The following is a 111,789-nucleotide window of genomic DNA, read 5'->3' as shown; positions in this document are numbered from 1 at the left end:
AGACAGAAACACCTGACTCTCCTTTCAAGCCTCAGGGACCCAAACAGGAAGAGGATCGTCTGGCCACGGATGTAGTCACAGGAACAGAAGACTGGATCCCTGCGATCCTTTTTGCTAACGCTAGTGCTTGCCTCTGGAGCGGCGCGGGGGGGGGGGCTTTTGCTGATTGAAGAGTCTCTTGTGTCAGCACAGTGCTTCTTGAGCCAAACACACATTTAACTCTTTGCTCCTATGTGGGATCCAGCCTTCTGTTTCGTGACGGACGCATGAAGCTGCTTTAATAGCAGGGTTCCCCAGCGTGGTGTCCTTGGGCCAATGCATCCAAATCACAAGTTGTCCGCAACATCCCAATGGCAAGATGTCAGTTCCGCTGTGCAATGCATTGGTCAGGCTGCACCTGGAGTGTTGTGTGCAGTTCTGGAGGCCTCACTCCAAAAAGGAAGTGGACAGAATGGAGCGATTGCAGAGGAGAGTGACGAGGATGGTCAGGGGCCTGGAGACCAAGCCCTATGAGGAAAGGCTGAGGGATTCGGGAATGTTTAGTCTGGAGAAGAGGAGGTTGAGGGGGGACAGGATTCCTCTCTTTAAGTATTTAAAGGACAGTCGCTTAGAGGAGGGCAGGGAGCTGTTCCTGTTGGCAGCAGAGGACAGGAATCAATAATGGGTTTAAACTGCGGGCAGAAAGGTACTGGGTGGATATTAGGAAAAAGGTTTTTTTTACAGTGAGAGTAGTTCAACAGTGAAATCAGCTACCTGAGGAGGTGGTGAGCTCCCCTCACTGGCAGTCTTCAAGCAGAGGCTGGCAAGCTCTTCTCAGGGATGCTCTAGGCTGATCCTGCATTGAGCAGGGGGATGGACTAGATGGCCTCTATGGCCCCTTCTCACACTGTGAGTCAATATTTCCCTTGGTGTCTGCTGAGTTTTACAGAAAGTGGGTGGGGCCATTGTAAGGGAGGCTTGCTGTTGACTGTTCTCATTCAAATGGACGGGGTTTCCACTGGAGGATTAGAAGAACTGGTCAGCACCTAGCCTTTTAGCCCAGAGGGTCCCCAACCTTATGGTGGGCACATTCACAAAATGGCTGCCGCAGGAGGCGGAGCCAGCCACAAAATGATCGCTGCAACTTAACTTGAATCTCACAGTGGAGATCCTTGTGGTGTGGTGGCAGCTGCTGCCAGAATGGCGTTGTTAAAAATCTGCACAGCCAATCAGATCTCAGAGTAAACAGACTAAACAGAAGCCTTGCTGGGCAAAAGCCCTACCTGCCCCCAACCACTTCCTAAGAACATTTGGCAGGCACCACATTGGTGACCCACGCCTTAGCTGTTGTGTGGTCCTATACCCCCTTCAGGCTTCCCTTCTCCCCAGGAGATGTAAGGACGGCAGGGGTTCTGTTTGGCTCTGCCTCTGGAGAAGCAATTTCAGGTTTGGCTCCGTCTCCTACAGAAGCCAATTTGGGGCCCTACTCATCACCCCCTCTCAAAATTCCCAGTGTGCTCCCAGGCTGAAAAAGATTGGGGCCCTCTGCTTTATGCTAGGATCATAGGACCATCCAACGCTGCTCTCCGGCAGAGAAAGGTCTTTCCTGGTGCCCTACCTCAAAGCCCTTTAGCTGTACTCAGCCTCTGGGAGGGGCCGTGGCTCAGTGGTAGAGCCTCTGCTTGGCATGCAGAAGGTCTCAGGTTCAATCTCCGGCATCTCCAGTTAAAGGGACTAGGCAGGTAGGGGATGTGAAAGACCCCCAGCCCTGAGACCCTGGAGAGCCGCTGCCGGTCTGAGTAGACAGTACTGACTTTGATGGACCAAGGGTCTGATTCAGTATAAGGCAGCTTCAGGTGTGTAGGGGAGGGGCCGTGGCTCAGTGGTAGAGCATCTGCTTGGCATGCAGAAGGTCTCCGGTTCAATCCCTGGCATCTCCAGTCAAAGGGACCAGGCAAGCAGGTGATGTGAAAGACCTTCGCCTGAGACCCTGGAGAGTCGCTGCCTGTCTGAGTAGGCAATACTGGCTTTAATGGACCACGGGTCTGATTCAGTAGAAGGCAGCTGTATGCGTTCATGTGCCTCGGCTTGCAGACTACAATAAAGACACGTGCTCTTGCATCTCCCACCAGCTCCAAGTGAGCTCTTCAGGTTGCTGTTGGTCTTAAAAGCGCCTGTTCTGCGCTTTCCTAAAGGAGGGCCCGAAGGTTTGAAACTCACGCCCAGTTTTCTGCATGTCCTACGGCGAGTGTGCATTCCAGGTGGGGATTTTGTTTTGCTACATCCGCTCATGTCTATTTACTGCTGGTAGGTCCTGCCATTGTGCCTTTTGGCACTCTGTATGGAAATTCAAGCTTGTGCATAGAATCATAGAATTGGAGAGGGTCCATAGAGGCCATCTAGTCCAACCCCCTATTCAATGCTGGATCAGTCCAAAGCATCCCTGACAAGTGTTTGTCCAGCCTCTGCTTAAAGACTGCCAGTGAGGGGGAGCTCACCACCTCCCCAGGTAGCTGGTTCCACTGCCGAGCAACTCTTACTGCACAAAATATTTTCGTAATATCCAGCCGGCACCTCTCCACTCGCAATTTAAACCCGTTATTGCGAGCCCTATCCTCTGCTGCCAACAGGAACAGCTCCCTGCCCTCCTCTAAGTGACAGTTCTTCAAATACTTAAAGAGAGCAATCCTGTCCCCCCAACTTCCTCTTCTCCAAACTGAACATTCCCAAGTCTCTCCGCCTTTCCTCGCAGGGCTTGATCTCCAGGCTCCTGATCATCCTTTGATGGACCAAGGGTCTTTCCTCCTAGGGCTTGGTCTCCAGGCCCCTGATCATCCTCGTCACTCTCCTCTGCACGCGCTCGATTCTGTCCACATCCTTTTTGAAGTGAGGCCTCCAGACCTGCACACAGTACTCCAGGTGTGGCCAATGCGGCGTACAGCGGAACGATAACATCTTGCGATTTTTGGATGTTCCGCCTCTGTTATTCCAGGTGGGGCTTTGATATATTCTCCTTGCTAAACTCCGAGATGGCTGCGTACTGGGAGGCTCTGAAACTTCTGCAACACAGGAAGCCAGTGACGCAAGATGATTGTGGGTGGCAGGCTGGATTGTGCTGATGTAGCTATCACACAAGTGTTTGGGTTTTGGAGTCGACAAACTGAGCACCTTTCTGTAAACTCTGCGCCAGGCTGAGCACGGTGCTTGCCCCTCTTTTCTTTTAGAAGAGGGAGAGCTGATGGAATTCCGTCTTCTCTCCCCGTCCTCTCAGTTGGCAGCCTTTTAGCCTGTGCGGCGTGACAGTCGGACTTACAATACCTTTATTGGCATCTTGAAATAGTAAAACACGCCGTACAGACGGCATAGAAGAATAGCATAAAATCATTATTATTATTCATTAAGAAAGATAGTTTATCAACTGGAGTTAAAAGTTTGTGGTGTGTTTGAGCTCTCTTGAATCGAATGATCTTTGGAGATTCTCTCAGTGAAGGCTGTAGCCAAAAAGGAGGCTACTGAAGCAGTGAGATTCCTGTCCTGGTCTGTTAGGAGGAAGCGAATTAGATCACTTCTTGGTCTTATACTTCGAGAATCTGGCAGGTGGCTAAACATTAAATGGCGAGATCCGACGACGGTCGGACTTGACACCCGGGAAACCTGGATCTCAAATTCGCACTCTTGCTGGAGAACTCAGAGGCTGGCCTGACGTTCCATTGCTGTTTCTCGGCATCGCCCGCCTTGTATAGTTTTACTTTGTGCTCGACTCGTAAGCCAGCGGAAGGAAGAGTTCCCCACAGGAAGGTGATGGCAAAAATGGTCTTGTGCGGGGGACGGGGTCTGGAGCAAGGGATTGTGGGTTGGCAGTAGTGCCAAGGGGCTGTAGCATGAAGCCTGGACTTGAAATCCTGCAGTGGGGCAGGTTCCCCTTCAGAAATGTGTGCTTGGCTGCCTGGTTATGTATTCTAGTCATGGTAAGGGATATAGGAGCTGGGCTGGGCCTTGCTGGTGGTGGAAAGTGCTGTCTAATCACAGCTGGCTTATGGCAACCCTGTAGGGTTTTCAAGGCAAGAGACAATCAGAGGTGGTTTGCTGTCACCTGCCTCTGCGTAGCAACCCTGGTATTCCTTGGTAGGCCCCCTTCCAAATACTAACCAGGACCAACCGTGCTTACTTTGTGAGATCCGATGAGATCAGGCTAGTATTTGAAGGGCTGTCACTTAGAGGAGGGCAGGGAGCTGTTCCTGCTGGCAGCAGAAGATAGGACCCGCAATAATGGGTTTAAATTGTGGGTGGAAAGGTACCAGCTAGGCTGTTCAACAGTGGAATTAGATTCCTAGGGAGGTGGTGAGTTGTCCCCCTCATTGGCAGTCTTTAAGCAGAGGCTGGACAAGCACTTGTCAGGGATGCTTTAGGCTGATCCTGCATTGAACAGGGGGTTGGACTAGATGGCCTCTATGGCCCCTTCCCACTATGATTCTAGCCTTGGCCATCAGCTCATCTAAGATCTTGCAGCTGACTTAGGGCGACCCCTTTTCAAGGCAAGAGGTATTCAGAGGCGGTTTGCCGTCACCTGCCTCAGTGAAGTAACACTGGACTTCCTTGGTGGTCTCCCATACAAGTGCTCACCAGGGCCAATCCTGCTTAGCTTCTGAGATCGGGAAAGCGTAGGCTATCCACGTCAGGGCCCCTGGGCCTTAGCAGGCTGTAATTCTGGCGGGAGCACAGTCGCTTGGAGAATGAGCTTCGATCTCGGAGGCCTGGGCTCCGCCGTGGCTGTAGGCGAGGTTCACTCAGCATTAAACTTCCTCATCTTTCCCTTCAGCTCCAACACGGGGATGATCAAACCGTTCCACCTTAAAGGGGCAGCTGTACAGATTACAGCAACACCCGAAAATCATAGAGCTGGAAGGGACCACCCGGGTCATCTAGTCCACCCCCCCCCCCCCGCACAATGCAGGAAATTCACAACTGCCTCTCCACACACACACCCAATGACCCCTACTCCATTCCCAGAAGATGGCATAAGTCCTCCAGGATCCCTGGTCAACCTGGCCTGGAGGAAAGTTGCTTCCTGACCCAAAGTGGCGACCGGCATTACCCTGGGCATGTAAGAAAGGGCCATGAAAGCTGAATATTGGCACAACCCTTCCTCCCCCCTCATAATCTGCCTAAGTTCACAGAATTTGCAAGAAGCTGCCTGTTGTCAGCCCACAGCCCTCTTGTTTGTGGCCTATGGATTCCAGTGCCCACAAGGGCTGTGGCTCAGGGCTAGAGCATCTGCGTGGCATGCAGAAGGCCCCAGGTCCAATCCCCAGCATCTCCAGGAAAGATCAGGTTGTAGATGATGTGAAGGACTCCTGCCTGCTGCTGCAATTCTGAGTAGACAATAGGGACTTTGATGAACCGAGGGTCTGATTCAGGATAAGACAGCTTCATGTGTTCATGTTGAATCCCTGTTCTGGGAGGTGGTCTTAAGCTATGTCAGTAACTGGCATTTGGCTCCTACTAAGAGCAAACTAGTTTCGATGGACACATTTCTGTGGGAGAAATTTATATGTCTCCATTGGAAACAAAAAGAAGAGTTGGTTTTTATATGCTGACTTTCTCTACCTCTTAAGGAAGAATCAAACCGGCTCACAATCACCTTCCCCTTCCCACAACAGACACCTTGTGATGTTGGTGGAGCTGAGAGCGCTCTAAGAGAGCTGTGACTAGCCCAAGGTCACCCAGCTGGCTTCATGTGGAGGAGTGGGGAATCAAACCCTGTTATCCAGATAAGAGCCCACTGCTCCTAACCGCCACCCTTAACCACTATACCGCACTGGTTCCCTTTTTGTAAAGCCTTGGAGTATTAGATCATGGGGGGGAAACTGCTCTCCCATCAGGTTCTTGATGGCGGTGGGGGAGAGGGGGAGAGAAGTTACGCTTGCCAATTCTTGTCCTGTAAATTCCCCCTTCTAAAGCAAAATATGTCAGTGTTCAGAAGCTGGAGAAGAAGAGAGCATTTTGGTCTTCTAGGACCCTCATTTGCAGATCTAAAAATCACCCAGCACAAAGGAACCTGAAAGGGTAAGTCCATCGTGAAACTGCTGGATGAGAATTCGTTAAGACGCTTGGCAGCATCTCCCAAGGACTCAAGAAGGACCTGGAATTCCTCAACCGCTACGGGGATTAACCAGCTTGGCTGAATTCCTTAGCTCTGTTGTCCCCAATCAGTGCTATTGTTAGGGGCCTCTGAACTTCTCTCGGCGTTCGAATTTTGTGTAATTGCACCCCCGCCCTGTACTTGCGGCATTACGTGGACCTTTGAGCCTTCTGTTCATAATTTTTTCTTCATCGTTCGTATCTACCTAGGGGAGACCCCTGGCATGCCTCCGCCCAAGCAGGCTCCAACCGACAGGTTTACTCTGGTAGAAAAAGTTAGTCATTAAGGGACCATGAGATATCTGTTTTATATTTTAATTTTTAAAAAATTACTTCATTTATATTCTGCTTTTCTCCCGAATGTGGCCGAAAGCATGCATTATCCTTGTCTCCTCCATTTTATTCTCACAACAACCCTGTGAGGTAGGCTAGGCTGAGAAAGTGAGCCTGGCCCAATGTAGTGTTTTTTTTTAAATCCTGCTGTTCCTCTACTGAGGTCAGGGCAGCATGCAGCCGTCTTTCATTTTACCTTCACAACAACCCTGTGAGGTAGGTTAGGCCTAGCCTGTTGCCACATGTCTGGGCAGAGTGTGGATTTGAACCCCTGGATCCTGGGCCACCGTTGCAGAGCTACCCCTCTGGAATTCCCTCCCCAGCGAACCATTCAGTCAGCCACTGGTACATCTCCTGTAAATCTCCCTGAACAGGAGCAGATGGGGGGGGGGACCCCTCTTGCATAGGGTTGCCAGGTCCCCCTTTGTCACCGGCAGGAGGTTTTTGGGGCGGAGTCTGAGGAGGGTGGGGTTTGGGGAGGGATTTCAGTGCCATAGAGTCCAATTGCCAATGTGGCCATTTTCTCCAGGGGATCTGATCTCTATCAGCTGGAGATCAGTTGTGATAGTTGGAGATCTCCAGCTACTACCTGGAGGTTGGCAACCCTACTGTTGCATCTGTTCTCTGAAGTCCACACTTGGCAGACCTTGGATTGACCCAGCAAAGACCTCTATGTGTTCCTGAGCAAGAAGAGGGAGGGGCCATGGCTCAGTGGTAGAGCATCTGCTTGGCACACAGAAAGTCCCAGGTTCAATCCCCAGCATCTCCACTTAAGGACCAGGTAGTAGATGATGAGAAAGACCTTTCTCTGCCTGAGACCCTGGAGAGCTGCTGCCGGTCCGAGTAGACAACACTGACTTTGATGGACCAACGACCTGATTCAGTATATGGCAGCTTCATGTAAGATCACTCGGCAGAGATTCAGTTTATGTTTTAACTGCTAAACACATCCTGGGGTTGGCACTTTTTCCTCTGTAAATTTAAAGCAGTGATTCCCAAAATGGGCAGTACCACCCCCTGGGGGGGTGGGATTACCTAGGGGGGCACTAAGAGGCAAGGGGGCAGCAGGGGGCACTAGAGGTGGGCCCCTTCAACTGTGTGGTTCACTAATTTACAATCGATCAAGCTATGGCACCATGGCGGTAAATTTGTTGGAAACAATCAGAATTGTTCCCCAGACTTTGAAGAGCAGTTACCACTGGGTCACGTTCATCAGTTTTGTTGAATACATTTCCACTAAAAAGTTTTAGTTTGATTTTGAATAGACATGCAATTAATTGTTACTGTTTTAAAATTTTATTGTTATTATCTTTTTTAGTGCGTCATGCAAACCCCTATTTTGAATAATGCTTTTTATAGGATAGGGTATGGGGTGCTGGGGTTGAGTTTTTGGAACCCGAAACGTTTGGGAACCACTGATTTAAAGTTTTGGGAAAGGGCGGCTGCAGATGTTCTTTTTTTGGGAGGGGGGAGTAGACTTTGCAAGACCTGAAGCCAGCCCCCACCTGCCCTAGTGCTGGTCCTACAAGGTATAGGGGGCAGATCATGGGTAGAGGTGTCAAGACAAAGGGGCCTGAGTTTCCCCACATTGCTTCAATGGCTGAAGTTTTCTGGTCCTCATGGTTATCAGGGTTTTCTATCTATTCCCTGAAGGCAGCATTTACATGATGTAGGGTTTAGTGGCTTAAAACAGTTCTGGACTGATTTGGGCATAGGAATCGTCCCTGGTGTTACAAGCCTGATTACTCCTTAATACAATGTGCATATTCTAACCTGGAGGGGCTGGTGCTGACATTTAAGAGGAAGAATTTCTTGCTAGGGGCATTTCTCTTGAAAGCCAGCATGGTGTGGTGGTTAAGAGTGGTGGTTTGGAGTGGTGGACTCTAATTTGGAGAACTGAGTTTGATTTTCTGCTCCACATGAGCGGCAGACTCATCTGGTGAACTGGGTTGGTTTCCCCACTCCTGCACATGAAGCCAGCTGGGTGACCTTGGGCTAGTCACATCTCTCTTAGAGCTCTCTCAGCCCCACCTACCTCACAGGGTGTCTGTTGTGGGGAGGGGGAGGGAAGGCGATTGTGAGCTGGTGTGATTCTTCCTTAAGTGGTAGAGAAAGTTGGCATATAAAAGCCAACTCTTCTTCTTCCTCCTCCTCTGCATGTTACCAAGCAGCTCTGCGCCATAAATCCCCACTGGTATGTGTCTCATCAGTGTACAAACATATATTAGATGGTTGCAATAATTCTAGTTGTGAATAACGTTTTTAGAACCCCCCTCCAAAAAAATAGGAATTCCGTGGCGCAGAGTGTTAAGCTGCAGTACTATAGTCCAAGCTCTGCTCACGACCTGAGTTCGATCCCAACGGAAGTTGGTTTCAGGTAGCCGGCTCAAGGTTGACTCAGCCTTCCATCCTTCCGAGGGCGGTAAAGTGAGTACCCAGCTTGCTGGGGGTAAAGGGAAGATGACGGGGAAGGCACTGGCAAACCACCCCATAAACAAAGTCTTCCTAGTAAACGTCGGGATGTGACATCACCCCATGGGTCAGGAATGACCCGGTGCTTGCACAGGGGCCTTTACCCGCCCCCTCCACAAATGCAAGGCCAAGCGTTACAGGAAAAGTTCTACAAAGGGGGTGCCACAAGGGGGCGCTGTCTCTCTAATAATGCCATTAGTGAAACTCAATTGCTCCATTTACCAGCCCAATTTACTTGCAAGTAGAGAAAGGAACTGCCCAAAAAACAAATCAGTGGGTTCTAGATCAAATCAAGCCTGAACTGACCCTAGAAGCTAAAACGACTAAACTGAGGCTGTCGTATTTTGGTCACGTCATGAGACGACAAGAGTCACTGGAAAAGACAGTCATGCTAGGAAAAGTTGAGGGCAGCAGGAAAAGAGGAAGACCCAACAAGAGATGGATTGACTCTAGAAAGGAAGCCAAGGCCTTCAATTTGCAGGATCTGAGCAGGGCTGTCAAAGATAGGACATTTTGGAGGACTTTCATTCATAGGGTCGTCATGAGTTGACGGCACTTAACACACACACACAGAGAAAGGAAACAAAACCCGGGCGGGGGGAAGTTGCCTGGGTCAGCATCGCCCGGCCCTCCCTCGGCCTGCTAGATGGGGCTCGGCTCGCAACAGCCGGCGAGGGACCCGAGTTAGCAGCCGAACAGGCTATTTCTGATGGCGCGGATGATCTAGGCTATTGTCCCCGAGTGGAGGGCTCTATTTTAAGCCTTCAGCTTGCAAGAATTCAGGTCAGGGCGAGGCATGGCGCTCCCACAAAAGCCCCGCATGCTGACAAGCACCAGTCCGAGATCCCCCCTCCCACAACCTTCTGTGCCTTTTTGGGGCCGCCAACCTTCCTGGTAGGGTCTGGAAATCTCCTGGAATTACATCTGGCCTCCGAACTACAAGGAATCAGTTCCCCTGGAGGAAACGGCTTCTTTGGAAGGTGCGCTTTATGTAGGATGGCCAACCTCCAGGTACTAGCGGGAGATCTCCCGCTATTACAACTGATCTCCAGCCAATAGAGATCAGTTCCCCTGGAGAAAATGGCTGCTATGGCAATTGGACTCTATGGCGTTGAAGTTCCTCCCCTCCTCAAACCCCACCTCCTCAGGCTCCGCCCCAAAATTCTCTAGGTATTTCCCAACCTGGAGCTGCCAACCCTAACTTTATGGTATAAGACCCTACGGAGGTTCTTCCTTGGGCGCCACCCCCAAGTCTCCAGGGATTTCACACCCCATAGTAGGCAACACTATTGAATACCTGTTGAATAGGTACACTTCAGGTTGCACCTTAGGCAGATCATGAGAGGGAGGGCATCTTGGCCATCTTCTGGGCATGGCGTAGGGGTCACTGGGTGTGTGTGTGGGGGAGGTAGTTATGAATTTCCTGCATTGGGCAGGGGGTTGGACTAGATGACCCTGGTGGTCCCTTCCAACTCTATGGTTCTATGTGAGGCCTTAAACTGTAGCTTGCTTAGTTTGTATATAAGTCCAACTATGGCTCTGAAAGGAGCATGTGGCGGAGGAAGGACACTCTGCTAGGTTATGGGCTTTGGGAAATGCTCTACTAACCCAACACTGTTGCTGCATGTGCAAGCACAGGGACCTGCCTTTTATAGTTCATTGGACTATTGCTCCAGCTAGCTCAGTACTGTCTATCCAACCAGCAGCGGCTCTCTGAAGAAGAAGAAAAGTTGGTTTTTATATGCCGACTTTCTCTACCGTTTAAGGAAGAATTAAACCGGCTTACAATCATGTCCCCCTCCCCACAACAGACACCCTGTGAGGTAGGTGAGGCTGAGAGAGCTCAAAGTGAACTGTGACTAGCCCAAGTTCACCCAGCTGGCTTCATGTGGAGGAGTGGGGAAACCAACCCAGTTCACCAGATTAGCGTCTGCCACTCATGTGGAAGAGTGGGGAATCGAACCCGGTTCTCCAGATTAGAGTCCACTGCTCCAAACCACCGCTCTTAACCACTATACCACACTGGCTCTCTAAGGGTTCCCCTAGCCCTGCTGTCGGAGATCCTTTTTTGCGCCTGCGCGCACATTTGGAACTCTGGCACGATGTGGTGGGCGCAGCCACAAAATGGCTGGTGCAGGACATAGATCCAGGCACAAAACGCCTGCCGCAGTTTACCCTTGGTCACGCAGTGAATATTCTTGTGCTGCGATGGCAGCTGCTGCCACAGCAACATTTAATAACCTGCACAGCCAATCGTATCTCCGATGGGTCAATCAGGGCCTCACCTGGCCCTGCCAACTCTATAAAAACACTTGGCACCAGGAAAGGTGCTGGCAAGCGTCATGGTGCCCACAGGCACCACATTAGGTGGTCTAGTCTTTAAGGTGACAAGAGTCTGTTGCTTTGGATTTCAACCTATTCCCCGCTCTTTACAACAGAAGACCCTGTCCAGACAATAAAAGCAGTAGCTACTCCCTCCTATGCCCACCAAGTAGGGTTGCCAGGTCCCTCTTTTCCACCGGCGGGAGATTTTTGGTGGGGAGTCTGAGGAGGGCGGGGTTTGAGGAGGGGAGGGACTTCAATGCCATAGAGTCCAATGGCCAAAGCGTTCATTTTCTCCAGGCGAACTGATCGCTATTGGCTGGAGATCAGTGGTAATAGCAGGAGATCTCCAGCTAGTGCCTGGAGGTTGGCAACCCTACCACCAAGGATGCACCTCAGCCTTTGAAAGATACTGACTTCGCTATCACCTTTTGTCCGCCTAGAAGCCCCTGGCAGGGGGAGATTGCTACCATAAAGCCAATTAAAGTGTCATTAAAAATAATCTGTAGGACACCAATTAAAAGTAAGACATGGTGTCATCAGTCAACGGAAAAGCCTTCCGGTCCGAGAAAACATCTTGTGTTTTCTCTAGAAAGCAGTACCATTTTCAGCTCTCTTGTGGGGTGGGGTGAATTGTTAGCCTTGGGAACATAAGAAAAGCCATGCTAGAGCAGACCAAGACACATCAAATCCAGCAGTCAGTTCACACAGTGGCCAACCAGGTGCCTCTAGGAAGCCCACAAACAAGAGGACTGCAGCAGCATTATCCTGCCTGTGCTCCACAGCACCTAATGCTCCTCTGATACTGGAGAGAATAGTGATGCATCGTGACTCGTGGCCATTTTGACTAGTAGCCATGGATAGCCCTCTCCTCCATGAACATGTCCATTCCCTTCTTAAAGCCTTCCAAGTTGGCATCTATCATCACATCCTGGGGCAGGGAGTTCCACCATTTAGCGATGCCTTGTGTGAAGAAATCCTTCCTTTTATTGGTTTTGAAGCTGAACCGTGAGGCAATCCCACAGGAAGTCCCCTGCTAATGAATGCCACTGAAATTTTGTTAGAATTGGGGGTGGAGACCACAGGAGTGATGCTCTCTCATCCACAAGCCATTGTGTTTTGGGCACTGGACAAAATGCTGGAGTCTTCTGGGAACGCAAAACGTTTCCTAGAGAGAGACTGCCTGGAATACCCGAGGTGCCAGCCTGCAGTGCTGTCTGGCACGGCAAAGCCAAGGCCTCAGGCTGAACACATTCAGGGTTTGGGGGCGGGGGGGGGGGGAGAGGAGAGAGAAAGCAGAATGTTGTTCTGCATAATAAATTATACAAACATGCTTGTTGTACATCATCTATGCTGTACGTAGGAGCTGCGCAGAGCAGAACTCACCTGCTCCCGTTTTCCTCTCTGACGGCTGAGACTCCAGTTGATGTCTCCTGGTAAGAACCACAGCAACGTATTTGTTATGGGTAAAATGCAATTCTTCTCCTTTTTTTCAATTGTGCTCATTTTTATTTTTCACACTACATACTACACAATAAACATTCATAATAAACTTAGGGAGGGGCTGTGGCTCAGTGGTAGCGCATCTGCTTGGCACGCAGACGGTCCCAGGTTCAATCCCCGGCGTCTCCAGTTAAAGGGACCAGGCGAGTAGGTGATGTGAAAGACCTCTGCTTGAGACCCTGGAGAGCTGCTGCCTGTCTGAGTAGACAGTACTGACTTTGATGGACCAAGGGTCTGATTCAGTATAAAGCAGCTTCATGTGTTCATGTGTTAAATTTAGGGGAGGGGCTGTGGCTCAGTGGTAGAGCATCTGCTCGGCATGCAGAAGGTCCCAGGTTCAACCCCTGACATCTCCTGTTAAAGGGACTAGGCAGGTAGGTGATGTGAAAGACCCCTGCCTGAGACCCTGGAGAGCCGCTGCCGATCTGAGTAGACAGTACTGACTTGGATGGACCAAGGGTCTGATTCAGTATAAGGCAGCTTTATGGGTTCATGTGTTCAACACATTCAGTACCACATTTACTACCTGCCATAATACAAACATAACCACTAACAGTGCACTAAAATATTACCTTACATACTTTACCAGGGTGTAATTAAAACATTTAATTTCATTATGAATTCATCTAACATTAAAAATCTAATATACTGATCATTACTAACAGCCTTATTATAATCCTTATAGTATTCCTACAATCATAATATTTATGCGGTAAAATGCAATTCTAGATCGTAACAGCATTCTGTGCGTTTGGGCATACACAAAACGGGCAGCGCTCTCTGCAAGAACATGGGGAAATACTGCTGTCGATATTTCCCAGCACAATAGCCTGGCCATGAATATACTGGTGCATGCCCTGGTTGGAGCGAGAGCCTCCAGTTTCGGAGACCGGATGCTCCCAGTTGTCAGGTGCCAGGGGAGCCGTCCGGAAGGGATGGCGGTTGCCAGAGGGCCTTGTTTGTGCCAACAAGATGCTGGGCTAGATGGACCGCTGGTCTGATCCATAGGGTTGCCAGCCTCCAGGTACTAGCTGGAGATCTCCCGCTGTTACAACTGATCTCCAGTAGATAGAGATCAGTTCCCCTGGAGAAAATGGCCGCAATTGGACTCTATGGCATTGAAGCCCCTCCCCTCCTCAAACCCCGCCCTCTTTAGGCTGCACCCCAAAACCCTCCTGCTGGTGGTGAAGAGGGACCTGGCAACCCTACTGATCCAGCACGGCTGCCCTTAAGTTCTTATGAATGCCGTGTCTGAGAACATCTTACTTCATTTACTCCCCTTCTTCTTCCCCAGGGCTGACCTAAAGCAGCTTGCATCGGTCTCCTCTCCTCTATTTTATCCTCACAACAACCCTGCGAGGTTAGGTTAGGCTAAGAGAGTGTTTGGTCCGGCAAGCTTCCACGGCAGAGTGGAGATCTGAACCCAGGACTCCCAGACTCTACTCTCTGGTACTAACTTAGAGGTCCCCAACCTTTATGAGCATGCAGGCACATTTGAACACAGTGTACATTCATGTGTTGTGGAGGCAGCTGCTGCCAAAGCACCATTTGTGGAAATCTGCACAGCCAATCAAATCTCCAACCATCAATCAGAAGCCTTGCTGGGTAAAAGCCCTACCTGGCCCTGCCCGTTTCCTTACAACATTTGGTGGGTACCAGAAAAGGTCTTGGCAGGCGACATGGTAGCCACAGTCACCACGTTGGGGACCCCTGCTCTAAACTACTATACCACGCTGGTCCCTCTGGGGAGTTCAACTCAATCACAACGCTGTGTTCTTTTATTCTGACGTCCCATGTAACTCGGTGGGACTTCGAAGCGAAAGGTATACGGTTTTGGTTGTTAGCCACACACGGTCAGATCTCTCAGTGCTACCTTAAGGATTAGAAACTTAGAATCATAGCGTTGGAAGGGACCACCAGGGTCATCTAGTCCAACCTCCTGCACAATGCAGGAAATTCACAACTACCTCCCCCCCACACACACACCCAGTTACCCCTACTCCATGCCCAGAAGATGGCCAAGGTGCCCTCCCTCTCATGATCTGCCTAAGGTCACAGAATCAGCAATGCTGACAGATGGCCTCTTAGATTCCAACCTCTTAGAATCATAGAGTTGGGACCACCAGGGTCATCTAGTCCAACCCCCTGCACAGTGCAGGAAATTCACAACTACCTCTCCCCCCCCACACTCCCAGTGACCAGAAGATGGCTAAGATGCCCTCCCTCTCATCATCTGCCTAAGGTCACAGAATCAGCATTGCTGACAGATGGCCATCTAACCTCTTCTTAAAAACCTCCAGGGAAGGAGAGCTCACCACCTCCCGAGGAAGCCTGCTCCATTGAGGAACCGCTCCAACTGTTAGAAAATCCTTCCTAATGTCTAGATGGAAACTCTTTGGATTTAATTTCAACCCGTTGGTTCTGGTCCGACCTTCTGGGGCAACAGAAAACAACCCGGCACCCTCCTCTCTATGACAGCCCTTCAAGTACTTGAAGATGGTTCTCATATCCCCTCTCAGTCCTCTCCTCTCCAGGCTAAACACACCCAGCTCCTTCAACCTTTCCTCATAGGACTCGGTCTCCACACCCCTCACCGTCTTTGTTGCCCTACTTTTAAAAAAAGAGCGGGTATTGTGCTCATATCGATATATATGTGTGTGTGTGTGTTTGTCCGCACAGTATTGAATATTGCGGGCGCCTATCTATTGAATTCTCGTGAACCTGGCTGCAAAAACAAATCTGTAAAGGTTGCAAAATTGAGGATTTCAGTTGCCCGGGTAACCTAACTCGAGTCCCCCCCACTCCAGCTTGTTTTTTGGTAGTGACACAGACTTAACGCGCGGATCACACAGTGATTATTTCCCAAGGTACCTACCTTGTTGTTCAATGCTCGGGGAGGGAGGAGCGGGGGCGGGGGGGGGGCGGATGGATTTTTCAATGTTGTTCTCGTGTGTAATCCCGAAACTGGGATTACTTCCTTTAAAACCTGTGTCAAAGAACTGCTCAAAAATATAATGAACAGTAAGAAGGATTTGGGGGAGCTGCAAAATGAAAACGAAGGGACCTGGGACCCGCGGAGCGGTGTCTTCTTGCAGGCAATGCCGCTTGCGTGTTTCTGGAGGGTTGAAGAAAATAAATATATCCCTCAGAGCAGGCAGATGTAGAAGAATCATAGAGTTGGAAGGGATCACCAGGGTCATCTAGTCCAACCCCCTGCACAATGCAGGAAATTCACAACTACCCCCCCCCCACATCCCCAGTGTCCCTTACTCCATGCCCAGAAGATGGCCAAGGTGCCTTCCCTCTCATGATCTGCCTAAGGTCACAGAATCAGCATTGCTGACAGATGGCCATCTAACCTCTTCTTAAAAACCTCCAGGGAAGGAGAGCCCACCACCTCCCGAAGAAGCCTGTTCCACTGAGGAACAGCTCTGTTAGAAAGTTCTTCCTGATGTCTAGACGGAAGAAGAAGAGTTGGATTTTATATGCCATCTTTCACTATCTTTTAAGGAAGAATCAAGCCAGCTTACAATAACCTTCCCCTCCCCTCCCCACAACAGACACCCTGTGAGGTAGGTGGGGCTGAGAGAGTTTGGAGAAAACTGTGACTAGCCCAAGGTCACCCAGCTGGCTTCGTGTGGAGGAATGGGGAAACGAACCAGGTTCACCAGATTAGCCTCCACCGCTCATGTGAAGGAGTGGGGAATCAAACCCGGTTCTCCAGATTAGAGTCCACCGCTCCAAACCACCGCTCTTAACCACTACACCACACTGGCTCCCTGTAGAAACGGTTTGAATTTTTTTACATCTATTTGGTAACCTTTCTTCTCCACAGTGCCCTTACCTGGACAGCCCAATCTCGCCAGAACCCGGAAGCTAAGCAGAGTCAGTCCTCGTAGTGCTTGGATGGGAGACCAACAAAGAAGTCCAGGTTCACGACACAGAGGCAGGCAACGGCAAACCACCTATGAACGTCTCTTGCTTTAAAACCTTACTGGGTCAGCTGTGACTTGACGGTACTTTTTACCACCTGCCCTAACCTGGATAGCCTGGGCTAGCCCCATTTCATCTGATCTCAGAAGCTAAGCAGGGTCAGCCCTGGTTAGTACTTGGATGGGAGACCCATCAAGGAAGTCCAGGGCTGCTATGCAGAGGCTCAGTGGCAGAGCATCTGCTCGGCATGCAGAAGGTCCCAGGTTCAATCCCTGGCATCTCTAATTAAAGGGACTAGGCAGGTAGGTGATGTGAAAGACCTCTACCTGAGACCTTGGAGAGCCATGGAGAGGGGCCGTGGTTCAGTGGTGGGGCATCTGCTTGGCATGCAGAAGGTCCCAGGTTCAATTCCTGGCATCTCCAGTTAAAGGGGCCGGGCAAGTGAAAGACCTCTGCCTGAGACCATGGAGAGCCGCTTCTGGTCTGAGCAGACAATACTGACTTTGATGGACCAAGGGTCTGGTTCAGTATAAGGCAGCTTCATGTGTGAATTACACCTCTGCTCCCCTCTTGCTTTGAAAACCCTATGGGTTGGCTGCGACTTCACGGCACTTTCTACCACCAGAGCTGAACCAAGCGATGTAAAAAATGTTTTATCATTTGCTTTTTATCTGCTTTTAACTTGATTTTTAGCTGCAAATTACCCAATATATATGTCTTACAGAAAGATCTCAGAGAACTTATAATTTGATCGACACATGTTACAGCTAATAGCTAGAAGAAGAAAAAACTGCTTTAATTGTTTCCTTCATTTCTTGTTAAGAACATAAGAAGAGACTGACGGGATCAGACGGGGAGGGGCCGTGGTAGAGCTCTGCTTGGCATGCAGAAGGTCTCAGGTTCAATCCCTGGCATCTCCAGTTAAAAGGGACTAGCCAACTAGGTGATGTGAAAGACCCCTGCCTGAGACCCTGGAGAGCCGCTGCCGGTCTGAGCAGACAATACTGACTTTGATGGACCAAAGGTCTGATCCAGTATAAGGCAGCTTCATGGGTTCATGTTCATGTGTTCAGACCAAAGATGCAGTCACACTGGAATCCCAGACACCGCCACACTCTTCTAAGACTGATGACTGGCCTTGTTAGTCCACTATCTGGCTTCCTACGATGGCCAGATATCCCAGAAAGCACACAAGTGGGAAATGAAGGCAGCAGACTCCCTTAGTTATTCCCCCCACCAAATAACCAATGCTCAGGGGTATACTGCCTCTAAACATGGAGGTTCCGTTTAGCTAACATGGCTCAAAGCCACTGGTGGGCCTATCCTTCATGATTTTTTCTAGTCCTTTAAAGCCGTAGCGACTGTCACTGTATCTTGTGGTAGGGAGTTTGGTAAATTATGGTTTGTGTGGTGAAGTGCTTCCTTTCACCTGTCCTGAATCTACTGTCCATCAGCTAAGCAAGGCACCCCGTGCCCAAGACGATGGGTCTGCTGCTTAGTGGTTGCATGCTGACTGGCAGCCAGCGTGGTGTGGTGGTTCAGAGCAATGGACTCTAATCTGGAGAACCGGGTTCGATTCCCCCACTCCTCCACATGAGCAGCAGAGGCTAATCTGGTGAACTGGATTTGTTTCCCCACTCCTCCACATGAGTGGCAGACTCTAATCTGGTGAACCCGGTTGGTTTCCCCACTGCTCCACATGAAGCCTGCTGGGTGACCTTGAGCTAGTCACGGTTCTCTCCGAACTCTCTCAGCCTCACCTACCTCACAAGGTGTCTGCATTTTATTGAAGTGTGCCCCCTCATAAAACTGACATACAAAACCTCACAAGGTGTCATTTGTGGGGAGAGGAAGGGAAGGAGATTGTAAACCGGTTTGATTCCCCTTAGAGAAAATCGGCCTATAAAAGCCAACTCTTCTTACTGAGCAGAGCATCACACTTAGCCTAACCAACCTCGCAGGGTTGTTGTGAGGATAAAATGGGGAAGAGGAGACTGCTGTCAGCTGCTTTGGTTCCCCACTGGGGAGAAAGGCGGGGTGTGAATGAAGTAAATAAAACCACTTACCCGTCTCTTGTTCAGGACTTCAGATGCTCACCAGTTTATAATTGTAGCCTCTTCAGTGGCTGGGTTGGAGGGAAAATAGATTTGTTGAAAGGTGTGTGTGTGGGGGGAATACTCTAAGCACAATCTGAACGAGTTAAATATTCATGAGTGTGTGTGTAAGTACCCGCTGATTCATTGGTGCAATAATCTTAATTAGAATGGAATGTATTATGGAAATTCTTTCTTGGCGAAGAAGGGGAAGGGGGGAAGCACCCATTAGGTAGCCCCCCCCCACAAACACTTTTTTAAAAAGTCAAAATTAAATACCCAGTTTTGGCAGCTCCGTTTGCCAACGGAGCAACGCGGCTGCCAGACAAGAACATTTTGTCAGTTTTTGCTGGCAGGAGAAAGACGAGGAGGGTATCCATCAGGGAAGGGGGTGGGCATAGGTACCGGTGCTGTCTGGCAGAGTGAAGTTAGGAGGGAGGGTTTGTGGGCGGGGAAGGGAATCCAGTGTGGTGTAGTGGTTAAGAGCGGGGGTTCAGAGCGGTGGACTCTGATCTGGAGAACCGAGTTCGATTCCCCACTCCTCCCCATGAGCGGCGGAGGCTAACCTGGTGAACTGGATTTGTTTCCTCACTCCTACACACGAAGCCCGCTGGGTGACCTTGGGCCAGTCACAGTTCTCTCAGCCCCACCTACCTCACAGGGTGTCTGTTGTGGGGAGGGGAAGGGAAGGTGATTGTAAGCCGGTTTGAGTCTCTCTTCAGTGGTAGTGAAAGTCAGCATATAAAAACCAACTCTTCTTCTTCTTCTTCTTCTTCTTCTTTTTCCATCCTGGTCCTTGCCTGGTGGCCAGGAATTAATTTGAGCCGTGAGTTCGTGTCTAGACACTGAGAGCTTCTAGGGGCAGCACACCGTTCTTATAGAGCTGAGCGCATGTGTAAGAATATAAGAAGAGCCCTGCTGGATGAGACCGGAGGTCATAAGAACATAAGAAAGGCCACGCTGGATCAGACCAAGGCCCAAAGTCACCCAGTGAGCAGTGTGAAAGAATGAGGATTTGAACCCAGATCTCCCTAGTCCCAGTCTGACACGCAAACCACTGTACCACACTGCCTTTCTGTTCTGAAATAGCTGATTAGGCCGAATAACAGTTTTGGGAAGTCAGCATGGGGAGTCAGCTTGAGTGTCGGACTAGTATCTGAAAGAACTATATGCGAATTTCCACTCTGCCATGGAGGTTTTCTGGGTGACTCCCAAATCCAACACACCTCACAGGGTGGCTGTGTGGATAAAATGGAGGAGAGGAGAACAATATACATTCCTTTGGGTCTCGCTGGGGAGAAAGAAGAAGAGTTGGTTTTTATACCCTGCTTCTCTTCTACCTTTAAGGAGTCTCAAAGCGGGTTACAGTCTCCTTCTCTTCCCTGCAACAGACACATTGAGAGGTAGGTGGGGCCGAGAGATTTTGGAGGGAGCTGTGACTAGACCAAGGTCACCCAGCAGGCTACAGGTGGAGGAGTGGAGAAACCAACCGAGATCACCAGATTAGAGTCTCCCGCTCATGTGGAGGAGTGGGAAAATCAAACCCGGTTCTCCAGATTAGAGTCCGCTGCTCTTAACCACTACACAGGGCTGGGTAACATCAATCTAACTAAATAAATAGTCAATGCTAACTAAGGGAAGTGGCAGCGGGATTCTCCTCCCCCCCCCCGGCAGGTTAGATTAGATATAATTTCTCAGGAGCATTTGTCTGTATCCTGCTCACTGAATGTCGCTTCAAACAATTAAACATGCCTGCGTTCTGATCTGGATAACAAAGCCATGGATTCCTTTGCTTTAAAAAAATATAGACGTTGACTTTGAATTGTGTTGTTAACCTTGCTGTAGCTGTTGTGACATATTACAAAGAAACCACGAGAAATACGCTTAAAAATAGGATGTCGGCTCCGTTCTAATGGCGGCACTTCTCCCCAGCGCAAGGAACATTCCCAGATGTAAAAGGATCCTCGTGCCGGAGGAATGTGAGCATTCAACCCACATTGCTTCCCCCCTTCCTACAATTCCCATCTTGAATATATCCAAAGGCAGGGCTCCCTGAGAATCTGGCAGCCCCCCCCCATCCCGCAAGGCAGCCATTCTGAGCCACAGAACTGTAGCGTCTGAGTTGTGCGACCACACACAGCGCGCACACACACAGACCCCCTGCATGCACAACAGCCACGTGGTAAACTGCGTGCAGGACACAAGTTTCATATTTTCATGCTAATTCCTAGAGGGAGATTGCTGGGCGGAAGCAGTCCTGGAGAATCAAAGTCGGCCCTGCGCTTCTGAGATTAGCAGTCAGGGTTTGCTAAAAGTCAAAAGAAGGTGGCTTCCAAGAGCGCCTGAAAATTTAGAAATTACTTCGTGCGTATCCGTTTCTTGCATGCCCACCTCCCTTCCCTTTCCCTTGCTTGGAGATAATATTTGTGCAGTGCTTTGAACAATTTAAAAAAAAACAATATAAATACTCAGAGAGTGGTGTTAGGGGCTAGAGCGGTGGGTTCACATATGCACAAGAATGTGGTGCTGGAATGGATCGCACTGCTTTCGACTGTAGGTGGACTGGGGTGTTCATTTGCATTTTTAAAAAATCCCTGTTAAAAGAAAGGTAGCTCAGAAGGGAGAAGGGATGTGCTGGCTCTCTATTTGCAGGCAGACTTCCCTCCCAAAACATAGCGGAGCAAACTGGATTCATCGCTCGCGCTCTGAAGTGATGCGGATCATTCTGCCACCTTGGCAAGGTACCACTTCCTTCTTCTGCGTGTGTGAACTGGATTCCAATCCCCATTTAGCCACAAAGCTTATTTGGGTGACTGTGGGCCAGCTCTGTCCCTCCCTACTTCACAAGGTTGTTGTGAGGATAAAAGGTAGCATATGCATTTGTAGCCAGAGACTACAAATACATATGCCTGAGACCCTGGAGAGCCGCTGCCGGTCTGAGTAGACAATACTGACTTCGATGGGCCAAGGGTCTGATTCAGTATAAGGCAGCTTCATGTGTTCATGCGTTCAATAACAAGAAAGTATCCTAATACAATAGCAAGAAATACAAATACAATAATAATAAAAAAAGAAAGTATCCACAATCTTTGACATTGGGTTGTCTGATTCACTTGTGCGCGCGCGCACACACAGAAATAAATATTTGTAGTACAGCTCCTTCCATCCTAGCTTCTGCCTCACAGTCAAATATGTGTACTATCCCCAGAACACAAGAAGAGCCCTGCAGGATCCAGCCAAAGGTCTATCTAGCCTAGCACCCGGTTTCCAATGGTACTTCTTTTTCTCTGTCCTGAATCTACTGTCCTGAAGCCCCCAAGTTCTAGTATTTTGGGAGAGGGAGAAAAGGTTCTGTTTGTCAACTCTCTACACCCCATGCAACCTCTATCATAAGAACTTAAGAAAGGCCCTGCTGGATCAGACCAAGGTCCATCAAGTCTAGCAGCCTGTTCATACAACGGCCAACCAGGGGCCTCCAGGAAGCCCACAAGCATGTTCCCTCTTAGTTGCCTCTATTCTAAACCAAAAAGTCTCTTCAGCCTAGCAGATTCATTGAGTTGGGACCACCAGGGTCATCTAGTCCAACCCCCTGCACAATGCAATGCAACTCCCTGAAACCCTGACAGTCACCCACCCCCCAGTGACCTCTACTCCATGGCCAGAAGACGGTAACAAAAACCCTCCAGGATCCCTGGCCAATCTGGCCTGGAGGAAAATTGCTTCCAGACCCATCGGCATTTCCCTGGGCATGTAAGAAAGGGCCATGAGAGCGGAGCACTGACTCAAACCTTCCCTCCCTCCCTCTCATGATCTGCCTAAGTTCACAGAATCAGGATTGCTGACAGATGGCCATCCAGCCTCTGCTTAAAAACCTCCAGGGAGGAGAGCCCACCACCTCCCGAGGAAGCCTGTTCCACCGAGGAACTGCTATGTCAGGAAGTTCTTCCTAATGTTTAGCCGGAAACTCTTTTGATTTAATTTCAACCCATCAGTTCTGCTCCGCCCTTCCTCATAGGGAAGTTGCTCCAACCCCCTAATCATCTTGGTTGCCCTCTCCTGTACTTCTTTCTAGGTCTGTAATGTCCTTTTTTGAGATACATCGGCGACCAAAACGGCACACAGTATTCCAAATGAGGCCGCACCATAGATCTACACAGGGGCATTATAACGTCTGTTTTATTTACTTATGCATCATGAACCCATGAAGCTGCCTTATACTGAATCGGACCCTTGGTCCATCAAAGTCAGTATTGTCTACTCAGACCGGCAGCGGCTCTCCAGGGTCTCAGGCTGAGGTCTTTCCCATCACCTACCTGCCTTGTCCCTTTAACTGGAGATGCCGGCCCGGGATTGAACCTGGGGCCTTCTGCATGCCAAGCAGAGGCTCTGCCACTGAGCCACGGCCCCTCCCCATGGAAAGATAACTTCCTACTCTAGCTTTTGTGTGCACTGGGCTTGCGTGATGTGAGTGACCCACAGAGCTAAACAGGGGGAGAAATTTCCTCCCCCCGCCTCACCCTTCCTGCGATTCACACGGAACATTTTGACCCGAGCATCTGTCCCGGGGTTTAGACTCCCCTTCCGAAAGCAGGCTCAGGAGCTCCAAAAATGTAGACGTCCCCACTCTCATTCAGCTCCCTTTCCTTCACACCCACGGGCCCGTCTGCTTTCCATACACTCACACCCCTTTTCACACCTTAAGCTGCTTCTCATTCAGCAATTTCTTCCTCTCCTTTCCCACCCGAGCCCATGTCTGTGGTTTATTCCTCCCTATGCACAATTTTCGTCTTCTCTCCCATGCACACACAAACACACCCTTTCTCCCCTTTCGGATCTTTTGCTCTCAATCCCCGGGTCTTAAAAAGGCCCCTTATTTCCTTTCTCTCACGCTGTTCTACACAATCCCATCTTACGGACACACACAGATGTTGCACCCATGGTTTGTCTGTCTCTCCCCTCCCCGCATACACAAACACACAGACAGTTCCTTCAGTCTGTTCACTTTTCAGTCATTTGCAGGCAGATTCTGTGCATGTCTACTTCTACTTCTCTCTCACACAAACCGACCCTCATAGTTTTCCTCTCGCACAATCACTACCGCACTCCTTCACCCTCACATTCCCTCACACATATTCTCTCTCACACAACCGACCCTCATAGTTTTCCTCTCGCACAATCACTACCGCACTCCTTCGCCCTCACATTCCCTCACACACATTCTCTCTCACACAACCGACCCTCATCGTTTTCCTCTCACACAATCACTACCGCACTCCTTCACCCTCACATTCCCTCACACACATTCTCTCTCACACAACCGACCCTCATAGTTTTCCTCTCACACAATCACTACCGCACTTCTTCACCCTCACATTCCCTCACACACATTCTCTCTCACACAACCGACCCTCATCGTTTTCCTCTCACACAATCACTACCGCACTCCTTCGCCCTCACATTCCCTCACACACATTCTCTCTCACACAACCGACCCTCATCGTTTTCCTCTCACACAATCACTACCGCACTCCTTCACCCTCACATTCCCTCACACACATTCTCTCTCACACAACCGACCCTCATAGTTTTCCTCTCGCACAATCACTACCGCACTCCTTCGCCCTCACATTCCCTCACACACATTCTCTCTCACACAACCGACCCTCATCGTTTTCCTCTCACACAATCACTACCGCACTCCTTCACCCTCACATTCCCTCACACACATTCTCTCTCACACAACCGACCCTCATAGTTTTCCTCTCGCACAATCACTACCGCACTCCTTCGCCCTCACATTCCCTCACACACATTCTCTCTCACACAACCGACCCTCATAGTTTTCCTCTCGCACAATCACTACCGCACTCCTTCGCCCTCACATTCCCTCACACACATTCTCTCTCACACAACCGACCCTCATAGTTTTCCTCTCGCACAATCACTACCGCACTCCTTTGCCCTCACATTCCCTCACACACATTCTCTCCCACACAACCCACCCTCGTAGTTTTCCTCTCGCACAATCACTACCACACTCCTTCACCCTCACATTCCCTCACACACATTCTCACACAACCGACCCTCATAGTTTTCCTCACACAATCACATCCACACTCCTCCCTCACACACACACCCCTTCTCTTACATTTTCTCTCGATTCCCCCTTCTCAGACATACATGCTGTCACACACACTCCTGTTTTCAGCTTATCATACATTCTCTCACACACTCACACTTTCTTACATGCATGTGTCACAAACAGACACATTCCGCACATTCTCCCCTCTCACAAATACATGCACACTCTCCTGCACCTTCTCCCCTTTCATGCACGCTCCCACACATACATCTCTGTCCCTCTCTCACACACACAAAATCTGCCTCAGGGCAGCAGCAGGGCCCTAAGCGGGGCCACCACTTTCCAAGGCAGGGCTTCAAACAAAAACCGGGGGCGGGGGGAGGGATCAGAGTTTTCCCCATAACCAAGGGAAACTTCTAGAAGTTTCTGTAGCCAAGCTGGAACCTCTTTGCCTTTCAGCTCCTACGAAATGAGAACAGATTTCTTCCTTTATCCCTCTGCGCCACTTTAAGTTCAGAGGGTTGTCCCAACTTATAAGTTCCCTTGACTCAGTGGCCATTTCCTAAGGATACCCCCCACCAGTTTAAGCCCCCCCCATCCAGATATCCCTGAAATGGGAGTTTTCCCTGAGGTCTGACTAAAACAGGAGGTCTGCTTTGAAAAATCCACCCCGAGTTGTGGGGGGGAGATGTTGGAAATCGGAGGGGCACAGCTGGGCAGACCAGCGGGGGCTCGTTTTGGAGCACGATCACTGGGAGGGGCACCCCCCATGACTGATTATTACTGTGGAAATATTTTCCGGCCACATCCCCACGCATACCCCTTTGGGCCACACTTCTTAGGTATTGCACTCAGCGTGGCTTGCTTCCGAGTAAGCACGCGTCAATTTGGATCGTGCATCATTGCAAGAGAAATCAGCTACTTGGGGAGGGGGGTATTTTCCTCTCTTGCAATGCTTAAGGACAGCCCTGCTGGATCACAGACCAAGGTCCATCGAGTCCAGCAGTCTGTTCACACAGTGGCCAACCAGGGGCCTCCAGGAAGCCCCCAAACAAGACAACTGCAGCAGCACCATCCTGCCTGTGTTCCATAGGACCTAATATAGTAGGCATGCTCTTCTGATCCTGGAGAGAATACGTGTGCATCCTGACTAGTATTCATTTTGACTAGTAGCTATGGATAGCCCTCTCCTCCATGGAGATGCCCACTTCCCTCTTCAAGCCTTCCAAGTTGGCAGCCATCACCACATGAACACATGAAGCTGCCTTATACTGAAGCAGACCCAGGGTCCATCTAAGTCAGTATCGTCTACTCAGACCGGCAGCGGCTCTCCAGGGTCTCAGGCAGGGGTCTTTCACATCACCTACCTGCCTGGTCCCTTTAACGGGAGATGCTGGGGATTGAACCTGGGACTTTCTGCATGCCAAGCAGATGCTCTGCCACTGAGCCACAGCCCTTCCCCGTCCGGGGGCAGGGAGTCCCACCATTTAACTATGCAATCATGCCACGCCGCTTGAGAAGTTAAGCCCCCCCCCTGCACTCAGTGGGACTTCTCCCCCCCCCCCAAGTCAACGGATTGGGCTGCATCCCCATGCCATCCTAGGGCCATGGCTCAGTGGTAGAGTATCTGCTTGGCCTGCAGAATGTCCCCAGTTCAATCCCCAGCATTTCCAGTTAAAGGGACCAGGAAAGTAGGTGGTGTGAAAGACCTCTGCCTGAGACCCTGGAGAGCCATGGGGGGGGGGCGGCGGCTGTGGCTCGGTGGTAGAGCATCTGCTTGGTATGCAGAAGGTCCCAGGTTCAATCCCCGGCATTTCCAGTTAAAGGGACTTGGCAAGGTGGTGATGTGAAAGACCCCTGCCTGAGACCCTGGAGAGCCGCTGCCGGTCTGAGTAGACAATACTGACTGTGATGGACTGAGGGTCTGATTCAGTATAAGGCAGCTTCATGTTTTAAGGGGAGGGGCCGTGGCTCAGTGGTAGAGCATCTGCTTAGCATGCAGAAGGTCCCAGGTTCAATCCCTGGCATTTCCAGTTAAAGGGACCAGGAAAGTAGGTGGTGTGAAAGACCTCTGCCTGAGACCCTAGAGAGCCATGGGGGGGTGGGGGCTGGCTCGGTGGCAGAGGGTCTGCTTGACATGCAGAAGGTCCCAGTTTCAATCCCCAGCATCTCCAGTTAAAGGGACCGGGCAGGTAGGTGATGTGAAAGACCCCTGCCTGAAACCCTGGAGAGCAATGGGGAGGGGCTGTGGCTCAGTGGTAGAGCATCTGCTTGGCATGCAGAAGGTCCCAGGTTCAATCTTCAGCATATCCCGGTACAGGGACTAGGCAAGTAGGTGATGTGAAAGTCCCCTGCCTGAGACCCTGGAGAGCCGCTGCCGGTCTGAGTAGACAATACTGGCTGTGATGGACCGAGGGTCCGATTCGGTGGAAGGCAGCTTCCTGGGTTCATGCGCTCCAAGCCCGGCGGCGCCTCCTCCCGAGCAAGCCTAGGGGGGCTGGAGGAGCCCCGGCCACCTCGCAGGCGGCGGCAGGCGAGGGCTTCCTGCCGAGTAAGCGCGGGTCTCTCCGTCTCTCCTCCGTGCCTGGCGCCGCCCCGTCGGCGCGGCTTCCCCTCTCGGCGGCGGCGGCGGCTCCTCCCCTCGCCCCGCTCTGCCCGCCCGGGCGCCTGGCACACAGACGGCAGGAGCGGCGGCGGCGGGCGAGGCGGGAGGATGGGGGCGGCGGGGAGCCGGCCGCGCCTTTAGCAGCCTCCCCCTCCCCAGGAAAGCAGCCGCCCCCCACCCGCTCCCCCACCCCACCGGGAGCGCTTCCTCGACGGCTGGCACCCCGCCCCATGGCCAAGTAGCCGGCTCGGGCGCCTTCCGTTGGGGGGGAAGGTTGCAAAGGGGGGGACCCCCCACCCCACCCCACCCCGAGACACCTGCCGGCCGCCCCCCCGCCTCTCCCCCCCCCCACCGGCCCACCATGACGTTCACCTTCGCCGCCTTCTGCTACATGCTGACTTTGGTCCTCTGCGCCTCGCTCATCTTCTTCATCATCTGGCATGTGAGTTGGGGGGCGGCCGGGGGGACGACAGAGGGCCCGTGTGTGGGGGGCGGTGGAGGTGGGTGGGAGGCGGGAAGGGGGGGTGGGCTGGGGGGGATTGGGGAGCCGTCGAGGGGAGGGGGGTGAAGTTGGGTTAGAGCAGGGGGTGGGTTGGTGGGGGGGAGATCAGGCAGGGGGGGCTCCCTAAAGGGGGCCGGCGGTGGGTCTGGGGGCGCGTGGAGCGTGTTTCTAAGGAAAATGGGGGGGAGGGAGGGAGGCAGGGATGCTCTGGAGGGCAGGAGTCTGGCTGAATTTGGGGTGAAGATAGACAGCAGGCTGGGGTGGATTCCATGGGGGGACACCTTGCATTTGGGGTGGGGGGATAGGGAAATTGAGGAGGGGATCTGGCAGGCATTGGAAATCAGTGGTGTGAGAGCTTATGCCTTGAGAAAAGGGGGGGCATAAGGAAAGGAGGGGGGATCCGGTTGTGGGAATTCGAGGGCAAAAAGTGCCCTCGTCAGGCATGTCCCCCCCTTCCCCCCAAAATCTTGGCGCCTGATGCCCCTTATTCGGCCCCTGGGTTTCTTGAACCCAGAGCCCGCTGTGCCCCAATTGGAGAGCATCTGAAGGGAAGGCAGTTGGTTTCAGACAGGGCAAAATCGGTGGTCCAGTTTTAGAGAGTGTGGGATTAGGAATGGTGGAGGCTTTCGGGGGTGTAGCAGCCCCCCCCCCCCAACTGATTTGTGGCCCCAAAGCAAGGGAGACCCGACGCCTGCCGGTTAGAGCAGCCACGGCAGCAGTCTGAGGGTGGGTACCAGGGAACTGGGCACGATTCCACCGAAAAGGGTCCCAAGCATGGACCATTGCAGGAGTCTGCCTTGGTGTGTGCGTGTGGGGGAGACATTGGGTTTCGGCCATGTGGCCTGGGGAGGGTTGAAGGTCTGAGGTTTGGCTGTGCCTGAGAATGGGCCGCCTTCTGCAGAGAAGAAATTGGGGGGCCTGTGAAAAATTGTGTGGGGGCAGCTTTAGCAGCGTGGTGTGGATTCAAATAATGGAGAGGCCAACATGGAGAGCTGGGTGAATTGGGGGAGGGATGAACATGGCGGTGCAGGAGAGGGGAGGCCCACGGTTATGAGCTTGGAGGTTTTGGCATGGCCTGGCTGGGGCATTTTGGTGTAGTGGAGACCTGGAGTCTTTGGACATGGGGGTTACCTGACAGCAACCTTTCCTTCGGGGCCTAGTGAAAGGAAAGGGTTTATTGTGTGGAGCCGGGGGACTCGTTCTGGCCAAAGATCCAGATTGTGGGCTGGACCGTTGGGGATATGGACCAGAACCACTGGCTTCCCTCCTTCCCTTTTCTCCTGGCCAATAGGGTTTGGGAGGGCTCCTGGATGCACCTGGCCACTCCGCACCTTGCCAGGTCTTTAGAAACCCTCTTTGTAAAAGGAAGAGCGGGAAAAGGGGGGGGGACCATATCTGACTCACTCCTCTTATCAATATCGCCTTCCTACTGAATGAGCGGCTGGAGTCCTTTGTGGGGGGGAAATGGATGGAGAAAAAGGCTGTTTTTTAGGACTTGCGTAGCTAGCGTGTATCCTGGCGATGCCTCCTCTCTGGGGCTACCTGGATCTTGCTTTCTCTCCCCTCACCTCCTCTCTCGATGTCTGTTCCCCCACCCCCTTCATTCCTTCTGGTGACGCTTCCAGGAATCCCAGAAAAGAAAACAATTTCTCCACCAGTTCTGCCTGCCTTTCTCTGCCATCTCTCCCCTCCCAAACTCCCCGTGCCTTTTTTCTCCCCGTAACTAAGGAACCTGGCTCCGGTTGCCATGGGAACTACATATGTTTACAAAATGATGCTCCGCTACTAATAATCCGGATGCTACCCGTCTTTTAACCCCTTTTCTGCTGCAGCCCTGTGAGCATCCTTATCTCATTCCCCACCCACCCCAGTTCTTTACTGCTTATTGAACAGAAAACCGCCACAGGCATTGGCCGGTGAGGGGAGGGAGGAGACAGCTTTTTAGGAGAATCTAATCCTGCAAGGACCAAGAGGAGAATCGATCTGGGTATGCCCATTGGAGGCATATCTACACACTTGTGTCATTCTGATTGCGACGCCTCTTTTATCTCCTCTGCCATGCATTCTCAGGATCCGTGCTACCCCCATGACCTTCAGGTATCGCTGGGTTGTATTTTCAGTTGTATAGGTGGAGGATCCAACCCATTATTTCAGTAGGTCAATCTTGGTCTTTCAGTCTGCATTAGCAACTGTGAGCGCAATATTGGGTTGAAGGCGGCATTTGGTTTGGCTGAATTCGAAGTGCACAATGGGTGACCTTAGGTTTGCGGCCTCTCAGTTCTGCACCTTTCTCACAACCAAACATTACACAGCGGGTATGTGTCACGCATAGCAGGGCTTAATTTGAAGCGCCTTGCCACCAGTTTCTGCGTTTTGGTCTCAGTCGGAGGACACTGAAGGGAAAAGCCACCGGTATCATGGAGCATATGCAAAGTGCCCTCCCATTTTCAGACATGAGGCGTAAATGACCTCTCTGAGCCTCATCTCTTGCTCTGCCTTAGCCTGATCATTGTTCTTGCAGAATAGAAAATGGAAGAGAGGGCTTTTGTAATGCAGATGAACATCCTGGCCCAAGTATGGTTTTGCAGTCTAATTTCAAGCAAGATTCGTTTCATACTTCATGTGTGAACAGTCTGTATGCAGCCACAGCTGGAGGGGGGGAAGGTAGGGGTGATCACGCCTTCCATTTGGATTGTCATGATCCCCTGTCAGTTTCTGTGAACTTGGTTTATGTGAAAGTACAGTACAGTCTCTGTTAGCCAAATAGGTTTATGCATATCCAGATGCCTGTCTAATTCCCTCACCCTCCAAAAAGTCCAGGCCACACCAATGGAAGGAGGATGAAAAGAATCATAGAGTTGGAAGGGGACATATAGGCCATCTAGTGCAACCCCCTGCTCAATGCAGGATCAGCCTAGAGCATCCCTGACAAGTGCTTGTCCAGCGTCTGCTTAAAGACTGCCAGTGAGGGGGAGCTCACCACCTCCCTAGGCAGCCCATTCCACTGTTGAACAACCCTTACTGTAAAAATCCCCCCCTTAATATCCAGCTGGTATCTTTCCTCCTGCAATTTAAACCCATTATTGCAAGTCCTACCCTCTGTTGCCAACAGAAACACCTCCCTGCCCTCCTCTAAGTGATGGCCCTTCAAATACTTTAAGAGAGTGATCCTGTCCCCCCTCCTCTTCTCCAGACTGAACATTCCCAATGCCCTCAGCCTTTCCTCGTAGGGCTTGGTCTCCAGGCCTCCGATCCTCCTCCTTGTACATGTAGTTCCTTTCGGCAGCACGGACAACTCAGATCAGAACGGTGCGTTCTAGAGAATTCTTGCCTGTGAGCAATTCAGATGCTTCCCCGTGTGGAGGGCGTCCGGCTGCAAGCTGTCCCTCCTAGGCGAACTCCTACCACCTTTAGCTAAATGGGGATCATGCATGGTAGGTCTGGGCTTTGGGAAGAGTCCTTGCCGAGGCCTTGAAGAACCACTGCTGGTCAGAGGAGGCAGCCTTGGGCTAGACAGGCCATTGGTTTAACATGATATAATGCTCACCCTTTCCGGTATATGTCTCCACCCGTCTGCGATGAGGGAGAAGGACATGCGGCATCCTTGGACAGGGCTGGCGCTGGAGCCCGGCATTTTTCATTCCCCGAGTGCCAGGTCGCGGTGACTTGCTGATTTATTCACAGCCGATCCGTTGGGACTGAGAATGTGTCAAAACGGGTCGTGGCAAAGGACCTAGTCCCAATTCTTGGCAATACATTCCACTCCATCCTCTGCAACAGGCTTCCAGAAGAAGCGGGTTGAAATTAAATCAAAAGAATTTCCGTCTAGACACTAGGAAGAATTTTCTAACAGAGCGGTTCCTCAGTGGAGCAGGCTTCCTCGGGAGGTGGTGGGCTCTCCTTACCTGGAGGTTTTTAAGCAGAGGCTAGATGGCCATCTGTCAGCAATGCTGATTCTATGACCTTAGGCAATTCATGAGAGGGAGGGCACCTTGGCCATCTTCTGGGCATGGAGTAGGGGGTCACTGGGGTGTGTGGGAGTGGTAGTTGTGAATTTCCTGCATTGTGCAGGGGGTTGGACTAGATGACCCTGATGGTTCCTTCCAACTCTTATGATTCTAAGAGGCTTGCAGGGAAATAAAAGGGAGAGGGGGGATATAATAGGAATCTGTCCAGGCATCCAAACAGCCAAGTGTCTTTTCTCCCTGGCTTGTCATTGTGAGTCCTGGGAATCACGAGTCGGCTTTTGGCAGAAGCCGAGGGAAGTCCTCTTGCAACTTTTTAGGAAGAGAGCTTTTTCATGCGCCAGCACCAGTGTGTTTTTTAAAAAGATATCTGCGTCTAAATGAGCATCCTGACCTGTTTGCTGCCCCCTCCTGGCGCATAGCTGCATCTTTGAAGTAAGGGCACACCTCTTTGAAAACACTTGTCTGTTTCCCTGACGAGCGGCGGCTTTAGCATGTCATCCCTACATGTGCCGGAAAGGCAGTGGCTGACACGGTCCTAAGTTTCTAGTCCTGGTGAAAGAAGAATAACAAGTTTTCGTCTCAAACATCTACTGTTTTTGGATGGGCGCAGCTGTTGCTGGCATCTTTTTGTGGCCGGCGGCCCCGTTACAGAATTGCTGCCACTGCGACACCCTCCTGCCGTCTTCTTGGAGTCTCAGTCCTGCATTTCAAAACCTTTCTTTGATTCCTTGTGCAGTTTAGAGGGAGGATTCCTTATGCGGTTTGCTCTCGCCGTGCTCAGAGCTGAGGGGCAGAGCTCGGGGCAGGTATCGCGAAGCTGTCGGCTGAATTGTGTCTCTTTGCAGTTACCTTTATCGGGGTCAACGAAGTGCTGATGGCAGAAAGGACAACCTGTACAGGGAGCGATTCCTAGGGCAGATTTTTTAAAAGTCTTTCACACGTTACATTTTTAAATCTCAAAATACACAAATGCCACCTGGAGAGGTTTGTGCATGTGTGTTGTACAGGTCAGGGGTGGCCATAGCTTCACGACAACTGTGACAAAAGTGTGGCTTTAATGCTTATCGCTTGAAATGCTTGTTTGTTGCATTCTAGATCTACAGGGTAGGGTAGGTCCTTAAGCTATGATAGATGTACAGTTGCAAAGGATAATATGGGAGGTATTCCCCCTCTCCCCCCCCAAAAAGACCCATGGCATAAGTTCTCTGATGTGTGGGGACGGGCTTAGGGGATAGGCATGGTGAAGGCAATTCAGCCACCTGCCTCTGGAGCATCTCTTGTCCATTTCAGCACACATGGACACATGGAAGCTGCCTTATACTGAACCAGACCCTTAGTCAATCAAAGTCAGCATTGTCTACTCAGACTGGCAGGGTCTCTCCAGGGTCTCAAGGTAGAGGTCTGTCACATCACCTACTTGCCTGGTTCCTTTAATTGGAGATGCCGGGGGTTGAACTTGGGGTCTTCTGCATGCCAAGCAGATGCTCTACCACGGAGCCACAGCCTCTCCCCAGCTTGGGACAGCCATGGTTCAGGGGTGCTTGGCGTGCAGCCGGTCCTGGGTTTGATCCCTCGCATCTCCAGTTGAAGATCTCGGATAACAAGGTCTTGCGAGAGACTATCCCCTGCTGGAGACCGTGGAGAGCCATGCTGAATAAGATGGACCATTGATTTCAGTCTGTTTCATGGGCTATTTTGGGGGTGGCTGTGGCTGAGTCTTAGAGCACCCGCCTTGCATCCAGAAGGCCCCAGGCTCAACCCCCAGCGTCTCCAGTGAAGGGACCTCGGGTGGCAGATGTTGGAAAAGACCTTTCTCCGCCAGAGACCCCAGAGAGCCACTGCCAGGCAGAGAAGCTGTTAGGTAGGGCCGTGCTTTGACTGGCATAAGGCAGCTTCTTCGTATGATTTCGTGTGGGCGAACTTCCGATTCGATTCCGCCCCACGGGTCAACGCTGCCTCGGTTTTTATCCACCGCCCTTCAACTCCCCTCCCCACCGTCCACGGCCCAGTGCCTCGTGGTCTGCCCTCCTCAGTTAAAATGTAGTGAGTGTGTTTGGGAAAGGTTTTTTTTTTTTTTTTACTAATGTACGCCAAGCGATCTTGGGAACGCGCCCTTGGAGAGTACGAGGAAGGCAATTTTGCCCGCTGGGTATGGTTTTTAACTTGCTGGGTACCCACAATTGGCAGCTGTTGTTGCCCTGGCAACCGATTGAACCTCCCAGGCCTCTGCTGTCGAGGTGAAAGGAGACGCCCCGCTGTATGTATTTTCCCCCCTCGTCTTTTTCCTCTCCCCCCTTTTCCCCCCGTGGGGGCAGGTTCTGATCTCAGTGGGGATGGGGGGGGGGATTGCCGTGCTTGCGGGGGCGGCGAGAAATGGAACAGCGACCGAGAGCGCTCTCAGGCCTTTGATAATTCTTGCTCGTTGGAAACGGCTTGACGTGAAAAGGATGCCACGAGGGGTACATCGCCCCCGGTTCCCAGAAGGATCGGCTCCAAATTTCCCCAGTGGCGATCGGGGAGGGAGAAAAGAAAGTTTCTCTGGGCAAGGCGTAGGGGGGTGGGGGACGGCAGGTCTTGGGGTAAGGGCGTGCCACGAGAGTTGAGAAACCTGGGGCGAAAACGCACGACCGCTTTATCCGCCTTTAATCCCTGTTTTAGCCGGGATCGAACGCACATGAGACGAAACGCATGCATTCGATCCTGGCTGAATCCTGGCTGAAACAGGGATTAGAGGAGGACAAAGCGGTCATGCGTTTTTGCCCCTGGACACATGTTCGGAAATGCTCCTAGGGTGAACGGCCGCAGTCCGGAGACGTGGGAAATGGAGTCGCAGGGTCGAAGCTGTCTGCAAAACCTCGGTTTGGTGGTTGTGGGGTGGGGGCAGTGAGGGAAGCAGGGGAATGCCAGTCTCCCACGGATGGACATTGAGTTTAAGCTAGGCCCAGATTCTTATAGCCAGCATGGTGTAATGGTTAAGAGCGGTGGTTTGGAGCGGTGGACTCTGATCTGGAAAACCGGGTTTGATTCCCCACTCCTCCACATGAGCAGCAGATGCTAATCTAGTAAACCGGGTTGGTTTCCCCACTTCTACACATGAAGCCAGCTGGATGACCGGGTGCTAGTCACAGTTCTCTTCAAGCTCTCTCAGCCCCACCTACCTCACAAGGTGTCTGTTGTGGGGAAAGGAAAGGAAGGAGATCAGCTGGGTGACTTTGGCTCTCTTAGAGCTCTGTGACCTTGGGCTAGTCACATTCTCTCAGCCCCAGCTACCTCACAGGGTGCCTGTTGTGGGGAGGGGAAGGTAAGGCTATTGTAAGACAGTTTGATTCTTCCTTAAGCGGCAGAGAAAGTCGGCACATAAAAACCAACTCTTCTTCTTCTTATACCTGCCATTGGTGGAGGATAGGTCTGTCTGTGGTTATTTTGCCGTGATTAAATAGAACCTCCATGTTCAGAGGAAGTAATCTTTTGAATGCAAGTGCTGTGGGGACAATAACAAGGCAGGAGCTGGCCTCCGTGTCCTGTCTTATAGGCTTTCTGAGGGGGTAACTGTTGAGCCACAGCGGAAGAGGGTGCTGGACAGGATTTTCTAGCAGTTAGAGTGGTTCCTCGGTGAAGCAGGCTTCCTCGCGAGGTGGTGAGCTCTCCTTCCCTGGAGGTTTTTAAGCAGAGGCTTGATGGCCATCTGTCAGCAATGCTGATTCTGTGACCTTAGGCAGATGATGAGAGGGAGGGCATCTTGGCCATCTTCTGGGCATGGAGTAGGGGTCACTGGGGGTGTGTGGGGTAGTTGTGAATTTCCTGCATTGTGCAGGGGGTTGGAGTAGATGACCCTGGTGGTCCCTTCCAACCCTGTGATTCTATGATTGTAGGGCAGCCTGACCTGGCGAAGCCGCTCTAAACGTCCTTACCCTATCCTGCAGTCCTGCCCTCCTTTCCTTTACCGCTTTGCTCAATGTTTCATTGTCTCATATAAAAGGCCATCAAATTCAAGTGCCTATCAGCTTTTGCAGTGCGGGGTTTGTCATGAGACAGAAATGGAGCGTGCTGCAGGAAAGAAAATGCAGATTGAAATCATAAACATGCCTTATGCCGAGTCAGAGCCTCGGTCTATCAGAAACTCTTACCTACTCTGGCTGGCAGCAGCTCTCCAGGGTCTCAGATGGAAGTCTTCCATTATCACCTGCTACCTGATCCTTTTAACTGGCGATACTGGGGATTTGAACACAGGACCTTCTGAATGCCAAGCAGAGGCACCCTCCGTGGGCTTTCTTAGACAGTGTGCACAGTTAGAGAATTTTTCTGATGCTTCCTTTTGGGTGTCTCGCACAGTGTCGGTATCATCTGTGCACAGAGCGTCTTTGGGCCTGGAAAAGCACCATCAGCCGGTGTGGTTTAGTGGTTAAGAGCGGTGGTTTGGAGCGGTGGAATCTGATCTGGAGAACCGGGTTTGATTCCCCACTCCTTCACATGAGCAGCGGAGGCTAATCTGGTGAACTGGATTTGTTTCCCCACTCCTACACACGAGGCCAGATGGGTGACCTTGGGCCAGTCACAGTTCTCTCCGAATTCTCTTAGCCTCACCTGCCTCACAAGGTGTCTGTTGTGGGGAGAGGAAGGGAAAGAGATTGCAAGCCAGTTTGATTATTTTTTAAATAGTAGAGAAAGTCGGCATATAAACCAACTCTTCTTCTTCATCATCTTCTTCATCTTCTTCATCATCTTCATCCGGAGCTGTCCCAGTGCCCTCCCCAGGAAACCGTAAGAAATGAACAAAAAGTGATATTCAGAAGTAGACGGCATCCCATAGTATCAACCTGTGTGTGCGCGTGTGCAAAGTGCCATTGAGTCCCAGCCGGCTTCTGACAACCCCGTAGGTTTTTCAAGGCAAGAGACTAACATAGGTGGTTTGCCATTGCCTGCCTCTGCGTAGCAACCCTGGACTTCCTTGGTGGTCTCCCATCCAAAAACTAACCAGGGCTGACCCCGCTTAGCTTCTGAGATCTGACAAGATTAGGCTAGCCTATAGAGCAATAAAATTGAAAGCCGTTCAGCTTTTTAATCTGCATCTCATTCCCCAAAGTTTGTCTCTGCTGCCTATGTTTTTCTCAGGGCCCACCTTCCAAACCATTGCAAAAACAGTCTCCTGGGTGCCGGTTTTGATCTGAGTGCCTTCATAGAATAGAATCATAGAGTTGGAAGGTACCACCAGGGTCATCTAGTCCAACCCCCTGCACAATGCAGGAAATTCACAACTACCTCCCCCACACACGCCCAGTGCCCAGAAGATGGCGAAGATGCCCTCCCTCTCATGAACTGCCTAAGTTCATAGAATCAGCATTGCTGACAGATGGCCATCTAGCCTCTGCTTAAAAACCTCCAGGGGAGGAGAGCTTACCACCTCCCGAGGAAGCCTGTTCCACTCAGGAAACGCTCTGTTGGAAGATTCTTCCTAATGTCTTGACAGAAACTCTTTTGATTTAATTTCAACCCGTTGGTTCTGGTCCGACCTTCTGGGGCAACAGAAAACAACTCGGCACCCTCCTCTGTATGACAGCCCTTCGAGAACTTGAAGATGGTTATCATATCCCCTTCTCAGTCGTCTCCTCTTCAGGCTAAACATACCCAGCTCCTTCAACCTTTCCTCATAGGACTTGGTCTCCAGACCCCTCACCATCTTTGTTGCCCTCCTCTGGACATGTTCTGATCTACATCTTTCTTAAATTGTGGTGCCCAAAACTGAACATAATACACTAGGTGAGGTCTAACCAGAGCTGAGTAAAGCGATACCATCACTTCACGTGATCGGGACACTATACTTCTGTTGATGCAGCCTTGGTTGCAGTTATACTTAATTTTTATTCATTTGTTTGTTTATTCAGCTTCTATCCTCCCCCTCCGCAGAAAGGCCAGGCCCGGGCCAGCTCACAACATATTCCAAACAATTAAAACATAATAAATTACAATTTAAATCAGGGGTGTTGAACTCATTTGTAAGGAGGGCCGGATATGACATAAATGTCACTTGGTTGGGCTGGGCCATGTGCACATAAATAAATAAAAAATAAGAAAGAAAGAGAAAGAGAGAGACAGACAGACAGACCCCATATGGTTTTCAAGGCAAGAGGCATTTGGAGGTGGTTTGCCATTGCCTGGCTCCGCGGGGACTGAGAGAGTTCGGAGAGAACTGTGACTGGCCCAAGGTCACCCAGCAGGCTTCCTGTGGAGGAGCGGGGAATCGAACCCGGTTCTTCATATTAGAGTCCACCGCTGTTAACCACTACACCACGCTGGCTACCCTCTTGCAAGGATTGTTGAACTAATACGCATGAAACGCTCCAAACCATCAAAAAGCACCGTTCAACGCTCCACGCTGATAAAAATTACCAAGGAAAAATAATACTCTGCACAGAGCAGCGTTCTCTGATGTTTTGCAAATCCCAGGCCGATACCGATATTGATTTATGCAAACTTAGGGTCTGTTCCAGATCGTAATTATTTTATTGGCTAATGATGTAATTACTAATACTTTAATAATTCAGGGGAAAAAACCCTATTTTTTTTCCTTTTCAAAAAGGCTTGGACCTTTTGCTTGGCTCCTCAATCCTCTTTGTGGTCCACGTTTTGTAAAATTCTCGACCCGGTGGCAAAGTATGGAGGGTTCCTGAAGCATCTTGATTAGCTAGCATAACTGCAGGAAGATGATTAGCGGTAGCTGCGGAGGACTGGGGAAAGAGCGGCGAGAAACAGAAGATAATTTCTGCCCACGGCTTAATTTGAGCAAGGACTCAAGGGGGCTCCAACTTCAAGATCTGTTTTCAAGGCCCGGTCTCAGCTCGGGAACATACGAAGCAATAATGTGTTATTAGCTTAGGGAATTCATTGCCACATGATACGGGGATGGCCGGGAGCTTTAAAAGCGTTTAATAGGACTAGGTGGCTTTGTGGAAGAAAGCGCTCTTAGTCTGGATAGCGGAGGGTGGAGTCTTTTCCCCCTTTGGAGGGAAGATAGAGATAATCATCCTCTGGTAGTTTCCTGACTGCCAGATGTTGGAATCCGCTGCATCTGTATCTGATAACCAGCCAAGGGGGTGTCCTGCCTGGTCACACTTAGGGAGCAAGTCGATTCCGGGGTTCTTGTGACTTCTTTTATCTGAGCATGCACAAAGTGTTTCTCCCTCGCTATTGAGTAACCACCAGTTGGGATTTAGGAGGTACACCTGTCAGGCCAAAAATTGTGTCTTTGGCTCTCTGGGACTTCTCTGTTTACTTATTTAGATGTTTATACTTTGCTGAGCCAGTGTGGTGTAGTGGTTAAGAACGGTGGTTTGGAGTGGTGGACTCTGATCTGGAGAACAGGGTTTGATTCCCCACTCCTTACACATGAAGCCAGCTGGGTGATCTTGACCTAGTCACATTCTCTCAGCCCCACCTACCTCATGGGGTGTCTGTTGTGGGGAGGGGAAGGAAAGGCAGTTGTAAGCCGGTTTGATTGTGCCTTAAGTGGCAGAGAAAATCAGCATATAAAAACCAACTCTTCTTCTATAATCCGGGCTTTCTGATGAGCCACAGAATATTTGGAACTCACTGCCACAAGTTTCAATGATGACCACTAGCTTAGGTGACTTTGCATGGGGATTTGATGGACCCATGAAGGAGGAGAGGTTTGTCTTGCCAGATTTACCATAATGGCTTACACAGAACCTCCCTGTTGAATGCTAACCCTTCTATGGTTATGCAAGGTAGATACATGAACCTACCATGTTTGGAAAGGACCTGCCCATTTTTCTGGTTCTATTGATTCTCTAGCACAAAGCTTCTTAAACTTTTCCTACTCACAACCCCTTTTCACCCAAGACATTTTTCGCGACCCCCACATTCAGCTATGCGACCCCATCTGGGGTCACAACCCATGGTTTAAGAAGCTTTGCTCTAGCACACATGCTCCTGGAAAGTTGTTTTTATGCGGATCTAAGATCAAGATATATTGTTCCTCTTCAAACAGATTGGACTAGAATCCTGCTATGTGAGGGCCTTTGAATTGCAGGCAGCAGGGATCGAACCGGGGGCCTTCGTCTTGCAAAGCAGTTTCTGAGCTAACACCCTCTTTATTAAGTGACAGCGATCCATTGGCAGTGGCAAAATTTGTCTCAGTCCTTATATTCCTTGAACAATAGATTTAGAATTATGCTGCTCAAGATTTATGAATCAAGGAGCTTCTAAGGGAGAAAAGAAAGGAAGAGCCTCCCTGTTCAGAGGCAGTGTAACCCTGAATAATGTAGCCTGCTGGACTAAGTGGATGCTTAGTCTGAGCCTGCAGGACTCTTCTGATGTTCCATCTAAGGCTAAATGGAACCCCCATGTTTAGCAGCAGTATACATCTAAAGAGAGTCAGCGTGGTGTAGTGGTTAAGAGCGGTGGTTTGGAGCGGTGGACTCTGATCTGGAGAACTGGGTTTGATTCCCCACTCCTGCACATGAGCAGCAGAGGCTAATCTGGTGAACTGGATTGGTTTCCCCACTCCTACACATGAAGCCAGCTGGGTGACCTTGGGCTAGTCACAGCTCTCAGCCTCACAGGGTGTCTGTTGGGAGGGGAAGGGAAGGTGATTGTAAGCCGGTTTGATTCTTCCTTAAATGGTAGAGAAAGTCAGCACAATTAAAAACCAACTCTTCTTTTTCTTATACCCGCCATTGACGGAGGATAGGTCTGTCTATGGTTATTTTGCCGTGATTAAATAGAACCTCCGTGTTCAGAGGAAGTAATCTTTTGAATGCAAGTGCTGTGGGGACAAGCTGGGTGACCTTGGGCTAGTCACAGCTCTCTTAGAGCTCTCTCAGCCCCACCTACCTCACAGGGTGTCTGTTGTGGGGAGGGGAAGGAAATTTGACTGTAAACCGGTTTGATTATTCCTTAAGTGGTAGAGAAAGTCGGCACAGAAAAACCAACTCTTCTTCTTCTTCTAAACAGCAGATGCCAGGGACAAATAATGGGAGGAAGTCATTATCTTTGCGTCCTGTCTTTGAGCTGCCAAAGATATCCTTTATGTGAGTTCTGAAAATGTGGGCAGGTTTGGGTTGGGTTGGGGAGGGGATGGTGTTACTCAGACTTCTAAATATGTGAAGTTTTGGGAGTTGTTGTGTTTTTTTTTTTTTTTGCACAATACATCTGCCACGACGAGGGCCAGAAATTTCCTCCCTTCCCCCAGCGTGTGGATGACGGCGTAGCATCTGCCCCAGGGACTGGATTCTGCACAGAATAGATTGGCTTCTTCGGAGCGACATGAGCTGGAGGGCCCTGAGCGCAAAATAAATCAGAGCCTGCAAAGGCAATCGATGCCAGGCTCATGAACTGGCTGCCGTTATGGACACAGGAGGCTGCTTCATGTGGAGTCTGTCTGTTGGTTGATTTCGCTCAGCAGTGTCCGCTCTGACTGGCAGCTGCTCTCCAGGGTCTCTGGCTGAAGATGGTTTTTCCCCCGGGCCCTGCTGTTTGAGGGCCTTTGAACGGGAGGTGGCAAGGATCAAACTAGGGACCTTCTACATCCAAAGCAGGTGCTTAACCAGTGACCTGTTGGCCCTTTTCCTGAGAAGAAGAGTTGGTTTTTATATGCCGACTTTCTCTACCACTTAAGGAAGAATCAAACTGGCTTACAATCACCTTCTTTTCCCCTCCCCACAACAGACACTCTGTGAGGTAGGTGGGGCTGAGAGAGCGCTAGTGACTAGCCCAAGGTCACCCAGCTGGCTTCGTGTGTAGGAGCAGGGAAACCAACCCAGTTCACCAGCTTAACGTCTGCCGCTCATGTGGAGGAATGGGGAATCAAACCCAGTTCTCCAGATTAGAGTCCACTGCTCCAAACCACCACTCTTAACCACTATACCACTATTCCTTCCTAGATCTCATTTCATATCCGGACAGGATTGCTTTCCCGGCCTATTGAACACATGAACACATGAAGCTGCCTTCTATTGAATCAGACCCTTGGTCCCTCAAAGTCAGTATTGTCTACTCAGACTGGCAGCGGCCCGCCAGGGTCTCAGGCAGGGGTCTTTCACATCACCTAGTCCCTTCAACTGGAGATGCCGGGGATTGAACCTGGGACCTTCTGCATGCCAAGCAAATGCTCTGCCACTGAGACACAGCTTCTAAAGCTATATCCTGCCCAGTAGAGAGGAAGTGGTTCTGGAGGGTGCCTCTCCCACCCACCAGAAACACATTCGGCATCCACAGTGGATCAGTGACACACAGTGAGAGGCCCAGAATTTCTCCCCCCCCCAGCCCAATTGATTTATTCTTCTGATTGAAGAACGCGCCGTCGAGTCCTAACCAACTCATGGTGACCCCTTCTAATGGGCGTTCCAGGCAAGAAGAAGGAGAAGAAGAGTTGGTTTTTATATGCCGACTTTCTCTACCACTTAAGGAAGAATCAAACCAGCTTACAATCCCCTTCCCCTCCCCACAACAGACACCCTGTGAGGTAGATGGGGCTGAGAGAGCTCTAAGAGAGCTGTGACTAGCCCAAGGTCACCCAGCTGGCTTCATGTGGAGGAGTGGGGAAACCAACTCGGTTCACCAGATTAGCCTCCGCTGCTCATGTGGAGGAGTGGGGTTCTTTAGATCAGAGTCCACCGCTCTAAACCACCGCTCTTAACCACTACACCACAAAGAGAGGTGGTCTGCTTTTGCTTGCCTCTGCATAGCAACCCTGGACTTCTGTGGTGGTCTTCCATCCAAGGATGGACCGTGGCTGACCCTGCTTAGCTTCCAGGCTCTGACAAGCTTGGGCGATTCAGGCTTCCTTCTTACTGAACTGCTGAGTATTTCTCCACTTCAGCCTTAGCGCGGGGAGGGGGGGGTGTCGTTCGTGTGAGCTGTCCGTGGTGCTGAATCCACTGAGTGTGCCAGTCCTACGGAGAAATCCCACTTTTAAAATTGCACATGCGTGGGAAAGGGGTCTGTATTACGATATAGCCAAGGTCTCACTGACATGGTCACCTTGCATCTGAGCTGGAGCGTGCTCATGCGGTTGAATGCACCTCGTGCAAAAATAATGATAACAAAGGCCTGGATCCGCCAGAAATGTCTCCGGATGGAAGAGATTTCCATCTGCAAAGCACAGCTCGTGCATATTCCTTCCCTTGCTGTAGTCTCAAATGCCCCCCCCCCAATTGCTACTTCTGGGGCCAGGGGACTCCCCCAGGAATTATGTGAGGTGGGAGCTGGAAGGGGAATAATTGGGGAAGAGCCGTAGCTCCGTGGTAGAGCATCTGCTTGGCATGCAGAAGGTGCCAGGTTCAATCCCCGGCATCTCCAGTTAAAGGGACTAGGCAAGTAGGTGATGGGAAAGACCTCTGCCTGAGACCCTGGAGAAGCATGGGGAGGGGCCGTGGCTCAGTGGTAGATCATCTGCTTGGCATGCAGAAGCCCGGTTCAATCCCCGGCATCTCCAGTTAAAGGGATGGGGCAGGTGGGTGATGTGAAAGACCTCCGCCTGAGACCCTAGAGAGCCATGGAGAGGGGCTGTGGCTCAGTGGTAGAGCATCTGCTTGGCATGCAGAAGGTGCCAGGTTCAATCCCCGGCATCTCCAGTTAAAGGGACTAGGCAAGTAGGTGATGGGAAAGACCTCTGCCTGAGACCCTGGAGAAGCATGGGGAGGGGCCGTGGCTCAGTGGTAGATCATCTGCTTGGCATGCAGAAGCCCGGTTCAATCCCCGGCATCTCCAATTAAAGGGACGGGGCAGGTGGGTGCTGTGAAAGACCTCCGCCTGAGACCCTGGAGAGCCATGGAGAGGGGCTGTGGCTCAGTGGTAGAGCATCTGCTTGGCATGCAGAAGGTCCCCGGTTCAATCCCCGGCATCTCCAGTTAAAGGGACTAGGCGAGTAGGTGATGGGAAAGCGTTGTAAATCAGAGCCGATGAATCGTGATTGTGGTTACAGAAGAGTCACAACAAAACAGACAAAGACTTTTGTCTAAATCAAACAAAATTTATTCCCAACAGAAAGACCTCTGCCTGAAACCCTGGAGAGCCACTGCCGGTCTAAGTAGACAATGCTGACTTTGATGGACCAAGGGTCTGATTCAGTATAAGGCAGCTTCATGTGTTCATCTATTCAAAAATTGCACATCTCCTTCTGCCCGTGGCCATCCTCTGCAGGATTGCAGCCCAAACTCTCTGCATGTAGAAAACTACGATATCAGGGAGAAGCCCAGTCTAGAGCCCTCCTCCCTGAGGATTTCTCTTTGCAGGGAAGTTTTCACTCAGAGCAGTGTTTGTGTCACCTGAGCAGCTTGATGTGGTACAGCCAGATACAGGTTGACCAGTGAGAGGAAGGGACACCCAAAAGCAGATTTGAGAACTATCATATCAGGGAGAAAGCTGAGCTGAAGCCCTTCTCCTGGACAAGCTGTTTTTAGGGAAGTCTTCACGTGGAGGTTTGCTTATATCACGTGAGCAATGTGAAGGGGTTCAGCCAGGTGCAAGTTGACTAGTGAGCAAAGGCCAAGGGACTGTTGGGAGAGTTGCAATGGCTAGCTTGCAAAGGAACTGAGCAGAAGACCCAGCAGGGGGGTGGGCAAGTGGTCAGCTAGTTAGGGCTGTAAGGTCAGAGACCTTTCCACCTTTTTTCCACACCTCCTGTCTGTCCCATGGCGCAGAGTGGTAAGCTGCAGTACTGCATTCCAAGCTCTGCTCACGGCCTGAGTTCGATCCCAAAGGAAGTCGGTTTCAAGTCGCTGGCTCAAGGTTGACTCAGCCTTCCGTCCTTCCGAGGTTGGTAAAATGAGGACCCAGCTTGCTGGCGGTAAAGGGGAGATGACTGGGGGAGAAGGCGCTGGCAAACCACCCCGTAAACAAAGTCTGCCTAGGAAACGTCAGGATGTTACGTCACCCCATGGGTCAGGAATGACCTGGTGCTTGCACAGAGGACCTTTACCTTGTCTGTCCTTAGACTGATATTCTTAGGGGACAATTTCCTCCTTCTTCTCGGAAGTCATTCTACCTTCCTCCTTAGCTAGCTAGACAGCTGTGGGCTCTGTCTCTCAATAAAGTTCCCTCAATAAAGGCAACTTAATCTTTAATCAGTGTGTCTGACCCTTCTCTGCGTACTTAGCATACTTTGCCAACAGGGACACCCCCCCCCCAGACTTGGATGTTCTCTTTGTTCTGGTCACCCCCATCTTCTCATTCTTGGCTTCCCCTTTCAGCCCATGGTTTTGCTGGCTTGTCCCACCCAAACCGTGGCCTTGAACGGGATGAATTCTTTGCATCATTCGGCTTGCTTTAGAGTCTAACCAGCCTAGGTGGATTTATGAATGCAATGAATGTCTGTGAAGCCCTTCCTCCGAGAAACGCAGGAACGGCAGCCCGCGTGGCCGGGCATCCCGTTTCACCCTTGCCGCAACCTTGGAAAGTAGGTTAGGTGGAAAGAGTGATTTCTCTGAGGCTTTGGTGAACTTCATGGCTGAGCAGGGGATTTAAATGTGAATTTCCCCTCTCCAAACGGAACAGCCTCGCTGCTGAACTGCTTCAGATGGATGGATGCGGGTGACCTTGTATGGAAACTTTTGTGCTTTGCCTTTCGCCTGATTTTTTATTTTATTTATTTCACTTATACCTCACTTCCCCCCCAGTGGGGGCCCAGAGCATCGTACGTCGTCCTCCTCTTCTCCATTTGATCCTCACAACAACCCTGTGAGGTGGGTTAGCTGAAAGTGTGTGATTGGCCCAAGGCCACCCAGCAAGCTTGCATGGTAGAGAGGGGGGATTCAAACCCAGGTCTCCCAGCTCCTATTTGGACACTCTAACCACTACGCCACACTGGCCCTCAATCGACACCTCCAAAGTATCTTATGCCCACAGTTTGAACACATGAAGCTGCCAGCGTGGTGTAGTGGTTAAGAGCGGTGGTTTGGAGCGGTGGACTCTGATCTGGAGAACTGGGTTTGATTCCCCACTCCTCCACATGAGCGGCGGAGGCTAATCTGGTGAACTGGATTTGTTTCCCTGCCCCTACATGCGAAGCCAGCTGGGTGACCTTGGGCTAGTCACACTCTCTCAGCCCCACCTACATCACAAGGTGTTTGTTGTAGGGACGGGAAGGTGATTGTAAGCTGGTTTGATTCTCCCTTAAGTGGTAGAGAAAGTCGGCATATAAAAACCAACTCTGCTTCTTCTTCCTTACACTGACTCAGAGTATCAGTCAATCAAGGACAGTATTGTCTACTCAGACCGGCAGCGGCTCTCCAGGGTCTCAGGCAGGGGTCTTTCACGTCACCTACTACCTGGTCCTTTTAACTGGAGATGCCGGGGATTGAACCTGGGACCTTCTGCACGCCAAGCAGATTCTCTACCACTGTGCCACAGCCCCTGCCTCCCCTGTGGCGTTTCGCTTGCAATCAAACAAAATACATAAAGAAGAGCAATCAGCCTTCAGAGCTTCCCAGAGCACTTGCACAATGCAGTGGTTGATGTGTCAGATGAAGACTGGGGAGCCCTGGGTTAACAACTGCTCCAGTTGCCCCCTCTCTCTGCCAGACCTACCTCACAGGGTGGCTGTGAGAATGAAATTGGAGGGTGGTGGAGCCCAGCCTCCTTGGCAGATGTGAGGGATATATATGTGATAGATGAATGACTCAACAGCAGTTGAACGCTGTCAAAAATATTTTTTTGCTTTTGTGTAAAGAAAGGCAAAGACATCTGGGGTGGGTGTTGCGAGGTCTGGTGCCACCACAGAAAAGGAACTGTTTCAAGTAACCACCCACCTAACTTCCAAATTTATTTGTTTCTTTATTAAATTCTTCTTCTGCCCTCGCTCCAAGTTCAGGCTGGCCAGCGTGGAAGAGAGCCAGCGTGGTGCAGTGGTTAGGAGCGGTGGTTTGGAGCGGTGGACTCTGATCTGGAGAACTGGGTTTGATCCCCCACTCCTCCACATGAGCTGCGGAGGCTATTCTGGTGAGCCAAGTTGGTTTCCCCACTTCTACACATGAAGCCTGCTGGGTGACCTTGGGCTAGTCACAGCTCTCTTATAGCTCTGTCAGCCCCACCTGCCTCACAGGGTGTTCTGTGGTGGGTGGAGGAAGGGAACATGATTGTAAGCCAGTTTGATTCTGCCTTAAGTGGTAGAGAAACTCGGCATATAAAAACCAACTCTTCTTCTTCTTCAAATGTGGTTCACCCCCTCCTCTCCCTCTTACAACAACCCTATAAGATAGGACGGGCTGAGAGGCAGTGACTGGCTTGTGGTGGCCCCGAAAGCTTTGGGACCTGGTGTGGCTCAGTCTCCTGTTCCAGTCTACTGGATCACATTGGGATCATTCATTGGGTCACCCAGAGCACAGCCCCGGCAGAAGGAGTTCCAGCGTAGGCAGGTTTGGTCTGGGAGCGGGCCGTCCTTCAAGTGACCCACTCAGAGAGAGGTGCTTCAATACAAACCAGTAGCCAGTGCAGATCTTAAGACCATCAGAAGGGCCCTGCTGGATCAGAAGTATGGTTCATCTTGTCCCCTCATCCTTTTTTAAATTTTTTTTATTTTATGAACTTGGTAATTTTATTCTATAAACCATTAGACGTTCACAGAGCAAACCATTTACACAACTATTAACTCTAAAGTGGCATCACTGCTTGGCACTGCAGTAGTGGGTAGTACAACATTTAGTTATCCACAGTATTGGCAAGGCTTGTTTATATTTAAGGCAGCCTGTATGAGTTCATTGCATTCCATATTTTTCCTTCAGTTCTTCGACTTTTGCTATATATGCTTTCCTTGCATCTTCTTGGCACATTCCTTTCAACGCATTCCAGGCATCCCACATGGCTTTGCCTTTGAAGTCAAGCATCCCAGGACGGTCTGTATTTACATCTCCAATAGTAGCCTGTTTGAAGTGGCTATAGACGTCCAGCATCTCTTGGTCAGTTCGTTGAGTCTTCAGCTTTTTTACCTCTTCAGCAGCTTTATCGAATTCTGCCTGGGTCATGATTAAAGCAGCGCCAGATCCTCTTTTGTGCCCTCATCCTGTAGCCGGCCAGGTGATCCAGACTGGACCCAACAGACAGGGAACTGAGGCTGAGGCCTTCCCCTGACGCTGCCTCCTAGCATGGTTATTCAGAGTTGTGCTGCCCTAGACTGGGAAATGCATTGGTGAAACGTGAGGGCCCCCCCTCCGATTAACAACATTTTTCGCTCGTCAAACCCATCACTTTGCGTGGACCCAGGGCCCTGAAGTGTGAAGCCGCAGTTTATACCTGTGGAATGAGAGAAAGGTTCAATCGTGGCCCCCTGTTCTTGTCACCATGTACGTGTTGAAAACATAGACAAGCTGGGACATGTCCAGAGGAGGGCAACGAAGATGGTGAGGGGTCTGGAGACCAAGTCCTAAGAGGAAAAGTTGAAGGAGCTGGGTATGTTTAGCCTGGAGAGGAGAAGACTGAGAGGGGATATGATAACCATCTTCAAGTACTTGAAGGGCTGTCATATAGAGAAAGGTGCCGAGTTGTTTTCTGTTGCCCCAGAAGGTTGGACCAGAACCAACGGGTTGAAATTAAATCAAAAGAGTTTCCGTCTAGACATTAGGAAGAATTTTCTAACAATGGGAACGGTTCCTCAGTGGAACAGGCTTCCTCAGGAGGTGGTGAGCTCTCCTTCCCTGGAGGTTTTTAGCAGAGGCTAGATGACCATCTGTCAGCAATGCTGATTCTGTGACCTTAGGCAGATGATGAGAGGGAGGGCATCTTGGCCATCTTCTGGGCATGGAGTCACTGGGTGTGTGTGTGGGGGAGTTGTGAATTTCCTGCATTGTGCAGGGGGTTGGACTAGATGACCCTAGTGGTCCGTTCCAACTCTATGATTCTGTGTTTATGAATGAAGCAGGGTTTGTTTTTCCCCTAACTGCAAATACCCTGTTATTCATTCTGCTCTCTCACAAATACCGTGCTTTCTCTCTGTGTATCGACCTTTGCCATTTCCTTCTTTCCATTGCCTTTAGACACCGGCTTCTCCTCAAGCAGATGATTCCCCAGCCCTTTCCACCATTGGGACAGATAGTTTTGCTTTTAAACCACCAGCTTCCTACGCCGTTGACCTTCTCGTCTAGCCCCTCTCCAGAACCCTGCTCCTTTCCCCCTTCTTTCCCCCTCCCCTTCTCCCCCTTCCTATTTTTTGTCCCGATCTCCCCGTTTCTCCTAACCTCTCTCTTCCATTTCCCTTTCCTTCCAGCACCCCTGCCAGATCCTTTTAAACACCTCTCGAGAATCCGGCCCCTTTGGCACCTGGTGGATGGGAAAGGAGAACGGCAGGGGTGGGGGGAGAGGCGGGAACCCGACGGCATGGCACATCCTCTGCCAGGAACACGGCACCAGCGTGCCGAGCATTGCTAGGCAACCACAACAGGCGCCTGTAGCACACTGTCGCTTTGACAGGTGACGAGCGCGGCTCAGCCTCGACTGTCACTGGAATGAACATTGACGGCAGGGGGGGGGAGTGGAGGAGAGAAGGACAAGGGCTGGCGAGGCAGGAAGGATGTATATATGTATATATATGTCTGGGGGGCCCCTCTTGACCAGGACTAAGAGGCATCGATAGGACTGTGCAGAAGCAGAGCAGGGGGGCTCTTTGGGGTGGGGGGAGAGAGAGATGGGGATGCGGGTCAGAGGTGCCAGCGTGGTGTAGAGGTTAAGAGCGGTGGTTTGGAGCGGTGGACTCTGCTCTGGAGAACCGGGTTTGATTCCCCACTCCTCCGCATGAGCGGCGGAGGCTAATCCGGTGAACTGGATTTGTTTCCCCAGTCCTACAGATGAAGCTAGCTGGGTGACTTTGGGCAAATCACATTCTCTCAGCCTCACCTACCTCACAGGGTGTCTGTTGTGGGGAGGGGAGGGGGAGGTGATTGTAAGCCAGTTTGAGTCTCCCTTAAGTGGTAGAGAAAGTCAACATATAAAAACCAACTCGTCTTCTTCTTCTCCACCGCAGCTGATTTGGGGATGGAAGTCGCTCCTGTTTTCGATCAGGGAAATCTGCCCAGCTTTCTTCCTCTTGGCAGTTCTGACTGATTTGTGTTTTTTTCGCAGGCTCTCCCTCGCACACACATACCCTATTCATATGTAGAGCAGAGGCAGCCGTGGTGATTCTGGGGGCTCTGGCAAAACTGGAGACACTGGGCCCCAGAATCATTCAGACAGCATGTGTGTGTGCTTGTGCATGCACTTGTGGGGGTTTGATCAGTACAGCAGATTTCCCTCTCCCCCCCACCCATGCTGCCGGAGTCTTATGCAGCATGACAGATCAGTGGCAACTGGGGAGAGCCAAGGGCTGGGCCCCTCCTGGTGTGGGGCCCAGGGCGGCTGCCCCAGATTCCCCATGGTTAAGACCGACTCTGATGCAAAGGGGAGCTCAGATAGGGGGCTGAAGCTCTGCCCTGTGGCCACTGGACCTCCTTCTGTCTCCCTCCCTTGAACACATGAAGCTGCCTTCTACTGCTTATACCCTTGGTCCATCAAAGGGTGATCAGGGGCCTGGAGACCAAGCCCTACGAGGAAAGGCTGAGGAGGTGGGAACTTTCTGTCTGGAGAAGAGGAGGTTGAGGGGGGAACATGATTGTTCTCTTTAAGTATTTGAAGGGCTGTCGCTTAGAGGAGGGCAGGGAGCTGTTCCTGTTGGCAGCAGAGGATGGGACTCGCAATAATGGGCTTAAATTGCGGGCTGGATATTAGGGGGAAAATGTTTTTACAGTAAGAGTTGTTCAACAATGGAGTCAGCTACCTGGGGAGATGGTGAGCTCCCCCACACTGGCAGTCTTTAAGCAGAGGCTAGACAAGCACTTGTCAGGGATGCTCTAGGCTGATCCTGCATTAAGCAGGGGGTTGGACTAGATGGCCCCTTCCAACTCTATCGATTCTATAAAGTCAGTATTGTCTACTCAGACCAGCAGCAGCTCTCCAGGGTCTCAGGCAGGGGTCTTTCGCGTCAACGACTTGCCTAGTCCCTTTAACTGGAGATGCCGGGGATTGAACCTGGCACCTTCTGCATGCCGAGCAGAGGCGCTACCACTGAGCCACGGCCTCTTCCCCTCCCTTGGCGCTGAGTGATTGCCATCAATTGCATGCTCCTTGGGGCAGAGAATCTTTTACCTTGCTGCTTTGTAAGGCATTCTGGTGGTGCCATGGAAATAATTGGTGGATCCCAACAGGCATTGCCTCTGGGTGGTTAGCAATACTGTCGTATTGGTAAAAGCTTGCTTAAAAAAAATATGCACCTGAGTGTTTCAGCTTCATTAGTAGCTATTCGCTTCCTACCCCTTCCGTCAGTTTAACCAAACCTTCTTTTTAAAAAGGTGTAGTGCTTAGAGACAGTGTGGTGTAGTGACTAGAGTCTTGGAGGATCTGGGAGACCCAGGTTCGAATCCTCACTTGCTATGGAAGCTCGCTGGGTGATCTGGGGCCAGTCAAACACTCTCAGCCTAGCCTGCCTCACAGGGTTATTGTGAGGCTAAAATGGAGGAGAGGAGAATGATGTAAGCAGCTTTGAGTCCCCATTGGGAAGAAAGGGGAGGGGCTGTGGCTCAGTGGTAGAACCGCTGCTTAGCATGTAGAAGGTCCCAGGTTCAATCCCCAGCATCTCCAGTTAAAGGGGCTAGGCAAGTAGGTGATGTGAAAGACCCCTTCCTGAGACCCTGGAGAGCCGCTGCCGGTTTGAGTAGACAATACTGACTTCGATGGACCAAGGGTCTGATTCAGTACGAGGCAGCTTTGAACAAAGGCAGGGTATAAATAAAATAAAATAAAAGAGCACTGACGGGTTCAGTCCCCATCACAGCTGTAAGTTTTTTGGGTGCCTTTGAGCAAATCCCTTTTTCTGAGCCATACCTACCTCACAGGGTTGTTGTAAGGATAAAATGGAAGAGTGGAGAATGATGTTAGCCACTTTGGGTCCCAACTGGGGAGAAAGGTGGGGTATAAATAAAGTAAAGTAAATGAAATGAAATGGAGCACCAGTGTAGAACTGGGGAGATGCAGGTTCAGTCCTCTGGCAGCTATGAAGTTTTTTGGGTACCTTTGTGCAAATCGCTTTCTCTGAGCTGTACGTACCTCACAGGGCTGTTGTGAGGATATCGCAGAGGCAAAGAAGAAGAGTTGGTTTTTATATGCCGACTTTCTGTACCGCTTCAGGAAGACTCAAACCAGCTTACAGTCTCCTTCCCCTCCCCACAACAGACACCCTGTGAGGTAGGTGGGGCTGAGAGAGCTCTAACAGAGCTGTGACTAGCCCAAGGTCACCCAGCTGGTTTCATGTGATGGAGTGGGGAAACCAACCCAGTTCACCAGATTAGTGTCTGCCGCTCATGTGGAAGAGTGGGGAATCAAACCCGGTTCTCCAGACCAGAGTCCACCTCTCCAAACCACCGCTCTTAACCTCTACACCACGCTGGCTCTCAGGAGGAAGGACACACGGCGTCCTCAGGGAAGGGTTGGGATAAAAATGCAGACTTTAATCCAGAGACCCTTACCCCCCCCTTCCCCATCTTGTGGTAGTGAACCCAAACGGGGCAACTTGGAAATGCAGATGTCTAGAAGGAGTTAGCAGAGATCCACGCGAGGACGGGAGGACTTGATCAGGGAAAGGTTGTCCTGTCTGACGGCCCCGGGGAAGCGATGCTTGCGAGCATGTGCTCTGCCGCTCAGCTAGTGATGAGGAGGAGACCTGTGCGCCGTGGGTGGTTCTGGCACATGCTGGAGCACTGGGGAGGGGGGCAGAGATGTGAGCCAGCACCCTCCCCTCCCCCTCCCGCTCCATCCTTGCTTCTGAGACTCTTGTTGCTCTGAAGATCCCGGATGACTCACCCAACTTGGCTGCTTCCTGGGGGCCTGCGTGTTCCTGAGAGGCTGCTCCGGGTAGGGTGCCATATGGTGCCAAGGAGAAAAATGGAGACACCAGGGGTCGGGCCTGGGGGGGGGGGGAGGCGAGGACGGCAGGCGAAGGGAAACTGCTGGGTAATTAATTCCACCCCCTTAGCCCCATGAAAGCGGCATGACGTCTGGATGCTGCTTTGAGATACAGGGAACAAACACGGTGGCGGGGACACACACACAGAAAGATTGGGAGGGGAGAGAGTTCGGCAGGGCGTAGCTACCGCGCGGAAAGAGTTGGCGAGTGTGAAAAACCACCCAGCCGGCTTGTTGTTCCCGCGGTCTCTCCCCAGATAAGGATGAGAGGTCTGGGGAAAGCTGTGTTAAATCTCTCTCCGGCAAGTGGATGAAAATCTAAATGGGCAGTCTCGGAAACAAATCAAATCAGATTCGATTTATTTGCAGCCAAAGACCAGCAACATCTGTCTTAATACCAATCACGTTAAAACTATCAGATACCATTACTACAATAAAATAATAAATCCCTAATCGAAAATGATAAATCCCTCATCTAAATACATGGCTACTAAGCGCTACTTTAGGGATGTCAAACATAAGGCCCGGGGGCCTAGGGTTGCCAACCTCCAGGTAGTTGTGCAAACCCACATTTTCGTTGTATATTCAATGTGGTTTTGCATTTATTTTGTTTTATGGTTCAACTGTATATTCAATGTGGTTTTGCATTTTATTTTGTTTGATGGTTCAACTGGAATTTCTAAAGAATATAATTACATGATTAAGATTGAGAGTTTCAATATAGTATTTCTTTGTATAGAAGTAATTGAGCTGGTGCTGTGGGTTTGCACAACTGTGTTAAGTCAGCATACGCATCATTTATTCAACCTCCAGGTAGTAGCTGGAGATCTCCCACTATTACAACTGATCTCCAGCCGACAGAGATCAATTCACCTGGAGAAAATGGCCGCTTTGGCAATTGGACTCTATGGCATTGAAGTCCCTCCCCTCCCCAAACCCCGCCCTCCTCAGGCTTCGCCCCCAAAACCTCCCGCCGGTAGCAAAGAGGGACCTGGCAGCCCTACAGGCCATGTAGACCATAAATTTTAATGTTCCTATCTGGCTCGCAAACCAGTCACCCTTCCCACTCTCGATATGGGCTGGCCTGGCCCGACCAAGTGACATTTATGTCCTATCTGGCCCTCGTAACAATTGAGTTCCACCCCTGCGCTACTCGAACATTACAGTCATAAACATATTCACATACATACCTACTTACGTACAAATACGTTAATACTGGATATTAGCAAAAATTACATTTAGCTGCACATAAATCTCTATACAGAAAGTGCAATTAATAAATGAATGCATTTAAAATTAATAATATCTGCCTACATGGTGGGGCTGTAGAAGACCTTACCCGTTATGTCTTGGCCTGCCCTGTATACACTGAACCTCAAAATATGTTTTTGGCAAACATTCTATCTGCATTACAATCATTATCTGATGCTGATGAATTAATTTATTTGTTATAGATCCCTATATTTCCCCAAAAATGGTACTTTATGGCCTGGCAGCCAAGAAAATCAGAGAGAAATGAATGTAAATTGTGGAAAGCTGGATAGAATTGAATGGGCGCACTTTTTAATGTACTCTTTTGAAGCTTGACCTGAGTAATTTCCATGTTACAAGCCGGTGCGAACGGCACAGGGGTGGTGAACAAGAAGAACAGGTGGCAAGCCGACGCTATTTTCTGCAGAAAAACCATGCACGGCTGAGTGTTTGGGCAATCTTTTGTGGTGACTGCTCGCTGTGGGTACATGCATACCCGGGCAGCTGTCACATGTGACAATTTGCATCTGAGTTGCACATAAACAACATAAGGATCGCCCCTGCCGGATCTGAGCAAACGTCACATCCTGTTTCCGCGGCACCAAAGCCAACTCCTCCTTTCGGTGTTCAAAGATCCACTGCCTCTAATCACGGAGGTTCCATTGAAATTAAATCAAAAGAGTTTCCGTCTAGACATTAGGAAGAATTTCCTAACAGTTAGAGCGGTTCCTCAGTGGAACAGGCTTCCTCGGGAGGTGGTGAGCTCTCCTTCCCTGGAGGTTTTTAGGAAGAGGTTAAATGGCCATCTGTCAGCAATGCTGATTCTATGACCTTAGGCAGATCATGAGAAGGAGGGCACCTTGGCCATCTTCTGGGCATGGAGCAGGGGGTCACTGGGGGTGTGGGGGGAGGTAGTTGTGAATTTCCTGCATTGTGCAGGGGGTTGTACTAGATGACCCTGGTGGTCCCTTCCAACTCTATGATTCTATGATATAGCTGTCATGGCTAACAACCATTGATTGACCTCTCCCCCAGGAATTTGTCTGATCCCCTTTTAAGCCCATCTAAGCCGGCAGTCTTTACTACGTCTTGTGGCAGTGAGTACCTCAAGCGAATTACACATTTGTGAAGGCATTATGTCAGTCCTGAACCTGTGTGTGTGTGTGTCTAAAGTGCCCTCAAGTTACAGCCAGCGTGGTGTAGTGGTTAAGGGCAGTGGACTCTAATCTGGAGAACCGAGTTTGATTCCCCACTCCTCCACGTGAGTGGCAGACTCTAATCTCGTGAACCGGGTTGGTTTCCCCACTCTTACACATGAAGCCAGCTGGGTGACCTTGGGCTGGTCACAGTTCTCTCTGAACTCTCTCAGCCCCACCTACCTCACAAGGTGTCTGTTGCGGGTAGGGAAAGGGAAGGCGATTGTAAGCTGGTTTGATTCTCCTTAAAAGGTAGAGAAAATCAGCATGTATAAGCCAACTTTTCTTCTTCTTCCAACTTATGGCAAACCCTGTATGGTTTCCAAGGTAAGAGACTAACAGAGGTGGTTTGCCATTGCTTGTCTGCCCGTCATGACCCTAGACTTCCTTGGTGGTCTCCCATCCATGTACTAACCAGGGCTGATCCTGCTTAGCTTCTGACATCTGATGAGATCAGGCTAGGCTGGGCCACCCAGATCAGGGTATCCTGAACCTACTGCCGTTCAATTCCATTGGGAGCTCCCATGTTCTAGGTTTGTTTGGTTTTTGGGGTGGGGGGGGAAGAGACATGGTTTGCTCTCTCTCTCTCTCTCATTCTCTCTCCCGTTTCTGCACACTTTGCAAAATTTTATAAACCTGTGCCTTCCCTCCAAAGCTGAGTTTCTGAGGGTGGCTATGTTGGTCTGCAGTAGAACAGCTAGATTTGAGCCCATAAGAACACAAGAAAGGCCATACTGGATCAGACCAAGATCCGTCAAGTCCAGCAGTCTGTTCACAAAGTAGCCAACCAGGTGCCTCTAGGAAGCCCACAAACAAGATGACTGTAGCAGCACCATCCTGCCTGTGTTCCACAGCACCTAATAAAATAGGCATACTAGAGGGAATAGGTAGGCATCATGACTAATATCCATTTTGACTAGTAGCCATGGATAACCCTCTCCTCCATGAACATGTCCACTCCAAGCCTTCCAAGTTGGCAGCCATCACCACATCCTGGGGCAGGGAGTTCCACAATTTAACTATGCCTTGTGTGAAGGAATACTTCCTTTTATCTGTTTTGAATCTCTCACCCTCCAGCTTCAGCAGATGACCCCATGTTCTAGTATTACGAGAGAGGGAGAAAAGCTTCTCCCTGTCCACTCCTTCCACATCATGCATAATTTCATAGACCTCTATCATGTCAAGGAGCCCCGTGGCGCAGAGTGGTAAGCTGCAGTACTGCAGTCCAAGCTCTGCTCACGACCTGAGTTCGATCCTGACAGAAGTTGGTTTCAGGTAGCCGGCTCAAGGTTGACTCAGCCTCCCATGCTTCCAAGGTCGGTAAAATGAGCACCCAGCTTGCTGAGGGTAAAGGGAAGACGACTAGGGAAGGCACTGGCAAACCACCCCATAAAACAAAGTCTGCCTAGTAAACGTCGGGATGTGACGTTACCCCGTGGGTCAGGAATGACCCGGTGCTTGCACAGGGGACCTTTACCTTTTACTATCATGTCTCCCCTTAACCGCCATCTTTCCAAGCTAAACAGCCCTAAGCTTTTTAACCACTCCTCATAGGGCAGTTGCCCAGTAGCACCTTAGAGACTAGCATGGTTTCGGGGTATGAGCTTTCGAGAGTCAAAACCTCCTTTGTTAGATACCAACGAAGGGAGTTTGACTCTCAAAAGCTGATACCCCGAAATTCTTGTTGGTCTCTAAGAGCTTCTGGATTTGAATCTAGGTCTTCTAAGCCGAAAAGCCCCAAACTGTTTAGCTGTGCCTTTCAAGGAGGGTACACTTACCCATTAATCATTCCGAGTGCCCTTTTTTCTGTACCTTTTCCAGCTCTGTGATATTGTCTGCTTTGTTCAAGCATTAGTCTTTCCGGGGATGTTTCATAGAAAATAATCTTTTTATTGAAAGATTCCCCACCCCACCCCCCATAATGGAGAAAATTACACAGAGAGACACTAACGTGGCGCAGCCCATAGAAACCGAGGTGGCGACATTATTTATGGAGATTAGCGCTTCAAAAAATGGAACTGCAGACAAAAGCGGGGGAAATAATACGGGAAGAGTGCGCAGACTTTAAATTGACTGACATCCTTCCGAAATGAAACGTGGGAAGGCGAGGGCAATGGAGGCTGATGAGTCTCCAGTTATGAATGGCATGAAAGGAAACCACTTGGCAGAAAAGGAGTCTGGTGGAGAGAAACTCTCAGACGGCCCAAATCGATGGCTGAGCTCCTCCTTCAAAACCTCCCATGGAGACAGTTTGAGAGGGTTCCTCAGTGGAACAGGCTTCCTCGGGAGGCGGTGAGCTCTCCTTCCCTGGAGATTTTTAAGCAGAGGCTAGATGGCCACCTGTCAGCAATGCTGATTCTATGACCTTAGGCAGATTATGAAAGGGCGGGCACCTTGGCCATCCGGGCATGGAGTAGGGGTCACTGGGAGTGTGTGTGTGTGGGGAGGTAGTTCAGAATTTCCTGCATTGTGCAGGGGGTTGGGCTAGATGACCCTGGTGGTCCCTTCCAACTCTATGATTCTATGGTAGCCCTGTCAATCTGCAGTAGGAAGGCCTAGATTCGAGTCCAGCAGTCTCCTTGGAGGCCAGCAGGATTTTCAGGGTAGAAGAAGTGTTCGTTTTTATACCCTGATTTTCTCTACCTTTTGAAAAAGTCTCCAACTGGCTTACAATCGCCTTCCCTTCCTCTCCCCGCAACAGACACCTTGTGAGGTAGGTGGGGCTCAGAGAGTTTGGAGAGAACTGTGACTAGCCCAAGGTCACCCAGCTGGTTTCATGTGGTAGAGTGGGGAAACCAACCGGGTTCACCAGATTAGAGTCCGCCGCTCATGTGGAGGAGTGGGGAATCGAACCTGGTTCTCCAGATTAGCGTCCACCTGCTCTTAACCACTACACCACGCTGGAATAAGCTTTTGAGGGTCGAAACTCTGGCAAAGGGAGCTTTGACTCTCAAAAGCTTACATCCTGAAAATCTTGTTGGTCTGTATGGTACCACTGGACTCGAATCGAGCTCATTTAAAGCCCTTTCTATAAGGGCTTCCTAGAGGCACCTGGTTGGCCACTGTGTGAACAGACTGCTGGACTTGATGGGCCTTGGTCTGATCCAGTAGGGCCTTTCTTATGTTCTTAAGAATGTAAGAGACCTGCTGGGTCAAACCAGTGGTCCATCTAGTCCAGCATCCTGTATCACACAGCAGCCAGCCAGTTCCTCTGGAGGGCCCACAACAGGGCATAGAGAACAAGACCATTAGAACATCAGAAATGCTCTGCTAGACCAGTGGTCACACATGAAGCTGCCTTCTACTGAATCAGACCCTTGGTCCATTGAAGTCAGTATTGTCTACTCAGACCGGCAGCGACTCTCCAGGGTCTCAGACAGGGGTCTTTCACACCATCTACTTGCCTAGTCCCTTTAACTGGAGATGCCGGGGATTGAACCTGGGACCTTCTGCATGCCAAGCAGATGCTCTACCACTGAGCCACGGCCCCTCCATCTAGCCCAGCATCCTGTCTCTCACAGCAGCAGTGAAACATTATGTGGCATACAATAGGTTAGATTCCATGTAGACTTCTGCAGGTATGGGGGGCAGTTTTTCATCAATTACCCCTCCCATGGCAGCCCAAACCTCCCCCCCCAATGTTGTACCTGGGGGATGGGGACCCTCAGGAATAGCTAGGGAGAGGAGAATCAGAGCTGTCCATGGGGGGTGGGAATCAGTGAAAATTGTTTCCACTTTGTGCTCACAGAGGTCTGCGTGGGATTCAAGCCAAGCGCCAGAGTAATAAACCTGGGTTACAAAATTAGAGGACAGTATTAAAAAAACCCAGCATAATGTACACAATTAAGACTACCTTAAATTCTACAGACTTGAACTGCGTGGTATAGTGGTTAAGAGTGGTGGTTTGGAGCGGTAGACTCTAATCTAGAGAACTGGGTTTGATTCCCCTCTCCTCCACATGAGCGGCGGATGCTAATCTGGTGAACTGGGTTGGTTTCCCCACTCCTACACATGAAGCCAGCTGGGTGACCTTGGGCTAGTCACAGCTCTCTCAGCCCCACCTACCTCACAGGGTGTCTGTTGTGGGGAGGGGAAGGGAAGGTGATTGTAAGCCGGTTTTATTCTCCCTTAAGTGGTAGAGAAAGTCATCATATAAAAACCAACTCCTCCTCCTCCTCCTCCTCCTCCTCCTTCTCCTTCTCCTTCTCCTTCTCCTTCTCCTTCTCCTTCTTCTTCTTCTTCTTCTTCTTCTTCCTTTGCCCTCCTTCCTTCAAACTGGCATCCTCCTGCAAGCAAAGTGAAAAGCAAAATAACAATGACATGCCGTTGGAAATAAATGGTGCCGTTCAATACATTGTGTGCAAATTTCCTTGCTTCCCATCAACACCTGCACCTGGCTTGCCGATGGCACAGTTTGCATCCTGGAGCGGGTTCCTGTCAATAACCCTTCCGCTTTGTCTTTTCCCTCCCCCTCCCCACCCCTCTTCAGATAATCGCCTTTGACGAACTGCGCATGGACTTCAAGAACCCCATTGACCAGGGCAACCCGGCCAGGGCAGTAAGTCTATACATGTCATGTCAGAGGTGTGTCTGTCTCTGTGTCCATTTGTTCGTCTTTCTCCTCTCCCCCAACCCTCCTGGGTCGCCACCCCCGCCTTGTTTCAGGCCTGGTTTATTAGAAGTTAGCCAAACCCCGGTCGGCGTGACTATTTGTGGCAGGGTGGAGGGATGCATCCCCGCATTCCTTCTGCATTTTCTTTGCATGAGCTGCATGGGGGGGGGGGCGGTGCGGTGCACACATAGCTAGCGTACCCATATGCCTGCCCCCCACCCATGCTGAGTTTCTTTGATTCACCCTTTGTTGTTGCTGGTGATCTCAATAAATTCTTTTTTAAACACCACTTTAAAATGTGGTAGACGACTGGGGAAGGCAATGGCAAACCACCCTGTAAAACATGGGCCATTTATGCTTGGTAATTAGCAGCACGTTCCAGGCTGAAGTGCCTGTATATTTTTTTGAGTTCTTCACCCTGAACCTTTCCAGAAGTCACTGCGAAGCCGGCGCATACCTGCTTTGCATTTCTTAAGAGTTCTTTTAACACGACCTTTTTTATTCGCGCTGCCCTGCCTCAAAGCATCCACTCAAGGAAGCATGAAGAATCCCAGCCCTGGGTTAGCTATGCAAACAACAATGGTAATGGCTATGCAAACGAAGGAATGAAGGAGCAGGCGAGTGGGGGTGGAATTTGTTTGGCTTTCTCCTCTTGCATCGGACCGTGAATAGGCATTTTAAATGTCGGATTTAAAAAAGGAGCTTTGAGCGAGCATCAAAATTGACCCAGCATAAATGGCCGTAGTCTGCCTAGTAAACGTGATGTGACGTCACTCCATGGGTCAGTAATGACCTGGTGCTTGCACAGGGGACTACCTTTACCTTTTAAGTGCCATGAAGTTGCAGCAGATTTATCGTGACCCCTTAGGGCAGGGGTGTTGAACTCATTTATGAGGGCCAGATATAAATATCACTTGGTCATAGAATAGAATCATAGAGTTGGAAGGGACCACCAGGGTCATCTAGTCCAACCCCCTGCACGATGCAGGAAATTAACAACTACCTCCCCCCCGACGTCCCCAGTGACCCCAGCCCTCGGCCCTCAATGCAGGATCCCACAATCAAAGCACTCCCAACAGATGGCCATCCAGTCTCTGCTTAAAGACCTCCAAAGACGGGGACTCCACCACCCTCCGAGGCAGTGCATTCCACCCTCACCGTCAGAAAATTCTTCCTAATGTTTAGGTGGAATCTCTTTTCTATTAGTTTAAATCCATTACTCCGTGTCCTAGTCTCTGGAGCAACAGAGAACAAGCTAGTTCCCTCATCAACATGACATCCCTTAAAATATTTAAACATGTCTATCATGTCTCCCCTCGACCTTCTCTTCTCCAAACTAAACAAACCCAACTCCCTAAGTCTCTTCTCATAGGGCATGGATTCCAGACCTTTGACCATTCTGGTCGCCCTCCTCTGGACACGCTCCAACTTGTCAACATCCTTCTGAAACTGTGGAGCCCAAAACTGGACACAGTATTCCAAGTGAGGTCTGACCAATGCAGAATACAGTGGTAGTATTACTTCCCTTGATCTAGACACAATACTCCTAATGATTCAGCCCAGAATTGCATTGGCCTTCTTAGCCGCCATATCACACTGTTGACTCATATTCAGTTTGTGGTCCACTAAGACTCCCAGATCTCTTTCACATGTACTGTTGTGAAGCCAACTGTCTCCCATCCTGTACCTGTGCCTTATGTTGTTTCTGCCTAGGTACCTGACACTTCTCCCTATTGAAATCCATTTTATTGCTTATGGCCCAGTTCTCCAATCTATCGAGGTCATTCTGAATTCTGACCCTACCCTCCGGGGTATTAACTACCCCTCCTAACTTGGTGTCATCTGCAAATTTGATTAGCATGCTCTCTATTCCATCAGTACCGGTCCCAGGACAGACCCCTGTGGTACCCCACTAGTCACTCCTCTCCAGAATGAAGTTGTGCCATTAATGAGCACCCTTTGGGTTCGGTTGGTCAACCAATTACCAATCCACCTAACAGTAGCAGTGTCCAGCCCATATTTTACTAGCTTTGTTTCAAGAAGATCATGGGGGACTTTATCAAAGTCTTTACTGAAATCAAGGTACACTACATCTACAGCAATCCCTTCATTTACCATACTTGTCACTCTATCACTATCAAAAAAAGATATGAGATTAGTTTGGCATGACCTGTTTTTGAGAAACCCATGTTGACTGTCAGTGATCACGGCATTTCTTTCTAAGTGCTTACAGACTGTCTGTTTAATTATCTGCTCTAGTATTTTACCTGGTATTGATGTCAGGCTAACTGGGTGATAATTGGTTCTTGTAGGTTATCCGGGCTGTGTGACCGTGGTCTTGGTATTTTCTTTCCTGACGTTTCGCCAGCAGCTGTGGCAGGCATCTTCAGAGGAGTAACACTGAAGGACAGTGTTCCTGGCGAAACGTCAGGAAAAAATACCAAGACCACGGTCACACAGCCCGGATAACCTACAAGAACCAATGAACTCTGACCGTGAAAGCCTTTGACAATATTTTGGGCGATAATAGTTTGGGTTTTCTTTCCTCCCCTTTTAAAGATGGGGACCACATTAGCCCTCTTCCAGTCTGCTGGAACCTCTCCTGTTCTCCATGAATTCTCAAAGATTATTGCCAGTGGTTCTGAAATCACTTCAGCCAGTTCTTTTGGATGCAGTTCGTCCGGCCCCGGAGACTTTAATTCATCAAGAGTAGCCAGGTATTCCCGTACTATCTCAGATTCTATACTATGCTGTAATTCCCCTATTGCATCCTCTTCTCCATTATTCCCAGGTTGAGGACTATTCCCCTTTTGGGAGAAGACAGATACAAAAAAGGAATTAAGTAATTCTGCCTTTTCTGCCTCCCCTGTTAATAACTCACCATCTTCTCCACTCAATGACCCGATCGTTACCTTGATCTTCCTTTTGTTATGGAAATAACCAAAAAACCTTTTTTTAAAAACTTTTATGGCTAGTCGGAGCTCATTCTGCACTTTAGCCTTCCTGACTTTCTCCCTACATGTGTTGGCTACTTGTTTGAATTGCTCTTTGTTGATTTCTCCCTTTTCCATTTCTTGTACATGCCCTTCTTAAATCCTATCTCAACCAAAAGTTCTTTAGACATCCACCCTGGTTTCTTCAAACCTCTACCTTTTTTTCTCCTTGTCGGAATTGCGCCTTCAACATCTCCCTTTTAAGAATTTCCCATCCTTCATGTAGTCCCTTCTCATTCAATATTCTCACCCATGGGATCACACCCAGTAGTTCCCTAAATTTATTGAAATCAACTTTCCTAAAGTCTAGAATACATGTTCGACTATTTCTTGCTTCTCCTTTCTGCTGTATAACAAACTCCAGGAGAACATGGTCACTCCCACCTAAAGATCCCACTCCTTCTACCCCATAAACCAAGTCATCATTATTGGTTAAGATCAGATCCAAAATGGCTGTTCCCCTTCTCGCTTCTTCCACTTTTTGGACTATGAAGTTGTCTGCAAGGGAAGTGAGGAATTTGTCGGACCTAGTCGTTTTGGCAGAGTTAGCCTTCCAACAGATGTCAGGATAATTGAAATCTCCCATTACTACTACATCTCTCTTTTTTGAATGTTTGGACATCTGTTCCAGGAAAGCATCATCTAACTCCTCAGTCTGGCTTGGGGGTCTATAATATACCCCCACAATGACATCACTATTTTTCTCCCCCTTAATTTTTACCCAGATGGTTTCAAGCTGGGTTCCAGTGTCTAAGACCTGGATCTTCTTGCAGTTGTAATCATCCCTAACGTATAATGCTACTCCTCCCCACTTCCGATTTGGTCTATTTCTCCGAAATAGGTTATACCCTTCAATTAATACATTCCAATCATGAGACTCATCCCACCAGGTTTCTGTAATGCCTATTATATCATATTTTCTTTGTACTATTAAGAGTTCTAGTTCATCCTGCTTATTTCCCATGCTCTGTGCATTAGTGTAGAGACACCTTAAACTACAGGTCCTTCCTCTTGGCAGCTTATTTAAGATTGTTTCCCTCCCATTGTTAAGTTTTTGAACTGTCTTTCCTTGTGTATGTGCTACCCTCTGCAATTCGTTCCTATCTATATTTGCAGTTATTGTGCTCACTTGAGGCTTTAAATTAACGTCTCACTCCCCTGGAAGATTTAGTTTAAAGCCCTCCTTATCAGGCTTGCAAGGCTGCGGCCAAACACATTTTTACCCACCTTTGTGAGGTGCAAGCCATCTCCCGATAGAAGAGCATTATCCAGGTAGCGTAAGCCATGGTCCAAAAAACCAAACCTTTCCTGGCGACACCATCGACGCAGCCACTCATTTATTTCCAGAATTTTTTGTTCTCTTCCCAATCCGCGGCCTACTACAGGAAGAACCGATGAAAACACAACCTGTGCTCCCAGTTCCTTTACCTTTCCCCCCAAAGCAGTATAGTCCCTTTTAATACTTTCTGGGCTATGCCGGGCAGTATCATTTGTTCTCACATGAATAAGAAGGAAGGGGTAATGATCCGTGGGTCTAACAAGTCTATCCAGACTTTCCGTCACATCCCGGATGCACGCCCCCGGCAGACAACACACCTCTCGAGACAACAAAGGTCGAAACACTTTACCCTCTACCCCTCTCAAGAGGGAATCCCCAATAACCAACACTCGCCTATTCCTACATTGGGGAGCAGAAGTTTGAGTCCTGTCATCCACAGGAACCTGAGAGACCAGAGAGGACTGGGCACTGAACCTTTGTTCCAATGATCCAGGCTCAGCATCTTTAGGGAGGTTTTGAAACCGATTGCTAAGCAGCAGAGGAACAGAATGTCTCCTGACTTTCCTATTTCTGCGGGTAACATTCTTCCATATATTATCCTCCTGAGATGGGTCCCCCTCCCTACACTGAGTTTATTTGGCCCCCCTCCTCTGGGCTGGGCCATGCCCAGATTGGAACTGGGGAGGGGGTGGCTGCCTCGGCTGGCTTGCGGGCTGGGTAAGAGCTCTCAAGGGGACGGATCCGGCCCCCGGGCCGTACATTTAACCACCCTGCTATAGGGTTTTCAGGGCACAAGACTTTCGGAGGTGGTTTGCCATTGCCTGCCCTCTGGGAAGCAACCCTGGACTTCCTCGGTAGTCTCCCATTAACCAGGGCTGACCCTGTTTAGCTTCTGAGATCTGATGAGATCAGGCTAGCTTTGGACATCCAGGTGAAGGCCACTTAAAAGGACAAGATGCAAAAAAAGTTGGTGTGCAAAATTAACAGGGAAAATTTTTACAAGAGGAAACGGGATACAGTGTGAAAAGAGTCTAATGAGTGTGCTTGGCACGAGTAGAAACAAAAATGAGGATTTTTGAGCCCAAATAGTGGGACTACAAAATTCAGAAGCCTCCCTTGATGTAGCTTGGTGGTAGAGGTCTTGTTCTGCCGGCAAAGAGACCAAATTCAATCCATGCCGCCTCTAGAGAGAAGAATCTCAGGTATTGGGGGATGAGCGTGCATCTGAGACCCTGGAAAGCTGCTGCCAATCACAGTAGACCATACTGAGATAGATGTACCAATGGCCTGACTCAGTGTCCCAGGGTCATGTACATGTGGATGAAAAGAAAAGATTTTTTCATTTGAAGAAGAAAGCATCTTCTCAGTGATTGCCTCTGTTCCCTGTCGCTTATTTGGATTTTGGACTCGTGAGATACTTTGCCCACTGAGGGCAACTGAGCTGGTTTGCTGTTGTTAATGTTATATGGTTCTTCATGATCTATTCTGTGACCTATTTGAATCTGCTACCATTATAACTGCTACCATTGTGTGTGTTAAGTGCTGTCAAGTCACTTCCGACTCATGGCGACCCTATGAATCAATGTCCTCCAAAGTGTCCTATCCTTAGCAGACTGTCTCAGATCTTGCAAATTGAGGGCCGTGGCTTCCTTTATAGAGTCGATCCATCTCTTGTCGGGTCTATCTCTTTTCGTGCTGCCTTCAGCTTTTCCAAGCATGATTGTCTTTCCCAGTGACTCTTGTATTCCCATAATGTGTCCAAAGTACGACAACCTCAGTTTAGTCATTTTAGCTTCTAGGGTCAGTTCAGGCTTGATTTGATCTATAACCCACTGATTTTGGTTTTTTTGGGCGGTCCAGGGTATCCGTAACACTCTCCTCCAACACCACATTTCAAATACCATTATAAAAGAGGAAGACCCAACAAGAGATGGATCGACTGTAGAAAGGAAACCACAGCCCTCCATTTGCAAGATCTGAGCAAGGCTGTCAAAGACAGGACATTTTGGAGGACTTTGATTCATAGGGTCGCCATGAGTCGGAAGCGACTTGATGGCGCTTAACACACACACACCATTATTACTATTAGAGATTAGCCAGCGTGCTGTTGTGTTCTATGGAGGCTCCCACATTACAGCATAGGTTTTCCTTTTTGTTAGCACTGAATCAACGTAAGGCAGTTTCTCACTGGAAAAGCGCCCATTTCCCCATATGAATGGGCTGGGCGATAGGAATGCATCGGGCCTCCTCAGCTTGTGGATAACTAAGCTATTAAAAACCTAGCCCTTTCCTGTTGGCCACAGCTCTTCTCTTCCATCTCCACAGGCTCCTTGTGGATTCTGTTTCTTGATGCTCTGTACAGCAGGTTAGAACGGATCTTTATACGGAGATATTGTACAGCTGTGAAATTTCATTTTGTGCAAATATAAGGCTCCCTATGAACCAGGCAGCTGATCTCCCCCCCCCCACCATGGTTTTTAAACTATCTGCTAAGACAATTATTTACAAAACCCCCCCCCCCCCCCGCCGCAGGTATCAGGCTCTATCCAGTGTGGTGTAGCGGTTAACAGCGGTGCTTTGGGGCGGCGGACTCTGAGCTGGAGAACCGGGTTTGATTCCCCACTCCTCCGCATGAGCGGCGGAGGCTAATCTGGAGAACTGGGTTTGTTTCCCACCTCCTACACACAAAGCCAGCTGGGTGACCTTGGGCTAGTCAAAGCGCTCTGAACCCCACCTACCTCATAGGGTGTCTGTTGTGGGGAAGGCGATTGTAAGCCGTTTTTTTTTCTTCCTTACGTTGTAGAGAAAGTTGGCACACAAAAACAAACTCTTCTCCTCCTCCTCTTCCTTCTTCTCCACCTTCCCCTTCTGAAGCCTTTAAAAGTGGGGCCCTCTCTACACCTTGTGACAATGAGTTCCGTAAGCAGTGTGCAAAAGGACTTCCCTTTTGTCCATCCTGCATCTGCCATCCATCAACTGCATTGGGTAATTCAGTGCCTCTACTGCAATGGGAGAAAGGGTTTGGAGCGGTGGACTCTGATCTGGAGATCCTCCACATGAGCAGCTGAGGCTAATCTGGTGAACCGGGTTGGTTTCTCCACTCCTACACATAGAGCAATCTGGGTGACCTTGGGCTAGTTCATCTCTCTTAGAGCTCTCTCAACCCCACCTACCTCACAGAGGGGAAGAGAAGGTGATTGTAAGCCGGTTTGAGTCTCCCGTGGTAGAGAAAGTTGGGATATAAAAGCCAACTTTTCTTCTTCCTCCTCCTCCTCCTCCTCTCCGCACTACACATAATTTTCTGAAGTTCTCTCCCGTCTTTCGCTTAGTCATCTTTTCTTTCCAAACATTTTTTTTAAAAGGCCCCAAACGCTTTATCTTGTCCTAGTGCCTCTTCTCTCTGCATCTAGTGAGTTTGTTTTTTAAAATAACTGTGCCAGATCGCAATCGTGCCCTCTGGAGTTGTCTCCGAATCCCAAATGTATCGGGGGTAGCCTACGGCATTTCAGTAACAGGGGCTGGGCGCTTTGCCCAGCACTGGAGTTCCACCCACGTGTCATTTGCCAAGAACAATTTCCCCCCCAGCTCATGAATGCTTGTGCACCTTATCCACATTACAAAACGATTATCAACATTAACTGTTTAAATGCCATGCTTTTACATGTGTGCGTGTCTGTGTGTTAAGCGCTGGCAAGTCACTTATGACAACTGTATGAAACCTGCAAAACATCCTAACATTAACAGCCTCATTCAGGAGGGCCGTGGCTTCCTTTATAGAGTCAATCCATCTCATGTTGGGTCTTCCTCTTTCCCTGCTGCCTTCGACTTTTCCTAGCATGATTGTCTTTTCCAGTGACTCTTGTCTTCTCATGGTGTGTATGTGTTAAGTGCCATCAAGTCGCTTCTGACTCATGGCGACCCTATGAATCAATGTCCTCCAAAATGTCCTATCTTTGACGGCCTTGCTCAGATCTTGCAAATTGAAGGCCGTGGCTTCCTTTCTAGAGTCAATCCATCTCTTGTTGGGTCTTCCTCTTTTCCTGCTGCCCTCAACTTTCCCTAGCATGATTGTCTTCTCCAGTGACTCTTGTCTTCTCATAATGTGACCAAAGTACGACAGCCTCAGTTTAGTCATTTTAGCTTCTAGGGTCAGTCCAGGCCATGGTGTGACCAAAGTACAATAGCCTCAGTTTATTCATTGTAGCTTCTAGGGAGAGTTCCGGCTTGATTTGATCTAGAACCCACTGATTTGTCTTATTGGCAGTCCATTATATTTGTAAAACTCTCCTCCAATACCACGTTTCAAAGGAATCTACTTTTTTCCTGTCAGCTTTGTTGAAGAAGAAGAAGAAGAGTTGGTTTTTATAGCCAGTTTTTCTCTACCTCTAGTCTCAAAGCAGCTTATGATCTCCTCCCCTTCCTCTTTCCACCACAGACACCTTGTGATTCAGGTGGGGCTGAGAGAGTTCGGAGAGAACTGTGACTGGCACAAGGTCACCCAGCTGGTTTCATGTGCAGGAGCGGGGAACCGAACCCGGTTCTTCAGATTAGAGTCCACCACTCTAAACCACCGCTCTTAGCCACTACACCACACTGGCCTTAAGATGGGGTCTGGAGTTCTTCCAGAGCTACGAGTGGTCTCCAGATGACAGAGATCAGTTTTCCTGGAGGGAATGGCAGCTTCAGGGGGCGGACTCCGTGGCATCACATCCCTATTGAGCTCCCACCCCTCCCCAAACTCCGCTCTCTCCAGCCCCCAGCCCCAAATCTCCCCTTTTCCAACCAAGAACTGACAACCCTCCACCGAATGCGTCTCGTTTGGCTCTCCTTCTTGGGGAGGGCCCGTTCACTATAGGCATTAGTGCCTTTAAGAAAGATGTAGACAATTTAAGAAAGATGTAGACAAGAAAGATGTAGACAAGCTGGAATGTATCCAGAGGAGGGCAACAAAGATGGTGAGGGGTCTGGAGACCAAGTCCTATGAGGAAAGGTTGAAGGAGCTGGGTATGTTTAGCCTGCAGAGGAAAAGACTGAGAGGGGACATGATAACCATCTTCCAGGACTTGAAGGGCTGTCACATAGAGGAGGGTGCCGAGTTGTTTTCTGTTGCCCCAGAAGGTCGGACCAGAACCAACGGGTTGAAATTAAATCAGAAGAGTTTTCGTCTAGACGTTAGGAAGAATTTTCTAACAGAGCGGTTCCTCAGTGGAACAGGCTTCCTCGGGAGGTGGTGAGCTCTCCTTCCCTGGAGGTTTTTAAGCAGAGGCTAGGTGGCCATCTGTCAGCAATGCTGATTCGATGACCTTAGGCAGTTCATGAGAGGGAGGGCATCTTGGCCATCTTTAGGCATTGAGTAGGGGTCACTGGGGATGTGTGGGGGGAGGTAGTTGTAAATTTCCTGCATTGTGCAGGGGGTTGGACTAGATAGCCCCGGTGACCCTTCCAATGATCCTATGATTCTATTAGTGTCTCTCACTAGACTGAGGCCCAAGCTCAAATCCCCTCCGAAGGCCTCAGGTGAGTCGCTCCTAGCGTTGCCAGCTCTGGCCTGGGAAATTCCTGGAGACTTTGGAAGAAGCAGAGGGGAGGGACCTCAGTGCGGGAATAATGCCATAGAGTCTGTCCTCCGAAGCAGCCATTTTCTCCAGGGGAGCTGATCTCTGTTGTCTTGGATGTCTGCTGTAATTCCGGGAGATCTTCATGGTCAATGTGCAAGTTGGCCACCTTAGATTCCCTCGCAGTCAAACCTACCTTGCGGGGTTGTTGTGAGGATCAAATGGAGGAGGAGAGAAGGAGAGCTGCATGGGCTGGCCTGAGCTCTTGCAGGAACACACGATTTAAAAGAAGAAGAAGAAGAGCTGGTTTTTATACTCCGGTTTTATCAACCTTTAAGGAGACTCAAAGCGTCTTACAATCGCCTTCCCTTCCCCTCCCCATAACAGGCACCTTGAGAGGCAGGTGGGGCTGAGAGTCCGGAGAGAACTGTGACTGGCCCGAGGTCACCCAGCAGGCTTCATGTGGAGGAGGGGGGGGGAGTTGAATCCGGTTCTCCAGATCAGAGTCCGCCACTCCTAACCACTACACCATGGCTGGCTCTCTAGAAAAAAACCATGTCACTGACCCTGCAGTTACACGGCTGTCGCTCAATTGCTTCTGTTTAACGTGGCTGGATAAACCTTGGCGATTTTTATTTTGTCAGCCCGTCGCGAATGCTCCATTTGTGCAGAAAAGTGGCCTGTAAACCTTGTTTTACAACCCACCCTAAATGTCAGAGGGGCTCCTGGCTTAGGCTGCAGGCCGAATCCACAATGTCCATCGATAACTGTCCTTCGCTTGTGGATTTCACTTTCGATCAGGAGAGCACCCTTTGTCTGTTATCTCTGCTGCCGTTATCTACGATGGTAGCAATTTGGTTTTTCTTCGGCTTTTTTATCTGGGTTATCGTAATTGAAAAGGAGGTCTGTGTTCTTTTAAAGGGGCGTGGGTCAGCCTGTATTCCTAAAAAAAGGGGGATAGGATGTAGAGGCAGTTTTAAATTGTAGAAGCAGCAGATAGGAGCAGAGGTGATCTGTAGCCCGTGTTTTCTGTTGCCCACCCCCCAAACTGTCTCCCACTGCCTTTTCCTTTGCAGATTATTTCATAGAATCATAGAATAATTTCTGCCCTGAGAGCCTCAAAGAGGCAAACAAATGGCTTGAGGAATTAGGGGTGTGTGTTTTTTTTAGGAAAGAGGTATAACTGGGAGAAGCATTTAGCATCCAACTTTTGCCTGCCCGATCTATGCTTAAAAAAACACACAACAGGTTCACAGGAACTGTTCGACAAGCTGCATTTGGACAATATAGGATCTGGTGCCATCAGGCCTAGCCAGCCGCAGACTGCGTTTTGCAGTAGTCCTGTGGGCAGCGCAAGGGTAGGATGTTGGGGCGCGCGTGAGTAGTACAGAGGAGGGAACAGTAGTGGGGAGCATAGATTTGCTCCTGAACCTTTCCCTGGGGGTAGACCTCCCAGTCTTCTACCTCTTGCCTCTATCCGAAGCACGAAGCTTTCGTCTCCGTCTCATTTCTGCGCCCTTCTTTGACTCCTGACAGGCTGGAAGAAGTTGGTTTTTATACCCCGATTTTTATCTACATTTTAAGGCGACTCATACCGGCTTACAGTTGCCTTCCCTTCCTCTCCCCACAGCAGGCACCTTGTGAGGTAGGTGGGGCTGAGAGAGTTCGGAGGGAACTGTGACTAGCTCAAGGTCACCCAGCAGGCTGCATGTGGAGGAGGGAGGGAATCAAACCAGGCTCTCCAGATTAGAGTCCACCACTCTTAACCACTACGCCATGCTGGCTCACAGCTGTTAGCTGTATGCATCCCCCCCAGGGATGGATGATTTTCCATGATCCTCTTTTGGTCTTGGTCCTTCAACACATGTTTCTGAGCCAGCTTCATCAAAAATTAAGCTGGCTCTTCTTTCAACTGAGTTGAAGCGACAATTTGGCTGCATAGATCAATCTGGAGAATATTTTACGTTCCCCTAGGTAGAAGCCAACCTGTAGGGTAATTTCTTGACCAGCCGTTTTGCTTGGGATTTGCATTCTCCTTTGCACACCTATTGTGGTGATAATGATAGTGATAGTGATAAAGTTTATTGTCTGCGGCCGAAGGCCATCACCTATTGTGGTGAATTACTGCCAACTCCTGTAGTCTGGTGTTTCCCACTGAGTCCTCCTGCCTTTTAGGCCTGGCGGTTTGTGGCGAAACCAATTAAATTGCAGCGCTGACCAGGCCATAGAAGTGGTTGGGTTGTCAGCAGAGTCCCTGACATCCCACCATTTCCTGGTTGCGCTACCATTTTAAAATATGACACCGATCCTCCCCGCCCCCTCTGCAGACACAATTATTTTTAAACAGCTGGGATTGCAAAGAAGAAAGGAGATCAGGAAACGTTTAATAAAAAGGCCGATTGCGGTAGGGGTGGGTGGGAAACAGGAGATCTTAATTTTGTTTGTTTATTTTTGCTTACAAGGATAGAGTTTTGTTTTGAGTTTGTTTTTTCCTCCTAAATGATTTTCAGTTCCGCTGGTTGCGGCAGCGAAATAGCGCAGCTGACAGATTAGTGTAAAAGAGAGAGAAAATGTGACATTGCCCAGAGGAAACGAGATCAGGAAAAGATTAATTGAAGGACTGTTGATTCTGTTCTGTGTTGCCTTATAGAACAGACAGCGTCAGGTTTGGGAAAGAGGTGTGGGGTATCCTAGCACTTTTGCCACAGAATTTCCAAATATCCCCATTTCTTCCATTAACAAGGGGAACAACCAGAGTACCCTAAAATTCTCCTGCACAGTCTGTATGCAGAGAATCAGAATGTATTTATTTCCTGCATTTCCTCCCCAATGGGAAGCCAGCGTGGTGTGGTGGTTAAGAGTGGTGGTTTGGAGCGGTGGACTCGGATCTGGAGAACCGGATTTAATTCCCCTCTCCTCCACATGAGCGGCAGACGCTAATCTGGTGAACTGGGTTGGTTTCCCCACTCCTCCACATGAAGCCAGCTGGGTGTCCTTGGGCTAGTCACAGTTCTGTCTGAACTCTCTCTGCCCCACCTACCTCACAGGGTGTCTGTTGTGGGGAGGGGAAAGGAAGGCGATTGTAAGCCGGTTTGAGTCTCCCTTAAGTGGTAGAGAAAGTCAGCGCATAAAAACCAACTCTTCCTCCTCCTCCTCCTCCTCCTCCTCCTCCTCCTCCTCCTCCTCCTCCTCCTCCTCCTCCTCCTCCTCCTCCTCTTCTTCTTCTTCTTCTTCTTCTTCTTCTTCTTCTCATAGTTCATTTGCCTCTCTTCCATTTCTCCCCTTACAACAGCCCTGCAAGGTGGGTTAGTCTGACCATGAGTGTCTGGCCCAAGGTTACACAGCAAATGCACAAACTCCACGACTGCAGCACTGGGTTATGGTGGAGCTCCTGTACCCGGAATGGGGCAGGCATGAGATGTCATCTTGTGGATTGTCCCCTTAAGAGCACACTCATGAAGTTGCCTTCTACTGGGTACCCAAAGGCTGGGTGGGAAAGAACTCATTTATACTATGAAATACATTTATTATAAAGCACTCATGCAGATATTAAAAACAAGCCTATATGGCAACAGATACAAGGTTGATAGTTTAAAACCATGTGCCAAATGGCCCTGAGGCCTTCATCGGTGGTCTGATAAAACATCTTAGAATCATAGAGTTGGAAGGGACCACCAGGGTCATCTAGTCCACCCCCTGCACAATGCAGGAAATTCACAACTACCTCCCTCCCACACCCCCAGTGACCCCTACTCCATGCCCAGAAGATGGCCAAGGTGCCCTCCCTCTCATCATCTGCCTAAGGTCATGGAATCAGCATTGCTGACAGATGGCCATCTTATTCATACATACACCTTAATCAACAGATAAAACAATTTTGTAACAGCCCAGGTATGTATTTAAGGATGTATTGCAAATGAACTCTGTGCTTATGATGTCAGATTATTATTAAAATATGTTTTAAATCGTAAAGGCACGCAAATGTGGAATGCAGTCTGAATATCGCCTTCTGGACTGGGCTGGCCTTACATACAAGGTGTACATAACAGTATCAACCCCCCTTTGTTTTGTCCAGTTGCCTTCTACTGGGTCAGACCCTTGGTCTATCCTCTGGGGAAAGGCCACGGCTCAAGGGTAGAGCATCTGCTCGGCGTGCAGAAGGTCTCAGGTTCAATCCCCGGCAGCATGGATTAGTCGTCAGGTGATGGCGAAAGACCTCCGCCTGAGACCCCGGAGAGCCGCTGCCAGTCTGAGTAGGCAGTACTGACCCGGATAGACCAAGGGTCTGATTCAGTAGAAGGTAGCTTCGTGTGTATCTGGGTCCGTCTTGTATACTCTGATTGGCAGCGGCTCTCCAGGGCTTCAGCAGGGAGTCTTTCGCATCGCCTGCTGCCGGGTCCCTGCTGAGAAGGCAGCTGCCCCACTGGCTTGTAAAGGCCCTTAGTGGAAGCACGTCGTGGGTGGTCTTAATTCACAGGCAGGGTCGCCATAACAGCTTCCTGAAATTTATTTTCCTGCCGTGGGTGCCATCCGTCCCTCGCTTCTCCTTTAAGCGATGGCGTGCTTGGGACTATTGCCTGTGATGGGAGGTTTGATTTATTACTTATTTCATTTATGTCCCTTGTTTCTCGCCTTGATGAGAAAGCAAATGATTATTAATAGCAGTATGTATTGATTTAGATATTTAGGTGTGTGTGTGTGTTAAGTGCCATCAAGTCGCTTCCGACTCATGACGACCCTATGAATCAACGTTTTCCAAAACATCCTATCAACAGCCTTGCTCAGGTCTTGCAAATTGGGGGCTGTGGCTTCCTTTCTAGAGTCGATCCATCTCTTGTTGGGTCTCCCTCTTTTCCTGCTGCCTTCAATTTTTCCTAGCATGATTGTCTTTTCCAGTGACTCTTGTCTTCTCTTAATGTGACCAAAGTACAACAGCCTCAGTTTAGTCATTTTAGCTTTTAGGGTCAGTTCAGGCTTGATTTGATCTGTAACCCACTGATTTGTTTTTTGGGCGGTCCACGGTATCTGTAACACTCTCCTCCAACACCACATTTCAAAGGAATCTACTTTCTTCCTATCAGCTTTCTTCTTTGTCCAGCTTTCACACCCATACACAGTAATAGGGAATACGATGGCTAGGATTAACTTGATCTTGGTTGCCAGTGATACATCCTTACACTTCAGAATTTTCTCTAGCTCCTTCATGGCTGCCCTTCCCAGTCTCAGCCTCCTTCTGGTTTCTTGGCTGCAGTCTCCCTTTTGGTTGATGATGGAGCCAAGGAATAGAAAGTCTTCAAACAATTTCAATTTTAGATATTAGATATTTATACCCTACCTTTTCCCCAATGGGGATCCAAAGCGGCTTACAACACCATTCTCCTCACCTCTGTTTCATCCTCGCAACAAATCTATGAGGCAGGATAGGCATACAGGGTGTGACTGTTCCAAGGTCATCCAGGGATCTTGAGCAGGGGCAGAAAAGAGCAACCAAAATGTTCAAGGGGCTAGAATAACCGCCTTAAGAGGAGCAGTTAAAATGTTCAGGGCCGTTTAGCTTGGAAGGAAGGCAGTTAAGGGGAGATTTGATAGAGCTCTGTAAAATTATGCGTGGCATGGAGAGATTGGACAGGGCGAAGCTTTTCTCCCTCTCTCATAATACCAGAACGCAGGGGTCACCTGCTGAAGCTGAAGGGTGAGAGATTCAAAACAGACAAAAGGAAGGCTTTCTTTACACAACACATTTTTAAATTGTGGAACTACTTGCCTCAGGATGTGGTGATGGCTGCCAACTTGGAAGGCTTTAAGAAGGGGGTGGACATGTTCATGGACGAGAGGGATATCATGGCTACTAGTCAAAATGGTTACTAGTCATGATGCATAGCTATTCTTTCCAGTATCAGAGGGGCATGCCTGTTATATGAGGTGCTGTGGAACACAGGCAGGACAATGCTGCTGCAGTCGTCTTGCTTGTGGGCTTCTCAGAGGTACCTGGTTGGCCACTGTGTGAACAGACTGCTGGACTTGATGGACCTTGGTCTGATCCAGCGTGACTTCTCTTACGTTTGTATGTTCCATGGCAGAATGGAGATTCAGACATGGGTCTCCCAGATCCTAGCCTGACACTCTAACCACTACACTGAGCTGTTTCCTATCTCCTCCTAATCTATATTTGGATCCCACCCTCTTTCTGTTTTATCCTCTACCAACCCTGCGAGGTATGTTAGACTGGGAGAAAGTGACTGGCCCCAGATCACATGCTGAGCTTCAGATGGGATTTGAACTCAAGTTCCCCAGCTCTACTCCAGTAATGTAACTGCTAATCACAGTGGTTCTTAAATAGTAGCTCTTGTGAGGGTACAAAAGAGGGGTATACATTTTGTAAAATAAATAAATAAACCCGATAATGTCTGTTTTGTGCATTTCAAGTGCGCAAAGCCTTTCACCTGTACGGTTGTAACAAGTCTCACGACGCCTCTGCAAGGCGGGCCAGGATTCCAGATGTGTTGGCTGTGGCTGGGAGGTTAAGTGTCCTTACATCAGCCGTTAGTGAATGCTAATATGATATCTGGATTAGTGTCAGAGTGGGGGAAGAGAGACCCGGTTTCAAATCCCCACTTGACTTTAAAGCTCAATGGATGGTCTTGAGATAGTTAGAATGGAACTACCAAAAAGGGAAGACAAAGGGGAAAAACTCAACCTAAACTAGACAAAGAACTAAAAATTCAACTGAAAATTATAAAATGCTGATATTATTTATTATACACTAAATTAGAAACACTGGGCCTTAAATATACAGGCTGATCAATTAAAAGAATATATTTTAAAAGCTGCTAAGTTTCCAACATTGTTGATGATTTAAAAAATCAACGTAAACAGCTAAGGGGAGACATGATAGAGGTCTATAAAATTATGCATGGTTTGGAGAGAGTGGACAGGGAGAGGTTTTTCTCTCTCTCCCATAATACTAGAACGCGAGGTCATCTGTTGAAGCTGGAGGGTGACCGATTCAAAACAGATAAAAGGAAATATTTTTTCACACAACGCATAGTTAAAGTGTGGAACTCCCTGCCCCAGGATGTGGTGATGGCTGCCAACTTGGAAGGCTTGAAGAGGGGAGTGGACATGTTCATGGAGGAAAGGGGTATTCATGGCTACTAGTTAAAATGGATAGTAGTCATGCTGCATACATATTCTCTCTAGTATCAGAGGAGCATGCCTATTAATTTGGGTGCGGTGGAACACAGGCAGGATGGTGCTGCTGCAGTCGCCTTGTTTGTGGGCTTCCTAGAGGCACCTGGTTGGCTGTTGTGTGAATAGCCTGCTGGACTTGATGGGCCTTGGTCTGATCCAGCAGGGCCTTTCTTATGTTCTTAATAAACAACCCAAACGCATTTCGGCCTATGTGGCCTTCTTCAGTGGTCATATAGACATTTACATATTTTAGAAAGGTATGCTGTAAAGTAATGACCTTGTATATTGTGCCGCCCGTTGTTGCAAAACATGGAATTTTCACGATTTAGACCGGCTCACACAGAGGTCTTGTGATGTATTTCCAATGTCATATGAATGTGTATGTCATCAATCAATGGTAAAACGTATTGCCCTACCTGCCAGGGTTGTTGTGAGGATAAAACGGAGAAGGGGAGATCCATGCGCATTGCCCTGAACTCCTTGGAGGAAGGACAGGGTGGTGTTTGGGACCAGGGTGAGATTTGAACCCAGGGCATCTCATCTCGCAGCTGTGCTAGGTTTTCAATTGGAGTTACCAAGGTCGAATCAGAGTTTGGGGAGTGAGGTTCGCCAAACAATTGAGTCCGCCATGCTTTTAAAAGGAAAAAAAATTGCTTTTCGGAATAATTATCTATTTCTGTCCGGTGCCGTTGTGACCGTAGCCCTCCCCAAAGGACTTCTGCACCAACTTGGGTTCCTCCTGGGAGAGCCAGTGTGGTGTAGCGGTTATGAGTGGCGGACTCTAATCTGGAGAACCGGGTTCGATTCCCCGCTTCTGCACATGAAGCCTGCTGGGTGACCTTGGGCCAGTCACACTTCTCTCCAAACTCTCTCAGCCCCACCTACCTCACAAGGAGTGGGGAGGGGAAGGGAAGGCGATTGTAAGCCGCTTTGAGACTCCCTAAAGATAGAGAAAAGCAGGGTATAAAAAGAAACTCTTCTTCCTCCTCCTGCCGTCTGGACCTGTAGAGCGAAAGAGTGGAGCAGAAATGGTGGTGGAGGAGGAGGAGGAGAAGGGAGGAAGAGCCGGTTTTGAAAGCCGGCAGGGTTGTTGCGATGCGGTTGGAGGATAAAAGGGGGCTTTTGTCAGCTGCCGAAAGAGCACAAAGGAATGGCAGGAGTTGGGAACATTCAGCCGCAGGAATCCTTTGAAATCCCGCCCTGAAAGTGTCGCTCAACACCCCTCTGCACCAGCAGGGGAAGCCGCTGCCTCCTCCTCGGTTCAGGGCCGCCTCCCCCGCTCTGTCACGTCAAGTCAGACGCGCGGCTGCAGACAGACAAGCAAGACAGGCAAGATGGAGCAGCTGCCCTCCCCGTCACTCCCTGCGGACTGGCAATCGCTGTCAATGGGTGGCCCTAATTTCCTCTCCGAGACGGGTGGCCCTATTCCCTCCCCCATGTTCTCCGAGATGTTGACAGAGAAAAGTGTAGCGCTTGGATTGGGAGGTTCTGCGTTCGAACCCTTGCAAAAATGTGGGGTGCTCCTCAGAAGCTCAGGCTAGCCTTCCTCGCAGGACTGTTGTGAGGATGAAATTTGACAATGCTACCCTGTGTACCTTGGAGGGATTTTGAGGGACTAATGTGGTCGGTTTATGTGCGGCTATCCTTTCTTGAACACATGAACACATGAAGCTGCCGAATACAGAATGAGACCCTTAGTCCATCAAAGTCAGTATTGTCCACTCAGACTGGCAGCGGCTCTCCAGGGTCTCAGGCAGAAGGTCTTTCATGTCACCTACTTGCCTAGTCCCTTTAACTGGAGATGCCGGGGGTTGAACCTGGGGCCTTCTGCATTCCAAGCAGATGATCTACCACTGAGCCACGGACCCTCCCCATTCTTCTTTCCGCCACAGGAATCTCACATCTAAGCCTGTTCAGATTCAAAGAAGTTCTCCTTTTCCCATCTCAGAAACAGGAGTGGAATCCCATTTAAGTAACTTGGAAGACTTTAAGAGGGGAGTGGACATATTCATGGAGGAAAGGGGTATTCTTGGCTATTAATTAAAATGAATACTAGTCATGCTGCATACCTATTCTCTCTAGTATCAGAGGAGCATGCCTATTATTTTGGGTGCGGTGGAACACAGGCGGGATGGTGCTGCTGCAGTCGTCTTGTTTGGGGGCTTTCTAGAGGCCCCTGGTTGGTCACTGTGTGAACAGACTGCTGGACTTGATGGGCCTCGGCCTGATCCAGCAGGGCCTTTCTTATGTTCTTCCATAAACACAATTTACGTAATTCATCAGTTAGGTGAAAAGTCTGGGGCCATCCTTTGCAGAGATACTCCAGTCTAAACTCACAGAAATCGATGGGCTTAGTAACTCTGCATAGGATTGTTCTGTTAATCAGCCGATTAAAAATGTGCCAAGGTTTAATCAAGGAACAGCTTTTTTCTTTATTTAAATCAGTTATAACACAAAGCCTGTCTGTGTCAGCCACCATCATAGGAGAGGCATTCCCATTCTTTTTTGCACCCAAGAGAATACCTCTTTTATGTTGACGCCTTTTGTGCACATGAGGAAATGCCACTTTTTAGAGAATGCCAGCTGGGAGACTTCATAGAATCATAGGCCTTTTATGCATGGGTAGTTTCCGCTGGATATGCTGCTCTCTTGATGCACAGTATTTGAACTCCAATTCTCAAATCACTATGCACAGGGGCTTTCCCCCTGGAGAACTTGGGGTTAAATGTATGCATCACAAGGGAAAATGCAGAGCTTCAGAACTTCTCGCTAGCATTCTCGCTAGTCACACACACACACACACACACACAACAAAAACTCTTCCATCAGGCTGAGGTTTGAAACTGACGACACTCGCTGTGAAACTGACCAAATAAGCAGCTGGTTAGGTCTATTGTGATTATTTCAGCATTCTGGCTAGTAGCAAACACAAAACCCTGTTTGCTCAGGCTGAGTTCAGAAACTCACCACACTGGCTGTGAAACTGACCAAATAAGCAGCCTCATGGTATTCCAGCTTTGAGGGGTGGGGTTGGATGAGGGAAAAGACAAGTGGGCAGGAGAAGTGAGAATGGGCGTGGGGAGAAAACCCTGAATTGACGGGTATGCACAGGACCAGCTTTCAATTTGGGATCGAGGCAGACATTAAACTCGGGGTAAAACGGCATCCACAAAACACGGGGAAAATGTGAGGGTAGAGCGAGGCGACTTCTAAAGGTCGTAAAATACAGGCATAATGAAAACAAAGCCCCAAAGTACTCGGGGCTTGACAGAGAAGGAAACAACCCATGCATAAATGGCCATAGAATTAGAAGGGGCCATACAGGCCGTCCAGTCCAACCCCCTGCTCAATGCAGGATCAGCCTAGAGCACCCCTGACAAGTGTTCGTCCAGCTGCTGCTGGAAGACTGCCAGAGAGGGGGAGCTCACCACCTCCCTAGGCAGCCCATTCCACCACTGAACTACTCTTGCTGTAAAAATAAAATTCCTGATGTCCAGCCGGTACCTTTCTGCTCATAATGTAAGCCCATTGTTGCGAGTCCCATCCTCTGCTGCCAACAGGAACAGCTCCCTGCCCTCTGCTAACTTGCAGCCTTTCAAATACTTAAAGAGAGCAATCGTGTCCCCCCTCTACCTCCTCTTCTCCAGACTTGAACATTCCCAACTTCTTTACACCATCTTCTCACAAGATGTGTGATTTTATTCATATGCAGATTGATGCTAATTAATCTATTGATTGATGCCCCCCCCCCTAGTATCCCCAGCTGATGCAAACCTGAAATTACGCATCACCAACCAGAAGGTCGGACCAGAACCAAGTGTTTGTAGAAAGTGGGTGTGGCCAGGTGGGTTGTTTTTTTTTTGCCCATCAGAGCTTCTGATTGTGCGGATTTTTTAAAAATTGCTTTGGCAGCAGCTGCCACCACAGCACAAGGATCTTACCTTCAGTCATGAAGGTGAAGCTGTGTGTATGCAAGAACGTATTTTAGAGGAAGAAGAAGAGTTGGTTTTTATAGGCCGACTTTCTCTACCACTTAAGGGAGAATCAATCCGGCTTACCATCACCTTCCCTTCCCCTCCCCACAACAGACACCCTGTGAGGTAGGCGAGCTGAGAGAGCTCTAAGAGAGCTGTGACTAGCCCATGGTTACCCAGCTGGCTTCATGTGGCGGAGTAGTGGGGAATCAAACCGGGTTCACCAGATTAGCGTCCGCCGTTCATGTGGAGGAGTGGGGAATCAAGCCCGGTTCTCCAGATCAGAGCGCTCCAAACCACCGCTCTTCACCACTACACCACGCTGGCTGTTAATATGTTAATTTTAAAAGGCATCCCGCTAAAGAGAGGTTCTTCCTGAAATATTGAAGAGTTACTATTAGAGTTACGCATAACTTCACTCCTTGACCTTTTGTGGTTGGTTCTGCCTCCGGTGGCACCCGTCTTGTGGTTGCGCCCACCATCCTGTGCTGGAATTCCAAAGGTGCCTGCAGGCTTGAAAAGGTTGGGGATCCCAGGGCTGGCCTAAGGACTCCTCACGTTTGCTGCATGGTAGCCTCCAAACTTGATTTGCACATACAAGAGCCAACGTGCTACAGTGGTTAGAGTGTCGGGAGTAGTATCTGGGAGACCCAAGTTCAAATCCCCACTTGTGTCATGGAAACTTGCTGGGTGACCTGGGGCCAGTCGCACTCTCTCAGCCTCGCCTACCTCACAGGGTTGTTGTGAGGATCAAATGGAGGAGAGGAGAACGATGCAAGCCACTTTGGGGGCCCCACTGGGGAGAAAGGCGGGATAGAAATGAAGGTGCCGGCAACGAAAAGGGGGGAAAAAACCTTAACCCCAACAAATCTAGAATAAGGTACCCTAAGGTCAAGAATCAACATGCACCATGGGGCTAATATTGATACAAGGGATCTTATGAATGATATATAATTTAATATATACACAAATAAACAACTTATATATAGCCCTGTTCAATCCTCTATGTATCTATTGTGAATATTAAACATTCAAAACAAATAAACCCCAAAATCCGATCAGACAATAATACCAAAACTAAGACCAAACGCGTTTCGGCTGTAAAGCCTTCTTCAGTGGTGTGAATACATAAAATTCTGAATACACTTAGGCCATTATACAAGAACATAAATATATATGAATATTACAGTCTTTGTGACTGAGTAAAATGGTGTTCTGAAATAAAAATAGAAAATAGATGATTAAAGAGCCTGCCAGAAAAACGTCGATAAAAAGTCTCATACTAGAAATGAAGTCCACAAATAAACATCACAATTCAGAGCAAGAAATCCACAAAGAGCCAGTGTAAAAAAAAGCCCATTTGCATAACTGGAAATATATGCCTCCTAACTGATATATGCCTCCTAACTGATAATTGCCCTGCCGCTTAATAATCCCTAACATTTGTGCCGCCCAAATGTTGGTGGGCACAATTCCTTTTATTAGGAAGTGGCACACATGATAAGTAATAAATATCTGCAGGAGTGCCCTGTGCTATTGTTTTATTAGAGGTAAAGAAAGTCCCCTGTGCACGCCACTGGGTCACTACTGACCCATGGGGTGAGGTCACATCCTGACATTTACTAGGCAGACCATGGGCGAAAACGCATGGTCACTTTAGCCTCCTTTATTCCCTGTTTCAGCCAGGATCGAACACACGTTCGATCCTGGCTGAATCCTGGCTGAAACAGGGAATAAAGGAGGCTAAAGCGACCATGCGTTTTCGCCCTATGTTTACTGGGTGGTTTGCCATTGCCTTCCCCAGTCATCTACAGGCGGAGCCATCCCAGGTGGAGTCAACCTTGAGCCGGCTACCTGATACCGACTTCCGCCAGGATCGAACTCAGGTCGTGAGCAGAGCTTTTGACTGCAGGACTGCAGCTTACCGCTCTGCGCCTCAGGGCTCAGTGTTTTATTACACTGGCGTAAATCTGCACTGTTCCCAGTTGGATTACTGGCAGCGGTTTGCTTCTGTCATTTCCCTTTCTCGTAAGAAGCCGTTGAGGCCCATAAAAAAATCTGTGGCTGCCATTCTTTTCCCATATCAGTTATTGTAGTGTCCCACCTGGTGGTGTAAAGGGCTGTAAACTCACAGCTGACTTAATGGCAATCTCATAGGGCAATGGTTCCCAAACCTTTTGAGTCAAAAGGAGCACTTTTGGAGCACTTTTCAGGAGAGAAATTCGTCACGGAGCACTGATTTTCACTTAGCACCTATATAACTAAACCGAACGACAGTAGTATTTTTCTTTCCAATCTCTTCACGGACCACAAGGAGATGTTTCGCGGAGCACCAAGTGCTCTGTGGAGCACAGTTTGGGAACCGCTGCCGTAGGGTTTTCAAGGCAAAAGATGAATAGAGGTGGTTTTTGCCATTGCCTGCCTCTGTGTAGCAACCTTGGACTACCTTGGCCTGGCCTACTTGTAACTGGCAACAGCTCTCCAGGGTCTCAGGCAGAAGTCGTTGACATCACCTACGTACTGACTGATCCTTTTAACTGGGGGTGCTGGTGGGATTGAACTGGGGACCTTCTGCATGCAAAGCAGAGGCTCTTCCACTGAGCCGTAGCCCCTCAACAGTGCTTGCTGTCTCCCGTGCAAGAATCTCAACTAGCAGATGGTGGGAAACTCCACCCGTCCCATTTCCAGCCAGCATGGTGTAGTGGTTAAGAGCAGTGGTTTGGAGCAGTGGACTCTGATCTGGAGAACCGGGTTTGATTCCCCGCTCCTCCTCAAGAGCAGCAGAGGCTAATCTGGTGAACTGGGTTGGTTTCCGCACTCCTCCACACGAAGCCAGCTGGGTGACCTTGGGCTAGGCAATCTCTCACAGGGTGTCTGGGGAGGGGAAGGGAAGGCGATTGTAAGCCGGCTTGAGTCTCCCTTAAGTGGTAGAGAAAGCCGGCATATAAAAACCAACTCTTCTTCTTCTTCTTAACTGGGGGTGCTGGTGGGATTGAACCGGGGACCTTCTGCATGCAAAGCAGAGGCTCTTCCACTGAGCCATAGCCCCTCAACAGTGCTTGCTGTCTCCCGTGCAAGAATCTCAACTAGCAGATGGTGGGAAACTCCCTGTTCTCTGCTTGAGGACTCTGGAGAACTGTAGCCAGGAGCAAAACATGGGCTCGTGAGTCTGTACCGCCGCAAGCTGAGGACAGGTGTGTTATGGCACAGAGCGCGTTCGAATTAAGGCACGTATCCCAGGCATCATGGACTGCCTGGGAAGGACAGGGCAGTCAATAGCGACTGCAGGCCGTTCTACCATAACCATGGTAGACATCATAAAGATCTGAAGCAGAGAAGGAGGAGAAGAGGGGCTGTGGCTCAGTGGTAGAGCCTCTGCTTGGCATGCAGAAGGTCCCAGGTTCAATCCCTGGTATCTCCAGTTAAAGGGACTAGGCAGGTAGGTGATGTGAAAGACCTCTGCCTGAGACCCTGGGGAGCTGCTGCCGGTCTGAGTAGACAATACTGACTTTGATGGACCAAGGGTCTGATTCAGTATAAGGCAGCTTCATGTGTTCAAGCATGTATTCAAGAAGAACAGTTGGTTTTTATACCAGGCTTTTCTCTACCTTTAAGGAGTCTCAAAGCGGCTTACAATCACCTCCCCCCTCACACACACGTTCAGAGAGAACTGTGAGTGGCCCAAGGTCACCCAGCATGCTTCATGTGGAGGAGTGGGGAAGCAAACCCCGTTCTCCAGATTAGAGTCCGCCGCTCATGTGGAGGAGTGGGGGATTCAAACCTGGTTCTCCAGATTAGAGTCCGCCGCTCATGTGGAGGAGTGGGGGATTCAAACCTGGTTCTCCAGATTAGAGTCCGCCGCTCATGTGGAGGAGTGGGGGATTCAAGCTCGGTTCTCCAGATTAGAGTCTCCCACTCATGTGGAGGAGCGGGGATTCAAACCCGGTTCTCTAGATTAGAGTCTGCCGCTCATGTGGAGGAGCGGGGATTCAAACCCGGTTCTCCAGATTAGAGCCCACCACTCTTAACCACCACACCACGCTGGAGTCACGCTTGTGGAGGAAAACCCAGGCTGGATGGAAGGGTAACGAGGATCCGCTTGGGGGCAGAGAGGAGGTCAAACCTCTGGGATTCCCCTGATGCTCAGGGACACCGGAGAGGGATGGCTGGCATCAGACCAGGGAGGTGTGTGTCTTTGAGGCTGCCCTTCCCGTCCCACAAGTATAAATAGTCTGACCTCAATTTCTGTCCTTGCATCCCAGCCGCACATGATACAACAGCGGCTGCCCAGGATCTCTGCGGGAGAAGGCAGCGTTTCGGTCCCTGGGGAGGGTGGGCAGCTCAGCCTGGGCCCAAAGCTGCCAGGCCTCCCCCCGCAGACGGTTCCCTTTCCCTTCGAAAGCTCTGCCTTGCTATGGGATGACAGGGCTGTCCCATCTCCTGGCTTCTGCTCTGCCCCCTTTTGCCCTGCCTCCTCTCTCGGCCGCTTTGTGAGAACTGGGACTTGGCAAGTTCGGACACAGCACGTTTTGAGTCGGGTAGCCAGACATCTCTAGGGCAAGTGCAGGGCCTCTAGCCTATTGCATATTTTGATGCCAGCTTTGGGACGTGTGATGTCAATAAAGAAGGAGGTGGTAGTGAACCCCCTGCACGACACATAGTTAAATTGTGGAACTCCCTGCCTCAGGATGTGGTGATGGTTGCCAACTTGGAAGGCTTGAAGAGGGGAGCGGCATGTTCATGGAGAAGAGGGCTATTCACGGCTAGTAGTCAAAATGGATACTAGTCATGATGCATGACTATTATCTCCAGGTTCAGAGGAGCATGTCTGTTATCTTAGGTGCTGGGGAACACAGGCAGGAGAATGCTGCTGCAGACGTCTTGTTTGGGGGCTTCCCAGAGGCACCTGGTCAGCCACTGGGTGAACAGACTGCTGGACTTGATGGGCCTTGGTCTCATCCAGCATGGCCTTTCTTATGTTCTTATCTCAATCAATCAATTTATTAATATAGTCAATCAGACCAGTAAAACTTATGTTCTTATGTAACTTCTCTAGAGTAGATTTCTCTCTCTGGACTGAGGGGCTATAGCACTGTGGTAGAGCATGTGCTTTAAAAAAATTGTTTGTTTGTTTGATTGATTGATTTATATCCCACCCCTCCTCGGCAATGCAGAAGGGGGCATGTTCCGTTCCTGGCATCTCCGGCTAGAAGGATCCCGAGACATCCACCCAAGGCAGAGGAGACTCACAGGGCTAGAAGAACTATTTACTTACTTACTTAATTTATACCTTGCCTTTTTCCTCAGTGGGGCCCAAAGCAGCTTGCATAGTCCCTCTCTCCTCCATTTTGCCCTCCCAAACACCCTGTGAGTTAGGTTAGTCTAAGAATGTGGGACTGACCCAAGGTCATAGAATCATGGAGTTGGAAAGGACCACCAGTCCAACCCCCTGCACAATGCAGGAAATTCACAACTACCTCCCCCCCACACACCCCCAGTGACCCCTACATGCCCAGAAGATAGCAAAAAAGCCCTCCAGGATCCCTGGCCAATCTGGCCTGGAGAAAAATTGCTTCCTGACCCCCAAGTGGCGATCAGCATTACCCTGGGCATGTAAGAAAGGGCCACAAGAGCCAAACCCTGACGCAACCCTTTCTGCCCTCCCTCTCATGATCAGCCTAAGTTCACAGAATCAGCCTTGCTGACAGATGGCCATCTAGCCTCTGCTTCAGAACCTCCAAAGAAGGAGAGCTCACCACCTCCTGAGGAAGCCTGTTCCACTGAGGAACCACTCTGTCAGAAAGCCTGGTCAGTCAGTGAGCTTCCATGGTAGAGTAGGAGTTTGAATCTGGGTCTCCCAGATCTGGCCATGATGCACGCCTATTCTCTCCAGGATCAGGTGCTGTGGAACACAGGCAGGATAAATGCTCCTGCCAGGGAGGGCAGGAAGGGTTGCATCAGTGTTTGGCTCTCATGGCCCTTTCTTACATGCCCAGGGTAATGCTGATCACCACTTTGGGGTCAGGAAGCAATTTGCATCCAGGCCAGATTGGCCAGGGGTCCTGGAAGATTATTTTGGCCATCTTCTGGGCATGGAGTAGGGGTCATTGGGGGTGTGGGGGAGAGGCAGTTGTGAATTCCCTGCTGCAGTCATCTTGCTTGTGGGCTTCCTAGAGACACCTGGTTGGCCACTGTGTGAACAGACTGCTGGACTCAGTGGCTTTTGGTCTGAACCAGCATGGCCTTTCTTATGTTCGTAAGTACTAGCTAGCTCTGAACTCTAACCACTACAACACACTGCCAAACTATGGTTTTGGCTCAGGGGCTGTCAATCAGGGTTATCAATAGTTGAATTTTTTTGGATGTAGAAAGTTCCACATCCAGTCTTTGGCATCTCCAATATCAGGAAAGGCCTTTCTCTGCCTGAGAGCCTGGAAAACCTCTGCCATTCAGCAAAGATAATACCGCGCTCATTAGATCGTGTGACTCCATTATAAAGCCACTTCGTAGGTTCCGTCTTTTCCCAATGTTTATGCAGTGGCCAAGGATACGATTTCCAGAGCTCTCCTTAGAAATACAGCTGCCACTTTGGACTCGTATGAATGGGTGTGTTTTTCCAAGTTCTGGAAGACAGAGAGGTTTGCGGACTGGCGTCTGTGGAACCACGGCGCGAACCTTTTTCAGACGACACGGGTCAGGATTTGAAGGGTGTCGTCTAGGGCTTAGGAAATAATTACCGCCAATTAGGTAAAAACGCCGTTGCGGGATTAAAGGCTGCAAACCCGATAAGGGAGCGCGTTGGATAAATACGATTTTCAGCAGTTCATTATCCTTCCTGTTCCCTGACAGATGTATTCCCCATGCGCCCGGCGGATTACACGGTGTCTTGTGTTTGAGAAGGCAGGCTGACGTGCCCACCTCCTTCTGCTGTGTCTGGTTGGGATTGTGTGCCGGAGCCTGGATTTACCTCTTTTCTGGTGAAAGCTTAGTCAGTTCCACATCTTTCAGCCCAGTGCACGTGGACGTGCGGGGTCAACAAACGATTGTCCCCCGCCTGGTTTTCTTACACCCTAGAAAGCCTTGTCCACCGTGGCTGAGAACAATCATTCTCCTTGTCCTGTGTACATTGGAGCCTTGCGTCTATAGGCAACAGGCTGAATCTCTCCCCCTTCCAGGCCTTTTGACCCCTCTGTTTACAGCAGGGGTGTTGAACTCATTTGTTACGAGGGCCGGATATGACATAAATGGCCTTTCATCGGCCTGGCCATGTGCACCGTAACATTTAATGCCAGGTACCAGAGATGCAAACTTTATAGAAGATTATTATAGATTTTATTTTTTAACTTAAAATACCAGCTTGCTTAAAACACTCGTACAGTATTTTCTTTTATTTAACAGTCTTTGATAATTGACACCTTGGTACTGGGGTTGTGGCTGGCTCGCAGGCCGGATAAGAGCTCTCAAGGGGCCGAATCCAGCCCCTGAGCCTTATGTTTGACATCCCTGGTTTACATTACTCTCTCTCTTTTTAGCCTGTGTGCAAAGATACAGTGTAGAAGACTGGGGAAGGCAATGGCAAGCCGTCCCGTAAAAATAGTCTGCCTAGTAAATATCATGATGTGACGCCACCCCATGGGTCAGTAATCACCTGGTGCTTGCACAGGGGACTACCTTTACCTTTTAAAAAAAAGATATATGTGTGAGCGTGCACTAAATGAAGAAATACCTGGAGATTTTGGGGGTGGAGCCTGATGAGGGCAGGGTTTGGGGAGGGGACAGACTTCAATCGGGTATAATGCCATAGAGTCCCCCTTCCAGAGCAGCCATTTTCTCCAGGTGAACTGATCTCTGTCACCTGGAGATCAGTTTTAATCCAGGAGATCTCCAGCCACCACCTGGAGGTTGGCAACTCTATTCCAGCTGCTCCAAGATTTTGTATATTTGCTCCAGTTATTCCCTGGTGATTGCCCAGTGATTATCTATCTGAACAGGGTCGTCAATTTGCATGTTGTTGTTTTTTTAGTAATGCGAACTAAAAGCCGGTGCAGATTGGCATCGGGGCTAAGCTATGAACCAAGAAGTCCTTGGTCCTGAATCTTACCTCTGCCAAAGACTCCCAAAGACAGTCTCATTAGTTGGGCAATCTATGCTCCCTACCCTCATCTGCAAGATATAGCAGCGACCTACCTTACTGGGCTGCAGGCCTACCTGGCTGGAGTATTGTAAGAATCACCAATTGCCAAACTGAGCTGTGACTGGATCTCCCAAGGTATTTATTTCCACTTCAGAGCAGCTGTGGTGTGTATTATTGTCTTTTTCTGCTGCTGAGCACATGGCCACTTGTAATGTTCAACTTAGATCTAGGCAAGAACACACAAAGTTGCCTTATGAACGTATGAAGCTGCCTTATACTGAATCAGACCCTTGGTCCATCAAAGTCAGTATTGTCTACTCAGACCAGCAGTGTCCTCCCCAGGCAGGGGTCTTTCACATCATCTACCTGCCTAATTTCTTTAACTGGAGATGCTGGGGATTGAACCTGGGACCTTCTGCATGCCAAGCAGATGCTCTACCACTGAGCCACAGCCCCTCCCCTAATACTATGTCAGACTGTTAGTCCATCAAGGTCAGTATTGTCTACTCAGACTGGTGGCAGCTCTCCAGGGTCTCAGGCGGAGGTTTTTTCACATCGCCTACTGTCTGGCCCTGGGTGGTAGTGGATAGCTCGAAGAAGATGTCAACCCAGTATGGGGCTGCTGTAAAAAAGGCAAATTCCATGCTGGCCATAATTAGACAAGGAACAGAGAATAAAACTGCTGCTATCATACTGCCCTGGTACAAGTCTATGGTGAGACTACACTCGGAATACTGTGTACAGTTCTGGTCACCACACCTAAAAAAGGATATTGCAGAGCTTGAGAAGGAGCAGAAAAGAGCAACCAAAATGATAAGGGGGCTACCACAACTGCCCTATGAGGAGTGGTTAAAACGCTTAGGGCTGTTTATCTTGGAAAGAAGGCGGTTAAGGGGAGACATGATAGACGTCTATAAAATTATGCATGGTATGGAGAGAGTGGACAGGGAGAAGCTTGTCTTCCTCTTTCATAATACCAGAATGCGAGGTCATCTGCTGAAGCTGGAGGGTGAGAGATTCAGAACAGATAAAAGGAAGTATTTCTTCACACAACGCATAGCTAAATTGTGCTGCCAACATGGAAGGCTTTAAAAGGGATGTGTTCATGGAGGAGAGGGCTATTCATGGCTACTAGTAAAAATGGCTACTAGTCATGATACATACCTGTTCTCTCCAGGATCAGAGGAGCATACTGACTATATTAGGTGCTGTGAAACATAGGCAGGATGGTGCTGCTGCAGTTGTCTTGTTTGTGGGCTTCCTAGAGGCACCTGGTTGGCCATCACGTGAACAAACTGCTGGACTCGATGGGCCTTGGTCTGATCCAGCATGATGTTTCTTATGTTCTTATGTCCTTTTAACTGGTGATGCCGGGGATTGAACCTGGGACCTTTTGCATGCAAAGCAGATGCTCTGCCTCTGAGCCACAGCCCATCCCGGGGTTGGAGGGAGGATGAAGTCCCCTTGGGTCACTTCTCCAGTCTCACTCGGCGTCCCCCCTGTGCACGTGTAACTGCTTTGCTTGGGTCCCGAGTGAGTGTACAAGAAGCACTTTGAACAGTCTGACCAGGATCGTTGTTAGGTCCTTGCCCCAAGGAAGTTGCCGTCTCCATTTTGCCCAGGGTGTTTGTGTGAGGGGAGGGTCGCTGTCAGTAATAGTCCATCCCAGGAGCAGACCCCCTAGTTGGAAGCAAAGGCATGTGAGACATCGTTGTGTGGGGTGTGGGGTGAGCTTGATCCTGTGCCTGACAAACCTAATCCTTGGGCAGAGAGCTGTTGAGGAACTCAAGCGGATTTCCCTGAACATATTCTGCCAATGCTGACTTCAATATCCTTCTCGTGCTAGGCGGAAAATGGTGTTGCGTTATTAAGGCTTTCTCAGTGAACTCTATTTATTGAAGACTGGCTTTTGAATGCTGGCTTTTGAATGCTGGGCCGCATTTGTTTTTATAATTTATAGCACAGTGGTTTTTTTAAGTCAATATGATGTAGAAGCAAAGGGTGCGTGAAGACGATACTCGTAGAAAACCAATTTTTGGGAGGGTCTGTGTCTCGACGATAGAGCGCCTGCTTTGCAGGCAGAAGGTCCTGGGTTCGAGTTCTGGTCCTCTTCCGCTAAAGGGTTATGGATGGAGCAGCCGCTGTTGAGCTGCTGTTGGCCTGACCACAGCTTCATAAATTCAGTTGAGGGTGCGAGGTCGCCGTCTTGGGGCACAAGGGCTTCTTCGACACTGACTGCCACGGGGAACAAAAATAATGTTTCTTCCTAATGTCCCGATGTATAATTCCTTACAGAAGTATTTATTTGCATTTGATTACATCCGTGCGAGTGCAGAACCCAGTTCCCTCCTCCCCTTCCCCGTCCTCCCCACCTCTTCTTCCAGTTGTACTCAGCTTGTTCTATTAATTTATTTTTACGCAGAGAGAGAGGTTGAAAAACATCGAGCGTATCTGCTGCCTCTTGAGGAAGGTGAGTGCTTTTGTCTTGCCTGTTCCCCGCCCCCCTGGCAGCCCTTTCCCTCACCTGACCTTCTCCTCTCGAACACCCTTCTTGTGACTGATGCCTCTTCAGAAGCCCAGCCTATTTCTGCGAGGCAGGTAATTTGTCTGGCAGCAACGGTTAGATCACCGACAAACACACTCAACGCCGCTAACCAACTGGGAAAGCGGAGGCTGGCTGACGATGACTTTGCCGAGCGAGTCCCGAGGCGGGATTTGAACTCGAAACTGGGCTGCCCCCCCAAAAAAGTTGGTGAGAAATCCGGAGAGTCCCTTTAAGCAACGCCGTGACGTAAGGATCGGATCGGAAGATAGCTCTGTACGGAAAAATGTTATTAAGATAGATCCACACCGCGAACTTTGGTTGTGCTTTCTTCCATTTTCTCCCGGCTTCCCCCGAAAAATTCTGAGAACTGGAATTTGCAAGGGGTGCTGAGAATTTTGTGGTAAAGCTTGCTCGCGCCTCATCTCCCACAGGGCCTGGCTTGGATTGTGCCCATACAAATAATGTAAGCCCCAGGGGGAATGAAGGTACTAGAAATATCAAATGCAAAAGCAGACAGTAGTACCTCTTATCAAAAAAAGAATACCATTAAATACAGTTGTGGATTTCTAAAGTCAGCCTCTTTAAATCAAACCAACAAAATACAGGTTAATTCACCAGGTAAAGTTCCAACATCAACATATTCTTAGAACAAATTCAAGGAATTCAAATTATGGATAAGTCAAACGCATTCAAGTTACAAATTGATGTTCAAAATATAGTTATCCGGCAAATTCAGGTTGTAAATTCCACAGGTAGTGTTCAATATTACATAAACACCTTCAGGTTGTCAGTTCCTCTAAGGAATATACAAAACAAATTCAGATTGCAAACTCCACGGGTAATGTTCAGTCTTAAATAAGCAAATGCAAGTTGTCAGTTCTATGGATAACATTCAACACATTCAGGATGTAAACTCTACAGAGATGAACGCAGAGAGTTCCCTGGTGTCCCTGAGGAGCGAAAATGACTTAAGGGAACTGAAGTGACTAGCCATATGTTTCATTGTCCTTGTACCCCCAAATCCATCTCTGTGTCCTCTCTGATCCTGTTGACCAGATGTAGTTGGGACTCAGGTCCTAGGTGCACATGGGCCTGGCTTGCATTGTGCCCATGATATGTTTAAACCTTCCTCCATACGCACACGTTATTTTCCTAACCTGAAACGGCCCTTGGGAGCCGGTGTTTCTCCCTTCGAGGTCCCGATCCAAATCACGCCCTCGCGCACCTTGGAATTAATTTCTGAGCCCGGAAGTCCCAGCGCACATCTGGCTGACGGGTCTGGGCCTGCCATTGTGGGTGAGAAGCGCATGAGGAGAATAGGATGCATGTGGTTAGGCCCTTCGCCTATAATGCATAGAGATAACCCACCCACCCTATGGTCCCTGGCTGTGGCAGCTCCTAATGGTGCCGGTGGGATATTAATCGCTGCATTTCTCTCCCAGCTCGTGGTTCCAGAATATTCCATCCACGGCCTCTTCTGCTTGATGTTTCTCTGCGCAGCCGAATGGGTGACTTTGGGGCTTAACATTCCTCTGCTTTTCTACCACTTATGGAGGTGAGATTTGGATACTTGAACCCCGCCTTATCGATTTCCACGTTGCATTCTCCCTCCTCCCGCCAGTTGACATTTTGGAATTCAAACTTTAATGCGAGTTTAGGATTTGTTGCAGATTTCAGGCTTGGGGAGAGAAACGGGGACCTCCGCCGTGCACCTTGCGTGTCCTAGTTTCTGGCAAGACTCCTGTGCTTTTTAAAGCAGTATGCATCAGGCAGATGTTTGACAGGTCAAGCAGTCCTCGTTGTTGCCAAGCTGGGCAGGGTGGGGTGGGGGATCTTGAATTGAATTCACAGGCTACTGTATGAACCTGCCTGGTACCATCAGGGCTCCGATCCATTTATTTATTTAAAGCATTTATTAGCTGCCGGCATGGTATAGTGGTTAAGACCAGTGGTTTGGAGCGACGGACTCTAATCTGGAGAACCGGGTTTGATTCCCCGCTCCTCCAAATGAGTGGCGGACGCTAATCTGGGGAACTGGTTTGATTTCCTCACTCCTACACACAAAGCCAGCTGGGTGACCTTGGGCTAGTCGCAGCTCTCAGCCCCACCTACCTCACAGGGTGTCTGTTGTGGGGAGGGGGAGGGAAGGCAATTGTAAGCCGGTTTGATTCTTCCTTAAGTGGTAGAGAAAGCCGGCATATAAAAACCAAGGCCACTTTTGCATGGGAGGTTTTGCCTTGGATTGGCCGCTCTCTAGATGCACATTTTCCCCATCTGAATTCTCAGAGCTCTGCATGGGGGCTTATTTTTGAGTTTTGAGATTTTGGATGGGGTAAATGTACATCTCGAGAGCGGCAAATCCAAGGCAAAACCTCCCATGCGTAAATGGCCCAACTCTTCTTCTTCCTTACAGAGCTCAAGGCAACTTAGTTTTATTTTATAAAAGTTATAAAATAAAATATGTTAAAAACATAAAAACCAACATTTTAAAATCACAACTCAGAACTGCTAGTAAACTTACCCAAGCGCATCCTAAATAAAACCATCTTCAACTGCCACTGAAAAGGCCCTCTCTTGTGTACCCGCAAAGCGAGCCTCTTTGATTGATTGGACAGCCAGGGAGGCCTCTCCCTGTGACTTTAATTCCTGGGCAGAAACAAATGGGAGAAGACGGTCCTTCAGCTACACCGGTCCCAAGCCATTTAGCTCACTTCGATCTACTCTGATAGGTGTCAGGCAGAGAGTCTTTCTTAACACCTGGCGCCTGAAATTGAACACATGAAGCTGCCTTTTACTGAACCAGGCTCTCGGTCCATCAAAGCCAGTATTGTCTACTCCGACCGGCAGCGGCTCTCCAGGGTCTCAGGCAGAGGTCTTCCACATCACCTACTTGCCTAGTCCCTTTCACTGGAGATGCTGGGGATTGAACCTGGGACTTTCTGCATGCCAAGCAGATGCTCTACCACTGAGCCACAGCCCTTCTATTAGCCAGTGCCCTTTTCCTGTCTGCCTCTTTTTGTGGCTCTTTGCAACGCGGGAGAAGATGAAACCTGGCGACCCAAACCGAGTTGTGTTTGCCTTCCAAAACCCAGAATAACAAAGGAGGGACCCTGAACATGCTGTTCACATTGTCTCAGAGCTTCAGTGGGGACTTATTCTGGGACTTGGCATTTTAAAATTGCAGGTTGAGGGGCATGAGTGGACTAGGAAGAACTTAGGGAGGGAGAGAGAATGTCCTTGACTTGCAGAAGTTATCCATCCCTATTCTGTTGTAACAAGCTGCAGACAGAGGATGGCTCAGTGGCAGAGTATCTGCTTGGCATGCACAAGGTCCCAGGCTCAATCCCCGGCATCTCCAGTAAAAGGGTCTAGGCAGGTAGGTGACGTGAAAGACCTCTACCTGAGACCCTGGAGAACCGCTGCTGGTCTGAGTAGACAATACTAACTTTGATGGACCAAGGGTCTGATTCAGTGTAAGGCAGCTTCATGTGTTCATGTGACTGGCTTGCAATTTCTTGGGTTAACCCTCCTCCCTTTTTTGAAAATTGGGATAACATTTGCCCTGCTCCTTACTTTTGAAAGTACTTAAATTAAAATGATATCATATTATAAATCAATTTTTTTTAAAGCTATGTTGCCCAATTAGGATTAAATCGAGATATCCTTTTAAAAAGTTTTTAAACAGTTAATCTCAATAAACTGCTCAATTAACAGAGTGATCCTAAACCTGTTTACCGAGAAGTGTATCTGACCAAAGTCAGTGGGACCTGCTGTGTAGTAAAAATGACTAAAGTTGCAACTTAAATATTGCATTCCTCAGAAAGCACGTGATTTATATAGTCCAGGTTCCAGGTCTTTTTTTCTGGGTGCGGAACCAAACCTCAGCAGAAGCTTCTTGCCAAAAATGCAGAATCCTGAAACGAGGTCTGATTGTGTTAGCTGCGAAATGTGACCCGCTTGCAAAAATAAATAGCTTGAAGGGATCATTACATTCCCTGCACTGGAACTAGCCCTTTAAGGTAGTTAGATTATAGTCTATTCCTGTCCATCTCTGTGGGTTTGAAGCAGCAGTCCTGGAAACTGGGGCTAGCAAGAATTTAGGGAGGGGGAGAGAATGTCCTTGGCTTGCAGAAGTTATCCATCCCTATTCTGTTGTAACAAGCTGCAGACAGAGGATGAACTGTGGGAAATTTCCCCTCTAACCCAGGATCTCCCCCTTCCAGGATGCTATATGCAATTAGGGGTTTGATCAGGTCAGTTCTCTCCATCCCTCCACATCCCTCCTTTAACTGACTGCCCTGAACCTTCTGGACTTCTTATAAGGGAGTATAAGGGAGCCAGTGTGGTGTAGTGGTTAAGAGCAGTGGCTTGGAGTGGTGGACTCTGATCCGGAGAACCGGGTTTGATTCCCCACTCCTCCACATGAGCAGCGGAGGCTAATCTGGTGAACTGGATTGGTTTCCCCGCTCCTCCACATGAAGCCAGCTGGTGACCTTGGGCTAGTCACGCTCTCTCAGTCCCACCTACCTCACAGGGTGTCTGTTGTGGGGAGGGGAAGGGAAGGTGACTGTAAGCCAGTTTGAGTCTCCCTTAAGTGGTAGAGAAAGTCGGCATATAAAAACCAACTCTTCTTCTTCGAGGACAGTGAGCATGATCAGGTTATTTTTGCGGGGAGGGTGCCAGTTTCTTTTTCGAAAAGGTTGTAATTTGATTCTGCTTGGCATGCAGAAGGTCCCAGGTTCAATCCCCGGCATCTCCAGTTAAAAGGGACCAGGCAAGCAGGCGATGTGAAAGACCTCAGCCAGAGACCCTGGAGAGCCGCTGCCGGTCTGAGTAGAAAATACTGACTTTGATGGACCAAGGGTCTGATTCAGTTTAAGGCCGTTTCATGCGAAAGAGGCCTTCTGTGTGAGAGTGAACAGGGAATGCCTCTTCTAAGATGACACCTGCCGCCCAGTTTTTTGAACAGAAGGTTAAGGGGTGATATGATAGCCATGTTTAAATATTTGAAGGGATGCCATGTTAATGAAGGAACTAGCTTGTTCTCTGTTGCTTCAGAGACTAGGACACAGAGTAATGGATTTAAACTAAGAGAAAAATGTTTCCACCTAAACATTAGGAAGAACTTTCTGATGGTGTGGGCAGTTCGACGGTGGAATGCGCTGCCTCGGAGGGTAGTGGTGGGGGTGGAGTCCCCGTCTTTGGAGGTCTTTAAGCAGAGGCTGGATGGCCATCTGTCAGGAGCGCTTTGATTGTGGGATCCTGCATGGCAGGGGGTTGGACTGGATGGCCCTTGTGGTCTCTTCCAACCTTGTGTGATTTTGATTTTTTGATTTTGTAAGGGCTCACATTTAAAATGATGAATGTTTCTTCAACAGTGCATTCTGGGGCTCATCGGGGGCATCTACAAATTGTTTTAAATTAACTCAAATAGCTAATTAATCAACTATATGTCGGAACCCTCTTTTAAAATATGAGGAAGAGACAGGGATGTGCCAGAGCGGGCCCATCTCCAGCTGTACTGCCCGGTTTCCCCCCTTCTTTGAAGCCCCTGCTCAGTCGTCTTCTCCTTCCGTCCAGGTACTTCCACCGCCCGGCAGATGGTTCGGAAGTGATGTACGATGCTGTGTCTGTCATGAACTCCGACATCTTAAACTACTGCCAGAAAGAATCCTGGTGCAAACTGGCCTTTTACCTGTTGTCATTCTTCTATTACCTGTACAGGTGAGTCATGCCTGGGTATGTAGTTCCATTTATAATATGGTTGCCCACTAGTGCAAGAGTCTGCCTTTAGGCACGTTCATAAAAGGTGTTAAGAAGGGTGGCCTTTTTAGCAGGCAGGGATTTAAATGTCATTTTTTTTGCAATGCATCCTTTTTCTGACATTGCCTCCTTTCTCGGTGCTATTGCAGCCATTCCGGGGAAACTGCATTTTCCTTTCATTCCCCTACATGGTTATCGAGTTGCATGCATACTACACAAGCTCTGCAAATACGTCCGCAGAGGTTATGCATGCATGCGCCATCAAGTTGCAAGGGACTTATGGTGACCCCAGCAAGGGGCTTTCAAGGCACGTGAGAAGCAGAGGTGGTTTGCCATCACATTCCTCTGCAGTCTTCCTTGGTGATCCTTAGAGAGCCAGCGTGGTGTGGTGGTTAAGAGCGGTGGTTTGGAGTGGTGGAGTCTGATTTGGAGAACCGGGTTTGCTTCCCCACCCTCCACACGAGCGGCGGAGACTGTTCTGATGAACTGGGTTTGTTTCCCCCATTCCTCCACACGAAGCCAGCTGGGTGACCTTGGGCAAGTTACAGCTGTTAGAGCTCTCTCAGTCTCACCTGCCTCACAGGGTGTCTGTTGTGGGGAGGGGAAGGGAAGGTGATTGTATGCCGGTTTGAATCTCCCTTAAGTGGTAGAGAAAGTTGGCATATAAAAACCAACTCTTCTTCTTCATCCCCCATCCAAGCACCGACCCTGCTTAGCTGCTGAGATCTGACGAGAATGGCTGTACCATGCCATTCCACTTTCCCCCACAAAAGTCACTAGACCATGAAAAAGTAATCCTGCCCACATATACAGCCAGTGAGGGGTGGGTGGGGATCAGATCTCTTCCCGATACAAAGAGTTTCCTGCATGGATACTTACAAACAATTCCTTTCAGCCACGGCCGAGAAAGTTGAGTTGAGCCTGATGGTAACATATGAGGTGTGTGTTTGTCTACACTATAATCCCCAATTCCCACCCTAAAAGTGGTTCTGTACATTAGGTAAAGGTAAAGGTCCCCTGTGCAAGCATCGGGTCATTCCTGACCCATGGGGTGGCGTCACATCCCGACGTTTACTAGGCAGACTTTGTTTTACGGGGTGCTTTGCCAGTGCCTTCCCCATCTGTAGATTACCTGCTGACAAATTGACATAACTCTCAGAAGAGTGCAAAATATTCCCAAAGTGCGCAGGACACCAGGGATCTGTGATTGGATAACCAGATTGGGTCAGGGTTGAGATGCTCAGGAAAGGGGGGGTTAACTCCCCCACACACACACCTTTCACAAGTTGTTTCCACAACTGGAAATGACTCTCCTGGGACCCCTTAAACCCGTGGAAAGAAAATGAGAGATATCTACAACGTAGGGTTGCCAGCTCCGGGTTGGGAAATTCCTTGAGATTTGCAGGGGGAACTTGGGGAAGAGAGGGGTTTGGGGAGGAGACCTAATGCCACAGAGCCCTCCCTCTAAAGGCGCCGTTTTCTCCAGGGGGAACGACTCTCTATAGTCTGGACCTCAGTTATCATTCTGGGCAATCTCCAGGCCCCACGCCATGTGTCAGTCTTTCTCCCCTTTCCCAGAGCTTAAAGCTGCTGCAAGGGGGCTTCCCCCAACCTCAGCTGTTTTTTTTTTTGCAGTTTAAAATGCACATCTGGGGACCCAATCACAGGTCCGCTGCACCACTTGCAAGCAGGCCCTCTGTTAAGTGCCATCTGTAAGCTCTTGTTCATGGGAGCCAGCATAGTGTAGTGGTGAAGAATGCGGTGGATCTTGATCTGGAGAACCGGGTTTGATTCCCCACTCCTCCGCATGAGCGGCAGATGTTAGTCTGGTGAACTAGATTAGTTTCCCCACTCCACTGCATGAAACCAGCTGGGTAACCTTGGGCTAGTCACAGCTCTCTCAGCCCCACCTACCTCACAGAGTGTCTGTGGTGGGGAGGGGAAGGTGATTGTAAGCTGGTTTTGATTCTTCCTTAAGTGGTAGAGAAAGTAGGCATTTAAAACCCAACTCTTCTTCTGCAAACTTGACATTGTCACTAGCGGATCTCGGGCCTAAACCTGATTCTTCCTTTGCCGCCCTCTCTGGGATTTCGCCGTCGCGACGGAGTAACCTCTTTTTTCTTTCTCCTTTCTCTCTCCTGCCTTCCAGTATGGTTTATACACTGGTGAGTTTCTAACAAAGCCCGCGGAAGGGGCAGGGGGCATCCCGAAGATGGCCCCATAGCTCTTCTGAGGGACGCGCCCCACCTGGACAATGAAATTTACACGCGAAGACTATGGCCAAGGGGGACGGGTGGACCTGCCGACGGCCTCAGCCCCTGTGTCTGACGCCGATAACGTTGCAAGACTTTCCTTTCCTGGCTGCCTTGGACACCAATATTCTGCTGCCTCATCTCGGACGGGGGCTGCCGTACCACTCCCCCCTTCCCCCCCGCCGCTCCAGCCCCACGAACAGGGTCCACCGGTTCTCTCTTTGGTGAAGAAACAGTGCCTATTCTCCGCCGACAGACATCCCGTTTGCATTCCTTGCAAGGAACTCGTTGAGGGGAGGGGAGGGCCGCAGTGGGAATTGAGCGGTAGGGGGTGCAGAGTATTGAGGGGGGTCGGGGGGGTATAATGCGGGAGGAGAGCTAGATTCTCTCCAACATACTTAATTCCAGTTTTGGGGGAGGACATTGCTGAAGAAGGATCTTTTCTTCTCCTCCTCCTCTCTTGGTTTTTTTTGGTTTTGTTTTTTTAATCTGGGGAATAGGGCCGGTGAACATCCCTCCCTTGCCCCACTGGGGTGGTCCTCAGGATACAACCGGGCCCCTTTTTTGTAAGTATAGTGGCGTTCCCTTGTCCTGATTATTTTCGGTTTTTTAAAAGGCCCTGGGGGAGGGGGAAATCATGCATTTGGGGGAGGGCGGCCATTTTGTACGCGGCATAAATACTCGGGGAGAGCAGGACATTGAGGGGGCGGCTAGAAAACTCACGCGTCTTTCCTCCTTCCCCCCCTAAAAAAGAAACTACAGGAAGTGATTCAATTTTTTTTTTGTATTGAATTGCTGAATGGCGGTAGATGGAGAGAGGGATGCTGAGGCTGGAAGGGATGGAGGTACGGCGTTGTCATGGCAACACCGAGGCCTATCTTTCCGCTGGCTTTTCGCAAAAACCCTGTTTCCTTCCTTCTGACATAGGGGCGGGAGGGGGGGGGAAGGCAAGAACGTTTGGTCTTGTCCCCTTTCGGGGGAGTCAGGGTTACTACCTTATTGGTTTATATACAAGACAAAAACCCAGATTATCAGTCAATTCAAAAAAAAGACTGTGAAGAAGTGCTTGCTACATCAGGCTAATTCAGCGCCGTGTACAACAACAGCTGTCCAGATGCCTCCGGGAAGCTCACAAGACAGACATTAAAACAACTGCTGCCCCTTATTTGGGAGGTAGACTGCCTCTGACCATGGAGGTTCCATTTAGCCATTGCATCTTGGCCACTGACAGAGCTTTATCCTCCTTCAGTGTGGCTCTGCGGTAGACAATCTGCTTGGCCTGCAGAAGGTCCCAGGTTCAATCCCTGGCATCTCCAGTTAAAAGGATCAGTTAAGAGGTGATGTGAAAAGACCTCTGCCTGGAGAGCCGCTGCCTGTCTTAGACAATACTGACTTTGATGGACCGAGGGTCTGAGTCAGTATACGGCAGCTTCATGTGTTCATGAATTTGTCTCATCTTTTTCTCAAAGCTGTCTCATTGAACAGCCAATATGGCACCATGAATCAAAAAAACAATTTGCTGTTAAGAATTTTTAACATTTTACGGTATCTGAATCTTAATCTGAATTCCAGCTTTAGTTCATCCCAAAGGGAGCATAGATCCAAATATATATATATTTAATAATATCTTTAACCGGAATGTTTTAAAAGCAGGCCCGACATGTATAAGTCTCCTTAGAGCTGCTTTTGTACCAAAAATAAAAACGCCCAGATTCCCCGATCCACAGAAAGTGAAACCATGCTAAAGTTCTGTTGAAATGAGTAAGATTTCAGTGCTATTTTCCTGGGTCGAGGTCCCAAAAGTGGTAATCCTACCTCCAAAACTTAGACTTTAGGTGGATTAATTTTAAGAGAGCTACAATTTTTCTCCTTGCCCCCCCTCCAGCCTTGCCAAGAAAAAATTATTAGTTGTCAACAGAGGAGCCATCATGCATTATGTGGTTTTGGGCTGCATCAACAGAAGTATAGTGTCCAGATCACGCGAAGTGATGGTATCGCTTTACTCTGCTCTGGTTAGACCTCACCTAGAGTACTGTGTTCAGTTTTGGGCACCACAATTTAAGAAAAATGTAGGCAAGCTGGAACGTGTCCAGAGGAGGGCAACAAAGATGGTGAGGGGTCTGGAGACCAAGTCCTATGAGGAAAGGTTGAAGGAGCTGGGCATGTTTAGCCTGAAGAGGAGAAGACTGAGAGGGGATATGATAACCATCTTCAAGTATTTGAAGGGCTGTCATATAGAGGAGGGTGCTGAGTTGTTTTCTGTTGCCCCAGAAGGCCGGACCAGAACCAACAGGTTGAAATTAAATCAAAAGAGTTTCGTCTAGACGTTAGGAAGAATTTTCTAACAGTTAGAGCGGTTCCTCAGTGGAACAGGCTTCCTTGGGAGGTGGTAAGCTCTCCTTCCCTGGAGGTTTTTAAGAAGAGGTTAAATGGCCATCTGTCAGCAATGCTGATTCTGTGACCTTAGGCAGATGATGAGAGGGAGGGCATCTTGGGCATCTTCTGGTCACTAGGGGTGTGTGGGGGGGGAGGTAGTTGTGAATTTCCTGCATTGTGCAGGGGGTTGGACTAGATGACCCTGGTGGTCCCTTCCAACTCCATGATTCTATGATTAATAACTTTCAGAAAGGTGAGTTACTCCAAACTGAGATGCCCCCCCTCCAGCCTAACTGGAATCTCAGATATATATTTGTAGGTGGGAGAAGGAAGGCTCTGTGCAGGTAAAAAGTACTTTGCCCGTGCACAGAGGCACTTTCCTTGGTATGATATAAAGCACCGAATATAAGTTCTGGGCTCAAGTTGCCAGCCGACCAGGAAAAGCAGCACTGCTGAGCTCACGCCCTCACCTGAGACATCAAACGGACCAACAGGTATAACCTTTCACGGTGCGGGGGGAGAAGTACGATTAATAGGTAATTGCTAAAATGCTCAGGAGCAGCAGCCATAAAAAACGTGGCAACCCTTTCTGGGACACCGGTTCAAATCCTCGCAATAAGCTTCTGACAGCCTGCTTCTGTTTGTTTTTCTCAGTAGTGACTGCACGCGGCATCGCTTATTGGGGTGGGAGGAAGCTGGTTGTCCGAATCCATCCTCTTGCGAGCGCTCAAAACGGGATGAACCGGGCCTGTTCCGGCTGGAATCTGGAAAGTCCACTTTTAGGGGGTTCGGGTGGAGGAGAGGGATCCTCTGCCCCGTGTTTTCTTGCTCCGTTTTTGTTTTGTTTTTTAAAAACCTGACGGGCTCCCGTTTTTACCCCTCCCCAGGGGACTGTTGTATAAAGACCCCATGTTGGAAATAAAAAATTATTTGACTGTGGTTAATGAGTGCACTTCCTGTGGCGGGGAGAATCCGGCCTGTAAAGAGACAGCACGCCCCTCCTCTAGGACGGCCAACTGACCAGAAACAAAATGCAGGCTTGCTCTTATACCGTTGACGGCATAAATCCGCAGCGCTTTCCACAGCTTGGAAAAGAGAGTTTGGTCAAACTGCTGTATAGGGACAGCAAAAATCCGGCAACCCATATGAGGACAGGCTTAATCTGCACTGGGTGAACTGGTTTTTGCAAAGAAATTCTAACTCTGCAGCACCGAGGGTTGCCAGTTTTTCCCCCGGCAGCGCTTCTGTGCTGTTCGCAAATGCAGCCTGTAAGCCTATTCAGCAGATACATCTTCATGTGTGTGCCAGGGAAAAGTGCCCCCCCCCCATTGGGATTCTGCCTATGGGCTGTTCAAGGCACAGGAGCCCTGCCAGACAAACAAAAGGGGCAACCCTAGACTGAACCATTCTGCATCTTGGCTCAGATGGTGCCCTGATTTGAAAAGCTGCTAGGTGACTGCAGTGGATGTTTGGTTTATTTATATCACCCCACCAACACACCTGGCTCTTGAAAGAACAGCATCAGCAAAAAAAACCGGTTCCTTGGGGGGAACTTACAATTTATATTCCAGGACGTTCTTCTAGGACATTCCATTGGTGACCCGGCAGTGGCAGCTCTTGTACAAAGCTTCAAAGGGAGATCACAAGGTGAGATTTATGAACCGGAATTCATCAACCAGTTCGGGACAGTGGATCCCACCCCCCACCCCACAGTGCTGAAGCAAGCTGATTACATTCTGCCTTCTGACTACAGATTTTTTAAAATAAATTTTTATTGAATTTTGTAACAAAAACAAAATAAAAAGAAAATAATCAAAAAACAATACAAAAAACTATACAAAATCAGAAGGATATCTATATACCTTAATTAATACCATTTAATTATAAAATTCAAATATTCAAAAAAGATACCCCGTCTCCCTCCACCCACCAAAAAAGTGACCCTTCACCCGACGTCCGTAGAAGTGTCTAAACAGTATTTAATATTTAATAACACAAAGATATAAAGTTACTCTAATTTCTATATCTCGTTAATTATAACTGAAATCCATTTTTGCCAACTTATCCCAATATAAGGCAGCCTTAGACCATGTTTTTTTTAAATTCTTCCATATCATTCCCATGCAGGAATTCCGTTAATTTGGCCATCCTCATATATAACCATAATTTCTCTCTCCAGATATTAATTGAAGGTTTATTCGCTTGCTTCCAAACTTTAGCTATCACAATTCTTGCAGCAGCAAAACTATATTGACAAATAACCCTGTCATTATCAGATGGCCCTTCTTGGTAACGCCCCTCCCACCTTCTGCTACGGCTAGAAGGGCTAGCAGATCTTCATTCTCATTTGTATCTGACGAGGTGAGCTTTGACTTGTGAAGGCTGATACCCTGTGAAAATTTTGTCAGTCTTTAAGGCGCTACTGGCCACAAATTTTGTTCTACTAGTACAGACTTAACATGGATCCCCATACCTGAAATTACAATTTAAATGTTGATACAGGAGGAGATCCAAAACGCTGAGGCAATACCAGCAAGGGATGTGAGCCCAACGAGTGGAGTGCTTAGAACATCTGGTTAGAAGCGGAGAGTTCTGGATTCAAATCCCCACTTGGCCGTGAAACTCTTTATGTGACCTTGGGCCAGTCTCTCTCTCTTTCTCTGCCTAACCTACCTCACAAGGTCGTGACGAACAAATGGGAAAGGGAATGCTCCTCTGAGTGGAATAAACATGTACTGGACATATGTCAATAGGAGCAAATATGCATTAGGCCAAAGACTTCACAGAAATGGTATGGAGGAGAAACCAGGAGAGGGGGTTCAGAAAGGGCTCTGACAGAACTAGCGGCTGTGAAAATGTACTTGAAGGAGGCAGGGTAGAAACCTTTTTAACCACGGGAGAATCCCTTAAGCCAGAGGTCCCCACCATGGCACCCACCAATGACACCTTTTCTGATGCCTGCCAAATGTTTTTAGGAAGTGGGTGGGGTAGGGTTGCCAACCTCCAGGTACTAGCTGGAGATCTCCTGCTAGAGATCAGTTCACCCGGAGAAATTGGCCACTCAGGCCATCGGACTCTCTGGCATTGAAGCCCCTCCCCAAACCGATCCCCCATCCTCTCTTTGGGGGTGCTCTTATTTGCTGAAGGACGTTGGGCGCTGCTCCAGTTCAGGCGTCTTGTTGAAGAATCCCATGTAGGACTTCAGGGTTGGAGTCGCGTTGAAATGTCAACCAATGTCCGTGGGCAAAACGCCCCGACAGGAACGTCTTGGGAGACCCAGCGTGGTGTCGTGGTTAAGAGCGGTGGTTTGGAGTGGTGGACTCTGATCTGGAGAACCAGCTTTGATTCCCCACTTCTCCACATGAGCGGCGGAGGCTAATCTGGTGAACTGGGTTGGTTTCCCCGCTCCTGCACATGAAGCCAGCTGGGTGACCTTGGGCTAGTCACAGCTCTCTTTGAGCTCTCTCAGCCCTACCTCACAGGGTGTCTGTTGTGGGGAGGGGAAGGTGATTGTAAGCCGGTTTGATTCTTCCTTAAGTGGTAGAGAAAGACGGCATATAAAAACCAACTCTTCTTCTTCTTCCTGGAGGAGCATCCCCGCCCGCTGCAGTCTCTTTCTGCAAGCAGCCGAGAGACCTCTTCTGGGTTTGCATCAGCGCTCAAATCTATTTTATTTATCCAGGTGGGTTCCCCCCCACCCCCAGAACCCATCTGTATGCCCTGGGATGATTCTAGCTCTCTACCTTTTGCCTTGCTTCGGTTCACCTCCAACGGAAGGCTCCAGCTGGGTCCTCAGCTGTTTCAGGACAGGCGGGATGGGGTTTGTGCACATTTCATTGACTTAGCATTGAACAGGATTCGTGGTTTGAGGGCGGGCAGGGGAAACGGGCGTGTAGCTACTGCAGGAGCGGAACTGGAGCATTAAGAGGGAATTGATCCCCCCCTCCCCAGTTTTAAACTCCAAAACGTCGGCCGGGCAACGCTGTTATTTAAATCTGTGCTAGTTGTACTGCAAAGGACGCAGCAGGGGAATCGATACCAAAAAGTAGGCATGCATTTGATTGGGGGATTCCGACAGGCCTGTGCGTTCACACCACCCCGGCTCTTAAGAATTTAAAAAGGTAAAGGTCCCCTGTGCAAGCACCGGGTCATTCCTGACCCATGGGGTGACGTCACATCCCGACGTTTCCAAGGCAGACTTTGTTTGCGGGGTGGTTTGCCATTGTCTTCCCCAGTCATCTTCCCTTTACCCCCAGCAAAGTGGGTACTCATTTCACCGACCTCAGAAGGATGGAAGGCTGAGTCAACCTTGAGCCGGCTACCTGAAACCGACTTCCGGCGGGATCGAACTCAGGTCGTGAGCAGAGCTTTTGACTGCAGTACTGCAGCTTAACACCCTGCGCCACGGGGCTTGTTTTATTTACATTATTTATAGCCTGCCTTTCTCGCTGACATCGGAAGCAGATTATAAAATGCGAACTGTCAGTGTAACGGGTCGGAACTGCAGAAATTTGAAACAGAGCTGTCCTCTTAACAAAGCACAAGTATTAAACACACCACTTTAAATACTGCAGAACGTGGCGTTCCATCCATAAAAACAGTGCATTTCCCTGGATCAGTCTGTTACGCTGTTGCACTCTTTCCTTTATAAAAATGCCCTCCTGAATAATTCGGTTTTACATAGCTTGCGAAATGACAGTAGTTGGGGACTTGGCCAGGTGCCGAATGCGCAGGACATAAGAACATAAGAAAAGTCCTGCTGGATCAGACCAAGGTCCATCAAGTCCAGCAGTCTGTTCACACAGTGGCCAACCAGGTGCCTCTGGGAAGCCCACAAGCGACTGCAGCAGCATTATCCTGCCTGTGCTCCACAGCACCTAATATAATAGGCATGCTCTTCTGATCCTGGAGATAATAGCTATGCATCATGACCAGTATCCATTTTTACTAGCAGCCCTGAAAACTCCTCCATGAACATGTCCACTCCTCTCTTAAAGCCTTAAATAAGAGTTGGCTTTTTATATGCCGACTTTCTCAACCTTTTAAGGAGACTCAAACCGGCTTGCAGTCGCCTTCCCTTCCTCTTCCCACAACAGACACCTTGTGAGGTAGGTGGGGCGGAGAGAGTTCAGAGAGAACTGTGACTAGCCAAGATCACTCAGCAGGCTGCATGTGGAGGAGTGGGGAATCAAACCCAGTTCTTAAGATTAGAGTCCACCACTCATGTGGAGGAGCGGGCAAACAAATCTGGTTCTCCAGATTAGATCCATCGCTCTTAACCACTGCACCATGCTGGCTCTCTGAAGCCTGCCAGCATCTATACCCCCTTCATTCAAACTTCAGTTCTTGAAGCTTAAGCAGCGGGAGCTTGTTCTTCTGGCTTTGTCTTCTCCACACACTCGGTGCTTTCCCCTCCTGCCATGAGCCCTGTCTTCCCTGCCTGTTGCTTCCTTGCTTCACCCCCCACTTCCCTTCATTAGCGATGCTGCTAATGTGCCATCATAGCCTGGGCAGCCAAGCAAGCGCCCTCCGACACGGCACACGCTCCCAGGAACCGAGAATCGCCCCGTTGCGCTAAATCAAAAATTAACCGGGGGGGGGGGAATTTCTGCCTCAAAGCACCTGAGATGCAGACGATGCCCGGGGGGGGGGTGTTATCTGAGGAGTAGTGGAGGATCATGGGAAAGGTGCCAAGGGGGAAGGGTAGGAGACATTCGTAGGAATTTTTGCACAAATAAACTGGCTGCCCCGTGAATAACGAGAGCAGGAAAATGTGGCCACCAACAGCTGCGGACTCGCCCCAGGCGTGCAGAAAAATATAATCCGATAAATTCACAGAAAGTTGGGGGTGGGGAAAGAACCCTTAAGAACATAAGAAAGGCCATGCTGGATCAGACCAAGGCCCATCAAGTCCAGCAGTCTTTTCACACTGTGTCCAACCAGGTGCCTCTAGGAAGCCCATAAGCAAGACGACTGCAGCAGCATTGTCCTGCCTGTGTTCCACAGTACCTAATATATTCAGCCTGCTCCTCTGATCCTGGAGAGAATAGGGATGCATCATGACTAGTATCCATTTTAACTAGTAGCCACGAATACCCCTCTCCTCCATGAATATGTCCACTCCCCTCTTCAAGCCTTGCAAGTTGGCAGCCATCACCGCATCCTGGAGCAGAGAATTCCACAATTTAACTCTGCGTTGTGTGAAGAAATACTTCCTTTTATCTGTTTGGAATCTGTCACCCTCCAGCTTCGGCAGATGACCACCGTGTTCTAGTATTATGAGAGACGGAGAAAAGCTTCTCCCTTACAAACCATGCTGAAGATTACAGAAAATGCTCCAGAAGCAATGGGTGAAATTTCGAGCAGCACTTAAATGGAGGGAAAGCATAATGCATGTTAGAACTTGAAGAATTCTGGCGAGGGCAGAGTTCAAGAAGCCAGGCGCAATTTCCGCATTGTTCTTCCACCTGCATACACACCTCTCCTCCATGAACATGTCCACTCCCCTCTTAAAGCCTTCCAAGTTGGCAGTCATCACCACATCCTGCAGCAGGGAGTTCCACAATTCAACTGTGCGTTGTGTGAATACTTCCTTTTGTCTGTTTTGAATCTCTCTCTCTTCATTCTGTCCTCTATCCATTGCCCATCGCCTTCCTTGAGTGCCCCTAGAGCTTCAATACTAATTGTGCAAGATCCAGTTTGCGTTTGAGGGAGTGCCTCGTTGAGAAAGGACAGCTTCCCCCCCCCCTTCTCACCCAGTGAGGCTCACCGAAAGAGGGGATTGGTAATTTCATCCCTTTTTAATTGGCATGCCTCGAAACGGCAGCAAAGCCCCAGAGGAAAAACACTGAAAGTAACATGGAACGGGAAGTACCGGAGCCACGCTGCGCATACCACATGCTTTAAATTGAGCTTCAGCGTTCAGTTACCAAATTAGCGAGAGCAATTAAAGCCCTTTGATCCATTGGAAAGGTACTTCTGAGGATGGAAGGCAGGTTATTTTTTAAAGATTTAACAAGTGCTTCCCAAAAAACGGCAGATGGCAGGTGCCCTCTTAGAGAAGAGGCATTTCACCGTCTCCGGCCTGGTGGGGCTTTTTCTAACATGATGGGGGTGCCAGAACACTCAGCTAGAAACAGGGTGTGCCTTTCCCCCCTCTCCCTTCGAAACTATCTTGTGAATGTTTGTGTACATAAGGACATAAGAAAGGCCATGCTGGATCAGACCAAGGTCCATCAAGTCCAGAAGTCTGTTCACACAGTGGCCAACCAGGGGCCTCTAGGAAGCCCACAAACAAAACGACTGCAGCAGCATTGGCATGCTCACCTGATCCTGGAGAGAACAGGGATGCATCATTACTTGCATCCATTTTGACTAGTAGCCGTGAATACCCCTCTCCTCCATGAACCTATCCACTCCCCTCTTCAAGCCTTCCAAGCTGGCAGCCATCACATCCTGGGGCAGGGAGCTCCACAATTTAACGTGTTGTGTGAAGAAATACTTCCTTTTATCTGTTTTGAATCTCTCACCCTCCAGCTTCAGCAGATGACCCCACGTTCTAGTATTACGAGAGGGAGAAAAGCTTCTCCCCGTCTACTCTCTCCATACCATGCATAATTTTATAATTTTACTCATCCCTGCTCCTTGGGAATACAGTAGGAGATATAAATAGAACCATCTGTGTTTGGCCATTTTTCTCCACCCGATGACATGTCCACTGTCCATGGCAGTGCCAAAAAAGCTCATACCCTACCAGAAATTTTGTTAGTCTTTAAAGTGCTACTGGACTCTTGCTCTTTTCTACTGTTACAAAGAGCGCCGGCATGGTGTAGTGGTTAAGAGTGGTGGTTTGGAGCGGCGGACTCTGATCTGGAGAACTGGGTTTGATTCACCACTCTTCCACATGAGCGGCGGAAGCTAATCTGGTGAACTGGATTTATTTCCCAACTCCTCCCCATGAAACCAGCTGGGTGACCTTGGGGTAGTCACAGTTCTCCTAGAGCTCTCTCAGCCTCCCCTACCTCACGGGGTGTCTGTTGTGGGGAGGGGAAGGAAAGGTGATGGTAAGCCGGTTGGATTCTTCCTTAAGTGGTGGAGAAAGTCGGCATATAAAAACCAACTCTTCCTCTTCTTCTAACACAGCTACCTATTGTGATCTAACACAGGTAAACATCACTGCAGGGGGAAAAAAAGGGGGCTACAGCTCCATTTAACTGAGCAGCCAGGCGCCAAGCCCTGGGCTAGCAGCTCTGTCTTGACCCCTCCCCGGCAGGGAACGAACGAAGGCTGAAACCACAGAACAAAGGTCACAGTGGAAAGCACCCACTGGAGGCGACGGACGCCATTCATTGTGCAAATGCCATCTTGCAAGCCCAGACGCTTATTACCAGATGCGTCGACGCTTTGAACCGCACAATCGCCCGACCCATTCATTGTGCAAATGCCATCTTGCAAGCCCAGACGCTTATTACCAGATGCGTCGACGCTTTGAACCGCACAATCGCCCGACCCACACCTTGTAAATGCTGCTGTTCATATTTCAATCTGTGCAAAGGGACAGCTGTGAGGAGGAACGGGAAGGGCAGAGCCTCAGGGGGGGCTCCGGTGCGGCTCCTGCCTCAAGTTCACTCGGTCATTAAAAACAGCAAGCGCCACATTTTTTCACTCCAGCAATTCCCCTTCAGTCAACCCCGTTTAACAGCAGCCACCGGTCCTAGAAGAGAACAGGCACCGCTAGTCCTCAGAGGGGTTTACTGCCACCCGGTGTCCAAAGACAGAAGTGCTCTCATGCGCCTGCTTTGAAGAAAACGGAAGCACGTATGCGCATGAAGCTGGCTTGTACTGAATCAGACTATCGGTCCATCAAGGTCAGTACTGTGTACTCAGACCGGCAGCGGCTCTCCAGGGGTCTCAGGCTGAGGTCTTTCACATCACCGCCTACCCGGCCTTTTAAACTGGAGATGCCGGGGATTGAACCTGGGACCTTCTGCGTCTAAAGCAGATGCTCTTCCACACTGAGCCACGGCCCCCTGCCCAAACTGAAGAAGCCAGACATGCTCCGTGCCTGTTAAAATGAGGCTTCTTGGGTCAGGCGTCTCTTAAAAGCAGCCTTTCTAGGGAAAACATTGGTGAACCCTAGAGAGGGAAGAGATTTATTTAAAAAACCACACACGCACGCATGTCGCCAAGCCTGTTTTCTGGTGCTGGTACAATTTTACCGCTTGCTTCTGAGAACGAATGCTCCCCCCCCCCCCAAAAAAAAACCCACACAAGAACATAAAGGCCCTGCTGGATCAGACCAAAGTCCATCAAGTCCAGCAGTCTGTTTACACAGTGGCCAACCAGGTACCTCTAGGAAGCCCTCAAACAAGACAACTGCAGCAGCAGCACCATCCTGCCTGTGTTCCACAGCCCCTAATAGAATAGGCCTGCTCCTCTGATCCTGGAGAGAATAGGTCCGCATCATGACTAGTATCCATTTTTACTAGTAACCATGAATAGCCCTCTCCTCCATGAACATGCCCACTCCCCCCTCTTAAAGGAAATGAGATCACCAGCTGCTCCCTGAAGATCGTAACAGCATAAAACTCTTGGCCTCGCCAGCCCCTGAAAGGAGTGTCTAGCCACTGATTGTTTCCCTCACTGGCTTGAAATCTGGCCGTCGCTTTTAAAAAAAGACAACAATCAAAACTCTAAATATATATTTATAAAGGATAACAAAGGAGGAGGGAAGGAGCACGAGACACAGCGGCTCTGGAAGTACAGTCCGAGGGTGAATCGCTGCGGGGCAAAACGCCG

General features: G+C 49.4%; 2 protein-coding genes across 2 annotated transcripts; one reads left to right on the top strand and one right to left on the bottom strand.

Moving 5' to 3' along the window:
* Window positions 1–27,795: 27,795 nt before the first annotated feature.
* Window positions 27,796–99,565, top strand: CNIH2 (cornichon family AMPA receptor auxiliary protein 2). Its single transcript, XM_056852617.1, has 6 exons — window positions 27,796–27,905; window positions 59,807–59,875; window positions 91,478–91,525; window positions 93,043–93,155; window positions 97,181–97,324; window positions 99,513–99,565. The coding sequence occupies exons 1-6, from the start codon at window positions 27,825–27,827 to the stop codon at window positions 99,538–99,540; spliced, it is 483 nt and encodes a 160-aa protein (XP_056708595.1). The 5' UTR covers window positions 27,796–27,824; the 3' UTR covers window positions 99,541–99,565.
* Window positions 47,476–47,930, bottom strand: LOC130480176 (acyl-CoA-binding protein-like). Its single transcript, XM_056852618.1, has one exon. The coding sequence runs from the start codon at window positions 47,908–47,910 to the stop codon at window positions 47,644–47,646; it is 267 nt and encodes an 88-aa protein (XP_056708596.1). The 5' UTR covers window positions 47,911–47,930; the 3' UTR covers window positions 47,476–47,643.
* Window positions 99,566–111,789: the final 12,224 nt, after the last annotated feature.

The sequence above is a fragment of the Euleptes europaea genome, chromosome 7 (assembly GCF_029931775.1).
Source record: "Euleptes europaea isolate rEulEur1 chromosome 7, rEulEur1.hap1, whole genome shotgun sequence".
NCBI lineage: Eukaryota > Metazoa > Chordata > Lepidosauria > Squamata > Sphaerodactylidae > Euleptes > Euleptes europaea.
This window is presented reverse-complemented; position numbering and strand designations above follow the sequence as displayed.

Bases quoted from the DNA above. Each gene is read 5' to 3' on its own strand.
- CNIH2 (XM_056852617.1), top strand. From the start codon at position 27,825: ATGACGTTCACCTTCGCCGCCTTCTGCTACATGCTGACTTTGGTCCTC. The intron at 59,876-91,477 runs GTAAGTCTATAC...ATTTTTACGCAG, and splicing joins AGGGCAACCCGGCCAGGGCA to AGAGAGAGGTTGAAAAACAT. The intron at 97,325-99,512 runs GTGAGTCATGCC...CCTGCCTTCCAG, and splicing joins TTCTTCTATTACCTGTACAG to TATGGTTTATACACTGGTGA.
- LOC130480176 (XM_056852618.1), bottom strand. From the start codon at position 47,910: ATGACCCAGGCAGAATTCGATAAAGCTGCTGAAGAGGTAAAAAAGCTG.